The 117,333-nt window shown below is 43.0% G+C and overlaps 2 protein-coding genes across 6 annotated transcripts; both read left to right on the forward strand.

The window, feature by feature from the left end:
* The first annotated feature begins 11,453 nt into the window (after positions 1 to 11,453).
* TMEM87B (transmembrane protein 87B) lies at positions 11,454 to 63,404 on the forward strand. 4 transcript variants are annotated; one of them, XM_054575559.1, is made up of 19 exons: positions 11,454 to 11,671; positions 15,007 to 15,067; positions 21,826 to 21,917; positions 25,140 to 25,271; positions 26,118 to 26,171; positions 27,364 to 27,454; positions 28,837 to 28,898; positions 29,124 to 29,307; positions 32,277 to 32,376; positions 34,932 to 35,025; positions 38,293 to 38,363; positions 44,313 to 44,422; positions 44,508 to 44,566; positions 46,110 to 46,213; positions 47,586 to 47,659; positions 48,611 to 48,684; positions 49,096 to 49,148; positions 57,812 to 57,842; positions 60,059 to 63,404. In XM_054575559.1, the coding sequence occupies exons 1-19, from the start codon at positions 11,540 to 11,542 to the stop codon at positions 60,116 to 60,118; spliced, it is 1,638 nt and encodes a 545-aa protein (XP_054431534.1). In that variant the 5' UTR covers positions 11,454 to 11,539; the 3' UTR covers positions 60,119 to 63,404. The 4 variants fall into 4 exon arrangements, with proteins under 4 accessions (XP_054431534.1, XP_054431533.1, XP_054431535.1 ...); XM_054575558.1 differs by lacking the exon at positions 38,293 to 38,363 and adding an exon at positions 42,408 to 42,479 and having other exon boundaries at positions 44,314 to 44,422; XM_054575560.1 differs by lacking the exons at positions 34,932 to 35,025; positions 38,293 to 38,363 and having other exon boundaries at positions 44,325 to 44,422.
* Positions 63,405 to 83,581: 20,177 nt separating this feature from the next.
* Positions 83,582 to 114,834, forward strand: FBLN7 (fibulin 7). Of its 2 annotated transcripts, XM_054575528.1 has the most exons (9): positions 83,582 to 83,878; positions 99,277 to 99,327; positions 100,101 to 100,260; positions 103,927 to 104,097; positions 108,323 to 108,448; positions 110,406 to 110,543; positions 111,472 to 111,609; positions 113,034 to 113,172; positions 114,462 to 114,834. In XM_054575528.1, exons 1-9 carry the CDS (start codon positions 83,582 to 83,584, stop codon positions 114,832 to 114,834), a joined length of 1,593 nt encoding a protein of 530 aa, XP_054431503.1. The 2 variants fall into 2 exon arrangements, with proteins under 2 accessions (XP_054431503.1, XP_054431504.1); XM_054575529.1 differs by lacking the exon at positions 99,277 to 99,327 and having other exon boundaries at positions 83,801 to 83,890.
* Positions 114,835 to 117,333: the final 2,499 nt, after the last annotated feature.

Genomic DNA, 117,333 nt, shown 5'->3' on the forward strand with positions numbered 1-117,333 from the left:
CACAAATGGGCCAATAGCAATCAAGATTTAATTACAACATGAGGGCCCACATAACCCATGCAGGAGATATTCCTGGAGCACCTAGCTCAGGTGATCAAGGAGACTGCACCATTAGATCCCACAGGACACCTACCACATAAGACCACCCCACTAAGACTGGGAGCCATAGAAGATCGATCTAATACATAGAAATAAGCACAAAGAGGCAGCCAAAATGCGGAGACAAAGAAACGTGCCACAAATGAAAGAACAGGATAAATCTCCAGAAAAAAACTAAAAAGGCAAGCGATTTATAAGATACAGAGTTCAAAACAATGCTAATAAGGATGCTAACAGTGGAGTGAGTGCTAGCCTGCAGACCAAAAGGTCTCTGGTTCAGTTCCTAGTCAGGGCACATGCCTGGGTCCCTGGTTGGCAACTGATCCCCAGTTGCAACTCATCAGCGTTCCTCTCCTTCTCTTTCTCCCTCCTTTCTCCTCTATATAAAAAATAAATAAAGAAAATCTTTTAACAAAAAGAAATGAAGGATACAATATTGAAAATGAGGAGTACACTGGAAGGAATAAACAGTGGGTTGGATAAAGCAGATCAAATCAGCAATTTGTAAGACAAGGTACAAAAAAACACAATAAGAGCAGCAAAAATAAACAAGAATTTTTAAAAATCTGGGTAGTTTAAGGGACTTTGGGTCAACATGAAGTGTAACAACATCTACATCATTGAGACAGAGCAAGGAGAAGAGACAGAGCAAGGGATCGAGAGCCTATTTGAAAAGATAATGACTGAAAAGTTCCCTAGGTTAGTGCAAGAAAAAGACACACAAGTCCAGAAAGCACAGAGAGTGCCATACAAGATGAACCCAAAGAGGCTAGTACCATCACACATCATAATTAAACTGCCAAAGGTTAAAGACAAAGAGAGAATCTTAGAAGCGGCAAGAGAAAGACAGTTACCTACAAAGGAGCTCCCATAATATTCAAAGTGATGAAAAGCCTACAACAAAGACTACTTTAACCTAGCAAGGCTATTACTTAAAATTGAAAGAGAGATAAAGAGCTTCCTGGGCAACCCAGAGCTAAAGGAGTTCATTACCACCAAACTAGTATTATAAGAAATGTGACAGGGCCTTCAGGGAAGAGAAGAAAGGAACATAGTTAACAGAATAAAATGGCAATAAATACATACCCATCAGTAATCATATAAATGGCTTAAATGCTTCAATCAAAAGACATAGGGTAGCTGAATGGATAAGTAAACAAGATCCATATATATATGCTGCCTCCAAGGGACCCACCTTGGAATGAAGGGTACACACAAACTAAAAGTAAAGGGATAGAAAAAGGTATTTCATGCAGATAGAAAGGGGAAAAATAACTGGGGTACTAGTACTATATCTGACAAAATATACTTTAAAACAAAGATTATATAGTAAGAGATAAAGAAGGTCACTACATAATGATAAAGGGAGCAATCCAACAAGACGATATAACTCTTGAAAACATTGGTGTACCTGTAATCAGGGAGACCTGAGTTAGGGGCCTCGGTTCTTGCTTTACTCATAAGAAAAGAATTCAGGTGAGAGACAACACATAGGGTGGACATGAAATAGCAAGTTTATTGAGCACACAGCTGCAAGCGAGCAGCCAGCTAGTCTGAGTGCCCCACGAATAGTGGAAATGAGTTAGTTAAATTTGTTAGTAAGCTTTTTCTATACACTTTAGCACAAAGCTGCAAACAGGCACCCAGCTAGTCTGAGTGCCCCAGCTGTTAGAGTTTAGGGGTTTTATGCTTGTAGCCAGCTTCTAGGTTCCCCCTTCTCCTCCCTCCTTCACACCTTGGGATTAATACAGTATCAAAGGCTTTCTGTCCCAGCTAGTGGAAACAATATGTACAGAATCTCAAGGGCTCCCCTCCTCCTGGGAAATCATGGTTTTTCTTGTCATTTTCAGAACATCTGGCAATCTTATCAAACCAGGCTCAGGACTGCTGAGTTAATGAGTGAGACATGTCTCCCTCCTCCTCCCTGCCTTGGTTTACTACCCATCCTACCTAACATACCCTACACAGGAGCACCTAAATATGTAACACAAATCTTGATGGACATAGAGGGAGAGATGACAGTAGTGCAGTCATAGTAGGGGATTTTAACACCCCACTGACATCAATGGATAGATCTTCCAGATGGAAAATCAACATGGAAACAATGGTTTTAAATGACACATTAGATCAGATGGATTTAATTGACGTCTCCAGAGTCAATTAAAATAGCAGAGTCTCACAAAAATAGCAGAATACAGATTCCTTTCAAGTAGACATGGAACATTTCCTAGCATAGACCACATCCACGACACAAAACAAGTCTTAATAAATTTAAAAAGATTGAAATCAGATCAAGCATCTTCTCTGACCATAATGGTATCAAACTTGAAGTCAGTCACAAGAAAAAAACTGAAAACACACAAAGACATGGAAGCTAAATAATATGTTACTACACAATGAATGGGTTAAGAAGGAGACCAAGGAAGAAACCAAATGATACCATGAACCAAAGGAAAATGAGAACACAACCACCCAGATTCTATGGGACACAGCAAGAACAGGACAAAGGGGGAAATTTATACCATGAAGGCCTACCTCAGAAATAAGAAAAATCTCAAATAAAATATCTAACTTTACACTTAAAGGTACTAGAAAAAGAACAATAAACAAAGCCCAAAAGTAAGTAGATTAAAGGAAATAATAAACATCATAGAAGAAGTAAATAAAATAGAATCTAAAAATATACAAAAGATCAATAAATCCAAGAGCTGGTTATTTGAAAAGATAAACTAGATTGATGAACTTTTAACCAGACGCATCAAGAAAAAAGAGAAAGGACCCAATTAAATAAAATCAGAAATGAGAGGAGAAGTAACAACTGGCACCAAAGAAATACAAAGGATTGTAAGAAAATATTATAAACAAGCATATGCCAATAAATTGGACAATCTAGATGAAATGTATACATTCCTAGAAACAATCTTCCAAAACTGAATTGGGAAGAATCAGAGAATCTGAACAGACTGATTACAACCAGTGAAATTGAAGCAGTAGCCAAAAAGACTCCCAACAGGTACAAAAATCCTGGACCAGATGGCTTCACAAGTGAATTTACCAAACATCTGCGAACTAACACCTATCCTTCTCAAACTTTTTAAAAAATGCTAGAGGAGGGAAGACTCCCAAGCTCATTTTACCAGGCCAGCATTATCCTAATTCCAAAACCAGATAAAGATGCTTCAAAGAAAGAAAATTATAGACCAATGTCCCTGGTGAACACAGATGCTAAAATCCTCAATAAAATATTAGCAGACTGGATCCAGCAACATATTTAAAAGATCATACACCATACAAATGGGATTTATCTGGAGATGCAAGGTTGGTACAATACTTGCAAATTAATAAATGTGATACAACACATAAACTAAATGAAGGATAAAAATGATATAATCATGTTAATAGATGCAGAAAAAGTATTTGATAAAATCCAGCACCTATTTATAATGGAAACTCTCAACAAAGTGGAAACAGAGGGAACATATCTCAATGTGGTAAAGGCAAACCCACTGCCAGCATCATACTCAACAAGCAAAAACTACAAGCATTCCCCTTAAAGTTGGGAACAAGACAGGGATGTCTGCTTTCACTTCTTTCATTCAACATAGTACTGGAAGTCCTAGCCACAGCAATCAGACAAGAAGAATAAATAAAAGGCATCCAAATTGGAAAAGAAATAAAACTGTCATTATTAGCAGATGACATGATAATGTATACAAAGAACCCTAAAGACTCCACCAAAAATTACTGCAATAAATGAATTCAGTAAAGTAGCAGGATACAAAATAAATATCCAGAAATCACTTGCATATTTTACACCAGTTATGAACGATCAAGAACAATCAAGCTTCCATTCACAATTGCATCAAAAAAACGTAAAATACCTAGGAATAAATTTAACCAAGGATGTAAAAACTTGTACTTGTAAAATTAAGACACTGAAGAGAGAAACTGAAGAAGATATAAATAAATGGAAGCATATATCATGTTCATAGAAAGGAATAATTAACATCATTAAAATGTCCATACTACTCAAAGCAATCTATAGATTCAATGAGATTTCTATCAAGATACTTAACTAATGGGATATTTCACAGAACTATAAAATATATTCTAAAAACTTATATGGAACCACAAAAGACCCCAAATAGCCATAGCAATCTTGAGAAAAAAGAACAAAGTTGGAGGAATCATGGTACCTGATATCAAACTGTTTCACAAGGCCATAATAATCAAAACAGCATGTTACTGGCATAAAAACAGACATGTAGATCAATGGAATGGAATAGAGAGCTCAGAAATAAACCTATGTCTTTATGACTGATTTTTTTACTAAGGAGGAAAAGAACATACAATGGGGTAATGACAGTCTATTCAGTAAATGGTGTTGGGAAAATTGGACAGATACTTGCAAAAAAAATGAAATTAGACCACCTTCTTACACCACATATAAGAATAAAGTCAAAATGGATTTAAGACTTAAATGTTAGAGTTAAAACCATAAAAATCCTACAAGAAAACATAGGCAGTAAAATCTCAGCCATTTCTCTTAGCAATATTTTTTTGGTGTATCACCTGAGGCAAGGGGGGAAAAAAAGAAAAAATAAATAAATAAGACTACATTAAACTAAAAATTTTTGCACAGCAAAGGGAACCATCAGCAAAATGAAAAGACAACCTATTAAATGGGAGAACATATTTGCTAATGATACATCTGATAAGAGGTTAATATCTAAAATTTATTAAGACCTTTTCAAACTCAACACCAAAACAAAACAAAACAAAACAAAAAACCCCAATCCAGTTAAAAAATTGGCAAAGAACCTGAACAGACACTTCTCCAAAAAGGACATACAGATCACCAATAGACATGTGAAAAGATGCTCAATGTCACTAATCATCAGAGAAATGCTAATTAAAACTCCAATGAGGTATCACCCCACACTGGTCAGAATGGTGATCATCAATAAATTAACAAACAACAAGTGTTGGTGAGGATGTGGAGAAGAGGGAGCCCTTGTGCACTGTTGGTGGGAATGCAGATTGGTGCAGCCACTGTGGGAACAGTATGAAGTAACCTTAAAAAATTAAAAATGGAATTGCCTTATGATCCAGCAATTTCACTTATGAGAACATAGCCAAAGAAACCCCAAAAAATAATTCAAAAGAATATGTGCACCCCTATGTTCACTGTAGCATCATTTACAATAGCCAAGATTTAGAAGCAGCCCAAGTGTCCCTCAGTAGATGAGTGGATAAAACAACTAGGAGATATTTACACAATAAAATACTACTCAGCCATAAAGAAAAGGATACCTTACCCTTTGAACAGCATGGATGAACCCTGAGAGCGTTATGCTAAATGAAATAAACCAGTCAGAGAAAGACAAGTACCATATGATTCACTCATGTGGAACTAATGAGCAAAATAAACTAACAAAATAGAAGCAGATTCATAGAGACCGGACTGACAGCTGTCAAAGGGGAGCAGGGTTTGAGGGTGGGTGAAAAAGGTGAACGGATCAAGGAAGAACAAACCCAGCTCAGACACAGAAAACACATTGGTGATTACTAGAGGGAAAGGGGTACCTGGGGGCAGGTAGAAGAGGGTAAAGGCGGGGATAAATGATGATATAAGGAGACTTGCTTGGGGTGGTGCACACACAATACAATAGAATTGTATACTTTGAAACCTATGTAATTTTATTAACCCATGTCACCTCAATGAATTTAATAAAAAAATAAAAAAAAAATTCTTGAGATAGTTTTCTCCCTTCATTGTAGTATGTTATTCATTTGAAAGTTATGTATGTTTATCTATGTCTAATTTTATTCCATTTAGCTCCTCTATGGATTTTATTCTAATTCTTTGAGTATGTAAAACATTAACAAGATTCAAAAGTCAAAACTAACAAAAAAGTATATTAGAAGTGACTCCCTTATTACCCTTCCACCCTACCTATAGCTAACCCATTCGGTTTTATTTCTCCTTTATTTTTGCAAAAATAGGCATACGCTTTTATTTTCTCTTCTCTTCTCTTTAACATTTTCATTCTTTGTTATAGCTGGATAGTACTCCATTGTGCAAAAGTGCTATAGTTTATTCAGTCCATCTTGTATTATGGGCATTTGCATTCTTTCTAACAATATGATTACCATATTGTTCAGAGTATATTTTGAAGGCAATTCATAGAAGTGGGATTGCTGGGATAAACAATAAATGTCTATGAGATGCCGGTCACACGTTGGGTTTCTCAGGAAGTCACCTGTAAGACAGAGATTAGCGAGCAGTTTACTATGGAGTGCTCTCGGGATCCACACTTGTGGTAGGGAATGGACAGAAGTAGGATTATGCACGGAGAGAAATTAAATAGCTATGCTCTCCGTGGCAGCCTCTGGGGAGTTCTACAGGTGGGCTGACCCTTCAGGGTAATTTAGAGTTCGGCCTGGGCTAGACCTTTATATTCTCACATTGATCAGTCACTGGATGCAGGCTGTCCCTGGAAGGGAGTTGACCTGAGGTGAGAAGGTTCTCTCCAGCTGAGGTTGTCCTGGCAGAAGCAGAGGGCTGATAGCTTCTCTGCCAGCAGCACTCCAGGTGAGGTGGGGGGAGGGAAGGGAGAGGAAGAGAATGAGTCCTTCATTCCACGTTCTTGGGTAACTCCAAATTGCCCTTCTGTCCTCAATCAACTGTACTTGAAGACGGCTGATTTGCCCTTACCATCTCCTTATTTTCTGCAGCATCGAACAGCGTGCAAGAGCAGAAAGAACAGTGGAAACAGCAAACCAGTATTAGAATCCCAGCACCAACATCTAGGAGCTGCGTGACTTCGGACAAGGAACTAAAACTTTTTGACTGTTAATTTTATTACCTATAAAATAGGTATAACAACACATACTTCATAGTTTTGTTGTGAATATTAGAAGGCATAGTGGACATGAAAAGATTCCTACCTATAACAAACATGCAGTAAAAAAAGACTCCTACCTGTAACAAATATGCAGTAAATGCTGAGGTAATGAAATAGTAAATATTCAAGATGTGTGTTACCAAGGCCCTACAGGCAAAGCAGTCCCCTCAAGCTATGACCCTATCTTTCTGCCCCCTTCACAGGCAACCTTAACAAGAGCTTTCTTGAGTCACTGCCTGTCCTTTCTTTCCTGTCCATTCCTCAGTCCACTCTGATTTCTGCCTTCACATTCTCTTGTCAAAGTTGACAGAGAATCCCGTTAAATTCAATGAATGTTTATTTACCAGGCCTCTTACTGTGTTTGCCATTGCTGGCCCTCCCTTCTGTCCCCTCAGTATCCTCATACCACACTCTCCTGATTTCTCTTAGGAGTTCTCAACCCTGGCCGCACATTACAATTTCCGAGGGAGATATAAAAAAAATACCAATACTTAGGCCTTGCCCTCGAGATCAGGATATAATTGGTTTGGGATTGGGCATGGCAATGGATATGTTTACAGTAAATTTTAAATAAAGGTTAACATCCATTTGGAAAAGTGCACAACTAAGTGTACAGATTGGTATACTGAACACTCCTATGTGATCAGCATTCAGGTCAAGACAAAAAACATTGCTGGCCCTGGAGAAACCTTCTTATCCCTCTTCTGTGAGTATTCCCCACCAAGGGGCATTTGACAGATCAGAATTACAGAACCCCAAAGGCCTCAGCAGTACTCATTGGACCATACAGCAGGCCAGTATGAGAACAGTGGCTCAAATTGGGCAAGACCCTGCAGAATCCAACTCACCGTGTGTTATCCTGGCTTCAAACACCATGGATTGGTTTTGCATGTTTCTGAACTTTTTGTAAATGGAAGCCTAACTATACCATATGTATCCTTTTGTGTTTGGCTTCTTCAGGCCAATGTTGCCGTTTTGTGATTCAGTCATGTGATTGTATATAGCTGTTGTTCATTCATTTTCATTGCTGTATTCAGTTGGAAGAATAGTTTATGCATTCTAGTACTGATGGACATTTGGGTTGTTCCCAGCTTGGAGCTAATACAAATAATACTATTAGCAACATTTTTGTACCTGGCATGTGGATGAACTAAAAAAAACAACAAATCCTTAGAGCCCTGGCCAGCGTGGCTCAAAAGATTGGGTGTCATCTCACAAAGCAAAAGATCGCCAGTTCGATTCCTGGTCAGGGCACATGGCTGGGTTGTAGGCCTGATCCCTGGTTGGGGATCAAAGAGGGAAGTGATTGGTGTTTCTCTCTCATTTCGATGTTTCTCTCCCTCTCTTTCTCTCTACCTTCCCTTCTCTCCAGATAAATAAATAAAATCTTTAAAAAATATTTGCTTAAAAAAATGCCTTAGAGCTCATTTTCTTTCATAGTATACCTTAAGGATATTATTTCATTGAGTTCTGGTACAAAGCATTATTATCAAAAATTTTTATGACAATCTGATTTTTTTTCTTACACTCTTTATTTTCTTTACCTGAATGCACAAAGGATCTTTTCTTTTAAAAATTCTTAGTTTTGCCCTGGCTGGGCAGCTCAGTTAGGGGAACGTTGTCCCTACACCAAAAAAGGCTTGCAGGTTTGATTCCCAGTCAGAACACATACCTGGGTTTCAGGTTTGATCAGGAGCATGTACAGGAGGCAACTAATCAATGTTTCTCTCTCTCTTCCTCCCCACCTTCCTCCCTGAGATCAATAAACATATCCTCAGGTGAGAATTAAAATCTTATAGTTTTTATTTGAGTATGTTTTAAATCCTTACATCATTTATTTTAGATTTTAATATTCATCTTCTTACCTTCTCTATATTTTTAATATTTATTGTTTTTATTCACCCTGGTGTTCCTTCTACTTCAGTATTTCTGAAATAGTTATTTCTAATTCTTTCCTGAATTCTATTACCTGTCTCCTATCATTTCACTAATTTCTTTCAACTCATTTTGAAATAGCAGTTCACAGTTTCAGCTGTTTTGTGGGCACCTATTTCTGATGCTTTCATTCCCTGAAGGGATATATTCTGCTCCATATTCTTTTATTTTTTCATATAAACTTCACTATTGCTCATCTTATGTGAAATTAATTTTCTTAAACTTTTAGGAAGTACTGAACTGAGTACAATTTCTAGCTTCATCCTCTACAACTCCCTCATTTTTATGAACTACTTTAAGAAAATGGCCTCGAACTTGCTCCGACCTCTTGGCTGTTTACCTCATCCACTTTTATCTGAACCTTCTCTTTCTCTCTCCCATATTGTCCCTGTCCTGCTGAATCTGAATATCTGAATTATGCTCCCAAGTTTCTCTTCATCATGGAATGGTTTTGTATGAAAGTGTCCACTTACTAGATTCAAGAATGTGTAAGGCCCAGACTCCTGCAGGGCCTTCCTTGTTTGCAAACATTTGCCCATCCTTGCAAATCAGATTTTATGGAAGCTCCCTCTGGCTTTGGCTGTTCTTGGATTTCCAGTGAGTACTGTGGGAGTTTCATCTCAGGTCCATCTGATATCTCATTGTTCCTCCTGCTTCCTTCTGTCCAGGTATTGGTAACAGCTACTTGCACTTGGACTTCTGTGGGGGATACTTTGTCTTGATTGTGTTGTGTACATTGCCCATGGGTTTTGGGTTATACTATCTTAGGGGAGGATTACGGGAAAATCCAGGCAGACTAAAAACTACACCATCTCCACTTCCACCATCTTTCCAGAATTGGCGACTGGGTATTTTATAAAACTCAGTGACTTCCCTGCATGGCCAGGGTTGAGTCCCAATTGCTCTGATTATGCCTTTCATGACCCTTTATTCCTCAGGATTCAGCCTCCACTGCTCCTCTCCTCCCACTGTTCTGGTCTCCCTTGGCAGTTCGCTCTCTTAAAACTCTGTCTACATGAGGATGACCACAAAATCCCAATGGCTTTTCCCAACATCAGACTCATATTCACTATATTGCTCCCAGAGGGAGCTTGGACTTAATGTGTTCACATTTTCTCCTTCTCTGGATATTACATAGCTTACCTGTTCTAGCCAGAAACGCTGGTGCCAGCCTCAACCCCTCTCCTTCCTAAGCCCCAATATCTCATCAATCACCAGGCTTTCATATATAAAATTTCCATCCCCCATGTCTGTGGAATCTTCCAAATCTCCATCTTCATGGCTACCTCTGTGGTTGAGACCACCAACTCTGAATTACTGTGACTTATTCTTAACTGGTCGTTAAAAATTTGAAATATTCTTTAACTAGTCATTCTATTGCCCATGTTAACAGTTTTCATATGACAACAAAAATAACACTTCTGGTTACCTCATTATCCTTCCTTAAAAATCATGACTGCCTGTCTGATGTTCTCAGACCAAATCACTATCTTCCTAGCATAGCTTAAGAGGACCTGTTTTGGTTCTGTTTAAATATTCCGTCTTTCCCGTGTCCCTCTCACATCAAAATCTAGTCGTCTGGAAGGTCTTGCAGTTCCCCCAGGCCTTGGCACAGACTGTTCTTAACCAAAACACCTCCAAGCCTACCCCTGGCACCAACAGCTAACTCACCTTTAACTTGTGATGTTCTAATGTTAAAGATTCTAATGTCATTTCATGTCCTGTCTTCCCACCTAACCTACCCTCTAAACCTGTGATGGATGTTCCTCTGACACTGCTACTCCTACCAACATAAATCGCACTGCTTGCTGAGAAATGTGGATGAACGTGCAATCTCTAGTACACACTAGACCCTCATTAATTACTGGCTCAAAGTGGCTGGGGTGAATCATGAGGCAGCCAGGGGCTCTTGACTATAAATCGATACTAGTGTACGTTAATGACAATGTTAATCCAGAGTTGTAGTCTCTCTCGACATTATTTACATTCGAAAATAATAGTAGTAAAAAGATAGTTCTCTTTGACAGCAGGACATTTATTCAGCTTTCATGGACGAAAATGCTGGACAAAGTACCCAAGCCCTGCCCCTCTGAACTTTAAAGTGATAAGGCAACTTTATGTACTCTGAAAATTATTAACTATTCTGCACAAAGCACAATGCCTTGGGTTCTGCTGACCCTGACCTCAAAATACTTTTCATGAATTTACAGAGCCATCTGTTTCCTCTGAGAGGAGAGGGTCTGGGTAGGGGCACGTGCAGAGGATTCAAGAAACAGATCCACGTAGCAGAACTTTAACTCGGACCTCCAAGCCATAGGCCTTGCTAAGAACTCGACCGCCCCAAGGCCGAGCCTGGGACTTGAGAGCCCCACTCCCATCTGACCCCGCCTTCACTCTTAGCCCGGCCCCGAGCCCCGCCTCCCAGCCCCACCCTCACCACGGCCCCGCCCCACAGTGTCCCCGCCCCCTTCCCGCCCCACTTCCCACGCTCCCGCTCCTCCTCCTGAGTCTGGCAGGCGCCGCTTCCCTGACCGAACACCCTCGCCTCGGGGCGGAGCGGCACAGGTGCGGCTGAGTCGGGCGGCCTCCTCGTCAAGATGGCCGATGTGCGCCGCCGCCCGCTGGCTAGAGCTCCATTGCTGCGCGCCGCGCTCTGTCTGTTGTGCTGGGCCCCGGCGGTCGTGCGCGCCGTCCCCGAGCCTGGGCGCTGGGCAGCGACTGTCAGCGACGTAAGTGGCACCACACGGCCCGGCGTCCCCGGGCAGACTCTGTCCCGCGGACGCCCCTCCTCTGCCAGCCAGGGAGTAGGGGTGACGGGTCCGCCCGTGCGGGTGTCGGCTACTCTGTAGCTCTGTCAGGCCTCGTTTGCGGACCGAGGCTGGCCTCTGCGCTCAGCGACATTCCGGACCACTCTTCGGGGCGTTCCCAGGCCACACCGCGCAGCTACGCGGCGGACTCCGGTTCAGTTCCGGCCGAAAGGAGAAAGCGCGCATGCGGCTTCCGCTTTCTCTGTAAATGGGAGGGATACCCGCCGGGTCCACCACCCCCTCTCCCCCTGCTTGGGCCGCTGAGTTTTGCAGTGCTAGTAGCGTAGGTGGGCAGATAGAGCGCCTGGGGGCGAGTGTGCAGGCCCAAGGCTGTGGGAACCTCCCTCCAGGACAGGTCCTCTGAACACTGCGTCCAGGGGTTGCAGGATGGGATGAGGGGAGGCGGGGTGGATGCGGGCAAGCGCAGGGAGGAGCGTTTTGGAGAGACGTGTTAAAAGAGGGACAGGAAATTGAGAAGAGGCGTCACCTCTACATGAGATGACTCGACCAACTCTGTTTGACACGAGTATTTTCTACATCCATGGAAATGACGTCCAAGGGAACGTTATAAAGGGAAAAGTTATATTTTGGTGTTCTCAACCAGAAAAAGTATCGTAAAAGCTATGCTTCCTACAATATAAAAGCAGCACGTAAGAAGGAAAGTAGTTATCTTCTGAATCTTTACGACCCAGGGTAACCATTTCTTCCATAATCCTTGTTGGTTGGTGCCCCTTTTGTGCCGCAGTGGTAGAGCCTGCACATCTCTGTTACTGCGTTTCTCTGATCAGTAAGAAGCAAAGCTTGGAGAGCCATACTGAGGGCTTCTGGAGTGAATGGACAGTGTCATAAACTAAGTGAACAAAGCTGGAGGTGAATCAGCTGCGTACAGATTGTTAAATGACCTGACCATATCTATAAAGATCTGTGCCAACGATGCCTTCGATAGCGAGACTCCAAAAACCATGGAGAAAGAATGACTTTGATTCCTGCCTGAAGGGGAGACACTGTTCCTTGGCTCCCCCATAATTTATAGTCCTGTGTGACTCAGGTCAGAAGCAGTCCATAAAGCCCTTCTTTGCAAAAAACAGGCTGATTCTTTTTCCTATTTCAAGCTGTCAGAACTTGTTCTTGAGATCAGGAGAGTGAAGCTTTCTTTCCTTTGTACTACAAATCTGTCGGGAGATAGTTGTTTCGATGTAAAGGTCAACAAATAGTTTGAGCACCTACAGTGTGCCATGCACAGCACTGGCCATTGCTGTTGCAAAGGTGAATTTCAGACAGTAGCCCCTTCTCTCAAGAAGCCCACGTGGTAGGGACAGTAGTCGGAATTACATACAGTATGGTAGCATTCTTGGGATATTACAGGAGCACTGAGGAATCCCCCAATCACACTTTCTGGAGTCAGTGGCTGGCTGGGTCTTAAAAGATGAATTGGTGATAACCTTGGTGAAAAAGGAGGGAGTAGAGCAGCAGCAGTGAAAGAAATTGAGTGATGTTCTGCTGAATGATGCTCTGTCAGGAGTGTTAAAGGAGGCTCAAGCCACCGTAAGATAAACCTTCTGTGTCTGAGTTTGGCCTTGAACCTTATGCCAGGGGTCTAAATTCAAGGACCTGGGAGGGCTGAGATAAGTCATATCAGTGAGTGAAATGAGCTGGGTTCAGGACTGGAGGGAGCAGTGGGGGGTACAGTGGACTAAGGTCACATGCCCCTTATGAAGAGGGTAGTGGCCACTCAGCTCCATTGGTGGATACTATATGGCAGACTAGGCACGGAATTGTCAGGTCTCCTTTTTTAGAAGTCAGAATCCATATTATGTCAATTAAAAGGGCCCCTTTTAATTGGCCCCTTTTTTTAAAAAAGGGCCCCTTGTAGGCTAAAAAGAAAACCCCATTTATAAGTTGGATTATGCCCCAGGCCACTAGTAGCAACTTTGGGTTGTGGAATGAGGGAGGGCCATTGGAGGATCTAGTAAATGCTAATCACTGTGGCTGATATCTAAGGATCAGACCTGGAGGCAGGGGTACCAGTTAATTTATTGCAGAAGTGGAGGCAGAAAATGTTGAGGACCGGAGTTAGGGCAGTGGGAGCAGAAATAGAGAGCAAAAGCTAAGCTTGGGGAGGGTTTATGAGATCAATAAGCATGTCTTGGGAGTTAGGTGATGGAGGTGAGGTAACTGGAAGGAGCTATGGCTTAGGTGACTGGATGACATCATCTACCACCGAAATAGTGCCCGAAGAGTTGGTGAGGAGTGTGTATGGTTTAGGGAAGGTTGGTATGGATTGTGTGCTGAAAGTCCCTGTGAACATGACCTTTAGGCAGTTGGATATGTGAATTTGGCACTTAAAGAAGGGACCTGGGCTTTGGGTTTTATTGTTGATCAGGGCTTGGGATTCCGTTATTTATAGTTATTGTTGAAACTATGTTGGGGAGGGTGGAGGGCTTTTCAGGAAAGAGCAGCCTGTTCTATCTGTTTTTCTTTCATCCCTAACCACTTGTTCGTTTAACACAATCCCCTCTCACAGCATTTTTATTCTTGGTGAGGGCAGACATCTAATAACTAACTAATATGTTATCTAGTTTTGATTGTGGAAAGGGTTGTAAAGAAGAATGGGTCCCGGAGACCATATAAGGGAGGGCCTGGCATGGTGTGGGGAATGGTGGAAGACTTCCCGAAGAAGGGACTTTTGAACTAGGCTTCAAAGGGTAAGAGGGAATTAATGAGGTGAAGAAAGAGTGACAGGAAAGGGTTTTTAAGTAAGTTTTCGTGCAGAAGGAATATCATGCTTTGGAGGAGCTGAAAGAGAGGTTTTTAGAGAGGTGGGTGGCCCTGATAATGAAGGGCTCTGTGAGCTGAGTGAGAACTGTCTGCAGTAAGTGCAGAGCGGTGAACCCATCACAATGTGGGGAAAGGGCTGGCGGTTTCATCAGAAGTATCTTCACATAGATTCCAATTGCAGGTGCATAATGGTACAGTGGCAGCAGCCCTCAACTCGTAGGTGTTGCCGGCCCCTGACTGGGATGCTGGTGGCCGGGGCATTCCAGGGCCTCATATCAACTGTGGGGAGGAGATACACGGGCAAGGATTTAAGCAAATGAGTAATGTGATCAGGTTTATATTTTTTTTAAAGGTGATCACTCTGGTCATAGGGAGGACAGCAAGGATTGGAGCTATATGTTTTCCAGGATAAAGCTATACTCTTAAACAGTAGAGAAGAAAATTTTAACGTGATTTTTCTATATTGTTTTTCATTTTAGAAATCAGGGCCTTTGATATTTAGGAAAATTATGTTTAACTCAACTGATATCAAGTTTTCTGGTAAGTCTTATAAACTAAGATAATACTAATATAACAATATATTATAAGCAAGTAACATGTAAATATGTTATAAACTAATACATTAATGTGAGTTTAACAGTATTATATTTTGTAAACTAGGCAAATGTTTTGTTTTTAAGTGGTTCTAACATTTTAAGGGTTTCTTTTGTTTCTGTCAAGTCTTGCTTATTTTCAAGAATAAGCTTTTGTCTCAGACAGTGTAATATGATCATTCTTTAAAAATCATAATTAAAATCTAATAAAGTAGACTTTAGCAAAAAAGAATTTGACTTCTGAGGAATTTGACTCTAGATCTCAGCTTTTAAAACTAGATAAATTCTTTTTATGAATATTTTAAATGTTATAATTGTGATAAAACCTTTATGTCCCTCAAAATTTTTCAACTGTATGTATGATCATAGTATAAATAAAAAGTACAAGAAGCTAACATTTTAATTAGGCTTTTAGGGCTTATGAAAGTGAAAATATTTGTTAGGGACTGTGTTGTCCGTGTAAACACTGCTGTGCGAGGATTACCAAGTCAAAGATCTTGAGATTTTCAGTATGTTTAATGGGTCTAAATTGGATCATATTTAATGCGGTCCAACTTCCTCCTGGTGTTTCCAGTAACTTGACTGGGTAATTTGTTTACCAGCGTTAAAGTTTTGGGATAAGGAGTAATTTTGCGGGGGGTAACACAGATTGGCTTCCTTGGAATCCAAAGCCATGACCCTTTGTCACTCCATGCTCTGACCGTTGGTTGGTTGAGTCTGCCATTAGTAGGTCTTTGTTGAGGGAAGTGTGCCAGCCCTCAGCTAGAAAGCAGAGGTGGTTCAAAGCAGCCCGGTGATAGCAGACCATCAGTGTTTTAGGAGCTGGTTAAGAGGAAATTGAAGTCCCAAGGAGGTGAAGAAAAAATTTTGGCATCTAATTGCTTTTATAAATTTATGTCTCAGTGTCTACATGAATAAGATTTAAAAACCTGGTGCAGACAAAGAAGTTATGTGGGGAAAAAGTTAAATGGGCCAGAGAAACGCAGCATTTGATTTAAAAAAAAAAAAAAAAAGTCAATACATAATGTCAGAGATCAACCTAAGAGTAAACCACAGTCAAGACATCCAGAGAAAGAATGAGCAACAGAAGGAGGAGCAAAAACATTAAGACATCTGGTTTGCAGGTATGGAAATAGCATCTACCTGAGCCTCCTTGTTTTGGTGCCATGCTCACCAAGCAGCCTTCTCATCAACAGTATGGGACAGAGTTAGTTCATTATTACTCATCTATTTATTTATTTTTTTTAGGTTTCTGCATTCAGAATCTAGGTTTTTTTTTTAAATTATATTTTATTGATATTGTATTACAGTTGTACCATTTTTTCCACCTTAACTTCCCTCTACACACAGCTTCCACTCCCTAGGCAATCCCCACACCATTGTTCATGTTCAAGAGTCATGCGTACAAGTTCTATGGCTACTCCATCTCCTATACTGTACTTTACATTCCCATGGCTATTCTGTAACTACCTGTTTATACTTCTTAATCTCCTCACCTCTTCACCCATTGCCCCACACCCACCTGGCAACCATCAAAACTTCCTACCTGGCAACCATCAAAACACCCTCCTTATCCATGATCCTGTCTCATTCTTCTTGTTTGCTTAGTTTGTTTTTTAGATTCAGTTGTTGATAGGTATGTGTTTATTGCCATTTTATTGTTCATAGATAAATTCCTTTAAAAGTAGAAATTGATCATCTTCTTTTACTTAAATAAGTCCCTTTAACATTTCATATAATAATGGTTTGGTGATGATGAACTCCTTTAGTTTTTTTCTTCTTGGGGAAGCTCTTTATCTGCCCTTAGATTCTAAACGATAGCTCTGCTGGATAGAGCCGTCTTGACTGTAGGTATCTCTTTTTCATGACTTTGTCTGTTTCCTGCCAATCCCTTCTAGCCTATAAAGCTTCTTTTGAGAAATCAGCTGACAGTCTTATGGTAATCAACTGTAGATAACAAACTGCTTTTCTCTTGCTGCTTTTAAGATTCACTGTTTATCTTTAAGTTTTGGCATTTTAGTTATGATGTGTCTTGGAATGGGCCTCTTTGCATCGATCTTATTTGGGACTCTGTGATTCCTGAACTTGCATGGCTATTTCCTTCACCAAGTTAGGGAAGTTTTCTTTCACTATTTTTTCAGACAGATTTCCAATATTTTGCTCTTTTTCTTCCTTCTGGCACTCCTATGAGGTGAATGTTGGACTTTTTGAAGTTATCCCTGGTGCTGTTTATACTGTCCTCATTTTTTTGAATTCTTTTTTCTTCTTCTTCTTCTACGTGGTTGTTTTTTGGTTCCTTATGTTCCAAATCATTGATTTGATTCTTGGCTTCATCCATTCTACTGTTGTTTCCCTGTAAATCTTTCTGTATTTCAATTAGTGTATCCTTCATTTCTGACTAGGTCTTTTTTACGCTGCTGAGGTCCTCACTAAGTTCCTTGAGCATCCTTATGACCAGTGTTTTGAACCCTGCATCTGATAGATTGCTTATCTTTCTTTTGTTTAATTTTTTATCTGGAGTTTTGATCTGTTCTTTCATTTGGGCCATGTTTGTTTGTCTCCTTGTTTTGGCAGCCTCCCTGTATTTGTTTCTATGTAGTAGGTAGAGGTGCTTTGACTCCCTGTCTTGATAGTATGGCCTGATGTAGTAGGTGTCCTATAGGGTCCAGTGGCACAGCCTCCCTTTTCACGCAAGTTGGGTACTCGAAGTGTACCCCTCATGTGGGCTGAGTACACCCTGTTGTACTTGAGCCTTGATTTCTGTTGGTAGGTCAATGGGAGGGATTTACCCAGGCCAGTCAGCTGCAAGGACTGGCTGTGACCACTGACCACCAACCTCCGCCCTCTGTGGAGGGTCAGCTGTGCAGGAGCAGGGTGGTGGTGCTTGACAGTGGTCTGTAGCTGTCTGCTGGGTGTGCCAGCTCTGCGTTTTCCTGGGCATGCAAGCCAAGACGGAGCCCCTACTTGTGTTCTGCCCAGGGACACCCTTCCCGAGCTATAAAGCAATCTAAGATGGCTGCTACTTGTGCTGAGCTTGGAGTTACCCAGGCAGAGCGAAGCTGTGAATATAGGCTGACTGCTGCTAGTGCCAGGCCTGGGGTCATTTAGTTATTGCTTGTTTGATAGGATTTAAGAAGTTGTGAAACTTGAGCCACAACCAGCCATTCATATAAAAATCATGGTTAACAGTCTTGGTGGGTCGGTAAGTTGGGTGGGACAAAGTCCCAGGGGATCTCTAGGGCAGAGCAAACAGTGTTAGCCACTTTGACAGAGGCTCAGATATGGCACCTACTGCTGGCTTTGTGGCTCTGTTGGGGGAGGGCTTAAAAAAGTGCCAGTGGCCTCTGCCGGCCTTTCTGTCTGGGAGAAAGCTGCCCCCCAGCTCCCACCTTGATGTTAGACACTTTAGTTCCTTCCTTTATGCCACTGTTGCCTCTCAAGCTGCTACCCCACTGGTGCTGGAGCTCAGAGAGAGTGAGTCTGTGTGAATCCATGTGTGGGTTCTTTAAGAACTGTTTGGGGCTTCTGAAGTTTCTGCTACCGATTCAATCTTCCCCTGGTTTTGCAGCCAGAAGTATGGGGACATATCTTCCTGGCACTGGAACCCTGGGCTGGGGCCCGGTGTGGCACTGGGACTCCTCGCTATTGAGATATCCCTCCTAAATTTTTATCCACCACATGTGGATATGGGACCAGCCCATCCTGTGTCTCTACCCCTCCTACCAGTCTGGATGCATGTGGCTTCTTTCATTCTGTCATGGGCAGACTTCCACCCAGCTTAATTTCTGATGGTGGTTTTATATTTTAATTGTAATTTTAATGTGGTTGTATGAGGAGGTGAGCTGTGTTTACCTATGCTGCCATCGTGACCAGAAGTCAACCCATCCGTTTTCAGTTACTGTTCATTTTAAGTGAGAAATTGGACGTTCTAGTTCATACATCTGCATTGGTGGTGTGGTGGAGGTCTGAGACTGAGTCTCAGTGTTCTCGCAGAGCCAGATTTTAGTGCCTGCAAGCTAAGAATTGGGTCCTTTGGTATGCGGCCTTGCTGTTGGGTGGATCAGACTTCTGGCTTTCCCTTAGGTGACCACTCTTTTGCTCCCTCATTCAAGATGCCATCGTATGGAGCCACTGTTGAACATTTCTCAATGTAATTATATTAACAATAAAAGAAATATGCCATATAATCATCTCAATATATACAGAAAAGCATTAGAAAAAACTCGCTCATGATAAAAACTCACTCAATACTCACTCATGATAAAAACTTTCAAAAAACTGGAAAATATTCCTCACTCTGATAAAGGGCATCGAACATGCTATCATTTCTCCCTGGGTTGATCTATAAACTCAGTTAATTCCAATCAAAGTCAACTTTTATATAGAAATTGACTGGCTTTTCTAATATTTATATGTAAATACAAAGGGCCTAGAATAACCAAAACAATTTTGAAAAAGAGCAAAGTTAAAAAGATTTTACTATCTGGTTTCAAAACTTACATAAAGCTACAGTGATAGTAACAGTGTGGTACTGGCATAAGAATGGACATATAAAACAAGAAATCAGACTAGAGTGGCAGAAATAAACCCACATACATAAGGTCAGTTGATTTTCAACAAAAGTGCAAAGGTAGCTCATGGAGAAAGGACAGTCTTTTCAACAAATGATGCTGGAACAACTGGATATCCACCCTGAAAAACACCTCAGTTCTGCATGGATCATGGACTTGGCCACTCTACCCCCATCTCTGCCCTCCCCTCCTGGGGCCCTGTTCACGTGCATGTGAAACTGCTGATGCTGTCTCTCAGGTTGCTGAGGCCCTGTGAAATTTTTTTCAGTCTCTTTTCATGCTTCATGTTGGATATTTTTGTTTCATTTTCTTCAAGTTCAGTGATATTTTTCTTCTGTAGTATCTAATCTGATGTTAATCTCATGCAATGAACTTTTTATTTCAGATATTTTTCTTTTTTTTGGAAAAACATTTGCCACTTGATTTATTTATTTTTTTAAAAAAATTTTATTTTAATTTATTTTTTCAAATACATTTGTCTCTGCCTCCCCCCCTTATTTCAGATATTTTTCAATCTCTAGAAGTTTGGTTCTTTTTTTAAAATACTTTATTTCTCTTATCAGTACTTTCATATTTTTCTTTACACATTTGAACATATGGAACATATTTATAATAGCTGTTTTTACATGTTTTTCTGCTAATTCTTGTCATTTTTGTCATTTCTGACGTCTTTGTCATATTGATTGATTCACATCATGATTATGAGTCAAATTGTCCTGCTTTTTATATCTAGTGTTTTTGTTTGGATATTGGATTTTGTGAATTTTGCATGATGTTGTATTCCTTTAACAACTTTGTTCTGGTACACAGTTAAGTTTCTTTTGGGTCAGGTCGATCCTTTCCAATTATATTTTAAATTCTTTTAGGACGGATCTGGAGTAGCCTTTACTCCAGGGCTGACTTAGCACCACCCTTACTTAGGTGTGACCCTTCCATGTCTCTCCCCAGGGCTTGGTGTGTTAATGAGGCCTCTGAGCTACTCTGAATTGTTGGGCTTCTCCCTGTGCACGGGCAGGCTGCCCTGTTCAATGCACTGTCTGTGCAGAGTTCTTTTGCTTTTTCTCTGAGTAGTTCTCACCTCTTGGGTACTCTGCCCCAGAAGTTCTACCAATCACAGCCTCTGGAAGTCAGTTTCTGGTTTCAGTTTGAGTTCCCTTTGGTTACCTTCATGATGGCTCAAAATGGCTCCTACCTCCATTCATGACCTTGTGTAGTCCCCTGCATTATTATATCAAGGTTGGTCTGACCAGTAGAATATGACAGAAGTAATGGCATGTCACTTATGATGCTAGGTCATAAAAGATGTTGTGGCTTCTTTGCCCCCTCTCTCTGATGACTCACTGCTGTGTTGCGACAACACTTTCAAAAGAGTTTTGTCTTATCCTAAACTTAATTCTTTCCAGTCTGTCTAATATTGTTACTCTCCTGCCTGAAACATTTGGTGGTCCTTTGTAATACTCAAAATAAAGGAAACTCCCTGGCAGAGCAAAAGAGCCCTTATGAACTTTTCTCCCGCTTCCCCTCTCTGGGTTCTAAGCATAGCACACTATTTTCAGACGGGCGTGCTAGTGCTGCGCTCTCACTCACCCTGGGCGTTTGCTTCCACCCTCCTCCTCGCCTGGCTAAGTCCTGCTCCTTCTTTGGTTACAGGCCGCCTCCTCCAGCAAGCCTGCCAGCATCCCATTCTTCATGCTCTTCTGGGGACTGTGAATTGTTACCCCTCCATTCCCTGATACCTCTTATATAAAGGACAGGGACTGTTAAATTCCCATTATGTCCCTTCTTGGCATATAAGGGGTGCTTGCTCAGTACGTTTTGAATGAGTAAGTCAGTGAAGAGAACATTTTAGAGTGAAGTAAGTAATGTTAACATGTCTGGCCACTCAGTTGATTTTAACACTGGACTTAACATATAGATGAAATAGATAGTGGTATAGCAACTTTTGGTTAACTGTGATAATTTAATTTAATGAATTTACCTGTCTCATTTTTCAGTGACTTTTGGAGACATTAAGTAATGTTTTACTCATTGTTTCATTGAAGTAGCCTATTTTAAATGACATTCTTGAAACTTGAAGTTTATATTGGAGTATGTATATTATTATTGAAAATTGAGACTTTCTTTTCCTAAACAGTTAAGTCATTCCATTGTTCCGGGCCTGTGAAGTTTACCATAGAGTGGCATTTGAAGCATTATACCTGTCAAAATGAATATTCTATGCTGGATGTAAGTAAAACACAATTCTTTAAAAAGTTGTATTTATTGGCCCTGGCTGGGTGCCTAGGTTGGTTAGAGCATCATCCTGATTTTGCAAGGTTGAATGTTTGATCCCTGGTCAGGGCACACACAAAAATCAATCAATGAATGCATAATAAACAGAACAACAAATGGATGTTTCTTTCCCTTCCTTCCCCCTCCCCCCTTCCCCTTCCCTTCTTTCTTCTCTTTCTCTAAAAATCAATAAAACACTGAAAGTAAATAAATAAAAAATAAATAATTATATTTATTGAGGTAATATTCGTTAATAACATTATATAAATTTCAGGTATACAACATTATAACTTGATATCTGTGTACTTGATAGCATGTTCACTACCTAAAGTCTAGTCTCCTTCTGTCACCATATATTTGACCCCCTTTACCCAATTTGCCCTTCTCTCATCCTCCTTCTCCTCTGGTAATCACCATACTGTTATCTGTCTATGAGTGTGTTTTTGTTTTTTTGCTTGTTTGTTTGTTGCTTTTGTTATTTATTCCAAGTATGAGTGAAATCATGCAGTTTTTGGTCTGACTTACTTAGCATAATGCTGTCAGGATCCATCCATGTTATCACAAATGGCAATATTTCATTCTTTTATATGGCTGAGTAATATTCCATTGTATATATGTACCACATCTTTATCAAATCTTTCATTGAAGGACACTAGGTTGTTTCCATATCACGTCTAATGTGAATAACGGTGCAGTGAACATAGGGGTGCATATCTTTATGAATTAGTGTTCTCATTTTTTTTTGGATAAATTACCCCGAACAGGAATTGGTAGGTCATATTGTAGCTCTATTCTTAATTTTTTAGGAACCTCCATACTGTTTCCCACAGTGGCTGCACCAGTTTAATCCCATCGACAGTGTGTGAGTGTTCCCTTTTCTCCACATCGTTGTCAACACTTACTGTTTGTTGATTTATTGATGATAGCCATTCTGACAGGTATAAGATGATATCTCAGATATACATAAATTTTTAATGTATGTATATAAAGCTGTGAAGGAAAATTATGAGTATAAAAATTTATTGTTCATCAGGTGAGGAGGCCAGAAATATAGATTGTAGTCTTACAAGTGCCACAGATTTATTGGGCCTTACATAATATATGCTTTAATCCTATCAAAGTATATGCTTTCTGAGAAGAATACCAATCTTTTTTTAAGACGTGTTTTTAAAAATTTTTTTTACTGATTTTAGAGAAAGAGGAGTGGGGAGAGAGGGAGAGAAACATTGATTTGTTATTCCACTTATTTATGTATTCATTGGTTGATTCTTGTGTTTGTCTTGACCAAGGATCAAAAGTACAGCCTTGACATACTGGGAAAACACTCTAACCAACTGAGCTACCCCATCAGGGCCAGAATACAAATCTTTTAGTTTCCTTGTATTTTATGAAAAATGTTAGTAAATGTTTATTAAATCAGACATGTAGGAACCATTGATAAAAGGACTCTGGGTCACATACAAACCAAAATAGACTTAAGAAAGAAATGTAAGTTTCACTTTATTAAAAAAATTAGTAATATGACACCTAGAACTTATGTGCATACTGGTAGATTTAGTATGAGCGGATCTCAGAAAGAGGTTAGGAGGGGAAGGCGCCATCAGGGAAAGGGGGGGGCGGGGGGGGAGCTGTGTGAGAGGAAGCCAGGCGGCCAGGGTGTGTCCTGCTCCCGGCCCTGCAGCCTGGGCCCCTGGGCCCTCATCCTGGCATTTCTTTCAGTAATGCTCCCTGTCGTTCCTTCTCAGCTGACCTTGAATAATGTGTGGATTTCCATACTTTTATTTATATTATCTTTTCATTTGGGGTGAAAGATGTCATTTTCCTTGAATACTGCCTTTTAACTTTATCCCTAAATATTTTACCTCTTCACACTAAATAATGTGTGTTTCCTAAGAACAACAATATTCACTTAGATTACACAGTATAGTTAATCAAATTCAGGACATTGAGCATTAAGAACAATACTATTGACTAATAAATAGACCTTATTAAAATTTTGCCTGTGTCCCAATAACATCCTTTTTAGCAGGTTTTTTTGTTTTTCTTTATTCCTGGTACAGGAACCAGTCTAGGACCACATTGCATTTCTGTAGCTTTTTTTTGTTGTTGTTGTCTTTCATGACATGACATTGAAATATTTGAAGTGTACAAGCCATTTATTTTTACAAAATATTCCTCAATTTGAGTATTTCTAATGTTTCCTTGTGATTAGATTTGGGTTATATTTTGAGCAGACATACCAGAAAACCCTGGTTTGTCCCATTTTTGGTCAGTTGGTTAGGGAAGTTTCTGGCAGTTTTCCCCACTGTAAAGTTACTGCTTTTCTCTTTGTTATTAACAGTAATTTGTGAAAAAAAAACCTTTGTATATAAATATGTACCCTGTTCCTTATCAGTCCTTGTTTTCACATCCTCTGATTTTTTCCCCAACGAATTAGTTACTACACTGATGGTTGCTACATTGCGGTTTTCTGATGTTTGTTTTCTCCTACATTTGTTAGCATTTTTCTATGAGAATGAGCTCTCTCTTTTCTTCTGTCTTACCTATCTTTCAGTCGGTCAGTCATCAGTATGGACTCATGGGTTTTTGCTTCATTGTGAATTATAATATATTGCTGTTTTTACTTACTTTGCCCAAGTTGTCCCGTATTTGGCCAGCAGAAGCCCACCTACCCTTTTCTTGTTGACTGGAAGTTGCCATTAGGTTTTATTCCTGCATCTATCCAGGAAGAACCCCAGGTCCTGGTGTGTGAACAGATGTGCCCCGACCTCAGTTGTGTTTGCACATTTGCTCTGTGTTGCTAAGTGTGTGGTTTGTCTTTCCTCCTGGTTAAATGCTTTCTTTCTCTCTAAGGTTGTTTATACTTGGTATCAGATGGAAGTAGCCCCAGGACAAAGTATTGTATATTTCAAAACACCTTAATCACTTTCTTATTGTATGATTATGGTTGTATTATGTTTTACTACCTCTGAGCACATTGGAATGACTAAAATGTTGTGATTTCTCAATTTTACTTAACATTATATTCAAACCTTTTTTTTTTTTCCTGTATTTTGCTCTGCATATTTTCAAGTGTTCCAAACTGAGTAAATTTTTGGCATTATTTAGATACTAGATTTTATTGATCTTTTCGAGTAAGTGTGGAAATAAATTATAACAAAATTTTACCTTGGGTAGGAGCTGTCAGAGAAGCATGAAAGTGTTGGTGAAGACTTCTGTGGTAATTATTTCAAGGACACTGAATGTTGGACAACAAAAAATGAAAAGTTATATTGCGACAGTAACCTGCAGGTGTTTCCCTCATTATATGTGAGTATCTTGTCTTGTAATGTTAAAACAGAATTTATTTTACTCCCAGTGCATACAAATATCAGCTTAAACTCTGTTTTACTGAACTTTTGATAAAGGTGCTAAATTTGTTAATTTTTAGACTGAGATCTTTGTGAAGGTTGTAGTACATAAGGAATGAGATGTTGGCACCATTGTTCTGTTTCTTTGTACCCGTTTGTGGCAGCGTCCCTTCATGGTCTGCTGTCAGTTCTTTCCTGGTTTTCCCATCTCCTTCGTTCTGCCAATACAGTGTTATCAGGGTTCCCAGTGACCACAATGTTCAATCCAGTGGTCTGCTCCTCTTGTCACAGTCTGTCAGCATTTAACACATGGGAACACTCTCCTTCTATATGCACTTGCTCCCTCTCGGTGTGGAAGATCAGATTCTAAAATGTCACCAGTAATCATCCCTGAGTGCTGAACCTATGGGTCATTTTACCTTATTTTTTGTTCTGTAAATTCTGAAATGAAAATACATCTTTGGTAAAAATTTTAAAGCAATTACTTAAAAATTTGTGATGTGTAATAAACAGATAGTAAAGTGTGCTTATCAGAACTATATGGCGTGATGAATATTTTAGTGCCTGGAGCTCTCTTTTAGTTCCTCCTACCCTCCCTACCAACCACAGCCACTATCCTGATTAAGGAAGTAATTTTCCAAAGCAGGGTTTTGTTACTCGTGTTTGGATTACAGTGAAATTTGTTCTCTGATGTTCAGCTTTCAAATTTTTACTTTTTTCACAACGCATTTTTTTCTTAATTGTTAAAATTATTCTCATAGAAATGCAGCGATATAAAATAGAATTGATTTATTCTTTTTTCCAGAATAAAGAACTAGTTACAAATATGAGAAATGTTTCAAACCAGGAAGAATCAATGGTAAGTCATTTTATTTGTCTTTATATCAATATATGCAAGCTATAGGAAGACTGAAAAGAATCTGCTAATGGATTGGTCACTTAGAGAGTGATATAAAGTAGGGTTATTAGAACTGGGAAAGGGAAAAAAGTATCTTTTCTTACATATAGCTATATGAATTTTGTGTAGACTTATTTCTATCTTTGTTTAGAAATCTCTTTAAAGTTATAATTTAAGGTTAACTTATATGCAGCCTTTCTTTTCTTTCAAAAAATGAAATTTGCTTTCAAATGCTCAAGATAGCATAGCAGTGGGCTGGTATAGATCATCATTAAGGATGTAAAGAAATAGGTAGAAACTGAATGTAGCATGGAGGGGAGAGAAAATTTGGTATTTTGGGGAATTACTAAAAGTCAGAAAACCTAGAGGCCAAGAGAGTTAGAAGGAGTTGTGTGTAAGGACTGAGAACAGATTTAGGAGCGCTTAATGTTTGCTTTTATACTGTGACTTCCTGTTTCTTGTTTTCTTTCACCATCTTAAAGAGTAGCCTGATAGTAGAAAGGCATTCCTCTGCATTGGGGCTGGAGGGGACACAGACTCTTTGCACAAACTGTCACAGGTGAAGGAGGATGAAGTAAAAGGGAAAGACAGGAAATACTCAGCAAGGAGGAATGTGAAAAGTTTGGTCCAGTTGTGTGAGTCATTGAAGGGGTCATAGACATTATAGCACCAATTGGAATCCCCAGTGGGACTGCTAGTAACTTAGTACATTGAAGGATTTAAATAATTTAGCCTATATATGGCATATGAGTCATTTCTCACAAAGTTAGTCTGACTTCTTCCTCCCACAGTTCAATTAAAAAACACATTGAAAAATGAATGCTTGATGATTTGGATAAAATATGGGAAGAGAAACTATTTGAATAGTGGTATTAAATAAAACAGAATGATAACATTAACAGAACATCTGTAGAAATGTAAAAAGTAGAAAACATTAAAGAGTGGAAAAGGCTTTTTTCCTCCTCCATCCCCTTGGGCCTGGAAAGATGATGGTAAAAACTGAGAGGATCTTCCCACTACCCACCGTTCCTTTTCTTTGTGTTATCTTTGTTTTTTAAAAGTAACCCAGTTTTAAATGTGGTAAACAATTATTTATCTCCATCTTATATAGCAATTTAAAAAAAAAACAAAGGATATTACTTTCATGTTTCAGGATGTTGTTGCAAGAACACAGAGAGATGGGTTTCACATCCTTATCGTTTCATTTAAAACAGAAAAAACCGATGCAAACTGGAATTTGAATGGTATGGTTAAACTGTATGCATGTTTATTGTCTGCTTTTACTGTATTTTGTATTTTTGTCATTGACCCAAATCTGCATTCTCTGTTAAAAACACATCATTCAGAAATGCATTTCTGTTAATCACAAAAATGAATAATCTATTTGGGGGACTTAAAACTTTATAATTAGGTATCTTAAGTTAAATTTAAAAGTTTTAAACTTCATAGTTGGGTAGCAAACCCTTCATCCTTCCAGATTTTAGAAAAAAGCAAACAGGCAGGCAGCCTCTTAATTGTATATGAAGTAGCTTATGTTCTATTTCTTGAAATTGGCCATCATCAGTGTTTGAAAATTGTTCTTTAAAAGTTTTTTAAAAAAACATCAGTCTGTAACTTAGGAGTAGAAGTAGCATGTCTGGCACCTGTGGCTTCTGGGGTCTGTGAGCTCCCCAGCCCCTGACAAGGTTGCCCCTCTGTGGCTCAGTGAGCGGTAGTTCTCAGTGCCCAGGGCAAGAGCGTCCTCACTATAAGCAGTTTCAAGGGAATGGAGGTTTTCACATGTCCTGGAATTGCTTTGACTGTCACTTTGCAGAGCAGGCGTCTGCTGGGCTGACAGTAGCCAACAGCATGTAAGGGTTCTGAGGATTTGCATTCTGCTCTGGTTCATGCACTGGGGACACAGGAAGAGATGCCCAATTCAGCAGGGGTGGGGGTCAGAAAGCAGTGGCGTGAATGGGCCTCACTGCAGAGGCAAAGAGCTGGTGTTCTGTGTGGGAAGCTGGTGGAGGTGGCTGGTCTGAAGGATTGTGAAGTAGGGCTTCCTTCTGGAGGTGATATGTGGGCCAGGCCACGCCACATAGAGGGAGCAGGGACCTTGATGTCATTCTGCTACCTCTCTGCTGCCCCCTTCCACGCACATGCCTTCCTCCAACACTAGGAGGCAGCGTTGAGCCCCTGCTAGTTAGAAGCTGGAACAGTTGCTAAGTGAGTTCTGCACTGTTTTGGACACTCTTTATTATCACTTTCTTAACCAACAACCCAGACTAGATGCTTGAGGTCAGTCATTTATCCCAATTATGTGAAGGGAGACAGAGTCCTCAGAGGAGGCTGGTGGCTCAGCAGGGGCCAGGCCACAGCCACTGCAACTCTGCTTTCTGCGTGAGGTGAGATTTGGCACAGGTTTTACAGTTAAGTGTGTACCATTGAAGGTGTCTTGATAAGATCACATAATCAAACAACTGGCAACTATCCAATATCTGTGTGTGCTGGGTAAAAATTCAGCCATTTGTTAGCTGCTTTGTATTGTTGGAGCCTTTTGGGAAATGAGCTTATATGTAAAATTTAAGAGGAAGCTGATTGTTAAATTAACTCTTTACTTTCTTTATCCTACCTTCACTTTCATCAGTTTCTCTTTCTATGATGGGACCGAAAGGGTATCTGTCTGCGTCAGATTGGCCTCTCATGATTGTGAGTATGTTTCATCATTTTTTTAAAGGTGAATTTTGTATCCTAATTGGAAAAGTAAAAAAACCTAAGAGCTCAGTGGTGGTAATCCCTTAGTAACTAGTGCCCTGATATACCCTCTATTTTCAGAGTCACTGGAAAATAAAGGATTGATAGTTGAATGTAGAAATGTTGATTTTTCACATGATAGGTAGGCTTAACTGATTAAAATTGCTTCTCTCCCTGCAGTTTTACATGGTGATGTGCATTGTCTATATTTTTTATGGTGTGCTGTGGCTGATGTGGTCTGCCTGTTATTGGAAAGATATATTAAGAATCCAGTTCTGGATCGCAGCTGTCATTTTCCTGGGAATGCTTGAAAAAGCAGTTTTTTATGCTGAATACCAAAACATCAACAACACTGGGCTATCAAGTAAGTTGTGACTTTTTCCGTAAACACGGTATGATCCATGGGTCCTCAGGGTCTGAGCAGAGCTGTGGGTGAAGAGGAAGGAGACCATGAAGGGACTGTCAGAGTGGAACTCTGACCAGGGCCAGCATGTGTGTCTTCATTTCTCATTTTTCTTCTTGCTGACCTTCCCTCACTTTGCTCTTGCAGAGAAGAAAATCCCGTTCCCTAAGGTTCAGGTACTGTGACTGGATTGAAACAACATAAAGGCTAGACAGGGAGCTTTAGGTGCATCTGGTCTTGGAGGAGATTTCCCTGTTTTTCCCTTCCCCCTTTACCTCCCCCCCCCCAAAAAAAGAGAGGAAAATTTGCCCACAGTGGGTAAAATTGGTGGTGCCTACAGCCTGCTTTCATTGTTCCACCTCTTCCGTTGTACACAGGCTTTCGTGTGAAGTTTATGTGCGAAGCACAGAGGGTGTGTGGTTGGGTATCTATACTGTGTGCCAGGCTTCTAGAAGGTAGATATCAAAAAGCTAGAAAAGTCAGTTAATTCAGTTACTGAACCTCAGAAGGGAGAGAGCCTAGAAGGGCTGAGCGCTCTGAAGGATGTGCTTCTGAGGGGCCAGTTACAATGAGCTCAAAGGGCGAGCTATGTCTGCTACTTTTTTTAAAATACTCTAGGGGATAAAAGTGAATTGAAATACAGATGAAACAAATTTAACATAAGGCTGATAATACAGATGAAACAGATTTGGTATAAGGCAGAAAGCTGCGTGATGGTACATGGGATTTCATTTACCACCTTCTCTGTGCTTGGGAATGTTTGTCATTTCCCCAAACAAAAAGTTTAAAGGGACTTGTACAAAAGAATAAAGAAAGGACAAGAATCCAGGGAGTCACATGAGAGGCGTTACTATTCTATAAGGAGTTTCAGTGACATTTTTGTGTTTATGCTGTAACCAAATAAGGAAGGAAGGACGGGGCTGCTGCTGGTGGCTGGGGTTGACGTGTCCTTGAATGCTGGAGGAGGCTGCTCGGCCCCTCAGCTGCTGGAGGCGGTCTTTCACATGAGAAGGTCAAGGGTGGTGTTGACTCCGGCAAGAGCAGAGAAAGCCTATGGCCCATCTGCGGTCCTCAGGGGTTTTTAAGCCCTCAGTTTGGGATGACACCAGCAGGGCTTGGGAGACAGACCCCAGACTACTGTCCGTGTCTGAGGAGTCCTGTGGAAGAGAAGAGGTGCCAGGAGACTGGGCAGGGGCCAATGTGTGACTTTCCCAGGTGGGAATTTGTCACCGAGGCGCTCCTGGAAGGAGAGACTTTAAAGGGATGGGAGCAGTGATTGTTAGGGCCCAAGGTGGGCAAACTAAGAGTAGATTATATTCTTACAGCCTCTAGATTGGGAACAGGAAAGTGTAGTAAACTGCATCTATCCATACGTCTTCAAGGTAGAGACAAGGTGGAGAAAGTGAGCTGAAGCAAGAATAATGAGGTGGATTCACATCTGGTTTCTGAATACTTTCTAATTCTCTCCATCTTCACTGCTGGCACCCTCGAGTTCCTGGATTTCTGGAGTAGTCCCTGAACATTTCCTCACCTGCAGTCCAGTTCTTGTCTAAGCCATTAAGTATAGCAATCCTGTACTTATAAAGTAAGATAAAGCTATCCATTTTATTTCAAGGGTCAGCAAACTATTTCTGCCATATAGTAAATATTTTAGACTTTGCAGGCCACACAGCCTCTGTTGCAGCTGCTCAACTCTGTCCTTGCAACACGAAAGCAGCTGCAAACAAGTTGAAGTGGCTGTGTTTCAGTACAACTTTATTTACAAAAATAGGCATGGGGCAGATTGGGACCATGGCCTGTGGTTTACCGGTTCCTTTTTACTCTGTTTACTGTCTCTGACTACCCAGAGCCCTTAGCTTCAAGTCCAGACTCAGAACGTAGCTTACAAACCCACGTGATCGCTCCTTCTCTGTTCCAGCCCCTTAGCACCCTTCTTGTACTCGGCTGCAGACATGCTGAATCTCCCTCCACTTCTTGGAGCAAGGGACTTCATGGTTTTCTTCTTGTCTTCTCCATGCTCTCACATGTGCCATTTATTTTGCTTTCCCGTGTCTTCCCCCAAGATAGTTCACTCTTGCTCTGCCTTCAGGTCCAGACTTAGATGTCATTACCTTTGAGAAACTTATCTGGACCCTCATGCTCCTCCCATGTGTGGATTAGGTTGGCTTTCTTTGCAGTCTGGGGAGAGATTGTGTAACCTCTGTCACTTACCAGGCTGGGTTTCATCTGTTGACTTGTCCTAACCAGAGTACAGTCTCCACGAGGCAGGGACCATGATGTCTCTATTACTAGTACAGCCACACTGTAGGAGCACAAATGAATAAATGATGCAAACATCCTGAGAAAAGACTCTAGGGGACATTACGGGTACATATTTACAGAACAAGAAGAGGGATATTGTTCTTTGTCATCTTCAAGGGGAAAGATCGAATATGGAGGAAGTTCAAGTAGACGGATTTCATGCTGGCACAAGAAAGCTGTGCCTAACAGAGCTGGTGAGATGTGGAGTGGCCCGGCCAGGTGGCTCAGTTGGTTGGAGCACTGTCCTGATACACCAACAGGTTGCGATTCGATTCCTGGTCAGGGAACATACCTAGGTTGTAGATTGGATCCCCAGTCCAGGCCGCTACAGGAAGCAACCGATTGATGTTTTTCTCTCTCTTTCCCTCCCTCCCATCCTCCTTTCCTTTCCTCTCTAAAATCAGTAAACATCCTTGGATGAGGATTAAGAGAAAATAAATATGGAGTGAATTCTTCAGCAGGTTATCCCTTTCACTGAGGTTTCCAACATCAGTTGGGTTAGATGACTTTGAAATCAAATACGGCTAATCTTCCTGAGGTCAGATGTTATTGTACATGGTACATGTTTAGAATTGGTGACGGGCCTCCGCATGCACACACAGTGAACTGATTTCTTTCTTTCTCCTCAGCCCAAGGTTTGTTGATATTTGCGGAGTTGATATCTGCGGTTAAGAGGACGCTGGCCCGCCTCCTGGTGATCATCATGAGCCTGGGATACGGCATTGTGAAGTGAGTCCTGCTCTGCTGGAAAGACCAGTGTCTTCAGTCCTGTGGCCCATCCATCTCCGCTGTAACCTATGAGGCGGGACACTTCTAAGTAGCATTATCCAAACTCCATAGGGAAGTATCCGTGGGAACATGTTCCTAAAGGGTGTCCATGCAGTGACTATTTGCTATGGTCCTCAGCTTTTTACAGTTCAGTGAATAAGCACTGGCATCTTCCCAGCCCCCTCGAGCACGTCTTTCCTCATCCCTGTGAGTCATGGGGCCTGAATATGAAAGTTTATCCTCTTTAGCCCATTTTTCTCCATTCTTCCCTAAAACCCTCTGACTCCCAGAGCTCAGGCCTTCTGGCTGGACCACCTGCTCTATCTTTTCACTGTGGTCCCATCACAATCCAGGTTTCTCCCCTCCTTCCTTAACTCCCTGAGCACGTGCTTCCCCATCTCCTCAGCTTGTCCTCATCCATCAGAATTACCGGTGCCGTCAGGATCCTTGTTGCTTATCCATTTAGTAACCTGATCTCGCCCCAGCACCTCTGCCCTCATCACCTTTATCTCACCTCAGATAAGAGTCAAGGCCATTTTCTAGACTTTGTTACTCTGGACAGCTGCACCCTCTTTATCACAGCTTTAAGTAATTCATTTTTTAGCTGTCACCACCTCTTTCCTGTTCACTTTCTCCAATCTGTTAGCTCCAGTCACCCTCTGACCCTGGTGTGGCCTCTGGCCTTTTGATCCTCACCTTCCACTGGCCCTTGCCTCTCGCCTCTCACGTGCTCACCTCTTTCTTCAGCTTACATTTCTGATCCGGCAGGGATTCTTTTGAACACCTGGGGCCCTTTGCCTGGTTTTCCTGCCTCTGCCTGGGGCCCTGTCATTGTGTTCAGGCAGCAGCAGCTAAGGTGATCCTTTTAAAATGTAACTCAGGTCTCGTGACTTTTCTGCCCATTCTACTCAATAAAACCAGAATTCCTTCTTTGGCTTTTCAGATGGCCAGCCTCCTCTCCTAACCTCTTCCTTTTGAATACTGCTCCTTCCTCTGGCTATCTTGCTATTGCTGTTCTGTAAACACAACACACTTCCTTGCAGTGGAGGCCTCTCCGCAGACCTGAGCATGGTGTGCTCTCGTCACCTCTGTCAGTCTCTGCTCTTCTGTCATCTCCCCAGGAAGAGAGCCCTGCCAGGGTGCGAACGTGGTACACGGCACACACCGTCTGTTAGAGTCCTGTCCTCTAGAAGACTACTCCATGCACACATCAGTATTTGCTGTGCTCCCCTCCCCACCCACGAGCAGAGTTGGAGTTTTGCCTGTTTTGTCCTGGGTACCATGATGCCTCAGTGCTGTCCCTGGCGTAGAGCAGGCATTCAGTAAATAGCACTGATTGCACATATATATGCGTGTGAGCTCATGGTTGGTATATTTAGGAAGATTTCATCCAGGAGACCTTCCTTTCATTGGACTTTTATTGAGATTCCTTCTCAGATGCTTTGCTTTGAGGTCGTGGGTTTGATACAGTATATAGAACACAAAACCCTCTTGTAGCATCTCGTGTACCTCATGGTTCTAGTTACGAACATCAGGGCCTTAGGTGCGGGTGCATTGCTGTGAGGGCCCAGCACTTCGAGCGCACTCCCCTGCGCTGTCAGCCTGCTGTTTCAGCCCTCACGGACTGAGGGCAGGGACGCTTCTGGCTCTTGGAGGGCTCCCGGTGGATGGCTGTGAGTCAGAATTCAGATTAACTAAATTAGATGACTGGTCTTAATGAATACTAGTTTAATTTTTACTATATTTTTGTTTTAAAATGGCAATCTTAAGTATTTTTTCAAAGTCACTTTTCTAATTCTGAGAAGAGGAATTTTGAGCTAAAGTGTGTGTGCAATAAATTCTTTGAAAGCGTCATGAAATCTCAGTTCAGTTTTCACATTGCTAATTGCAGAAGTCACCATCTTTGCATTTTCCCCACTCATTTATATTTTTAAAGACTCAAACTATTATTTTAATTCCTTTGAATTTAAACAGTAGAAACTAAATCCTAGCCTTCTGGTTTTGAGTAGTGAGAGAATACTCAATTGAAAGGTAATAGAACTTGATCTCATAATATCCTGCTCTTTCTCTGCCCAAGTCATAAGTCAGATTATTTCTAACAAAACATATCCCAGAATGGTTTTTTATTTAATGTTAGTAAATGAGTTAAATTATTATTTCTGCCAGCGTCACTCAGGAACTGGCCCTTAGCTTCCCCGGTTTCTTTAGCCTACCCTTAGGTCCTATGAACTCGTAACTGGATGGTGTAATAATGTGGATCATATCCTGGCATTTCAGCAGCAAAATCCCCTGTTGCTTCCAGTGCCAGTCAAGGAGGCCCATTTTCTGGGCCTGTTGCTGCCTGGTTCCCAGGAAATACGGTGTTTCCTAAAATAAAGCACCTTAGGGCCTCAGGGTCGGAGCAGACTGACTCGATTAGGTCGTGACTTCTCTGGTATTGGAAATGGAGCCAGTGACTATTCAGATGCATCTGATTTACTGTGCTTTTTTTTTCTGCTTTCTTTTCCCACTTCCAGGCCTCGTTTAGGGACAGTCATGCACCGGGTGATTGGACTGGGGCTTCTCTACTTTATCTTCGCAGCAGTCGAAGGCGTGATGAGAGTCGTTGGGGTAAAAACTACATAATTCCACTACCATCCCTTTTGTTGTTGCTATGAAATATGACTTTATATCTCCTAAGGTGAATTTTTAAAGGTAGGAAGTTTACGAAAGAGGCCAAATTTGAGCTTTATTTCCTATGGAATATTTTTCTTCTTAATACTTTCTGAAAGTAAAAGACAAGGCAGAGCACTTCTTAAAATGATGTGGTTGACTATGAAGGAGCCGCTTGATGTCCGCCCAGGACCTGGCTGCATCTCAAAGATGGTTGTCCTTGTCGGTTGTTTAGTCTGTACGCGTTCATTCCTTCCTTACCTTTAACTTAAACATGTATCAAGTTAGGTATGCCTTTAAGCATGGAAACATTATATCTCACTCTCAAGTCTCATTTGGTTGTAAGTTTTCTCTGACTCTGTAGATGCAGCGTTCTGGGGATCAGCAGAGCCCCTGGCGTGACGAACCAGGAGCAAGTGCCAAGGAGAGTGACTGGTGCTGTGGCAGCAGTGCTTTCCTCCCTAGAGAAGAGTCGGAATGTTTATCAAGGTTCCGTGAAGAACCTTAGAGTTTTAGCTCGCAGTTTTTTTTAATGATGGAATTGACAACTGAGTGATTCAGAATTTATTTTTACTTGATTTAAAGATCATTGTAATTTTTACCTACAGTGTCTTGGCTTAGATGTATAAATTAGGTTATTACACAGAGCCATTCATATGTATATTGCCTGAGAGTTCACATCACATGTTTGCTCTGACCCTCGAAGGAGGACACTTGTCCCACAATGTTAAAAAGCCTCATTCTTCTCCCTGTTGTCTTGGTACATCTACATTCTGTGTTAGATACACAGGCTGTTTTCATATTTGATTCTTGAAAAGGGTACCGTACTTTGCTGTGTTTAATGTGCACTTTGGCCCAAATTTTTGAGGGAAAAATAAGGATGTGCCTTATACATGGGTAGTTCTAATTGCATATCTATATAAATGTTTTTAATTCTTTTATTTATACTTATGCACTAAAAGTGTAACTCTAGAAAGCAATAACGATATCCATATGCAAAATAATGCCCTGGAATATGATAATTGATTTTGTTGAACTTACAATGAACTTGCAACAAAACCTGTTTCAACTACAATTCAACACATACTGTTATCCACAGAGAAAGATAGATGATGCTGATTGCTATCCACTTGATAAGCTAGGTGATGCCGACTTTATTACCATAGGGTGGACAGTGCAGCATTTCTCTTCATGCACTTTAGGCAGGAGAAATTATCGGAAAATCCCCTGGGAAATGTTGGAAAGGTTTTCGTACACTGCATGCTTTAAGCTGAAAGTTACTAAGTATGCTAAAAAGCATAGCAGCAGAGCTGCTGAGAGACAGTCTGGACTCCTCCCACTGGAAGTGTCATCAGGTTGGGGAGGCAACAGGAAGGAAAGCTCCTTCAGATGCCCAGACAGAAGGCAATGCAAGGGAAAACCTCTAGAGCACCCGGAGGTGGAGCAGGAGGTGAAGACCTGGATTCTGGAGCAGTTTCAAACTGGGATCTCTGTTTCAACCAAGATGATACAAGAAGGTCAAAGGACTGCACGAGAGAAAAACGCTGATGATTTCTCAGGGGCACCTAAATGGTGCTTTAGCTGTATGAAGAGAGAAGGTTTGAACGTGAGGATGTGAATGAAGCTTGCCCCCAAACTTCCAGCAGCCGATGACGATGAAGTTTTGGAATTTCATTTTTATGTTATCAATCTTCGGAAGACTTAACAATTTTGAGCTGTTGCACATCACCAATATGGATGAGGTCCCACTCACATTTGATGTGCCATCCAGCAGAACTGTGGGCGTCAAAGGAGCAAAGACCGTGGCTGTTAAAATGAGTGGTCATGAGAAAACACATTCCATTGTTGTTCTAGCCTGTTGTGCAGATGGGACAAAGTTGCCCCTATGATCATCTTTAAAAGAAAAACGTTTCCAAAAGAAAAGATTCCAAGTGGAGTTATTGTCCACATGCATGAAAAAGGATGTATGAATGAAGAAGGCATGAAAATTTGGTTTAACAAAGTCTGGTCACGAAGGCCTGGAGGATTACATAAACAATCAGCTTTGCTGCTTTTTTTAAGGAGGCGTGGATGTGGTGGATGCATTCAGCTGGTAATGATTTAACACCTACAGGCAGGATCAGGAAAAGATTTATCGCCCGGGCTTGTGACTGGATCTTAAGATTGAGGGATGGTGTCAAGAAAGAAGTGGTTGTGAAATCATTTTAAAAATGTGGCATTAGCAATGCTATGGATGGAACTGAGGAGGATAAAAATTACCGGGATGAGGGAAATGACTCTTCAGAAGAGACCGGTAATGTAGAGGTTGAAGAAGACGATACTTCTGATACTGACAGTGACAAGAGTTCTTGGCCTTCTATGATGCGTAAATATCATAAATTTGTTAACTGGTACATAAAATTTCTTGTATCTTGTATCTGTTCTTGTGTTTTGTAATTATTTGTTACATAGAATTTCTTGTACCATAATATATTCAAAAATAAATGCTAACATTCCTTTATAATACAGAAAACATGTATCTAAATATAAGTAAATTAAAAAATTAAAAGATTTTTTCCCCCTGAAAATTTGGGCTAAAAATGTGTATGTGCATTATACACAGCAAAATAATGGTACTTAATTTTACCTTTACATAATAGTGAGGAACTCTACATTTACATAGCACTCACAGGAAACTAATGTCTACAGAAAAAAACAAAAGATAAATATTGTACATATAGATATAGTATATACATTATATTTCCTTAAAATTTTACATAGTCCACATTGTAGATACATGTTTTACATACACTTCTCTGTCACCTCTTAAGTAAGTGGCTAATAATCTGTGGTTTGTTTTTCCCTTCCACTCGGTTCCTTTTCCTTATTTTACTTTTTCCACACCCTTTGCAGGCAGTAGGAAAGAGGAGGGTCCGAGTCACCAGCAGCTCTGGCTGTGGGCCTCGTGTGGAGAGGGGAGAGTAACACGGTTGCCTTGGTGGGGCTGGGACATGTTGCTTGTTCCTCGCCATTCCATAGTTCAGTTTGACCTTGTCCCCAAACAAGTTGTTGACAAAACAGATTATTTTTATGTGCTAAAGATAGTTTTGTTAGGAAATAAAAATACTTTATATGGCCTTCGTAAAGTGATGCTGTGAGCTGAATTGTTTTTCTTCATCAGATAATTCCTGTAATATGATGAAACTTCCAAACTTTCAGTATTTTTTTCCCATTTTTATCTTTCAGGGTTCTAGCCATTTAGCTGTTGTTTTTGGTGACATTATTTTAGCAATTATCGACTCCATTTTTGTATGGTTCATATCCTTTACAGTGTCCTTTTAAAATACTTTATTATAGCATTAAAATCATATTACTTTTAATTTGTAATAATAATAGGAAAAAGTAAAGTTTTGCATTATTATTACCTTAACAGGAATTTAGTTGAAGGTGAAAAAGTGAAAACTTCCCAAAGAATATGTTTGGTTTTTTTCTATTTAGTCAACAAACTTAAGTGCTTACTATGTGCCCTGTGCTGAGGAGGCATGGAAGAAAAAGGTATCGTCTCTGCATTTAAGGAGTTCACAGTCTGGTACAGGAGACAAACACGTAACTAGAAGGAATATAGAAAGAGTTGTCTACATTTTAGAGAGAGTTTCGCAAACAGAGGAAAGAGAAGGTAATTATAGTGTGAAATCAGGAAAGACTTCATAGAGATGGTGATGTTTAAATTGAGACTGGGAGTGCAAATAGGGGTTTAGAAGGAAGAGAACTGAGAATCAGGGAAGAGGCATCCTGGGAAGGCATGAAACATGGGGACACTGGTAGAATTTCCCAGACTAGCAGCCTATAAGGGAACGTGTGTGGGAGAGTCAGGGAAGGTGGGGCCAGAGGGAAGGATAGTATAACTTGCTCAAGGGTTTAAGAGTTTCCTCTGAAGGTAGAAAGTAGAGGGAGTTGAAGCTGCACAGGTGAAGAACATGAAATCCGTGTGAGAAAGAACTCAGTGATGACATAAAAAGGTGACTTGGAAGAGGAGAGACTAGATACGGAAGTCCAGGAAGAAGTCATCTCCAGTGGTCCAAGGACGAGGTGGTGAGGGTTAGAAATATGGCAGAGGAATTAAAGAAAAAATTCCACATGATAGACTTGCTAGAAACGGTGGCAGAAGGTGGCAAGAAGTTTCATGGGTTTTATGTGGGTGGCTGGGGGCAGTGTTGCCATTATCAAAGCGATGACCTTGGAGAAGGGACCATAATGGATGAAGTTTGAGCTGCTGGGGAATAAGTATGAGGAAGAGAGTCAGAGCTGATGGTGGAGGTTGGAGATCATCCTCGTGTGGGGAAAGGTTGCAGTCATGGTAGTGGCCCAAGGAAAACACGTAGAGCAGTGGGAGGAGAGGAGCCAGGGTGGCCTGGTGGGCAGATTGTGCGTGGAAGGAGCACCAGGGTGAAGGGAGGTGGGAGGACCAGGAATTGCCATGGAGTGGAGACCGGGAGAGCTTGGGGAAGGAGGAGTGGTCAGCAGTGGCCGGTGCCGCAGAGGAATTCGCAAGCACACCGGCTTCCGTCGTTGAAGAGGTCGCAGTGGGGCAGCGGGAGGGTAGGGTGGGTGAAGGTGGGAGGCGGCAGCTGTAGTACAGCAGAAGTTTTTAGGGCGGTGTGGGCTGATCCTTGAGGACCCCTCACTGACTTAGGACTCATTTCCTGGGGATGCTCAATGTGTTTCTCTGCCTGGTGTGGCCTCTCATGGAAATGGGAGGAATTCTAGAGAAACTATGACCTGGTCAGTGCAGAAGGTAGGGTTCTGCAGATCCCAGAATAGTATTTTCATTTGTTTCTTTTACATTTATACTCTTTCTGAAACTCTTCCCTATAGATAGGATTTATTTTTATTTTTAAAAGATTTTATTTATTTAATTTTTTAGAGAGACAGAAAGGGAGGGAAAGAAACATCAATGTGCAAGAGAAACCTTGATCGGTTGGCTCTTGCACGGCCCCCCGGCTCACAACCCAGGCATGTACCCCAACTGGGAACCGAACTGGAAACTGTTCCGTTCACAGGCCTGCACTCAGTCCGCTGAATCTCACCAGCCAGGGCAGGTTTTATTGTTACCAGGATTTTTTGTTTCCATTGTCTTTGATAACTTGTACTTTAACTTTTAACATTAAATGTTCTTTTGCTTTCCTTGAACTTTTTGTTCATTTTTTCATCTTTGTCCCTCAGGGGAAGGGCCAGAGGGCTTGACTGTATCTGCCTCTGTCCCTTCCCACAAGGAAGCAGCTGCACTAGCAGTCGTGGCACTAAGGCTTTTCTGAGTCTGTTGTGGGGAGTTTTTCCTAAGCCAGGTCTACCTCTTCTTCAGCATCTCTTTGTGGTTTCTCAGTTTGCTTCCAAGTTAGAACAAAACAAAACCTTTACATTTGTTATCCTTATTCTCTAAAGCAGTGGTTCTCAACCTTGCTTGGGTCCTGGGATCAGACACACCTTTGAAAATGTAAGGAAGCCCAGACCTCTCTGCACAGATCGTAGACGTGCTCCCCATCCACACAGGCCTTTCCCTGCGGTGGGGCATTTAAAAACCTTCCAGATAATATTTGTGGATCTCCTAGTGTCCAGGGGTGTCCAGTTAAGATATAATACTTGATTTAAAGAGTTGTTTCTGACTGAACTTGATTGAAAATCATATTCTACTTCTGTCCAGAGCTACTAGTTTAGAATCACATTTATCTCATAGAATTATAGTTAGGTAAATCTGATCTTTTCAGAGAGTGATGTAAACATCTTTTTCTAGTAATTTTCGTATTTTCTGCACTGAAACACATCTGAAGATGTTTGGTTGTTAAAAAGGTGAAGTCCATTCCTCAGTTCTCCACACGAACCACGTTCTGGCCGAGGGCTGTGGGTCCTGTTCTGACAGGCGGTTCACTGCAGGGGATGCTCACCTGCCCCAGGAGCGGGGCGGGCAGTGTGGGCACCCCGGGAGTGCGGCTGGGGCGAGGCAGGACCGAGGGCGCTAAAGCTCTGAGTCCATCTGCATTTGAATTAGGGTGATTTCTTTACGGACTGCATTGGCTCTGGTCTGTTCCAACACAGAAGGAGCCAAATTGGAGGGGGGCGGTAGATAAGGTGAAAGAATATTAAGGAGCAGTATTATTTATTAATATATTTTTAAAGATTGTATTTATTTATTTTTAGAGAGAGGGGAAGAGAGGGAGAAAGAGAGGGAGAAACATCCATCAGTTGCCTACCACACACGCCTTGACTGGGATTGAACCTGCAACCCAGTCATGTGCCCTGACTGGGAATGGAACCTGCGACCTTGCGCCTTGCAAGATGACACACAACCAACTGAGCCACACCAGTCAGGGCTGACTATAAATATATTTTTTTATTGTTCAATTACAGTTGTCCGCATTTTCCCCCCTTTATGCTCCCCTGCCCTACCCACCCCTACATCCCACCTTCCACCTTTAATCCTCCCCCATGTTTTTGTCCATGGGTCCTTTATATGTGTTCATGATGACCCTTCCCCTGTTATCCCCCTCCCCCCTCTATCTGGTTACTGTCAGTTTGTTCTTTATTTCCATGTTTCTGGTTCTATTTTGCTTGCTTGTTTTGTTGATTAGGTTCCACTTATAGGTGAGATCGTATGGTGTTTTCTTTCACTGCCTGGCTTATTTCACTTAGCATAGTGCTCTCCAGTTCCATCCATGCTGTCCTGAAGGGTAGGAGTTCCTTCTTTCTGTTGTGTAGTATTCCATTGTGAAAATGTACCAGTTTTTTGATTGACTCATTTTCTGATGGGCACTTAGGCTGTTTCCAGCCCTTAGCTATTGTCAATAACGCTATGAACATTGGGGTGCATAGGTTCTTATGAATTGGTGTTTCAGGATTCTTAGGATATAATCCCAGCAGTGGAATCAATTATTAATATTTTTAGTAAAGATGTTTGGGATAAAAGTCATGAAGAAATCCAGAAATTAAAATTATTTTCGTTAGTGTTTCATGGTGAGAGAAGGAAATTTAGTATCCATTTCCACTTAAAATTGAATTCCTGGTGCTTGCTTCTGGATTGCTGTTTGGTAATTTTCATTATGGAAGTAAAAATCACTTTCTCTGTACAAAAAGAGTGGGTTTCCTAAATGATACAAATGATGAGCAAAGGAGTGCTCTCGTAAGGACCCTTGCTTCCTTTGCTTTTGGTGAACTTAACTGCGGCAGATCCTGTACAAATCTGCTTCTAAAGTAATAACAGAAATAGCCTAAAACATTCAAAGCCACAGCCTTTCTCATGAACCCCTTTCCCTTTTTTCTGCTTGCTTTTTTTTTTTTTTTTTTTTTTTTTTGCTGTTTTGCTGCAGGCAAATGACTCTGATCTTGTGCTTCTGGCCAGCCTCCCTCTGTCTCTTCTTGACTCGGGCTTGTGCTGGTGGATATCCTTCCCTACGGCAACTGGGGCCTGTGGACGCTCACCCAGGAAGATGGGCTGTCTGCTTTCCTAACCACTTCCCTCTAATGTGAGAGGTGATTTAAGCTTTCTCTGCATTAGGAGTATCTTGGTAAGTGCAGGCTTAGGCAGTTCTGAATTTGCTTTTGATCTTTTTATTCTTTGGCTCTTAAAAACACTTTTGAATTTTTATTTATTTAAACAAATTTTTTTTTTTTTTTAGATTTTTCTTATTTTTAGAGAGAGGGGAAGGGAGGGAGAAAGAGAGGGGGAGAAACATTGATATGAGAGAGAAACATAGCTGGCCTCAACCCAGACGTGTGCCTGACCGGGAATCAAACAGGCAGCCTTCCGGTTCTCAGGCCAGCAGCACTCAACCTCCTGAGCTACACCAGCCAGGGCACTTGGGAATTTTTAAATGACACGAGATTTTTAACCTAGAAAATTGGTTTTCCTCAAGAATTTCTAAAAAGTATTTGTCTTGGTAATGTTTAAGGAATACAGCACAGTTGCATTTTTGTAAATTCTGACAGTAGCCTTAATTGGTTTGATTTTGTTATTTTAGACATTGATCTTTTGCAAGTTTTTGCTCGTTTAGAAAAATTGAAAAGCAGTTTTGGTAGTTTTAGGTGCAAAGAAGTTTTTAATTAGTATTTGGAATTTCAAATAGGGGGCATAAATGGAAACTTTTCCACTTGCATTCTTTTGCTCTGCTCTGTGATTTCCGTGTGTGGTTCATGAACAAAGCTTGGTGCTGTGCTCCAGAAGGAGCAAGTCCCACTGACAGACGGAGCTCTGGCTCCATTCCAGCCTTGCTGCTGAGGAGCCTTTGGAGAGGTCCCTTCTTCCTGCTTCATACCTGACAGTGTTGAACTTCGCTGGAGCCTGTGCTCCTGGTGAACCTCTGTGGTGAAGAAAGCCCCACCCTTTTGCCTTCTAGGAAAAAGCTTACTACAGAGAACCCCCTTCTTCTGCAGGACTTAGATGAGGCTCCCCATACCCCCTGGTTTACCTGTGACAAGGCCAGATTCAGACCTAGTACCTACTGACCGATCTGGGCCAAACTAAGCTGTCTCCTTCCCTCAGGTTCCTGAGCTCTCATGTACCCAAGCCCTCTGGAAAGGCCCTGCCGAGAATCTGCAGGTCTCAGGATAGTCACTCCCTGACTGACTGTCCCATCATGCCACCCACTTCCCCACAGCTAAGCTTTCTATTCCTGTTTCTCCCTCCCTGGAAAAGCAAAGCCCTTTCCTGTGTGCCCACTGAGACTTCTAAAGGTCTTACAGTAGAACATTCTCCCTTTTGCAGTCACCTTTTGAATGAAGTCTCTGCTTAAGTCCAGATTTGTTTTATTTGACATATTTCACTTTTTAATTGATAAAAGGGAATTGATGGGTGATTTAATTTCTTAATTATGGTCATTGAAAGGATAAACTAGGAATAGATTAGAAGAAAAAGAAAGAGACAGAAAAGCACAAGCCCCCTGGGAAATCACAGTGCGACCCTGAGGGCCAGGCAGGTTGCGCTGCTCTGACTGTGGTTTGGGAGCTCAGGGTGGAAGGGTGCACCATGGGGCTTCTTGCTTGTGTGTTTTCCTCCAAGTTTATTTAGTTCAGACAGTGGTAGATTGTAAAGCAAAATCTGCAGTAAATCTGTATTATGATGACACAGTATTGGCTCAAATGACATTTTCTGTGTTTGTATTACTGTTAAGTTAATGGAACTATATTTAGCAGTACCAGTTTTGGAAATGTAGATTATTATTATTTTGATTTTAACTGTTTATTAATATTTAAAATGTTTTTCCTTAACTTTTTCACATTTTTATAAGTTTGGCACAAACTATGAAGACTCTGAGGCTAAGAAAGAACATGGTGAAATTTTCTTTATATAGGCACTTTACAAATACTCTGATCTTTGCTGTTCTGGGTAAGTATGAAACTTTTCTTATCATAATAAATTATTTTGGGGTCAAATTATTTCCTTCAAATATGACTTTTTTGGTGTGTTTCAGCTTCTGTAGTGTTTATGGTGTGGACAACTAAGACATTTAGATTTGCAGAATGTCAATCGGTAAGTATAATCTGTTTAAATGATTTTTGTTTTTAATTATACTATTTTGTGTAATTTTTAAGAATTTAGTTTGTCTTTGTAAATCGAGATCCTTCTAGAGGAGATTTGCTGTTTACTTTGAATTATTTTATATAGAATTATAAAAATGTTTATCTCCTTCTATGAATCTGAAAAAGTTTCTCCTAAATCTGCTTCTCCAGTTACGCCCTTTTCTCATCTTCCAAAATAGATTTTGAGAGATAATTCTCTACTGTATATTTTAAGATAACAGGAAATCCTTTTCTTCTTGCAAACCATGGACTTGAACTGTTATGTATGTAATGGGACTGTAAACCTTAAGTCTGTTTCTAGGGCAGTATTTCATTAGGAACACTCAGGAGATGCTCGTCATGAGTTCTCGAGTTAGAAGAAGATCTGTTTCTTAGCCTGAAACTCTAAAGGCCCCTTTTTGGGGGCGTCTTGATTAGGAGCTTGTCTCTACTTCTATATGAACAGCTATGAACAGCCCTCTGACAGTCTTGGACCTCTGCTGTCTTAGGGAGGAGTTAATGAGATAAGAGACTGACTTTCTGGAATTTCTTTTTTCTCCGTCCCTCACTTTAGTTACTTTTCCCTTGGAATTCTAAGAGTATCTTTTGGATTTTTATTTTTGTTTTCTCAGTCTTTCTGTTAACCCTAAACTTTTATGGACGAGAATGTTGATAATGTTAAACAGCCCTTTAGAAACATTTCAAGCATATATGATAAAATTTCCTGTCTCACTAAAAGCATAACAAGCTGCTGGGGAAAATACTGTATTGATATTTTTGCATCAGAGATGCAAATGTCAAAAATACAGCAGCCCCCCTTTATCCATGGGGGATATATCCCTAGAGCCCCCAGTGGATACCTGAAAGCAGATAGTACCAAACCCTATATATACTATGTTTTCTTCTATACATATATATCTGTGATAAAGTTTAATTTATAAAGTAGGCACAGTAAGAGATTAACAACAATAACATAATAAAATAGGATAATTATAAAACGTGTAATAATGTGAACTTGATCTTCTCAAAATTTCTTTTGAATTGTTTATTTCTGGACTTTAGTATTAACTTCAAACTGCAGCTGACCACAGATAATGAAAACCGTAGAAAGCAAAAGTGCAGATAAGAGAGCACTACCGAACCCATTGTCAACTTGATTCTGATTGTGCTGTTAACCTGCCTCATGTCTGTTCCCGTAGAAAAAATGCATTAGATGATCTCTGGAGTGCCTTTAAATTCTTACTCTTTTTATGATACTGTACTATATAATTTATGTTAGGATTTTATTTATCCTGTTGGCTGTAAGGCTGAAGTAAGCATTGATGTGATTTTAGAAAGATAACATTTCTTAGTTTTTATGTGTCTTTTAGAAACGTGCACTTAGTATTTGGAAGATGTAACTGATTGGAAAAATTTCATTAGTACTTGTCATTGTACAGTATTTGAGTTAGAAATCTATATATTTATATTTATCAGAAAATTAACTTTTCATGCTTGAATTGTCCTTCTTATAGGATTGGATGGAAAGATGGGTTGATGAGGCGTTTTGGAGCTTCCTTTTTTCACTTATCCTTATTGTAATAATGTTTTTGTGGAGACCATCAGCAAATAATCAAAGGTACCTAACACAGGAAAATTCAAGTTTGGCAAGCATTTGTTGATCACCTGCTATGCTTAACAATGTGTTTATAGAGACTGTGGAGAAGTAGTCCATGCTTGTCAGAAGTATATGTATAATCAAGCAGGGAGACACACAGAACAGATCCAAGACAGTGAAATCAGAGATGTGTAAAGTGCATCCAACGGATGTATGGAGGGAGATAAGGAAGATTCTAAAAGGCAGCAGTTATGTTTCATCTTAAGGAAAGGAGCAGGGCAGTGAAAGACTGAGCTGGGGAAGAGTGTAAGTACATTTCTGGAATAGTGGGGAAGTGAGGTATGCTTTCGAGGTCATCAAGGCATGCAGTTTGGTTAACGCTACTTACACTGGAAGAAGGTAAAGCTGCAAAGGAAGATGGGACCAAAATCCCGAAGAGCTTGAATGCTAAATTCAGAAGGTTGTGCTTTAGACCATATGTGATAGGGAGCCCCACCTTCCCTCACCCCATTCCTCTTCCCTAAGAAAAGTACTGTTACGGAAAAATGTACAAGTATGTACCAGTGTGTGTGTGTTTCTTTTTAAAATTATGCAATAGTAACAATAATGCAGAATAATACACTATTCTGCATCTTCTTGTTAAAATGTATCCACATCATCCCATGTAGATCTTCTACATTACTTTTTTCTCTTTTCTTTTTATTTTAAATCTCACCTGAGGATTTGTTTATTGACTTCAGAGGGAGAGGAGAGGTTGGGGAGGGGGAGAGAAAGAAGCATAGATATGAGAGATAAGTATCAATTGGTTGTCTCCTGCATACACCTAGTCTGGGAATCAAACCTACTACCTTTTTGGTGTATGGGACGACGCCCCGTCAACTGACCCACCGTGCCAGGGCTTAATGACTATATGGCGTTCCATTTATGAATGTAGCATAATTTATGTAAGCAGTTCCTGAATATTAGACACTTTGTTTCTAGGCTTTTGTTTGTTTTTTTTTTGTTTCTTTGTTTTTTTTGCTTTATTTTCACCTATCAGATTAGCAGTTTCTCTTTTATTAGGGCATGGATTGAAAGGTGTGGGGAGGGAGGCAGATCTGACGTGGAGAAGAGGGCAGCAGGCAGGCTGGCCCCTCCCTGAGCACATGTTGCAGAACTTTTCTCTGGACACATATCACGCATTTCTGCTCTTACCAACAAGGCTTGGGGGGCTCAAGTTCACCATTCTTCACAATAACTTTTCTAATTTGCAAGTAAAATAGTTAAATTTTTATTTAATTTATGAGAAACTTAAAATTTTAGATTTTTTTGTGTGCAATGACTCTTTTAGCCATAAACTGAAAACCAAACAACCTTAAAACACTAGTAAAGCAGCTTCTTGTTTTTGACATAGGTATGCCTTCATGCCCTTAATAGATGATTCTGATGATGAAGTTGAAGAATTTACAGTAACATCTGAAAATTTAAGTGAGTGATATGTTTTCTTATTGAATAACCATTGTATATTGTAACAATTATTGTACCTTTACCTGTGGTGCAAAGTCAGATACTTTTTTTCCCCTATAAAATATTTTTCAACTCTGTCTGTAGAAACCTCTGTTATGCTAGATACTCATAAGAAGAGAAGGCAGTAATGAAATTTTCAAGATTATTAATGTAGTTTGAGCTTTTTGTTACTGCTTTGCTTTGAGTATTGAGATAGGTACACTGCTTTTCACAAGCATGGTTTGGTATGTATTCTTCATCTTGGTGATTACTCAATTTCTTTCAGTCACCTCTTCTTGCTCTTTAAAATTAGGCACATCTGTAATTTCCTGGTCATGCCCAAAGCATTTCTGATTATGTTTTTAATGCTAATTTCATCTTTCTCTTAGTTTCTGCGTAGCATTTTATCATTTTATGATTTTATTTTATCATTTTAATTTCACCATCATGCTCTAATCAATCATTTGAATGCCTGCTAGCATACAACGCCACATTTCTCAGAGGAAGATGAGAGAACCCAGAGTCTGTATGATACCATCATCAGTGTCCAGTATGCGATAATAAATTAATAGACGGAGGGTGAAACTGGAAACTGTGACCCATAGTTAGTGGAACATTCAGTCAGCAGAGATCTGGAGGTGGCATAGATAGTACACTTAGTAAGAAAGGACTTTAAAAATAATTATCACAAATATATTAAAGAATCTACAGGGATAGATTGGTGAAGAGAAGGCAAATTTCAGGAGACATGGAAACTTAAAAGAAAGAGGAGAAGGAGCAGTAGGAGGAGAAGGAAGGAGAACAAATAGAAATACTATTAACTCTTCTTTTAAAAACATATATTACTCCTTGTTGAATTATTAAATATGAGGCTATGAAGGAAAATATTTTATAATTTTAATATATTTATCTCTATAATGTTTCTCATTGTAGCTGAAGGAATAAAATTAAGAACCTCAAAAACCATTTCCAATGGAACAGCTAAACCTGCTACTTCTGATAACTTTGTGAGTAATGTATATAAATGCTTGAGAAATGTATAGGACTGCCACACTGAATGTGGGGAGCAAAAAATCAAGGCAAATCAATATTCTTGCTTTTTTCTATTGTATAGGTCAACTCTTTGTATTTTTATGTGTTCTTTTATTTTTCAGGACAAAAAAAACTGTGCATCTAACTAAAATCAAGAATACAAAAATTAAAAATCCAAATTTTTGTTTGTTTGCCTGTTTAAGAAAATACTGGCATAGTTTCTTTGTGGCATTAGTGCAATTTCTTAGGATATGTAGAAATTAAAAGAATGCCATGCATTTGAATTTAAATACTTAAATTTTATATACCTTCTATTTAAAAATTCTTTCAAGTAATATTAAACAATATGTAAATATTTATTAATATGTAAATATTTATTCCTATAGGATGAAGATTTGAAGTGGGTGGAAGAAAATATTCCCTCTTCATTTACAGACGTGTAAATATCCTGTTGGAGTTTGAATTTAAATTTAGGCTCAAATGTGAAGGATAAGTTCATATTTTGTCATGCACTTTTCAGACCTCATACCTCCATACGTTTTTACAGCCCCCTTCATTAGTAAATGACTCATTTACTTCATGTCGAATTGCAAAGAAAACACAGCCTTGCCTTGATCTGTCTTTCTTGCCCCTTTTTCTTTTCTTTAATTAATCGTTTATTTATTTATTCTATTTTTTCCATTACCATTTATCCCCGGTACCCTTTTCCACCTCCACCCTCTTCCCTCCCACTCGCGGTCACCACACTGTTGTCTGTGTCCATGAGTCCTTTTTCTTTTTTTCTCAATCCTTCCAACCTCTAACCTCCCGGCCCTCAGCTTTCAGCCTACTGAATCTGTCTGTTTTTTGCTTGTTTGTTCAGTTTGTTCATTTGATACCACATATGAGTGAAATCATATGGTATTTGTCTTTCTCTGACTGGCTTATTTCACGTAGCATAATATTTTCCAGGTCCATCTATGCTGTCGCAAAGGGTAAAATTCTCCTCTTTTTCACAGCCAAATAGTATTCCATTGTGTAAATGTACCATAGTTGTTTTATCCACTCATCTACTGATGGACATTTGGGTTGCTTCCAAATCTTGGCTATTATAAATAACGCTTAATGAACATAGGAATGCACATACTCTTTTGAATTAGTGTTTCAGGTTTCTTTGGATAAATTCCCAGAAGTGGAATCACTGGGTCATAATCAGTTCCATCTTTAATTTTCTGAGGTAACTTCATACTGCTTTCCACAGTGGCTACACCAACAGTGCACAAGGGTTCCCTTTTCTCCACATCCTCATCAACACTTGCTATTTATTAGTTTATTGATGATAGCCATTCTGATTGCTGTGAGGTGATCTCATTATGGTTTTAATTTGCATTTCTCTGATGATTAACGACATTGAGCATCTTTCCATATGTTTATTGGCCATCTGTATGTCCTCTTTGGTGAAGTATCTGTTCAGTCCTTTGCCCATTTTTTAATTGTATTGTCTGTCTTCTCCCTTTTTCACTGTACAAGTGTTTTAACACTTGTGCCCTATTACCGACTCTAGCCTTTTGTGATCTATTTTAAAGGATTGAAACATTTTATTTCGTTATAACTTTTTATTTTGGAGAAGTTCAAATACACGTAGAACACTTTTTTTTAACATGTATAACCACATTATCACATATGATGGAGAAGCTTTTGGAAGACAAATGTGAGCTTAGGAAAAATAGAATGCAGAAGAAGACCCTCTGGGAACTTTGAACTGTTCAGGGTCTTCTTTATCAGTGTTCTGTTTAACACTAGAATTCCAGAGATAGCCAGATATGATAATGTTTTTATGTACTGTTCCTTCCTTTCACTGCTCCCATTTGCTTCCTATTTATACAGTTGCTGTTAGTATGATACTCTGATTGCCTGAGGAGTTCCTTTTATGGTAGTGCAGGTATGCTGGCAGTGATTTCCCAGTTCTTCCTAGTCTGAAAAAACATCTCTGTTTTAGTTTTTTTGAAAGGTCTTTCTGCTGGGTATAGAATTCTTAGTTTTTTCTGTTAACACTTCAAAAATTGTTACTTGATGTCTCCAGCTTTCATAGCTTCAGAAAGAAGTCTGGTTTAGTTTTTTTTTCTTCCTCCATATATTACCTGGATTTTATTTGTGGGGTTTTTGTTTTGTTGTCTTAGGTTTTTTGGCTGCCTTTAGGATTTTCTCCCTTTTCTTTGGTTTTCATCACTGTAAATATGGTGATTCTCAACGTCGTGTGGACATATATTTTCATTTCTTTTGGGTATATACCTAGAAATGGAATTGCTAGATCATGTGGTAAGTGTATGTTTAACATTTTGGGGAAGTGCCAGGCTTTTTTCTAAGCAGCTGAACCATTTTTACTCCTATAGTAACATAACGAGGCTTTTAGTTCCTCCGCATCCCTGCCAACACTTGTTATTGCTCACCTTTTTGGTTTTAGCTCTTAATGGTTATGATGTGGTATCTTGTGCTTTTTAAACTGAAATTTGCATTGTCCTGTTGAGGGACTAGTGTCACTTAACTAAACTGTAGTAACCGAAATTCACACACATCAGATTTATACAAAGTGGGGACTGCATATATATTATGAAACTAACAATACACTATTGTATTTTTTTTATAGAAAAGGAGAATAGATGTGTATATATTCTTTTATATTTAGCCATGCATTTACCAGTATTTCTTTGCTTCTTATCTGAGTTTATCACCATCTCCTGTAGGTCTTTAGTATTTCTTACAGTATTGCTCTGCTATCAACAAATTTTCTTAGTTTTATTTATATGAAAATATATTTGTTTGCCCTCTTTACTTGAAGGATAGTTTTGCTGGATATAAAAATCTTGGTTGACTTTTTTTGAGCACTTGCAGCTTGTCCTTCCAGTACCTTCTCTTTCTGCAGTCTTGTAAAGAAGTCAGTCTTGTTGTATTCTTGTTCTCTGGAATGTAATGTGTTGTTTATTTTACTGCGCTTCAGATTCTTTTTTTTTTTTAGTATCTGGTTTTGCACAGTGTCTGTATGGTATGCTTCGATGCGGTTTTCTTTTTGCATATTCTCCATGGAATCTGTTCAGCTACTTTGATCAGTATCCCCACTCCCCTTGGTCATTTTTCAATGCTTTCGACTACTTATTTTTAATAATTTTGTCCATTTTATATACATTTTTGTGGGAGGAATCATCCCATCTTTTCTCTGCACCTTTACCTGCTATCTTCCATTGTCACCAGTTTCTCTGTGATCATTTTTACTTCTTTTTTTACATCATTTTCATTCTCTTAGTTGTTTCCTTACCACATGTTAAATTTTTATTTATATTTATTCTCTCTTAGGAACCTTGCTATTTTTCCTTCATTATAGAGATGATTTTGTCTATTTCTTTAATTATTTTTAAGAGTTTGAGTGATTCTTCGATTTTCTTCCTCTTTTGTTTTTATCCATTTTTGTTCTTGGTTTTTAAACTTCTTATTGTAGAAGTTTAAATTGAATTATTGTGTTTTAAAAATTAAATTTATTATTGTTTTTAATATCACCAAATGTTCTTTTTACCTTGTTTAATTTGGAGAGTTGTATTATAGCTATAGCTATGTCCTGCTGTAAAGTGTTTTGATTTTTCTTTTTGTTTTTTTCTTTTTGCACCATGATATAGAATTGGCTTTATTTGTTTTTCCAATTTCTAGGCATTTTGTGGTGAGAGTACCTAATTTGAGTGCTTTCTTCCATCAATTTACATGGATTATAATTTCATTTATGGATAATGTGGGTGGGATGGGAGGTTTGGAGAGGAGGTTGGTGTTGTCTTATTTTTCTTTTATTTCTATAGGGTCTTTAATTTTGCTTTCTTCCTTCCTTCTTTTTATTTGTTGTGCTGTCATGTCTCTGAGGAACACCACTCCTCTATGTGTTTGACTCTCCCCTGAAACCAGAACCATGACTGTTCAATCTACCACATTTGTTTTTTTTTGTTTTTTTAAATTATATTTTATTGACTGTGCTGTTACAGGTGTCCCGATTTTCCCCCTTTGCCCCCGACCCAGCACGCCACACTCCCTCAGCCACTCCCCACACCATTGTTCATATCCTTTGGTCATTCATTTAAGTTCTTTGGCTACTGTTTCCTATAATGTACTTTATATCCCTGTGGCTATTCTGTGACTACCAATTTGCACTTCTTATCCCCTCACCTATTCACCCATTCTCCCAAACACCCCTCCCATCTGGCAACCATCAAAATGCACTCCGTATCCATGTTTCTGTCTGTCTTGTTTGCTCAGTTTGTTTTTTACATTCAGTTGTTGATATGTATGTGTTTATTGCCAGTATATTGTTCATTGTTTTGGTCATCTTCTTTTTCCTAAATAAGTCCCTGTAACATTTCATGTAACAATGGTTTGGTGATGATGAATTCCTTTAATTTTTTATTGTCTGGGAAGCCCCTTATCTGCCCTTTGATTCTAAATGATAGCTTTGCTGGGTAAAGCAATCTTGGCTGAAGGTCCCTTCCTTTCATGACTTTGAATATTTCTTGCCAGTCCTAGCCTGCAAAGACTTTTGAGAAATCAGCTGACAGTCTTATGGGAACTCCCCTGTAGGTAACTAACTTCTTTTCTCTTGCTGCTTTAAGATTCTCTATCTTTAACTTTTGGCATTTTAATTATGATGTGTCTTGGTTTGAGCCTGTTTGCATCTATCTTGTTTGGGACTTTCTGCACTTCCTGGACTTACATGTCTGTTTCCTTCACCAAATTAGGGAAGTTTTCTTTCATTATTATTTCAAATATATTTCCAATTTCTTGCTCTTCTCGTCTCCTTCTGGCACACCTATGATATGAATGTTAGACCTCTTGAAGTTGTCCCAGAGGCTGCTTACACTATCCTCATTTCTTTGGATTCTTTTTTCTTCTTGTTCTGATTGGTTGTTTTTTGCTTCCGTATGTTCCAAGTCATTGATTTGATTCTTGGCTTCATCCACTCCTCTGTTGTTTCTCTGTAAATTGTTCTTTATTTCAGTTAGTATATCCTTTGTTTCTGACTGGATCTTTTTATGCTGTTGAGATCCTCACTAAGTTCCTTGAGTAGCCTTATAACCAGTGTTTTGAACTCCGCATCTAATAGATTGCATATCTCCCTTTTGTTTGGTCGTTTTTCTGGTATTTTGATCTGTTCTTTCATTTGGGCCATGTTTCTTTGTCTGCTCATTTTGGCAGCCTCCCTGTGCTTGTTTCTGTATATTAGGTAGTGTTGCTATGACTCCCTGTCTCGATAGCATGGCCCATGTACTAGGTGTCCCATAGGGTCCAGTGGCACAGGTTCTCCTATCATCCAAGCAAGGAACTTGACATGCACACTTTATGCGGGCTTAGTGCACCCTTCTCTTGTAGTTGACCTTGATTGCTGTTGGCAGATCAATGGGAGGGATTTACCCAGGCCAGTCAGCTGCAAGGACTGGCTATGACCACTGACCACCAGCCTCCACCCTCTGTGGAGGATCAGCTGTGCAGGGGCAGGGCGGTGGTGCTCCAGTGTGGCTTGTAGCTGTCCACTGGGCACGCAGGCTCTGGGGTTTCTTGGGTGGTACAGGCCACGGTCAGCCACTGCCTGTGTGCCGCCCAGGGCCACCCATCACAAGCTACAAAGCAGTCTGCAGATGGCTGCTACTGGTCCTGGCTTTGGAGGTTCCTGGGCGATGCCAAACTGTGATCCAGAGCTCGCTGCTGCTAGTGCCAGGTTTGAGGCTGCCTAGTCAGAGGTATGGCTGCTGGGGGCTCACTGAGGCTGGTTGTTGCTTGTTTGAGTAAATTTAGGAAGTTGTGAAGCCTGAGTGGAGACCAGCCATTCATATGGAAAAGGCACTGTTAAGAGCTTGTGTGGTTCATAAGTTGGGTGAGATGGAGCCTCAGGGATTCTCAAGGGCAGAACAAACCATGTGAGCCAGCTTAATGGATTTTCAGATACGGCCCCTGTATACCAGCTCTTAGCCTCCAAAGGGGTACATGGAAGGCTCAGAAAAGGAGCGGTGGCCTCTGCCTGCCTTTCTTTCTGGGAGAAAGCTGTCTGCCTGCTCTCTCCTTGATGCCAGAAACGTCATTTCCTCCCTGTATGCCACTGGTGCGTTTCAAGCTGCTACCCCCATGTGGAGCTATAGGGAGTAGTCTAAGTAGGTCCATAGGCGGGTGCTTAAAATGGCTCTGTTTGGGACTCCAGTAGTTCCTTTCACTGACTCAAACCCTGCTGGGGGCTTATCTTCCCAGTACTGGAACCCTGGGCAGGGGTCCTGGTATAGAACTGGGACCCTCACTCTGGAGATACCCCTCCCAAATTTTTATCCACCACATGTGAGTGCGAGACCAGGCCGTTCAGCATCTCTGCTTCTTTGTGTCTCCTACCAGTCTGGATGGATGTGGTTTCTTTAGTTCTGTAGTTGTTGGACCTCATTCAGCTCTATTTCTGATGGTTCTGAGTGATGGTTGTTGTGTAGTTTAGTTGTAATTTTGATGTGATTGTGCAAGGAGGTGAGCCATGTTTACCTGTGCCACCTTCTTGACTTGAGGTCTGGATGCCTGTCCAAGCCACTACATTTGATTCTGCTCGCTTTAAGTCCCTTCCCTGTAGCAAGTCACCAACCTTTACTCAGGGTGTTGATGCTTTGATTTTTTTGCAGAGGATAGTTTTGTCTTTGTTTTGGCTATGTCCTCCCTCCCCTCTACTAACAATCCCTCAAACTTCTCTTTTCCCACTGTGGGCTCATGAGCTTGCAGTGACAGCAAGGAATCTATTGGAAGTGGCATTTATTTCTCTGCTTACATATAATTTCAGGTTTGTGGTGTTCTTTTGGAAATGCCGAAGACCACAGGTTGTGTGTAGTTTTCTTGAGCAAGGGTGTGCAGAGAGATTCAGATTAGGTGACAACCATTATCTTCCAGGTTTGGCAACTCATTACTAAGTACTTTTGAAGGAAGTTATTTCAGCAGAACCCCCACTTCTTGGTGGAAAGCAGTGGGGCTCCTGGCAATTTTCCTTATGTTTTAGGAAGTCATCACTCTGTTCTTCTGCCTGTAAATAGAAATATGTGTTTGATTATAAAAATTCCTTTGGAGTAGAAAAGACTGAAAGATCTCATATATTCTCATGAACGATTTATGTGAAATGAGTAGAGCTGTATAATCCAAATTAGTTTCCAGCATTTTAGATTCTTGGAAATCTGTATTGTTCACTTCTGAAAACTAACACAAGAAATTTAGCACAATGCTCCCCAAAATTAGTGTACATTTCACATAGCATGTGTGGAAGTTATACTTCATACACAGAGAAACCCTTTTTTATACATTTGTAAAAATGAAACAAGCCCTGACTGGTATGGCTCAGTGGACTGAGCGCCAGCCTGCAAACCAAAGGGTCGCCAGTTTAATTCCCAGTTGGGGCACATGCCTGGATTGTGGGCCAGGTCCCAAGTAGGGGGCGTGTAAGAGGCAATGACACATTGATGTTTCTCTCCCTCTCTTTTTCCCTACCTCCCCTGTACTCTCTAAAAATACATAAAATCTTAAAAATTACATTTGTAAATCATGGAACAGTTGAAACATGATGAATAGCCATATAAACTGGTGCATCATGAGATATTTCATACATAGTCATATTCGTTAAGGCTTTTCCTTATCTCTAATTAGTCTCAAAGGTCAGCTTAGCATCATTCACCTTCCTTTCACTGTGCTGGATACAGCTTAATAAGTTTTGAAGTAGTTACCTACCTAGCAGACCCATTTTTGAGGTAGCTAGCATTTATTTGTGAACAAGGTGCTATGGGCCCAATGACTGTCCTCAGCCCCTTGGGTTCTGGTTCATGTTCCTCCTGAAGCTGTCTTCTCCCCTGGATTTTCCTTAGTATGTTGTTCCATACAAGCTCCTTTCTCACGTCAGTTTGTTTCCCAGTTTCTTTCTTCCGCCGTCACCAGGAACTGCACTGTAGGTAGCATCCATCCTTGGTCTTATGTGTGGATGGGACTTTCAGGTTGTGACCTGGCACAGAAATGCCCTTCAGGTGCTCCCCCAAAGCTCTCTCACATATCGAGGCTGCACTTGTCTTTTTATCATATTATTTTTCCCAAGCAAAACTATTACATAATTTTTTCCCTCTTCACTGCACTCTGTTGGTTTACTCCCAGTCAGTGATGATAAAGACATGAAAATTAAATACCTGATTCCATAAATATTTTACCACCTTTTATGTTTGCTAAAATATGTGTATATTTTAATAAAAATTGTGTACATATAAAAAATGTACATGATAATTTGATATTTATGTACCTAATGAAATGATGACTATAGACTAGCTTATTCATTCCTAAGTTCTCACAAAAGCACGTGGATTTTCAAATTAGATAGCACATCACCACTCAGATACTTGTCCATTTAGTCAAAGTAAAAACTAGCAGGGCTTAGAAAATATGTGGTTGGAGTCAGTTGTATTTGGAATCATTTGTTTGTATGGCTTAATCATTGATATTCCTCCAACACATTATCCTCTAGCATTGCTGGTCTTGCTTTGTTTCTGTGTTTGTTGTTTCCATTTTGAAGTTATGATTATTTTCATATTTCAGTTTTTTACTAAAGTTTTGGGGGGTATAACATACATCCTTGAAAATGTACATATTCTAATTAAGTGTATATAGTTCAGTATATTTTTATTATGAGTACACTCATGTAACCAGCACCCAGATCAAAAAGTAGAATATCGTGCCCTCTAAGAACCACCTTGTTTTCCTCCCAATTTGTGACCTCACTTTCTCAAAGGTGCTACTCTCCTTACATCTGTCCCTATAGACTACTTGTCTCAGTTTTTAAATTTTTGCTACTCAATAGGTCATACCTTTTGGGGGGCTGTATAGTATATTTCATTGTAGGAATATACTAGTTTACCCATTTGGGGGTTATTAGAAACAACACTGCTACAAAAATTCCCCGTGGCTGTTGGTGAGCCCAGGTGTCCATCTCTGCGGCTGTGCCTGTCTGGGAGACGAATGGTGGGGCATAGGATGTGTATATTCAGCTTTAGTAGATTCACCAGCCTTTTAATAACTTTGTCAAATTTTTTCATTTTATTTCAGAGCTCTTCCAGTGCTAGTAGATTCAGATGAGGTAAAATATATTTTCATTAACTTTCTTGGGGCTATTATTTTCATAAAGTAGAAGTGCATTTCAAAAATTCTTAAAGTTCCTTTTTAAAACAATTGCAGATTGAGCAGGCTGAAAGGCACTGTGCTTATTTATGGGTAAATTTTAAAGGAACTGGATCTTCATGTAAAACAGGAGCAAGATAAACGCTTGTTGGTATATTGGATTGGCCAAAAATTCCATGTGGTTCTTTTTCCGTTAAATAAAAGACATGTTTTTTCATTTTTATCAGTAACTTTATTGATTTGGTATTTTAAGCATGTTGGCTATCTCCCACATACTCAGTGTGGTGTAATGTTGATTGTCCTCAATTCTTGATTTGATCGTTATCAACTTCTCTGGTCTACCTAACTGTAAAGCATTATCCAGTGAGAAATCTGCAGCATGAAACTTCGCAAACCGCTTTTGACATGTTTGATCAGTCACAGCACCTTCTCCATACACTGCTCAAATCTTCTTTTAGCATTTCAGTTGCATTTTTATTTTTCTTGAAATAATAAAGCATAACATGCCTAAAATGTTGCATATTTTCTTCCATTTTCAGTAAAAATGGCTACACAAAAATTTATCAATTTTGATCAAAAAATTTTTTAAATGCCGATATGACAGCTGTGACAATACAATCTAACAAAATTGTTTTGAATGACATTAAGGACAACTAAACACTACTAGAGCCATCTTATGGAAAAAAACAAACTTTTTGGCCAACCTGATAAGAGAGAAGAACAATTTTATGAGATTTTGAGTCTTTGATTTTATAACATCTTATATATAGGCAGAGTTTAGAAGATGGCTCTTTTTCTAAATTAATCTTATACTTGGAGATATTTTGCTGGGTTGTTAGAGTTTCTAACTGATTTTCATTTACTAAGGACATTTGAGTATAGGATGCAGATTTAGGAAGGTTTTGAGGTGGGATTAGTTATGGATCATCTGGACATTGGAAAGTGGCCCAAGACAGGCGGGAGTCGAAGCACATGAATTAATTAAAGGAGGGGTGCAGGGATATTAGCTTATGTGAGGAAGAGCTGAGGGCAGTCAGTGGTGCTGAGGAGCAGCGTGTGAGGAGGGAAGCTGCAGTCCGTTCCCTGGGAGGCAAGGGCAGTGACTTCGGCATCAGCCTGGTGAATGACTGTCATTGGGTGGAGAGTTTTGAGAGGCTGCAGCGTACATCTACCTCGATGCAGAACAGTCAGACTGCAGGGTTTATAACCATGAAATCACCCTTAAAAATGCATTTATAGCATTCATTAGATAAATCATTGATTTATAATTTACAAGTTCATTAATTGGTAAAGGGAGGCCAATCCCTAAATGAGCTCCTGTTCCTACCTCTCCCTGGTAACTCTGAGCTCAAGATGTGTTCTAGCTAATGGGATGTTAATGTTTCCTGAACTTCTCCGCAGGTAATTGACTATATGGAGGGGTGGAACCCAAACAACCTGGAGTTTATTTATTAAAAATTGTGTATTTATTCTTACATATTTAAAATTTCAGTTTCCTTCAAAGTACTCTCCATTTGATGCAATACACCTATTGAAATGTTTTCTACTGTTCAAAACAGTTTTTGAACTCATTGATTTTGATGCTGTTTAGTGCTTCTGCCTTTTTGTTTCACCTCTTCCACACTGGCAAAACATTTCCTTTTGAGGACTTTCTTCATCTGGGGAAACAAAAAAAAGTCACTCTTGGGAAGATCAGGTGACTAAAGAGGACGGGGCCTGGGGATCATGCCATTATTGGTCAAAAACTGCTGAATGCCCAGCGCGGTGTGGGCAGGTGCGCTCATAAATCCCCCATCATGAAATGGGCAAATGCATTGAAGAGTCCTCAGAAAACATTCACTGAAGCCAAATGCAGCCTCTCCCAACAATGCCAGCTGGTACACTGATATACAGATGGGTTCCTAAAACACTCAACTAGTGGGGGAAGTCGTTACGACAAGGGGCCCACCCTCCAGAAGATAATTCCGGTTTTTTGGGGTCCCCCTTCATACACATTCAGAAGTATGTGTCATATGGTTTTATCTTCTGTATCTAATACTTCTTTGTATGTTGTGACCTATTCTTGGGTCCCCCCAATAATCATGACTTTTGAAAGATTAGAGAATTTTGTTAGGTTCTGGGAGAAGCATCCACATTTCGATGATATTTTTATTTTATTTTATTTTATTTTTTTAGGAAATCATGACCAGATCTGAAATGGCAGAAAAAATGTTCTCTTCGGAAAAGATAATGTGATTGGAACCATATACATGAAACATAGTTAAGAGTGAAGGACTCCCCGGACTCACAGAGGTCATGCAACAAGTTTTTATTGCATTATCTTGAAATCAGTGTATTAAGAATTCAGGTGGTGTATGGGCTCTATACCCTTTTTAAGCAGCTCTTGAATGTCAGTTTAATGTCCTTTAAATTGCCTGGATTTAGAAATAATCTGAGAAAAGTATTATGATCAAATATATGCCCAGATGCCCTGAGCTGATGCGTGGCAGCTGTGTGGATTGGATAACGTAAACACTGCTACTGTTCTTTCACTGACCTCGGAGGTAGATAAAGCGTGGTCAGACACTGTCTCCATCTCTTGGGTTTATAGTCACTGGCTGCAATGATAATTTCCTTTGACTTTTATACTGAAGTGATTTGGTAATGAGTAACACTGGTTTACATTGGAACATAGGATATTTACACGGCTGCATGTGTGAGAGTGCACACGTTTGCACCAAGACCTGTTTGTCATTACCATGGTGTGTATCACATCATGGACATCTTCACTCTTTGAGCTCAGTGGACACAAGTACATGGAGAGAGAGGTCTTGAGGGTCACTTCTGAAGATTTGCTCTGCCACTGTCCCCTCACTCAGGCTGTTTGTGCATGTGCTGCTGCAGAACGTGCCCGGGACAGGTGGTGGACACCTGGCTACGAGGCTCCCCAGAGCACTTCCTCCCGGGTTGCCATGCAGGAAACTAGGGCCTTATCTCTTACGCAGTCTTGGAATATTTGATTTCATAATAGAACGTATGTTTAACTGTACATCACGGTTAATTTTGTAATTAATCTCTTAACCTTTAACTGTGTTATATACATTATTTTGTTACAATGTGTAATTCTAAATTTTTTGTTTTAATTATTTATGATGCAGAACATTCTAAACTTGAAAGGCAATTGAAAGTAGTGTGATGGAAATGTGACTGTTTGCTGCTTTCATGACCAAAGATTCGGAGCTAGTAGACATTTAGAGTAGGAATTAAAGTTAGAATCGTGTGTGTCTTTCTTTGAAGGAGTTCTAACCTTGTAAATTAAGAATGACTCCAGGGAATTATGATTGAGAAGCATTAAAGTCTTCACCAGTATAAAAACCTAACTATAACTTTGTTTTTCATCGTGAAGCCACAAAAGATTTTTTTCAAAATTTTTTCTTTGGAATTTATTTCTCATTTACCTATTTCACAAGGGATAGTAAAAAAAAATTATTTCCAATAGTAATGTTACTTGAAAGATAACTTTCTAATTTATTTTCAATAGTGATTATTAAACAGTGTTCTACTGAACAGGACGTGCTGGTCAGGATGCCTCCACTTTGGGTGTCCTTCCTAGAAGAAGAGTGTCCTGTTTCACGGTGTGGGTTCCAGTCCTTTCTCACTGTCCCGCTCTCCAGGGCTCCCACCCTGTACATTTCCCAGCATTCATGTCCTTTCTGGTTTTGGTGTATTTCACCCTCAGCCCAAGTTGTTTCAGACCAGGAGGTGACCACTGCCCTCTCATTCCTAAAATTTTTATCTAATATCACTGTCTGGATTTCGAGGCAGATTCACTCCAACTCCTGTGGCTGTTGCTGAATTTCGAATGTAGAATCCTGGGTGTCCAGCCAGTAGGAGCTGCTGGCTAGTGAGGTAAGAGGGGACTGATGGTCAGGGTGAGACAGGAAACTGCCTTTGACGTAATAACCTCAGTAGTGTTTATAAAAACACTGCTTTCTGCAGCTGGAAAAATTAATGCTGGAACCTGGAAGGCTTAGCTGCAGGCTAAAATGCTGTCTTCCCTCATCATCCAGAGAAAGTCGGGTTCCCTCCTGATGGCCTGTCAAAAATGCTTTTTTCAAAGGGCCTGCACTGTGTCTGTCATTGTCAGTGATCACTGTATCTTCTGCTAACTCTGTGACCTGAATCAAGGATTCTTGTGCAGGGTCTTCTGAGCAGCCTCATATGAACAGGAGCGGGGCGCCCTAGGGCTGATTGTTCATAGAAAGGGCACAGGAGAAGTAACACCCGAGGCCACCGGGAGCTCTCATCCTGCTTCTGCATGAAGGCTCCAGAAACTGCCCCTCAAGGTCAGATTAGTTTATTCTTAAGATGCCATCAAGATGGGTCTTCCAATATATTAAGGAAGGGATCTGAGAATAACAGTCCAGTTTTATGTTTTTCTAGGCAAAAGGCTTAGAAAAGCAGCTTGTAATTCATGTTAGATTTATATGATGTGTGAAATTTGCTTAAAAGGGAATTTTCATTATTTGAGTTAGATTAGTATTAGTATCTGCTTTAAAGGATAGCTAAGTTTATTTATTTCAATAGTAAGAAAAAATAGATGAATGTGTGAATTTTTGAGGTTGAGAGATGCGGTTTCCATACTTTTTCTGTAAGGAAAATAATTTTTTTAATCTTTCCTATCCTGTAGACAATACCAGCTTTACCCCTGTAATATGGTACATTATGTTTGCACTACTAGAACATCAAGGCTGAAAGTATAAAAATGTATATAAAAGGTTGAGTTTTATATCCTTTTTTAAAAAGGGGCTTGAGTCTATTGCACCAAACTACCCAAAACTGGTTTTATGTTGAGGTGTTATGCTAGATTTATAAGTCACTGGTTTTGGTACTTGTATCTTTGTATGATCTACAGCATGCAATAAGCAGTACAAAACACCTGGTCTTATACTGGTAATTAAAGTTCTAAACATATCAAATGTATAAGTGACAAACAAGACTTTTAAGGAAGTGTAGTACATTATATAATACGGGAGCCCACTATGCACTCCAAAACTACTTTAGAAATAGGAAAACATGTATTTGGGGAGAAAGTTTAGGGACTTAAGTTATATTTTTCTATTTAAAAAGTTAAATTATTGTATGAGGAAGAAGTTGCTTTTGATGTAGGATAAAACTATTGCAAAGATTTTTGTTTGGAAAATTGATGTATTTTGTGCCTTAATAATTGTTCTGACTTTTAATAAATTACTTTCTGAAGTTTTGGATTGTTGATTCTTGATAATATCTGTTAGTGCTAGATTGTGTACATCTACAGAAAATGTAGACTCCAATTGATGGCAGGACATAAAATTTTTAAGAGGAGATACAACTAATTAGCAAACATGTAGAAGTGTTAACTTCAATGGTGATCAAAGAAATAAAAAATAAAATGTAGGGGAAATTTTAAAAAATCAAATTGACTTAAATGTTTACTATTATATATTTGTAAAATCCCTTTGCTTTCAAAGTCTGATGAAATGAGCATGCATGCTAATGATGGTAATGTATTTGAGTCAGTCTTTGTGAAAGTTCAACAATGTGTTTATTTATAACCTGTGAATAATGCCGATTCTGATGATGTTCTTTAAAATGATTCAAAATACAGAATAAGTCTTCTGCACAAAAATGTTCATTATAGCATTATTTAGAGACAAAATTAGAAACAAACCAAATGGCAACAATAGAGTAGAAAATAACCTATAGTTTAACCAGCTACTTTATGAAATACTGCAACTGTTAAATTATTATGAAGAATGTATAATACACAGAAAAATACTTATTGTAAGAAATACAATACAAAGTCACATATGTGAACTGTTATCCTTGTAAATAGGAAAGATTCAGTGGAAATGCCTCATAGTGGCACCTGTGGTTAGTGTTTCAGTTCAGCTCGGTTGTGGTCACCTCATGGTAGTTAAGAGAGCAAAAGGCATTTCTTAATTATGTAGCATTTCTAGTGTGGGTGCAGGGGTGGGCAGGGCAATCCTTCCCGCTCCCAGGCTCTCAGGGGACCCATGGTTTATTTCTGTCCTGGGCCACCATCTCCAGGGCCTGTCATCTGCATCCGTCCAGCAGAAGGGGACAGTTCCTCCATCACTGGGCTATGTGACATCAGAAACTCTAGAAACAGGTGTCTCAGATCACAGCTTAATCCATTAATAAATAAAATCCATCCTGTCCCAAGTGCATGGACATGCTGCCGGCCTTGGGGGTGGCCAAGGCAGGAATTCCCAGAGGCAAAGCAGGGTCTGTTGGAATAATAACGGTAATTTGGGAGTGTGGGAGTGCTTAGGGCCAAGCTCTCTTAAGTGATGTTGTCTCATAGTCCTGCCAGGGTAGGTCACCCAGTGATTTTATAGATACGATAACACAGGTTCAATAACTTGCCCAAAATCACCCTCCTGGCAAGTGACAGGCTGGTGTCATACTGCTGTGCAGCATCCTTGAGTTGTCAAAACCCTGGGAGGGGTAAAGTTTCATTTAACAAATGTGTGTTTGCTTGTTAGAGAATTAGGTAAGATAATGTATCTCAAGTGCCGGGTACACGGGCCTCCAAGAGACAGTCAAGGTCATTATGAAAAATGCAGCCGACATGGTCAGACTCGGCTGCGGCAGATGCCTCCACGTAAAATGCACACGCACTCTAAGGTTTGTTTACACGTGTTCTGTGCCCCTTAAGTGATGCTGAATTTACACTCTAATTTCTACTAACATAAGATGATAAGGTTCTCAATTCAGGTGTAAAGATCAATAGTGTTTCCTTAAAACCATTTTGGGAAGGTAATAAGAAAGTTTACATACAGGAAAGATTTCAGAAGCTCCCCAGCAGATGGTGCCAAAGTGACGTTTCTGAAGAGATCTAACTCAAAACTTTGGTCTCTAATTCTTGCAATAATAAAAAAAAAACCCAAAAAACAACGAACTTATAAATTTACATTTACTTACTAAAATGTCATTAAACAAATTTAGAGTTAAAATAAAAAATCCAAAATGTACACACGAAATACCACCAACCTGGTAAAACATTTATTGTTTTGGTATATTTCCAGTCTCCCTCAGAATTCGAACTTGAAAGCCAGAAGGGGCCTGTGAGATCTTCTCGTAGAGGAGATGATAAAGCACAAAGCTCCTTTGGCCCTGGGTCCCTCAAGCCAGAGGTGAAGCCTGCCTCCTAGACTGCTCTTCTCCCCTCCGGGTTCTTATGGGCTGGCTGAACTACACATCACAGCTTGAAATATACTTTATATGCTTTAATTATTCCTTACTACATCATTTTATGTGACTTTGTTGTCTTTCAGTCTAGCCTCCAAATTATTGTTTCTCCATAAATAATCCTAATTCTGTTTCTCTACTGCTTAATTTGATAAGTGGAAATTTCTTTGCGGCAGAGTCGAGTCCAGAAAGTTAGGGATGGTGTCTGTTTTTAACACTATGAACATAATGAAAATAAGACAATCTATTCCATATCTTTTATCTTCCCTTAAAAAACCAAACCAAAACAAAACTTCAGGCATTAATGTATCTGTTCCCAAAGAATTATTTTAGACATCTAAGAAGAGAATGAGCAAGCTGGCCTTTTCGGTAACTATGGAATTGCTTTTTAAATAATGAAATTATTATTATATTTCATGTTTATTCTATTACAGTTGTCTCAGTTTTTCCCCCTTTGACCCTTTCCACCCACCCCACCCCCCTCTCCCACAGTCAATTCCCACTCTGTTGTCCATGGCCATGGGTCATTCATACATGTCCTTTTTTAGTCCTTTCTCCTTTCCACCATTGTCCTCCTTCCCCATCCTCTCTGGTCACTTTCAGTCTGCTCCATGTTTCCATGCCTGTGGTTTATTTTGTTCATTAGTTTATTTTGTTGAATAGATTCCACGTATAGGTGAGATCATACAGTATTTGTCTTTCACCGACTGGCTTATTTCACTTAGCATAACATTCTCCAGTTCCATCCATGTTTTCACAAGAGATAGAGTTCCTTCATTTTCTTTTTCTTTTTTTTTAAATGCAGATTTTATTTATTTATTTATTTATTTAAATATCAGGATCCATTGTAAAGTATTAAAAAACTTAAATCCATTATAAAGTCTCAGCAATTAAACAACATGACACCAGCACAAAAATAAGTAGGTCAATGAAATAAAATGTGCATTCTAGGAACAAATGTATATATCTAACAATGTAATATATGATGAAGTTGATATTTCAAATCAATGGGGAAAATAAGGCTTATTCAACCAATAAGGTCCATGGACCACTGTTACTTGAAATAAAACAAATATAGAGCCATGTTTCACACATTACACAAAAAAAATTCAAGTGAGTTAAAAATCAATATGTAAAATCCCAAGAGTTTTAGGAGAAAATACCAAATATATTTCTTACCCTGAAGTAACATATTCAAACCCGGAAGTTATAAGGTAAAATATTGACAATATGACTATATTAAACATTTAAGATTATACAGCAATATACATATAAAAAAAGTTAAAAGACAGGTAATAGAATACGAAAGTATTTGCAACACATCTAAAAAGGAGTTAATAGTTTTGGGGGTTTTTTTTTACAGCAAAAATTCTACAAACATTTAATCAAAAAATGGATAAAGAATATCAAAAAGTCATGTAAAGCTTTTAAAAATAATAGAAATAGGCAAGAAATACACAAAAACAGGTTTAGTTTCAACAAAGAACACATCATTGTCACAATCAGATTAATAAGAATTACAAATATTGGTAATATCAAAAGTATAGGTGACTGTGAAAGGACCTGGGTATTCATAGACTCTTTCTCTTCATCGTCTTAATGTTATGGAAAGCCAGACTCAAGACACGATTCAGGGAACGGAGTAAGCCTTTATTCACACGCGTGGGCTCAGAGGAGGCAGTCTCCAAATTCTGAGCCCCGAATCGGGGTTAGATAGGGGTTTATAAGCCCTAGCATTCTGGCGGGAAACGGATGGGCTTCCCAGGTGGGGGAAGGGATTAGCATTCAGGTGGGAGATTGATGAGATTGATGTGCTACCCTGGCGGGGGAAGGGATGTGAAAACGGGCTACAGGAACAGATAAGCAATGATTAACAGTTAACCTGGGAGGGGTCTCTGGCTAGGCTGTTCCTCTTAAATCATCTTGCCCTTATCATTAAAGCAGTCCCTTCAGCATATCTTGCAATGCTGGTTTGGTGGAGATGTGTTCTTTTGGCCTTCTTTTGTCAGGGAAACCCCTTATTTCACCTTCCATTTTAATTGAGAGTCTTGCTGGGTAGAGCAGTCTTGGTTGCAGGCCCTTGCTTTTCATTACTTGGAATATTTGTTGCCATTCCCTTCTGGCTTATAGTGTTTCTGTTGAGAAGTCAGCTGTTAGCCATATCAGGGTCCCTTGTATGTTACTACCTCTTTCTCCCTTGCTTCCTTGAGGATTCCCTATTTCTCTTTGATATATCCATTTTAATTATGATGTGTCTTGGAGTGGGCCTCATTGGGTTCCTCTTGAATGGGACCCTCTGTGCTTTCTGGACTTGTGTGAGCTTTTCTCTCCTCAAATTAGGGAAGTTTTCCATCATTACTTTTTAAAACAGGTTCTCTATCCCTTCCGTCTCCTTCTGGTATCCCTGTTATACAGATTATTACGTTTCAGGTTGTCCTGCACTCCCCTCAATGCCTCTTTATTCTTTTTGAGTCTTTTTTTCATTTTCTTGCTCTTTCTGGGAGATTTTTTCTACCTTATCCTCCAGCTCACTGATTTGTTCCTCTGCTTCGTCTGGCCTGCTCTTGATTCCTCCTACTGTGTTCTTCAATTCAGAAATTGTATTCTTCATTTCCTCTTGTCTCTTATTGATAGTTTCTATGTCTTTTTTCATGCTGATATAGTTTGTGTTAAGATCCTCATAGTTTCCCTATAGTTTTCTGTAACCACTGAGCTCATTGAGCTTCCTTAGAACCGTTGTTTGGAACTCAGTATCTGATAGTTTACTTACCTCTATTTCATTTAATTCTCTTTCTGGGGATTCCTCCTTTCCCTTAGAGTGGAGGGTGTTTCTTTGTCTTCCTATCATTTGTGAGGCTCTTCTCTTTTGCTCTTGCTTCTTAAATTGATGTATCTTGATTTCCTGACTTTGTGGGTGTGAACTTCTATGGTAGGAGATCGCTGTTTTTTTCTTTCTGGATCTGTGACTGATGACGTCAAATGTTGACCCTGCCTGACGTTAGGCAGTCTGATTGAGACTTCCAGGAATCTACTGTCTGTGGCTGTCTCCTTCAGCTGTTAATCTAGTCACTCTGCACTCAGCAGGCTGGCTTAGATGCCACAGGGTGGGACAGAGTCCCTCCTGGGGCTGGAGTTACTGGGTCCTTTCACGCTGCTGCCACTCAAGGGAGTGGTCTGCCTGAACCAGATGGCTGCTGCCATATAGGGAAGGAAGCAGCACCAGGATGCCACTAGCTACTCTGCTCTCTCCCCAAAGCCTCCATCTCCAGTCTCTCGTCAAGTGTCTGTAGACCACTCTGCACCCCCTTTAGCCAGGGATCTACTATCTGTGGCTGCCACTCTGCACTCGGCAGGCCAGCTTCAGGGCAGGGCCGAGGCCCTCCTGGCGGTAGGACTATTGGGTCTTCTCACGCTGTTGTCACTTAGGGGAGTGATCTGCCCGAGCAAGATGGCTGCTGTTGTCCAAGGGATGCGTCAGCACCAGGATCCCACTGGCTACTCTCTCAGTTTTCTCCCAAAAGCCTCCTTCCCCAGTCTCTCCACAGGTGTCTTTAGCCCACTCTGCCCCTGCCTTTGCCGTAGCCCAGGGTAAGTGGCTGCAAATAAAAATTTATGTGTTGGCTCTTTAAACGGCTCTTTGTGTCTCCAGCCGCCTGTCTCTGGCAGAGGCAGAGAGCACAGCCGTGCCACTTTTTGCAGCTGGCTGTTATCTGTGTACTTTTTGGGCTCTGGTGCTGTAGGCTGGAATCCCTGCTTATGGTTTAGACACTGCTCTTCTCAGGGGTATCCAGCTGGCCATTTCAATATTCATCTGGTGCTGCTGCCTGTGGGTGCCCTGTCTGCCTTCTCAAGTCTCTACTGCACTCCTTACCAGTTAGGTTGTGCTAAAGCTAATTATTCTGTCTGTCTGAAGTTATAAGGCTCCTCTCTCGCTACTGTTCAGTTGTTTGTTCCAGGGGATTTCTCCACAATTTAGTTGTAATTCCAGGTTGGTCCTGGGAGGAGGTCAGTGTGACTTCCACTCACTCCTCTGCCTTGATTCTCCTCTGAACTTATAAAATGCATTTGTGGATTTCAAGTTCTGGTAATGAAGAAGTACCTTCAATTGGATCAACCTTCCCCACAGACAACTCTGTACAAAATTAAAATAACAACTACTTAAAGATATTGAAGAAAAACAAAAAGCAGGTAGACACTGGAAGTTACACAACACTTGGTTGACGGGAACTGCATTCAGTGAATTTCCCATTTTTATGACTTTTTAACTGATAGCAGGCCATAGTTTGTGTCAAGTGGGGAAATTAAACCCAGATATACAATATGCTATCTTATTAAACTTGAAGACAGCAGTTAGAAGAACCACAGTGGCTGGAAAGTGAAAGAATTACTGAATGAGAGAACCAAGGGAAAAAAGCACCACGTTCTGTATATAAACTTCCCAATTCACTGAACCATGCATCTGTGGTGCAGCCTTCACACATCCATCTTGCTAAAAAGGGGAGCTAAGATTTCTGGTAACAGGAGAAAAAGTTTAGCTTGAATCCAACCATGTGGACTTCCTGCTTAAAAATTATTTGGTGGTTACATTAGAGAAAATGAGGGGACTAAGAACCTCTGAAAGTTTGTCCCTCCATAAAAATAATAAAAAACTCATAAAAACTTTCAGAATTAACCTTTATAGGCCTCTGGAAATGAACCAGCCTTGCAATAACCAATGGAACATTTACTCAAGAAAAATTCCTACATTTCAATGAGAACACCAAACTTGGTGGTGGTTTAATTTGTCCTACTCCCTTTTCCGGAACCCCAGCTCAGCAGTAGCTTACAGACTTAAGAAACCACATTCCCAGTAGTGAAGGGAGCAAAATGGAGCCAGAGATCTTTCAAAGTCTCATTTCCAAGGAAACTGCCAAGTGCTTCCTTGGAAACCCCACTAAAAATACTTGCCTTTATTTGATTTCAGGTGAGAGCTTGCGCAGTACTATAAAACCTATTCCTTGGTGAAGTTTGCTAAAAAAATTTGTAGCCGAGTGTTTCAGTGCTGCAGCAGCCAGAGGCAATAAATAAAATTTGAGACAAACAATAGACTAACCAAAATATCCTTAAAAGGAAAAAACTAAAGAAAGTGATGACATAAAGACATTGAAAAGCACTAGAATATTTCTAGGAATCTAAAAAGCCATGAGCATGCATACAGCTGCATGGTCAGCAAAGATAACAAAAAACAGGAGGTGAAGGCTAAGGCAGAATAGCAAACCAGCTGGATGAGTGTTGTAGGTGTGCTTCACCTCCCCGCCCCCACACACAAACATTGACAAACACCAGGAGATTTATTAGTTCCAGGAGTTTAAGGAAATCAGTAATTAGCTGATCACTAGATGAGTAAATGAGTAAAGACTATAGTAGCGATGTAGTACAAATAATACAAAATTAATTCAGTTACACCAACAATTATCACAAAGAGTAGCAACAACTGAAAGCCCTGGGAAGGAGAGGGGATCTGGTTTCAATAGCTGCCATGTGACATGTCTTAAAATGTCCAGTTTTCACAAAAGAAAAAAAAAAGTATGGTTCAAACATGGGAGAAAATCACTATAAAATGTTGCTGAGAAAGTCCAGATGTTGGACTTGTTAAACAAGAACTTTTAAATCACTTAATTTAAATATATTCAATGAGTTAAAATAAACCATGTCTAAAGAACTAGAGTGAAGTATGAGAACAAAGTCTTAACCAAATAGTATTAGTAATGAAAGAGCGATTACAAAAATGAACCAAATGAAAAGTATATGGAAATACTTTTCTGTTGAAAAGTACAATAACAAATGAAAAAAAAATTACTAGAGAGTCTCAACAACAGTTTTAAACAGGCAGAATAAAGAACAAGTGCACTTGAATAAAGGTCAATTTAGATTATTCAGTCTGGAGAATAAAAAATAAATGAGGTGAGGAAAAATGAACAGAGCCTCAGAGAGTCTTTGGAACACCCTTAAAAATATAACACATGCATAGTAGGGAAAAATAGGAAAGAAAGGCAGAAAGAATAGTTGAAGATGTAATCACTGAAAACTCCCCAAATTTTATTTTTTTAAAAAAACCTTTACACATCCACAAAGGTTAACAAACTCCAAGTTGGTTAAACTCATAGAGATCCATTGAAACACATCATAATCAAACTGTCAAACGTCAAAGACGAATAATTTTTTTAAAGAACAAGGGAGAATTTTTTTTAAAGAAAAGGGATACACAATAAGATTAAAAGCTGATCTCTCATCAGAAAGCTTGGTGGAAAAGGCAATGGGATGATATATCTAAAGTACTGAAAGGGGAGGGGGAGATGGTGAACCTGTCAACCAAGATTTTTTTTTAATCTAGGCAAACGATCCATTAAAGATGAATAAAAATAAAGACACTCCCAAACAAAAATAACCCAGAGAATCTTGTTGCTAGAAACAGTGCCCCTAAGAAACATTAAAGGGAATCCTTCAGGCTGAAGCAAAAGAGTTCTAAACAGTAAGTTGAATTCACATGAAGAAATAAATATGTAGGTAAATATAAAAGGCAATATAAATGTTTTTATTTTGCTCATAACTCCTTTTTTCTTTCAGATTTAAAAGAACTCTATTAATGAAATAATTATAAATCTAGGTTGAACACAAAATGTACAAAAATGTTATATGTTGTAATAACAGCATAAAAATAGGGAAAAGGAGTTATATATAGAAGAAATGTTTTGCATGTTACTAAAATTAAATTGGTATTAATCAGAACTAAATTGTTATAAATTAAGACGTTAATGGTAAACCCCAATGCAAACACTAAGAAAATACCTCACAAATATGTAGTACAGAGTTGGAAAAGAAATTAAAATCCAACCACAGTTTACCCAAGGGAAGCAAGGATGTTTTAACACCTGACAATTAATTTATAATACATCAATAGGACAAACTAACAAATGTACCATGATGATTTTAATAGATGCAAAAAAAATATTAGCCAGAACAGAACACCTGGAATGTGATAAAAGCACTCAACAAACTAGGAACTTTCTCAGTATGATAAAGGGCATCTACAAAAACCTACAACTAACATCATATTAAGAAACTGGGTGCTTTCCTTTTAAAATAGGTACAAGAAAAGAAGGTCCATTCTTACCACTTCTATTCAACATAGTACTGGAACTTCTAGCCTGGCAACTAGACAAGAAAAAGAAGTAAGTTTTGGAAATAAAATTTGGAAATTGAAAAGGAAAAAGCAAAAATATGTTCACATATTACAGATCTTGTGTATAGAAAGTTCTAAGGAATCTACTAAGATTATTAAAACTAATAATATTGGAACTAATTATGAGTTCAGAAAGGTTGCAGGATATAAAAGATCAACATACAAAAACCAATCATGTTTCTATAAACTTGCAATGAACAACTTGAATATGAAGTTGTCTTATTTATAATAGCATCAAAAATAATAAAATACTTAGAAATGAATCTGGGCCTGATTGGCATAGCTCAGTTGGTTGAATGTCCTCCTGCAAAGCAAAAAGTCACTGGTTCAATTCCTGGTCAGGGCACACGCCTGGGTTGCAGGCCCATCCCCAGCTGGGGGTGTGCAAGAGGCAACCACACATTGATGTTTCTCTCCCTCTCTTTCCTCCTCCCTTCCTCTCTCTCTAAAATAAATAAATAAAATCTTAAAAACACTTTCTAATAAAAATAATCTGACAAAAGAAGTACAAAGCTTGAACACTGAAGACAACAAAACATCATTGAAAGAAATTGAATAAAATAATAAATTGACAAAAATCCCATGTCCATGGACCGGAAGACTTAAAATGGCAGTATTTCCAAAATTGAATTACAGATTCAATGCAATCCCATTCATTATTCCAGACAACTTCTTTGTATAAATTGATGGTAAAATTCATATGGAATTTCAGAGGATCCAGGATAGCCAAAATAATCTTGAAAAAGAAGTAGGAGGATTCTAATTTCTTGATTTCAGAACAGTATAAAGTGCCCTGGCTGTTGTGACTCACTTGGAGCATCGACCTGTGAATCAAGAGGTCAGGCTTGATTCCTAGTGAGGGCACGAGTCTAGGTTGTAGGTTTGGTCCCTAGTCAGGCCTACCAATGTTTCTTGCACTGTTTCTCTTCTCCCCTTCCCCTTTCTCTAAGATCAATAAGCATATTCTTGGGTGAGGATAAAAATAACAAAACAAAACAGTATAAAGCAACTGTGATCAAGACAGTGTGGTACTGGCACAAGGAGAGATGACATATAGGTTAATGGAATAAAATTGACAGCCTACGTATAAACCCATAAATCTAAGGTTAATTCATTTTCAACAGAGCATTCAATACAGAAACAATAGTCTCCTCAACAAGTAGTGCTGGGGCAACTGGATAGCCATATACAAAAGAATGAAGTGGGACTCCTCACAACATATGTAAAAGTTAAAATGGATTAGAGACCTAAATTTAAGTGCTAAAGCTGTAAAATTCTCTGAAGAAAACATCTTCATGAATTTGGATTTGACAAAGGATTCTTAGATGTGATACAAAAAGCATAAGCAATAAAAGAGAAAACAGAAAAACTGGGCTTCAAAATTAAAAATTTTTGTGCTTCAAAGGGCACTATCAAGAAGGTGTAACACCAACCCACAGATGTCTGCTTTGACCACTCTCATTCAGCATAGTACTGGAAGTTCTAGCCACAGTAGTCAGACAAAAAGAAGAAACAAAAGACATCCAAATTGGAAAGGAAGAAGATGATATCATATTGTATATAAAGAACCCTAAAGATTCCACCACTAAACTACTAGAAGTGATAAATTAATTCACTAACATTGCAAGAAACAATATAAATATCCAGAAATTAGTTGCATTTTTATACACCAATAATGAACTATCCGAAAGGAAAACTAAGAAAACAATCCCATTCACAGTTATTTAAAAAAAAAAAACCCAAAACCTAGGAATCAATTTAACCAAGGATGTAAAACACCTGTACTTGGAAAATTATAAGACACTGAAGAAAGAAATAGAAGAAGCTGCAAATAAGTGGAAGCATATACCATGCTCATGGACAGGAAGAATTAACATCATTAAAATATCCATACTACTCATAGCAATCTATAGATTCAACACAATTCCCATCAAGATACCAATGGCATATTTCACAGAATTAGAATAAATATTCCAAAAATTTATATGGAACCACAAAAGACCCTTAATAACCACAGAGATCTTGAGAAAGAAGAACAAAGTTGGAGAAATCACATTGTGACAGAATAAGAAGAAGCTAGGAAAATTCCTAGGCAAGTGGAATGGGGAAACTGAGACAAGAAAATTAAACAAGGCCAAACAGTTTGAGCAACTTACAGCCAGCTGGTAAATCGCAAAACCTTATTTCCCCTAACCAAGGACACTTGAGAGCAAATGGTTTATATCTCCTCCCTAACTGAAGAATACATAGCTTAAATTTCCCTGGTCTGGGAAATAAACAGAGATCCAATTAATTTCATTTGTGCCAGCTAAACCCAAGGACAGATGATGTCAGGGAACAAATAATAAAAACCCCATTAAAAGCCAGACAGACCCAAAATAAAACAGTATAGCAGACCAAAGAATATTCCCAAATTCCCCTATGTGCTCATTTTGACACATCAGCATATTAAAAATGCACCTGGAAAGCTGATGAATATTCTGCGAAAAGCCTTCCGCCAAGATTCTCACCAGCAGAAAAACGATAAAAAATCTTCAGGACAAAGACTCAGTGCTGGCTCGCTCTAGGGCACAACCAATGGCCATGCCCCTTCCCGGGCATGAACTTTTTAATTTCTCCTAAACTCTAAGGGTCCCCAGGGGACTTGCAGCCAGGAGAGCAGTGGGTAGTGGTAGTTCAAACTGGACTTATCTCCAATCCTCTCACTAGGACCCCTTTTCTCTGACTTCCTGGTGAGCTAAAAGCAGCCCCACCTTGGCTCACTCCTTTGCCATACCTTTTCTAGGGAGCCAAAACAGAGCACCGCCTAGTTACTCTGGTTACTTCTTCTACCTTAAGTCCTTCCTTTGTTTCACTGCCCCCAGCCTTAATAAAATTATTCGCAAAATCACCTGGGCTTGTGTTGTGAAATCTTCCCTACACGAAGCCAGGAACCTACATACTACAGGCTGGCTTCAGGCAGATATGCTCCAGGCCAGTTCCTATTAGGTAACAACACTACCTGATATCAAACTATACTATAAGGGCACAATAATAAAACCAGTCTGGTACTGACATAAAAGTAGTCATATAGGTGAATGGAACAGAAGAGAGAAACCAGAAATAAACCATTCCTTGATGGTCAATTAATGTTTGACAAAATAGGCAAAAACAGACAATGAGGTAAAGATAATTTATTCAATAAATGGTGTTGGGAAAATTGGACATACATTCAAAAAAATTAGACTACCTTTTTACATGACACAAAAGAATAAACTCAAAATGGATTAAAGACTTAATGGTTAGACCATTAAAGTCCTAGAAGAAGAACTAGGCAGTAAAATCTTGGAAATTCCTCATAGCAATATTTTTCCTGATACATTGCCTTGGGCAAGGGGAACAAAATAAACAAATGGGACAACATCAAACTTAAAAGTTTTTGCCCATCAAAGGAAACCATCAACAAAATGAAAAGACAACCCACTGAATGGGAGAATATATTCACCAATGATACATCTGGTAAGGGGTTAATACCCAAAATTTATAAAGGCTTTATAAAACTCAACACCAAAACAAACAAACAAACAAACAATCCAATTAAAAAATGAGCAGAAGACTTAAGTAAGCACTTCTCCAAAGAGGACATACTGATGGCCAATGAACATATGAAAAGATGCTCAATGTCACTAATCATCAGATAAATGCAAATTAAAACCACAACGAGACACCGCAAATGTCAGAATGGCTACCATCAATAAAACAACAAACAGTAAGTGTTAAAGAGGATGTGGAGAAAGGGGAGCCCTTGTGCATTGTTCATGGGCATGCAGGCTGGTGCAGCCACTGTGGAAAACAATATGGAGTTTCCTCAAAAAAATAAAGATGGAACTGCCTTATGACCCAGGGATTCCATTTCTGGGAATATATCCGAAGAAACCCAAAACACTAATTTGAAAGGATATAAACAGCCTTAAATTCATTGCAGCATTATTTACAATAGCCAAGATTTGGAAGCAGCCCAAGTGTCCATCAGTAGATATGTGGATTAAAAAGCCATGGTACATTTACACGATGGAATATTACTTAGCCACAAAAGAAAAGAGGACATCTTACCCCTTACAACAGCGTGGAGTGACCTGGAGAGCATTATGCTAAGTGAATCAAGCCAGTCAGGGAAAGACAAATATCATATGATCTCACTCATATGCGGATTCTAATTAACAAAATAAATTAACAAATAAAATAGAAACAGACTCCTAGATAGAGAGCAGATGGACAACTGTCAGAAGGGAGAGAGGCTGAGGGAGTTGGGGAAAAAGGTAACAGGATTAAAAGACCCCAAAGACACAGACAACCAGAAGGAAAAGAGTGTTGGGGGAGGTAGAATAGGGTACGATGGGGTGAATAGTGATGGAAGGAGACTTGACTTGGCGTGGTGAACATATGCACAGTATACAGATGATGTATTATAGAACTGTACATCTGAAACATAAATAATTTTATTAATGTCATCCCAGTAAATTCAATAAAAAAAGAAAAGTCAACCCACAGATGGGAGAAAATATTTTCAAATCATATATCTAGACTATAGAAAGAACTTTGCTAAACCATCGTTGGAGAAACTAAGTTAAATAAATATCAAGTAGACTTTCTGTAAAAAAATAATACTAGTACAAGTTTATAAATAAAGAACTCCTTTAATTCAACAATAAAAAAAAATAGCAAAGGAAAACGACAAAAGACCAAAGTAGACCTTTTCCTAAGGAAGATCTGCATCTAGTAAATAAGCAAATGGAAATATGCTCTACATCAGCGATTTTCAACCAGTGTGCCACAAGAATTTTTAAAAAATGCAATACCTGATTATTTAATCAGGGATACTGACTTCTTTTACTTTAGACTGTCAAATGAAAAAACAACGAGAGCCAGCACAACGATAGCCGTCTGCTGTGAATGCTCTGTCTTGAACCATAAATATATGCCATATCTTACAGGTCATGTAACATAATAAGGTTGTATTTGGTTAATTTTTGATACCAGAAACCCTTATATAAGTATTAGCATTTGATTTTTTAAAAAGGCACTTTGGAGCAAAAAAGGTAGGTAATTACTATTATTTATTTTTTGTAAATCAATAAAAAATTATACCTATTTTTTGTCAGATTGGCAAAAAATACATTTTTTTGTGTGCCACTGAATTTTAGTACTTAGTTTATGTGTGCCATGAGATGAAAAAGGTTGAAAATTGTTGATCTACATTATTAGTCATCAGGGAAATACAAATCACAACCACAATATAACTTCATAGCCACTAAAATGGCTATAACAATAACACTCCTTTTTATTTTTATGAAAAAGGAAAATAACATTGGTAAGGATGTGGGACCCTTATAAATTGCTGGCAGGAATGTAAAATGGCACTGCTAGCCTGTCAGTTCATCAAATGATTAAAGAATTACCATGTGACCCAGGAATTGCACTCCTAGGTATATACCTGAGAGAAATGAAAATGTGTTTACACACATGTTCCTAGCAGCATTGTTCATAATAGCCACAAACTGGAAACAGCCCAACTGTCCATCAACTGACAAATATATGAAACATGGTATATCTATACAATGGAATGTTATTCAACCATCAAAAGTAATGAAGCACTGATACATGCTACAATATGAAATGAGCCTTGAAAATATTAACCTCAGTGAAAGAAGGCGGTCACCAAAAGCCACATATTATATGATTCTATTTTTACAAAGTGTCCAGAATAGACAAATCTATAAAGACAGAAAGTAAATTAGTTGTTGCCATGTATTGAGGGAGTGAAGGGATGGGGGTACTGCTAATGGGCACAGGGTTTCTTTTTGTGGTGATAAAACATTCAGGAGTCAGACAGTGGTGATGGTTGCATGATTTCAGGAATATCCTTAAAACCACCATTGTGCTGTACCATTTAATATGGTGAATTTTATAGTATGTGAATTATATCTCAATTAAAAATTATATTTAGAGTATATAACAGAATAAGGAGTGTCTATAAGATATTCACAATCCTTAGATACAATCCAAAGTCATTAGGTGTACCAGTAAACCAAAAAAAAAAATGATCCATACTCAGAAGACAATCAATGGAATGGAATATCCTCAGGGGAGAGGATAACATGATGAATTATCAGTCAAGAATGTTAAAACAGCAATTATAGTTATGCTCAAGGACCTAACAGAAAAAAATGTCTATAATGAATAAATAGGAAATCTCAAAGAAGCCCCACCCAGTCAATTTCATTTACTCCTCGTTAGCCAGAACAAGGTCACATAGCTAATAGGGTCTGAATTAAGGGAGTCTAAATTGCAAGGAAGCCTGAAGAGGTGGCGTGGGTGTGTGTTTAACTGGACATATTACAGCCCTGAACAAAAATTGGACTGTGTTACTAAGGGAGGAGAGAGGGTACTGGTTAGTCAATATCGTCTCAGTGCCTTCCCCAGAGAAGGTGTGTGTACAGACTTGATCGAATGTGTATTTTACCCCGTTTCCTATTAGTGCCACAATTCTAGAGGCAAAACGTATTTTCAGCTTACTGTTGGTGGTCACTCTGTTAGTCAAAAGCTGAGGGTCAGCTTGTTCAAGTGAGGATAATTTGAAAGGAACTTTTTTACACAGATATGGGCAGGACTGTATCTTTTGGTAGAAGTACCAACCAGGGGACGCCCTATCCCGGGGCTATCAATGCAGACACTGTTACTACGCCTGAGGAGGGTGAGAGGGAGAGTGGCTGCTGGAGTCCGCAAGGAGAGGGGTTGTGGAGAACAGGTCACCTAGAAAAGAGTAGCGCTCCATCAAGGGACACAGCTTGAGTCAACCTCATGATATCACCCTTGTCCAGCTGCTCTCCCACTGGGCACTCCACTGGCCACATACAACTGGAGGACAGAGGGCACGATCGCCTGTTGCTGTGGTCCCTACAGGCTGTCCTCCGGGGCGGACAGCAGGCAGGAAAAGGTGTAGAGTGCAGCTGAAGGCAAAGAGAGTCACCTGGAGAAGCTGTCCTGTTTTGAACAATATAAAACGCTAGACCCAACAATTCATTTTGACAGTACCTTGGAGGTTACTGTAATTAGGCCTAACCCATATAGTTGTAATCAGTTTACAGTAAAAACGTACCCTCGAAATTTTCTCCTGAAACTAATTTTGATATTTGTGCCTTAGAAACTATCAAACATGGGCCATGGAGCATGTGAGCAAGTCCTTATGTTTGGATCTCCTGCAGCGTGGTGCAGCGGACAGCATGCTCCCCAGCCTCACACATCCGAGTGCCTCTCGCAATTACCACCCTGATGTGTGGAGCTCAGGCAGCTTACTGAAGCAGCCTAAGCCTCGGTTTCCCAATCTGCAAAATGGGGATAATAATGGGACTTACTTTGCTGGGTTGTTGTGATGTGCTTAACAGAGGACCTAGCCTCCTGTGGGTGCTTGAGATATTGGTTCCTTTATGTTGTCCCCATATGAAGGAAACTCAGAGTCAATTTAGACCAACGCCCCCTTAACTAAGCACCTACTATATGCCAGGCACTGTGTTAGACACTGCATCTTCATTATTTTGAAACTTCATAATAACTCTTCAGATAAATACTGTTCCCATGATATGGATGAAGAAACAAGCCTGAAAACATCAGGAGAGCTGCAAGGCCGCACCGGCTGCATGTAGGGGTGAGATCCAGCCCAGGTGTGTCTGATGTCACGGGCTGTGTGTCCTTGACTGCACCCATCACTCTGCCACTTCCAGAGGCATTGGGAATGGCATTCATGAATTTGCAACATTTCCTCCTTTTGGCAGATGGTAGCAGGGTTTGGTGTTTAATCATGGCACAAGTAAATCTGTTTTTCTACAGATTTTCATTTTATAAAATGGGAAACAATTTTCCAGGGGGAAATGTCTCTCCTAGTTGTCATGACATCATACGTGGGCACACAGTCTCTTCAAAGTTCAACACAGGACTGCATTTTTTTTTAAATACTCATCTGAGGATACTTTTATTAATTTTAGAGAAACAGGAAAGGAGAGAGAAAGAAACATCAGTGTGAGAGAGAAACATTGACTGGTTGCTTCCCGTATGTGCCCTGACTGGGGATTGAACACACGACCTTTCTGTGTATTAGATGACAATCCCACCAACTGAATGCCGCCGCCAGGGCAGGACTGCACAGTTTTGTTGGCTGGGCTCTAGATGTGACAGCATAAAGTGGCACCTGGCCCAGGGCTGTGCCCAACTTACACTTCATAAGTGTTTGTGTAATGAGGGACTACACTGCTGCTCGCCCGCCCTCCCCCATGCTACCCTGTTATCCTGGGTCCGGCTAACACACGGGGCTCTGTTCTATGACCTTGTAGGTGGTCAGTGGGGGGTGATGACATTTAGAAGCACGGATGGATGTGGTGTGAAAAAGCTAAAGACAGAGAAGCAGCTCCAAATGAGCTGTCAGGCAGGCTTCAGCCACAGGTAAGTTGATAAGAAGCCCGTGAATCCCAAAACGTGAGTCATGTGGTGTGGGGCCCCATGCAGGACCATAGGGCCCTGCCAGATAGGCTGTGTCCACCGGGATGCCGCTTCCAGTCAGGTCTTAGATTTTCGCAGCAAGTCCTCCTGTCTTGCTTTGCATTCCCACATTATACAGGGAACACAAACATCAAAGAGAGCACCAAGTTCAGGAGATAGCAACTGATTTTGCCAACACCTTTATAAATATTTTCTTTAGATGTGTATACCCCCACCACTAATCCAACACTCAAGAATATTCCTTGAAAACTAAATACAGAGGAGACAGAAGGATGGACAAAAAAAGAGGCCACAAACTAAACCTGACAAGCTCAGGGGAGACCTGCGTGGTGGGCCTTACACACTCAGAGACCAAAGCAACCACATAGGATGGTCTGAACATAAAAATCCCTAACTAGAAACAAATCATAGGAAGTAGTCAAGTCCTAGGCCTGTAGCTTGCTTGATGGTCAACTTTATCTTAAGCAAGCCTATCTATTGTCTCTTTGCGTCTAAAATAACATACCTCTGAGATGTCAGAGCTGAGCACAGACTGCAAAACCCTTCAGTGTTATCTTCCCCGAATACCATCTCTTTGTGTTGTAATGTTGACTATCCTGTACTCACCTATATAAAAGAAGTATATATCTCTCCATTTTATTTTTTATCCAATACCAGAGATTTCCCCACTTTGCTTTCTCCCGCCCCCTTAATCTACCACTTAAATGATTTCATGTAACCCTCCTTATATCTCTGCCTTTGATTCATATGTATAAAATAAGCTGTAAAATTGTCATTTACTGGAGCATTTTCTCAATCTGTTGAGATTTTGCTTCCTGGCAATTGTCATTAGTTTGGCTCAAATAAATTCATACAAGACTTTTCTTAGGCTGGACATTCTTTTGTAGACAGAAGCAACGACATAGCCGACAGGCCCAGTATGTTAAGCCAAAGGTTAATTTGAGGAGCCCCGAATAATGGGTGCTTCGTTTATTGTCAAGGTCTGTCTGCTTGTAGACCAACTTGACAGGGTCTGGCTTTGCAGGGCCTGACTCCACCATTGTCAATCAAGGGCAGTGAGGACAGAGAAGGGGGAGCACAGCCTTAGAAGGCAGAGTCAGACCAGATGCCAGAGTACTAAACAGAAGACGGCCATAGGACAAGGGTAGCAAATGGAAATGAGTAAGGAGGAGCAAAAATACAAACAGAAAACACCCCCCTAAAATTCCCCCAAACCTCAGTTCTTGTAAATAAAACTCCTGAAGTCCTGTGACCATCTATTTAAGTGACAGGTGGAATGAGTTTGAAGACAGCCTGTCCTGCCCACATGGTTCTGGAAGGAGCCTTGAGCCCTGAGTTTGCATGTCCTGGGCAAGTCACTCAGCCACACCCAATATGCTTTCTTCATCTGGGAAATCGGGAAATCAAGGTCTGTTGCAGCTTTATGAGCCCATAGAGGGGGCAAGAGAAGATGAAAGAAGGCCAGCGTCAGGGTCCCAGCAGCTTGGCCTTCTAGGGGAGGCTCCCGCATAAATGCAGGTGGGACAAAATGCAAAATAAATGCAACCACGCTGTCCAGAATGAACCCTTTCAGTAGTGCGGTGAGCGGGGTGCAGAGAGAAAGAGGGACAGTGGCTTGGGCATAGACAGTAAACACGTGAAAGACTGAAGCAGTTAACCATAGTCTCCACAGGCTGCCCGGCCCCCTCCACCTGGACAAGGGAGCAGGGATGTCTGATCAGGACCCTCTTCAGGATGTTGCACCAGGAATGCAAAGTGCACTTACATGGGCCCCTCCACTTCCTCAGACAGGAAGGTGGCCAGAGAGGCACCACCGGGTTTTCTGGGTAGTGAAAGCTCAGGTGGCCACCTGCACACTGCCCCATGCTTCCCAGGGGATTCCAAAAACCCCTTCTGCCTTCCAAGAAAAACAGCTCCTGCTCTGAGGCTGCAGCCTGCTCAGCTCCAAGTGGGCTCTGCTAAGTGACATGCGGAAAAGGACTAGATTTGAGGCTTGGCACACATGGTGTGCACCATGCCGTCTGCAGCGTTGCCTCTGAAAACATTTTCCAGTAAGAACTTAGATAATGTTTTCCAGGAGCTCGAGGAGACCATCTGGTTCCTCCCACAGCCCCTGGGTACCGGGGACTTCAGACTGCTCCTGTCTGCCCTGCCCAGCCCTATTTCCCTCAGGCTGCAGCGAAGTGTCCAGCGTCCCCAGAACTCGCCTCCATTTTCAACTCTTTCCCCTTCTAGAGGGCGGGAGGCTGTAGATTCCTAGTCCCCCTGCATGGAGTTCCTAGACCCCAACAGTATTATTTAGGACACTCGGATGGAGAACTTGGTCGGCTTCCCGTAGAGGTTCTGAAACCCATCTCCTAGTCACACTACGGTGGGGGACAGTGTCCGAGCGTGGCTGCGGAGAGGACAGACCGGGGTGGGAGTCGCACTCTGCCACATGCTTCTGGGGGGTGTTGGCTTCAGTTTCTCCGGCTGAAAAGGGGCCTGTCAGGATTTGTGTGGGTGAGCGTCCGGGCCTAGTGCTGGTGTGCGGACCCTGCCGCCTTCCCCGGGGGACCATGGGGACGCCCGCCGTGCACGTCCTGGCGTCGCGCCGCCTCCGGGGCCAGGGCTGGGCGCGCTCCAGGCGCATTCCTGGCCGGGTGGCCCCTCCTCCTTCCCGGCCTGGGGGCCGGCGCCTCCCTCCCCTCCTCACCCCTCACTGCTGGACCATGGACGCTGGTGGCCGCAGGCGCCCCAGGCCACGCGCACCGGCCGGACTGCGCTCCCCTCCCCTCCCCTCCCGTACAGCCAGTTGCGCTTCCACCTCCCTGACCCTGTGGGCTGGACCCACTCAGCATCGGCTGGACACACTCGGCATCGGCTGGACACGTTCGGCATCAGTCGGACAGCGTTGTTCCCTCCCAAGCAGAGAGGTCCGGACCGGCGAGATGCGGCCCCTCGGTCCCCGCGCGCTCCTTCTGTTGCTGCTGCTGCTCGTCGCCGGCCCGGCACAGCTCAGTGCCCAGGTCAGTGCCCAGGTCAGTGCCCAGCTCAGTCACCGCCGCCTTCTGGCCGGCGCGCAAGACCTGGGCCATGCTCCATTGGAAGCGCGGACTGGGGGCTTGGAGCGATCTGGCGCTGGGTCCGGTTTTTGAAGAGAGGGGCCAGACCCCACCCGTCCCTCAGACACACCGCGGGCGGCCCTGGGGCCCCTAGTCACCGCGCAGCCCGTGCGCCCCGGCCGGCGGGAGTTCTGCGGGGGTCGGGAGTTGGGGGAAGGTCTCCCGGGATGTTGAGACGGTGGTCTCTCCTGAGTCCCCAGGAGAGGTGTTGGTTACCAGCTGGGTCAGAGTGTCCCCGCCCTTCCACTTCCCATCTCCAGTTTTAACTCCATCTATCCCACTGCCGCCCTTCTCTGTACTTCCCCTCGTGGGCTGAATTCGGGCCGCGTCTTTTCCCACCAGCGCAGGCTCGCTCTTCACTTTCCCTACTTGGCGTTTGAATGCGTTGGAGTCTCACAGGGTTTATTTGTTTGACCAGATTCACTTATATATTAACCAGTGAGAACCAGTGATTAAAATTAAGAAGGCACACGATGCAACATACAGAAGATATATTGTAGAATTGTACACCAGAAACTTATATAATGTTATTAACCAATGTCACCTCAATACATTTAATTTTTAAAAAAGGATGCAGATAAAAGTGCGTCTTCCGAAGGTGGAACTAGAAGTACAGAATGCAGAGCCAGCACCGCCAGGTGAGCTCTGGTGGCCAGAGCCCCTCCCGCTGCTCCGTGTGCTGCGGGTGTGCAACCAGCGGGGGGAAAATACCGCCCCAACAGTGCCGCTAACCGAGGCACCCACGGCACCCCTCCGACTGAGGAGTCTCTGCGAAACACCTACCAGAGCAGCCCTGTGAGGTCAGGTGACTACTGTCACCGCATTTTGCAGATGAAGGAGCTGAGGCCCACGGAGATTGTGACTTACTTAAGGTCACACAGTCAGAAGGAGTAGAGTAAATGTAGTCTCTCTCCTTGGGCTCCGTGGGCCTTTCCCCTTCCTCACAGACACTCTTGCCTGCACTTAATTTCTGAGCTGGGTGGGCACTCACATGGCTACCCAGAAGCCCCAGGGGTGCAGGGGCCAGAGGGAGAATTCAATTCAGACCAGTCCTGGGTGGTGTGACTGCAGAAGCCGTGAGCAGAAACGCAGGAAGCTATCAGCCACCAGGTAGCAGGGGCCTAGCGTGGGGCCATAGTGGATCTGCCCAGGGGCCCCTCACCCACTCTGCAGATTGCAAAACAAAGCACAACATCAAGACTTGAGCCCAAGGCCAGAGACACAGGGAGGTGTATCTCCAGGTCAGTGGAGGGGTAGGCGGACAGGATGTTCAAGGAGATGCAGGAGTCCTCTCTGCCATCATCTGATTTTATGGGGATGTCACTATCTCTCCAGGTTTCCTGGAAAACAGGTGAGACCTTAGCAGTTCTCAGAAAGTAGGGACTGTCCCTGGGAGATCTAGCCTGATCCCCAGTGAGCCCCTTCCAGGCTTTCTCAAAGTCCTTATCCTCTAAATCTTTGTTTCTTTACCTACAAGAACTTCTGTCCCACTCACTGGGCTTTGTGAGGAGGAAAGAGGGCAAAGAGATTGTCCACGGAAGTTGATTTAAAAATTCTAATGAGACTGTCCTTCACCCAAAGTCCTAGTGGTCGGAGGTCTCTCCCAGCCACCATCTGGGGAAGCCTGAGGGTAAACCACAAAGGCCTCAGGAACACTCCGCCTGGCTCCTTCTCATCTTCAGGGTCTCTGTTAGAATCAGTGCTTCTTCACAGAGGCTTCCCCAAGCCCACTCTAGACAGGCCTCGCCCTACCCTGTGTTTTCCTTATCGGCCTCTGCAGGGCTCCAGCGCATGACTGGTGATTTTTATAATGATTCATGGTGATAGGTTTCAAGTTACTGTCTGTCTTCCCCACTCTAGGGGCGGGGACCAGCACCCATTAGGAGCCCAGTGGAATGAATGGAGCTTGGTCATGCTGGTGCTGGTCTGAGCAGGACCAGGCTGGGTAGCCTCTGGGCAGATCTTGGCTGCATATCAAGTTGCCTGGGATCTTCTAGAAATCCGGATACCTGCCTCACCCAGAGATTCTGACTCATTTGGTCTGGGCTGGGGCTTAGGCATCAGTATTTTAAAAAATTGTCCCTAGTGACTTTAATCAAGCAGGTGCCTGAAACTCAAGGGAACTCCATCTGTCAGAGTTAAAAGCTGTGGACCTAGGAAGGGGCCAAATGCAGAAGAATTTGAGTGGATAAAAGATTGATTCATGAGAACCTGAGGTGACTTGTGTACCTGTAGTTCGTGACCCAAACACAGGATGAGCCATGGGCCAGAGCTTTTGACTGATGGGGACTCAGCAAGTGTTTGGAGAATGACTTGTACCCATAGGACCGTCTTGTGCCACAGAGGAAATTGGCGGGGCACACACAACACAAGGGCCCCTAGGGACAGGCATCAGAGCTCCTGTCTGCAGCCCCCAGCCCTGTCTGAGGTGCCTCTGTTTCCAAGTGTGTGCTCACTTTATTATATTAGGTGACAGCGCAAGGGAGACATGGTGTGTATATGTGTCTCTAGGTGTCTGTGACTGTGTGCACATGTCTTTGTGTCTGTGTGACTGCCTGGCTGTGTGTATACACATCTGTGTTATGTCTTTGTGTGTGTGCACACATGCGTGCTACGGCGGGGCAGGGGAGGTTGCTTCTGCAAGGGTCTGCAGCAGTGGTCTCGTGGGGATGGGCCGTCTCATTTGCTCCCCTGCGGTCCTCCATGGCTTCCCACTTGTGTCCCTCTTATTAGTACATCTGTCCTGAGTCGCTTTGCAGGTGACCTGCTGATGGAGAGCATGTAGTCGCGGAGGAGGAGGGGAGGTCGACTGGTGTGGGGATCCCTTGAGTGGGGGCCCTTTCTTAAAACTGCTGCCCACTCTGAAGAAGAAAACATTTAACAACCCCCTGCCCTGGGTGAGCAGGGCGCTCAGGGTCTCAGCATGCTCCTTGCCTGGGTTGGGGCGGGGGTCGTGTCTGTGGTGTTTCGGAAGGCTTCCCTCTCCCCAAAACCTCTCTTTGTGATTAGATGTCACAGGGCTCCAAACTCCACCATTAGACAAAGATTCATTCTTCTGGTTGCTCCTCCCACTTGAAATGTTGCCTGTTATAGTTTAATGGGGGAAAATGTTTTTGGTGTGCAGTGTATATTCCCATGATTTTAACCACAGAACTTCATGTGTTAACCACCACCACCGTCATGCTACAGGACAGTTCCACCAATCCCAAAGCAGTCTGTTTTTCATATGTTCAGTTTGTCTTCTTCACAGTGTCATATGAATTGAATCAAAGAGTGCACAGCTTTTGGTCTGGCTTTTCAAATTTAGCCCAATGCATGTAAAATTCTTCCATGTTGTTCCAAGTACACGTGTTTTTCTTCTTCTTCCTCTTCTTCTCCCTCTTCCTCTCCTCCTCCTCCTCCTCTTCCTTCTCCATCTCCATGTCCTTCTTTTACTATTGCCGAATAGTGTTCCGCTGTGGGGATGCACCGCAGTTTGTTGATCGATGACCCACTGAATTCAATGACACCTATGGTGTCAGTTCCAGTTTTGAGTGATTATGAATCCAGCTGCTATGAACATTTCCATGCAGCTCTTTATGTGAATGTAAATATTCATTTCTCTTGAGTAAACATCTAGGAGTGGGGTTGTTGAGTCATGTGGTAAATGTATGTTTAAATTTGGAAGAAACTCTCAAACTGTCTTTCCTATTAGTTGTATCATTTTATGTTCGCACCAGCTGTGTGTAAAGACTGGGTTACTCTGCATCTTCACCAGCACTAACCACTGTCTGGTTTGTTTGTTCCCAGGTCACTCGAATAGGTGTGTAGGGGGATCTCATTGTGGCTTTGATTTCCATTTCTATAAGGACTAATTACTTTGGGAAACTTTTCTTGTGCTTATCACATGAGTAGTCTGTTGGGTGAAGTGTCTTCTCACGCCTTCTGCCAAGTTTAAGAATGGAATGTTTTCTTATCAAGTTTTGAGTGTTCTTTGTATATTCTAAATGCAAGTCCTTTTTTCAGATATGCGAATTGTAAGTATTTTCTCTCATTTGGTAGTTTGTCTAAGTTTCTTTCCCAGAACAAAGCTTTTATGTTTTGGTAAAGTCCAGTTGATCCATTTTTTTATTTTTATGGATTGTGCTTTTGATGGCAAGTCTTTACCTAACCATAGGTCATGAAAATTTTTCTCTAAATTTGTTATAGTTTTGCATTTTTACACTTATATCTATGATCTATTTTGAGTTAATTTTTGTGTAAAGTATGAGGTGTATAATGAGGATCAATCTTTGTGTATAAATTTCCAATTGTCCCAAAACTATGTTTTAAAAAGATTGCTGAATTGCCATTGAATTGTCTCAGCAACTTGTCAAAAATTAACTCATACATGTATGGATCTATTTCTGCCAATAACATTCTACCTTGATTATTGTAACTCTATAGGAAGACTTAAAATTGGGTAGACTTTATTCTTTTTCAAAATTGTTTTGGCTCTTCTAGTTTCTTTGTCTTTCCATTAAAATTTTAGAATCAGCTTGTCTATATCTACAAAAAAAAGTCTTACTGAATTTTAATTGGGATCGCATTAAATTTCTCAAACAATTAGGGGCAAATTGACATCCAAACAATATTGAGTCTTTCAATCTGTGAACACAATATGTCTTTCCATTTATTTAGAACTTTGATTTCTTTCATTAGCATTTTTTAGTTTCAACATAAACATGCTCTGTTAGAGTTATACCAAAGTAATTTATTTTTGGATCTTTAAAAAGTGGTATTTTATTTAATATTTCCACTGGTATATTTGTAGTACATGAAACTCTAATGGGGTTTTCTTCATCTCATTTGTTCTCAGTTTAAGGAATGGGTATCAATCGCCCCGCAGCACCCCACCCCCAGTCAGGAGGGGAAATGGGCGGAGCAGCTTTCCTCCTCTACCTCCTTCCTCTGCCTGGCTCCCAAAATGGGGTTTCAGCTGCCACTTTCTTGGGAACATCTGTCTCCCCATCTCCAGTGTGGGGATAATGGTGCCTCTGCAGACCGCTTTAAAGGTTTAGGGTTGGAAAAGTGTAATATTTACAGCAGGAAAGTGATTTGGGAAGGCCTAATGGAGAGCAAATTAAAACATCATTTTCCTGAGAATATGTTCAGAACTACAAGAATATAAGCCAAGAAGGAGGAAGGCATGTGGTCTAGAAAACACAGACTCCAGCTCAGGAAAGCTGGACAAATGAAAACCTGAGCGTGTCCCTTCCGGTCAAGGTGTGGTCAGTTTACTAGGTCGGTTTAGCTGCTGATTTGGGTGGACAGCCTGGCGACTACATGGAAGTGGGTGTTGACTTTAGGGCTCAGAGAGAGGCCCCCAGGAATGAGTAGGGGTGCCTGCCTTGGGCACAACACCGGGAGGATGTGTCAACCTCTGCAGTGGGCACTCGCGGCAGTGAGCTGAAGCAACCAGGGCATGTGGACCCTCCAGATCAAAAATGGAAATAATTCATAGAACAAATACAGTGTTTGGTGCCTGCAATGGCCCAGGTGCTAGAAACAAAACAGACAAGGAGCCTGTCTTTGGTTTTGAAATTGCTGCTCTGGGTCTGGAGTTGGCATACTGGGCTAGTTTGAGCTGGGCTCAGGCAGGCAGTTCTGCCGATCTGCTCTAGACTCCGCTGGTCTGGACTGGGCCCCTCATGGTCTGTGCACAGCCACCAGGTTGGCTGGGGTTGGTGGGTTGAGGGTGGCTCACGCGGGCTCTTCCCTAACCGACCTCTTGCCCGGTGGCAGGGCAGCCCAGGCTTTCACGGGAAAATGGTGCAGGGGCCAAGACTGAGCAGGATGCAGAAGACCTCCTGAGACTCTGTCCTGAAACGGACCTGGGATTTAAGTTGTATCCAGGTGAGGGGAGGCCAGCAGGTCAGGAGAAGCCTGCTGTTGAAAATGTTGCTCACAGTTCCTAGGAGGAGGGGGCGCTCCAGGCTGCCGTGGGGCCACAGGCTCCAACAGCAGGCAGAGAGAGGGAGGAAACTTGAAAAAATTTTTACTGGGTTTTGAGGGCAGGAATGGGTGAGAAGGGTAAGGGAGCTAATGAGGTTATGATTGGCTAGTCTGAGTAATTTTAGCAGGATCACAGTGTGGGGCTACCCTAGTTTTCTGGTTCCTGACCTGGAGCTGTTGGACTAAATGGACTGTGGTGGGTGGGCACGGGGTGTTGGTGTCTCACAAGTGTAAGAGCAGAAAAGGCAGTGAGAATGGGCTCTGGATGAGCTGCTCTGCATATAAAGGTGAACTGGTGGGCAGGGAGGGTGTTCAGTTGTCCAATGGCTCTAGCAGTTGGCTGGTGTGAGACAACAAGGCCCCAGATACCAAAACATCAGACACAGAAACCAGACAATGTGGTTAATACAGACCCAGGCCTGGGACTGGTACATCACTTCCACTGCATCCTGTTGGCCAAAGCAGGTCACAAGGCCAACCCAGCTCCAAGAGGTGGGAAAACAGATTTCCCTCTCTACAGGAAAAGCGACGGTTTCTTTGCAAGTAGTGTGGGTGTGGGGCGGGAGACCTGTGGCTATTTCTGCAAAGCTTCCATCGCAGGGACCCAGAGGTTCACTCCCCACAGGTCCCTGTGTTTGGGCGAAAGGCCGCAGTCACGGATGAGGACTGGCCAAGGGAGGCCTGGCTGGTGTGGTGGGCCTTCTCCAGCCGTCTCCGCCTTCCCCTGGCACCTTTAGGAAGAGGATTCGAGTCCTGCTGCAGAGGCTATTACACATATTTTCATGAAAGAAAAATAAGCACCTATAATTTGACACTGCCTAAACCTCCCCATTTCAGTAAGTAAAATGTGCACCTCCAGGAAGTGATGATTTATACCTACTCTATGTAGGAACATCTGGTCGCCTGAATCCTTCCAGAGGAAACAAGGCCCGAGGAACGTGTCCTGGGCCTGGGTGTCCCAGTAAGACTAAGAGGACACAGTTGTTCACATCGAGGACTGGAGGGGTGGGCGGAGGTCGGTGGAACTCCAGGGACTCTGAAATCCCCAAGCTGCCTGTTGGTCCCCCATGGCCGTCTGGTTGGCCACTGACCCTGGTGTTTCCCTTTTCACTGGAGATGACGTTACCTCTGGGTTCTCACCGAAGGGGAGGGTGCACAGCAGCCCAGGAGGACCCCTCCCGTCTGCTCAGCCATCTCTGCCGGAGGGGCTGGGGTCCGAGAGCATGACACTACCCGGGAGCACTGCCCAGGGAGCTGAGAGAATCAGATGGTTCCTGGCTGATAGGAAGAGAAGGAAGGAGCCCCAGGGCTCCAAGGCAGAGTGTCTGTAGTATCAGAGGCAGAAAAGAACAACTGCTTGCAGAGAAGCACCAGACACCCGGTAGTTATTTTTACTGTGGTAAGAATACATGTTAACATGCTAGTATCACCTGAACACCTGCGATTTCGGCCTTGTCTGTGATTGCATAATTAGAGATTTTACCCTCCCAGAAGGAGTCAGCTAGTAAGATGATGTGAACATTCAACACCTGTGTCCTGAAACTGTCCCGCTGCTGGCCAGATGCTGTTCTGGGCCTGGGAGGCAGTGCAGCAAGTGGAGGTGCCCAGTACCTGGCCCTGTCCTGGTTCCTCTCTCCCTGGCGGAATGACCTGGGGCAAGTTCCTGTCTCTTGTGACACAGTCTCCTGCTCTGACCAGTAGAGATAATAGACATTCCCTTCTCATGGGGTCCTACGAAGGAGGAAATGGATGTCATTCAGGGAACCGACTCTACAGTGAGCGGCGGTGCAGGTCAGGGGAGAGAGGATGAGGCAGACTCAGGTCCTGCTGTCACATAACTGCCAAGCAGAGAGAGAAAGGCATAAACCGGAGAAGTATCAAAAGCAGACAACTGCAATGGAGTGCTGTGTTGAAGGGAGGCTGGGAGGTTACTGAGTACTCAACAGGCAGGTCCGGACTGTCTGAGCACAGGACTTCCAGTGGAAGTGGATTGATGGGAGCCCAACTTTCAAGGGCCAGGCACAGATTTTCTGGGCAGAGGAAATAGCCAGATTTTCTGGGCAGTGGAAATGAGCTTGCTGAAGTGCGTGGAAAAACAGAGGGGGTCCAAATACCAAGCTCAGAGCACAGAGCAAGACGCTGGACCCGGGCACGGGTGCGGGCGGCAGGGCTCAACCACATATGGCTCTGCAGGCAGAATAATGTCCCCGGCAAAGGTACCTGTGTTCTCAGGCCATGAAACTTGGGAATCTGATTTTAGCAGTGAGACCCGTGTCAGACTTCTGACCTACAGAGCTGCGAGGTAATAATTTTGAGTTGTTGTAAGCTGCCAAATTCATGCTGCTTTGTAGCAGCAGTGAGTACACGGTCAGCTCCATGGTGAGGAGCATGCTTACATTTTCCTGGGTGGGGGGCCATTAGCAGGCTTTTAACATGGAACGGATGCTGCCTGGCCTCTGAACTCATAGGTTATAGGAGGAAAAGTGAGGACATGGGGAGCAGGTGGGACACAAATGCCGTGGTCCAGGACAGGACAGTTTCAGCTACACCCGGAAGCACTGGGGATTTTTTTCTAGAGTATGTAGGACAATCTGAAAGTACCACGTATTTTAGTTAGCCTTCACAGCTCCAAGTGAGTTCATCTAAGAATAAGGAAACCAGGCCCGGGACACAGGCCACGGCCAAGCGCACAGCACGCACTGTCCCTCCTGTGGGTTTGCCCATACTTCCTGCCAGGACCAGGCCCTCCCCCTGCCCGCCTCCGCCCCCACTCCCCAGAGCTGACCGCAGGAGATCCGGCCTTCCAGCAAAATCCAGATGTCAGTTTTCAGTGGACACATAAGTCTTGGATCATATGTGGACATAGACACACATGTGCCACATCCTAAAACAACCAGCACCAGTGCGAACATTCCCGGGAGGGTCTGTGTGTATGGGGGTGGGGGAGCAGTGTGGGGCTCGGAGGGCCGTGAACAAACTGGGGGCTTTCTCTGAGCCCCTCGTCCTGGTTCCCACAGGCGAACATGCTCTCTGAGTGGATGGGCATTGGGGGAGACATTGACTGCAGATAATGATGTTATTAAAGGCACAGGTCTGCGATGAATGTGGCAACTGGACAGAACTTTCCTGAGAGGCAAGCAGGTGAAAGAATCGGGTGGGTCTGGGTACCGGGCAAATGAGATTGTCCTGGGCTCGCACTGCTTCATCCCTGCACTCCCCAGCCACGGTCTGTTTGTCGGTCCATTTGCCTGGGCTTCTAATATGTACATGGAGCCTGTCCATGTACAGGGGGATGAGGGTTCAAAGTTGTCAGTAGCTTGTTTTCTGCCCTCATGGATGCCAAGGGGCCAGGGGAGAGGCCACCAGAGGTGGGCATCAAGAGCAGCAAGGGGTGCTATGAAATGAGAGAGTCAGGAGGGTGGCAGAGGTGGGCTCATGGGGTCCCCTGAGCACACCTCTGAAGTGGGCCCTGCCGTCCTGTCACGTCGGGGTCTGGAGGAGGTGCACTGGGTTTAAACCTTTGCTGTGTCACCATGACTACTTGACTTCCTTGTCTGTGAAGTGGGCACAATAATGGTGCCATATCCCGCAGTTCGTGTGAGCATCTCATGAGCGACTAGTGTGAGGAGTGGTGGCAGTGTCAACTCTGTCAACTCTTGGCACCCACTTCTGTCACAACTCCCACGGCTTTTTTAAAAAATAGACAAGGATGGAGCTCAGGGCGTAAATATACAATTTTGAGCATCCAGGATGGTAAAAAACCAAAATGCCTGAGCACCCCGGGCCCAGACCCTAGAGGGAGGCTCTGGCAGAAGGAGACGGTTAATTTTACCTGCCCACTTGGCTGGTCCATGCACCCAGACAATTGGTCAAACACCAGCCTAGGAGTTGCTGTGAAGGTATTTTTTAGATGTGATTAGCATTAAATCATAAAGCAGGTGACCCTCCATAATGTGACTGGGTCCAAAAGACCAACATCCCGAGAAGGCAGGAACTCTCTTCCACGTGCCTTGGACTCAAGCTTCAGCCTCCACTCTTCCCAGGTCTCCAGCCTGCCGCCTGCCCTGCAGATTGGGACTTGCAGCCCCCACAGTCGTGCATGCCAGTTCCTCAAAACAAATCTCTCTGCTTCTCATTCTGTCTCTCTCTCAGATGTAAGCGTGTGCTACATACATCCTGTTGGTTCTTTTTCTCCAGAGAACCCTGACTACCACAGGGCCTTCCCTCAGGAGCACCCACTTTCTCTCCTTCTTCATGTGAGTGCTGGGTAGAGGTCACTGGGATGGGAGAAGTTGAGGGAGTTGTAACCCACCTCCGACTCGGTCTAAAATGAAAATAACTTCTGGAGGAAACCACGCGCAGATTCGACATGACTCAGACGCCGGGGCCGCGAGCCTTGGCTTGCAGGCACACACTTGGCAAGTGCGCTTGGTCCTCTCACAGACCCCATGGTAGCAAAACATCTGTGTTCCCGTTAGCGAAATGCTGACATGACGCATAGCTGTGGCTCAGGAAACCAGCCTGGGAGATGGCCCCTTGAGGTCTGAGGGGTTGCCTGTGGCCACTTCAGGGGTCATGGAACTCTACTGTTACCAGGGTGGTTCTTGGAAAGAGTCACTGTTCCAAGACACTGTGAGGAGACCGTAGAGCCAGGTCACGTGAGAACAAAAGCCTCAGGAACGCCCACCCATGCAACCCGCACATCCCTGGAGCTTTACCCACTCCCTTCGGTGCCTTGAGAGCAGACCCTTTCTGTGTCTTAAACTTATTTATAAATTGAGCCCCAAAGCCCAGGAGGCCTGGATGGGGTGGGAGGGGTCAGGCCTACCGAGTTCCAGCGTGGTGACGGGGTGAGTTGTTGTGGGGTGACACACATTGTCGCATCTACCCCTTGGCAAGCAGGTAGGGTCTTGGGTATGAAATGGCTCTGGAGATCCACCTATGCGGAGTGCTGGCCAGGCCCAGAGAAAGAGGAGTGTTGTGAGCTCGGTGGCATCTCCATTAGATCCACCACAGTAGGTGCTGTGAGAGAAAGCACTGGGGGAAGATGAACACAATTTTCCCTGGGGGTGGCGTGAGGTAGATGTAGAGTAGTTCTGTGGCCTCATTGCTCCCAAGAGCCTTAGGACCAGCCCCCACCCTCCCAGTTGTCAGCACTGGCCTGTGTTCCAGAACCATCTCTGCCACCCCGACCCCAGTGTGGGAAGGGCTAGATGGTGTGACTTCATTGCTATTTTTCTCACTGGTTCCAGTCTTTTCTGCAAACGCTGCCATTGGTGTCCAGTTAGAGCAAGTGCCATCCCTTTAAAGTGTCTGATGACAGAAATGGTAAATCTAGATTGTTCCCCCCCCCCCCAAAGATGGAAAGGTTTCACTGAATGTCTTCTCTTGGTTCCATTTCAAATAAGTTTTTAATTCAAAGATCATTACTTATCATCAACGGCATAAGCCAGGTGTGGAGCCAGATTTTGAAGAGATGGAAACTTATACCATCTGAGGGGATCCCTTTTTTAAAATGTGAACCCTGGCTGGTGTGGCTCAGTGGATTGAGTGCCGGCCTGCGAACCAGAGAGTCGCCGGTTCAGTTCCCAGTCAGGGCACATGCCTGGGTTGCAGGCCAGGTCCCCATTAGGGGGCATGGTAGAGGCAACCACACATCGATGTTTCTCTTCCTCTCTTTCTCCCTTCTTTCCCCTCTCTCTAAAAATAAATAAATAAAATCTTTTAAAGAAATGTGAAAAATGAGGGCCCCTCAAGGGCTCTGCAAGAAGTGAGGGGAGGTGGGGGCCCTGACACCACCCTCCTCAGCCTCTGGGACAGACCTTTTCTCTTGAGTGTGGATTTGACCTTTGGTCAGGAGCCTTTGCTGGAGGCAGAGGTCATCTCTGGAAGCCGTGCCAGAGTGGAGCCAGTGGTTGATTTATACAGTTAGGGTCTGAGCCCCTGGGATGGGAAGGGACTGCCCAGAGCTGGCACTTCGCTGTGGCAGGGCCAGGCTGAAATGCAGGTGGTGATACCTGAAGGTCTATGCTGCTTCTTGTCCCCAAGCTGCGGAGGGCCCTGCAGTCCCTCGGCTGACCTCATCAAGGCTCCATTTGCAAAGAAAGTGATGATTTGTTCCCCAGCCAGGCCTCCTCCATAATGCAGACCTCTTGAGCACCTGACTTTGTCTTAAGGGTTCCAGCCTTGTCACCTGGCTCTGTAGATGAGTTCAGTTACGCCTACACACAAGTCTGAGGACATGTGACAGACTCTGAGCATGACTCCCAAGGGCTCCATTTAGCACTTTGCAGCTGCAGCCAATTCTTCAAACGTGACGTCCCCACACACTAAATCTCTCCATTTCGCTGGCACCCAGGCTGGCTTGCCAAGACCACAAGGGCTTTCCTTTATTTTTTTCCCCCTCTTGGGGACTTTTTTTTTTGGTTCTTCTAGTTTTATTGAGCTATGCTTGCCATACAACATTACATTAGTTTCAAGTGTACAACAGGGCCTCAATATATGTGTATATACTGGGAAATTTTCATCAGAGTAAGTCTAATTCACATCCATCACCTCACATAGTCACAAATTGTGTTTTTCTCGTGATGAGAACTTTTATGATCTACTCTCTTAGCAACTTGAAAATACACAAGCCAGTATTGTTGGCAATAGTCACCCTGTTGTACTTTAGGTCCCCCGGACTTATCTTTGTGACTGGAACTTTTTATCTTTTGATCACCTTCAAGTACTTTGACCACCCCTCAGCCCCAGCTTCTGCAACCACCAATCAGTTCTCTGTGTCCATGAGTTGCGTTTTTTACGTTCCACATTTAAGTGAGATAGTAGAGCACTCATCTCTCTGTCTGACTTCACTTAGCATAGTGCCCTCAAGTTCTATCCATGTTGTTGCAAAGGGCAGGATTTTCTTCCTTTTTTATGGCTGAATTGTATATATCACATCTTTTCCCATTCATCAGATTGTTTCCATGTCCTCTCTATTGAAAATAATGCTGTAACGAACATAGGAGTGCAAATACCTTTTTGAATTAGGGTTTTCATTTTCTTCAGATAAATACCCAGACATGGAATTGCTTTTCCACGGCTGCTGCGTCGGTCTGCATTCCCAGCAGCAGTGCACGTCCTCGCCAGCACTTATTTGTTGACTTACTGATAATAGACATTGTGACAGGTGAGGTGATATCGCACTGTGACTTGATTTGCATTTCTCTGATGATTAGTGACATTGCACACCTTTTCATGTACCTGTTGGTTATCTGTATGTCTGCTTTGGGAAAATGTCTATTTATGCCCTCTGACCATTTTTTAATAGGGTTGTTTGCTGTTGACTTGTATGAGTTATTTATATATTTTGAATATTAATCCCTTATCTGATGTATTCTTTTTTTCCATTCAGTAGGTTGCCTTTTCATTTGGTTGATGGTTTCCTTTGTTGTGCAAAAACCTTTCAGTTTGACATAGTCCCACTTGTTTATTTTGCTTTTGATGTCAAGTCCAAAAAATCATCACCAAGACTGGTGTTAAGGAGCTTACTACCTATGTTTTCTTCTAGGAGTTTTATGGTTTCACGTCTTACACTCAAAGTTTTAATCCAACGTGAGTTGATATTTGTGTATGGTAGTAGATAGGGGTCCCATTTCATTCTTTTGCATGTGGCTGTTCTGTTTTCCTAACACCGTGGGTTGAAGAGACTCTCCTTCCCCGGTTGTATAATAGATTCTTGGCTCCTTTGTCATAAATAATCGACCGTTGGTGCGTAGATTTACTTCTAGGCTCACAAGGATCTTCTCTGATCACACCATGTTCGGTTAGCATCATCCCTGCGAGGACCAGGGCTTACCAACCTGCCCTTGGCAAGTCTTCCCACGGCTCTCCCCTTTCCCTCCCCGCCTGGGATGTGGTCTTCGTGTTCTTGGTCTGAAGCGTTTTCCATTATGACTGAATAAGCCAATCTTACCCTTAATGAGCACTTAGGGAGAAAACAGCTGGTGCCCAGTTTCCACAGTGCGGGTGTTAAGAAGGGTTCCGTGAAGTGTGTCTGGAGGAGAGCGGTGCCCAGACCTACAAGCACCGGGGTTAGACACATTTGGCTACTGGGCCTATTTTCCTTCACACATGCTTCCCTTCTTTCTTTACGTCCTGGGGCTGCATGTCACCCCCACATTCTTGCAGAGGTCTTGACAGCAACCTTTTCTCCCCAATTTCAAAACAGCCCTTTCGTGTCCCGTGGGGCAGCCCCGTCCAGCGAGCCCTCCCCCAGCTAGGGAGACAGCTGCTTGCTTAGCTCAACCTGGTGTTTCCTTCGCATCGTTCTCTCTCCTCTTCTAGCCCCACCAGCCACATTACCCAACCTGAAATTTGCATGAGAGTTAGAAATTCACTCCTGTGGGATATTTTGCTTGGGTCATCAAGTTACCAATTCCTAATGCAAATGAACCAAGAAGACCACTCACCACACAGGAGGCTGGGGAACAAATAAGACAGAGCACAAGATGGTACAGAGGGTCTCTGATGCCTTAGGGTGGTCAGGGATGTGAGCCAGTGGGGTTCCCAGCCTGGCTCCACAGCTCCTAAGCCCCATGATCTGGGGAAGACTGTTTGACGTCCAGCCTCTGTATCTTCATCCAGTCCCAAGCCTTCCTCATGGGGTTACTCCAGGTAGTAGTATTCTTTGAAGTAGCCAGTAGCTTTGTAAGTTGTGAACTTCACAAATGTAAATCACACAGAAGCCATGAAGCCATCTATAAAAGCAGCTCTTTTTTAAGGGAGGGGACGTGGGTGTGGGAAACGAGGCCTGGGTGGAATGGCTGTGCAGTGCTGGGCAGGTAGGGGCCGCAGGAGGCCGCTGGCCGCCGAGTGCCCCAGGCCAGAGTGGGAAGGACACGTGGGGGAAGAAGAAGGAAACAAACAAAGCTTCTCTTCCCAGCAGCTGCGTTAGGGGCCAGGCTCCGTCAGGCCCTGGTCAGGGTGGATGGAGCCAAGGATTCCCTGTGGGTTAACAAGTTCCAGGGGCAACTGGGGATTCAGCTTTGTCAAAAGCGCCCATTGAATCAGGCCGGTGAGTCATCTGTTTGGCGAAATCTCTGAGGTGCAGCGGCCTGGCAGCCTCCCTGGGAGAGCGATGGTGACTGTTTCCACTCTGGTGGCCAGGCTGGAAGCCCCGTGACTCCCAGCTGCCCTGATGCCCTTTCAGAAAAAGCTCAAATTATAAAACTAATACTCATTGTAGAAAAAAGTTAAGTATAAAAAATTAAATGAAAAATAATCCATAAGCCTATCCCTGCAGAAAACTGTCATTATCTTCTTAACGTTTTCATTTTTCTGTGCAGGTAATGAGTCAGGTCAGACCGGGCCATGCTGAGGTAACGCACAGCCCCCAGGTGAGCCCCCAAAGCCGAGACCCTGTCACCCTCCACTGCACCCACGGCCGGCACCTCCCCCGCCCCCTTGGGTCCCGGCTCTTGCAGACAATTGCGATTGGGAACCTTAAAGTTTCTATCACTAAGAATGATGCTGGGTAATGCTTTAAGTTAGTCTTTATCATGAAGAGCACAAGCCTCCTTTTCCTGGTTTTATTTTGGTTTTGTTTTTTTTTTTAACTTTTAAAGTATTATCAGTGCTGGGTGTTGACTTTTGTTGAATGCTTCTTTAACTCTGTTGAGTTTCTTTCTTATTTGCCCTGTTACATATTTAAAAGTACATGACCCATGGAGTATTCCTGTTTTCCCTGTTTTATAGGTCATATCACCCACCTGGTTTTAAGAAGTCCAAGGGAGAAAGAAATAAAGAGTTCACAAAGGCCCAAGTTCAGGGCATTAATGTAGAGGGAAGAGTTGGGGAAGTCTTGGAGTAAAGACCACTGATTATAAAGCACTTTGAGTACAAATCATTGTTCACCCACCCAACCTTGTAGAATCATCAGTTTTGCCCTTTGCTCTGAAGATGGGAGTTTTGCTTTTGTTGAAGGGTGAATGGGGGCTGCAGTACGTGTGGTTGGGACATCATTTGGTCCAGTGGAAACTCAGGGCAGGGAAGGACGCCCATGAGGCTACCTTCACATCAGCCTTTGGCCCAGGGGTCTGGGTGGCTTCTGGAGTCCCAGAGCAAGTGAACCAGCCATAGTGGGTGGTCGTGGTGATCTTTCTGTCCCCAGAACTGCCTCAACAAGCAGCAGGTCCTCACGGCCATCCGCCAGTTGCAGCAGCTGCTGAAGGTTCAGGAGACCCGCTTCAGCGAGGGCCTCCGCAACGTGAGGAGCCGGCTGGCTGCGCTGCAGAGCTCTGCGAACAGAGTGGGTCTGGACGGCCCCCCAGGTGCGTCCCCTGTTTGGCACCACTGGGCACAGGATATTCAGGCCCTTCACCTGTGGGTTCTCTCCCATCCCCACCTGTCACTCTTCACCCTGTCTCACAGTGGAGTCCCAGGCCCTTCCCTGCCTCCCTGCTGGCTGCCCTCCAAGCTCCTCCTCTCTCTGAATGTCACCTGTTCCCTCTTAGATCTTTTCATTCTTGGCTTCACCGTACTCACATCTACATATTATGTTCACAGAATCCTCGAAAGGCACCTAAAGCAAGAGCTGTTTCTCTCTTCCCCGCCCCTGCCCAGGTAGATTCCAGTTGCCTTCAGTTTGGTTTTAAAAATTTAACACTAATTTTTAGAGCGCTGTTAAGTGCACAGCAAACTGAATAGAAGGCACAGAGAGTTCCCACATACATCTTCCCTGAACACACATAACGTCCCTATCATCAATGTCTATGCCAGGGTAGCACATCTGGGACTGTCCATGAACCAACACTGGCTGCAGTTTCTTGGGTATGAAAACTAGTCCTCCAACAGGAGTCTCCTGTTAGTGCTGGCGGGGTGGGACTGAGTGCGTGTCTTTGTGTCCAGTGAGGTTACAGTGGGTGGCTCTGACCGACACTGGGGTGTTCCCCTGCTTGTCCCAATATGGCTTTCACATTGCCAGGGGCCAGAAGTGGGTGGCGGGATTTCCCGTGGTCTCTTCTCAGGTTGATGGGGCCTCAGGTTGCGGGGGCGGGCGTGAGTCTGTGCCATATCTGACATCATTCACATGCTTAACACGAATTAGCGAGGGCCTTCTGAGTTGTGTGAGATGGAGTTTCCCGGGAAGGCATTGGATTTCGTACCTTTTCAGAGATGGTGGTGTCCAATCCCGAGTCTGAACAGTGCTGAGTCAATTCCTGATTCCCTCAACTTCCCCGGTGCAGAGCCAGACCAGTCAGCCAGACCCCTAGTACTTTCCCAGGCACCACGGGCTCTTTGGGGGGCTCATCACAGCCAGACTCTGAGAGGCAAGCTAGGGCATCCATCCTTTTTCCTACAGATGGGGAAACCAAGGCCAAGGGAAGTGAGTCAGCAGGTCCCAGATCTAGGGATCTTTTCTCCTGCTGGAGGCCTAACTCCACAGATCCTTTCTGTTTTCATGGGACCAGAGCTGTCTGGAGCCGCTGGGAGTTTCAAAGAAGAACCTGCAGCAGATAATTTATAAAACCACTGGCCGGGCCCTGACTGATGTGTCATCCCACAAAACGAAAGGTTGCCAGTTCGATTCCCAGTCAGGGCACATGCCTGGGTTTCGGGCCAGGTCTCTGGTAGAGGCGCACGCAGGAAGCAACTGATCAACGTTTCTTTCGCACATTGATGTTTCCCTCCCTCTCTTTCTCCTTCCCTTCCCCACTCCCTAAAAATAAACAAACAAAGAAACAAACAAATAAACAAATAAACAAATAAAATGTTAAAAAAACAAACTAACAAAAAAAAAACCCCAAAAACAAAAACACTGGCTTGTGTTAGGGGCCCCTGCTCAGCAGTACAGTCAGAAATGTATATTGTTAAATTACTAATCTTCTTGTCTTCAGATTCAGAGCCTTCTGTCCTTGAACCATGCAAGATATTTTAAGTGGTCAATTCTCTTTTTTAAAAAAATCGCCCCCATTCATTCTGTCTCTCCTGTCTGTCGGACATGGGGCCAGCAGCTGTCAGGGCCTCTGCTGCAGGCGGGGGTGACCGCACCTGTGCCGTGGGAGCCAGGAGCTCACTCCATGTCAATGCAGGTAGCGGGAAATGAGCTTTTGTTTTTGTTTTTGCTTTTTTACAAAAAGCATTTTCTGAGAGTCAGGAAGAATAATTTCTACTTCTGCAGAATCCTAGGCCTTCCTCTTTTGGCTTCTGTCTCAAGTATCTCCCTGCTGTTTTCCCAGCTTTTCTTTCCTGGGAACATTTCATTCACTCTTTTCATTTCATTCACTTCCCACTGGCACAGTTGCTCCCTGCTGATCTCCTTCCTCGTATATTCATCTTATTACGGAAGGTGCAGGGGGCTTCTCTGTGGCCTGCAGACTCACCAGGATATGCTTGTGGTGAAATGTACCAGCCATTGGGCACATTGTCCACAGAGAGCACCATTCACTGGAAAGAGGGCTTTGGCTCCCAGTTGGGAAGAGATCGCAAATTGATTTTTACATTTTTAGTTAATCAATTAATTTTTATCTTCACTCGAGGATGTGCTTATTGATTTTAGAAAGAGATGAAAGGAGGGAGAGAGAGAAGGAGAGAAACATCGACATGAAAGAGAAACATCCATGGGTTGCCTTTCATATGCGCCCCAACTGGGGACTGAACCCTCAACCTAGCCATGTGCCCTGACTGGGAATCGAACCCACGACCTTTCGGTTTACGTCTTGTTGCTCCAACCACCTGAGACACACTGGCCATGGCTGCAAATTGATTTTTAAGTGACCTATGTTCATTTTTTACTTGCACTAACATTTATTGAGCACCTACTATGTGTCAGGTACTGTTCAGTCTATGCAGGTATGGTTTACCTGTGAGTTGCTCCAGCAGGTGGTTTCCTTTTTTTGAGCATTTTAAAGATTTCCCACCCCAAAGAGACTCCCCTCCTTTCCCCCTTGACATTGGTTCCCCTTACATTCCTCGGACCTGCCAGGCACCGGCTTGTCCCCTCTGTCCTCCTGGATTCTGCGTGGTGATGCCTCCATCACCTTCACCTCTTAGCTCCAGTGAGGCCTCCCCTGACCGCCCTCACTGTGCAACCCAGCACTACTCCCTGCTCTCTTTTCTACATGACACTTATTACTTCTTACCTCACTCTGCCGTTTGCTTGTGGATCTCGGTTATCCACGGCCTCTCCCCTGCTAGAAAGGGCTTCTAAGAGCAGGATTTTGTCTGTTCCGTTCACTGACTAGCCCAAGTGCCTAGTATAGTGCCTGGCACATAGTAAGAACACTATAGATACTTTTTCACTTACTCATGTGTTCAGGGATTGTTTACTGGGTGCTCACTGTGAGGTAAGCACTGGACTGGGCTGGGCGTGCAGCACGGACATGGGCCAGGAGTCCTCTCTTGAGCTGCCTCCTGGGGAGAAGACTGACAACAGATGTGGAAACAAACACTGTGATAAGATGCTTCCAGTGGTCACACATCTAGGAAGGAAGGAAAGGGAGCTCACGGCACAGCAGGTGCCCTGGGAGGTTTCAGCAAAGCGCGGTGGTCAGAGAACACTCTGGGAGGGGGTTGCATTCAGGCGGAGACCATGTGAATGAGAAGGAGCCAGGGGTGGTACTTTCTGGGGAAATGACTTTCCAGGCAGAGAGAGGAGTAGAAGTCAAGGCCTGGGCACGGGGCTGAACCCAGCCTGAAGCTCCGAGAGTGTCGGGGGTCAGCACAGCTGTGGGGAGTCCCACCCTGACCCTCCCGCGTGGCGGGGCTCACAAACAGCACCCCGTGTCTCTGAGCCACGGTCTCCTATCTTTCACTGAGTGGGCAGTGACTGCCCATGGCAAGCATGCTCTGAGGATTTAATGAGACATGACATTTAAAACATCCAGCCTGGTGCGTAGCCTGGAGTGGGCACTCCGCAGAGAGGCACCTGAAGACAAGAAGCCTGGTCATTGAGAATGATGTGTAAATTGCTATGGTCCTTCTTTTTCTCCTTATAGTTTCCTGCCCTGCTCTGAGCGCCCCTCCAGATGGCAGAAAGTTTGGAAGCAAGTACTTAGTGGATCACGAAGTCCATTTTACCTGCGACCCTGGGTTCCAGCTGGTCGGGCCTAGCAGCGTGGCGTGTCTTCCCAATGGAACCTGGACAGGGGAGCAGCCCCACTGCAGAGGTCGGTCCCTCCTCGCCCTCCACCAGGGCGGGACCCATCGCAGCCCTGCGAGGCTTTGCCGGGGCGAACGGGTCATTCTTTGGAACAGTTTCAGCCTGATTCTCCCACCACTCCGCAACCTCAGGACAGCGGCCACCGTGTCTGATGACTCAGCTCCCTCTGTGTGAGCTCCCTAAATCCTCCCAACAATTTAGTCTTGTTTTGTGTATGGGGAAATTGAGGCACAGGGGAAGGCGCTCAAGGCCACAGAGCTAGGGGGCAGGCTGAGCTGATGCACGCCCGGCAGTCTGACCCCAGAGTCCGCTCCTCAGCATCTCACTCTGCTCTTACTGACATTGGGGCAAGATGCCATCTGTGGGGTATGGGGAAGGACATGAGGAGACACTGCACAAAGACGTTCCTCGTGGCTAATTCATTCTGGGGCTGCAGTTTGTTTGCGAGGCTGTTGGTGACCCGTGGGGTTGAAGAAATTCCTCAGGTGTCCCTTGTGTCTGTTTTGGGACTTGGTGTCGACTGGCTCCAGGGAAGACCACTGGGTGAGAGGGAGGCATGAAAGGCTTCTCTTCTCTTTGTTGGGCTTGAAAACAGTACTTCCTTGATGTCAAGGAAAATTAGACTTGGCATGCATTACATTTTGGCTTTTCAAAAATTTATGGTCAAAACTTCATGCATACCAGTCATTCTCAGGGTGGGCTTCATAGGACATCTGCTAGGTCAGAATGTCTATGATTTTAGCCCAAGAATTGAAAGGGAAGTGCTAATATTACATAAACAAGTAGGTTTTGAAGAGCATTTGAACGCATAAGTAACTTGCGAGTATACAGGAGTGTCAGAAAGCACGCCGTTGCTCCAGAGGAGTGCGGGCTGACAGGGGAAGCACAGGTCAAGCAACAGCACATTCTTGGGTCTAGACTTTGTTTCCCATCTCCTGGGGAGAGCGAAGTTTGAAGGGTGGTTACAGGTACCAGCTCGCAGACCAGCCGGGAACTGCTGGGAAATACAAGCTGTGCGACATGCAGACACGCCAGGGGATGTGCCAGTATCCGGATTTCCCCTTGACCCTGAAAGATTTCCATCACCTCATACAGATACAAAGAAAATTAAAAAAGGTTTTTTCCTTCTGATGAGAGCTCTTAGGAGTTACTCTCTTAACCGCTTTCCTATATATCCCACAGCCTTGTTAACTGCAGTCCTCCCTCGTACTTGCTTATAACTGGAAGTTTATACCTTTGTCTCTGTATTCCTTATAATCCGGCAGCGAACTCCAGAGGCTTGACCAGACTCAGGTGAGAGTTTTGTTTTGTTTGGGTGAGACAGCACTATAGACTTCTTACTAGGGAGTCCCCACGGTCGTCCTCTCTCTCCCTGTGATGCTGCATCTTGGTGACATCCACCGTCCTCACGCAGACATCCCTTCAGTCAGCTGCTCAAGAGGAACCTAGGGGCAGTCCTCCAATTTTCAAAAAAGGTGTAGCTTTACCATTGGGTGTCATTTTGATTGGGTATAAAATACCTGTTTCACATTTCTTTCCTTGAGTATCTTCAATACATTCCTCCATGTCTTCTGTTTTAATTGATACTGTTGTTGCCATTATGACTAAGAAGTCTTTTTGCCTGGATGACCAAAAGATATTTTCTTTTTTATTTATTGATTTGAGAGAAAGAGAGAGAGAGAGATAGGCACAGAGAGAGAGAGAGAGAGAAACATCCATTCGATTCATTGTTCCACTTATTTATGCACTCATTGGTTGATTCTCGTACGTACCCTGGCTGGGGATCGAACCTACAACTGATGTTTCAGGACAATGCTCCAAACCAACTGAGCTACCAGACTAAAGCCTATATTTTCTTTTTCTTTTTTTCTTAAGAAAACAAATCCCACAGTTATATTGGGCTCCCTCTCAGTCCTGGTCTTCCTGGGCCAGTTTCCCCAGGTGTGGGCTCATCTTTTCAACATGAAGTTTCTGTTTCTCAAGCAGCCTGGCCCCTAGGAACTCTCAGGGCATTCTAGGACAAGCCCTAATATTGTGGAGGCTGTATAAAAGGAGAATCCAAATTGAGCCCAACAAGGAAAATTGGTGCAAATGAAAGGTGGTCCAGAGAAGAGTGGGGGAGAATTGAAAAGGGCAGAGCAGATCAAGTGTGACCCACACTGAAAACAACCTAACTCTGACATCAGGAGTTAGGGAGTTAGAAAATCTCCACAGGGAAACCTATTTCTCCTAAATATGAGTAATAGGAAAGGACATGTCAAATCCTGTACAAACTGTAATAAGAAAACAGAGAATAAAGTGTACAGACGATGAAGAAATGCCAGGAAGCTGTAACTAATATTTCCAAACAAGCAGGAAGAAAATTTAAAAAGATAAAACACTATTGAAGTCTTTATGGCATAAATAAAAATTAGAAACCTCAGAAGTGAGGTGATGGAGAACTGGAAAGTTTGAAACTAGATGACAGAAACATAGGAAAGAATTAGAAATAAAGGGACAAGAAATCAGATCATGCATGCAAACCACTGAGCTCGGTTCCGGGGAAATATTAAGTGCTAAGTGAACAGGAAGTAGGTCAACAGAGTCGTCACCTGGCTTTTGCCTTCCAGCCTCTCCACTACTGCTCCGGTGCCCCTTCATAGCTCTGAAGTCGCCAGGCACTTAACAAAGTGCCTCTGCCTGAGACAGACTCAATGTGATGATAAATGCCCTTCAGTCAGAACACAGATGGGCGCCAGGACTGGGCATCGGGCCATGGCATGCCTCCAAGTGTGGATCAAGATAAGAAAGAGTCTGTGTGGGTCCTATCTAGAAATTGAACCCCTGGGCCCAAGATCCAGAGGAGGAGAGAGTGCATGGGGGCCTGGGACACCTGGGCACAACCCCCACCCCACCTGCACCCCATTGTCCAGGTGCGATCAGGCTCCGTGCCTTCTGCTGGAGGCCGGGCCAGAGAAAGACGATGGCGCTGGCCCTGCTGGGGCCAGACTGAAAGATACTAGTGTTCAAACCCTGGCTCTGTGCCCACAACTTCATGGCCTTGTGGTCTGCTGCTTGCAGCTTTTGCTGGTGAGAAACGATGGGCTGGACAACAGGGTAGAAACAGAACTCCAAGCCTTGTGGCTTTGTGTGCAGTGTGGTTCCAGTCACATTCCTGGAAACGGGACGGAACATAGCTTGTGGGGGCAGCACAGCCAGGTTGAGGTTACTGAGAAATTAAAATGGCTCCTCCCAGGACAAGCAGGATCTGGATGGTCTGGGTCCTTCTATGATGGGTACAAACCGTGGGCTAGTGTACGTGACACCCCAGTCATGAAGAGGCCAACCTGTCCACACGAGGCTGCTGTTCTCATCAGGAGCAAACACGTTTTCTTCTCTTGATGGACACGGCAGGAAAGAATGCTCTGGTGCCACTCGGGACAAGTTTCTGGTCCGTCCCCAGGGTGCGGTGGTCAGCTCAGTGAACTCACAGACCTGCCCTCTGGAGCCTGAATGCTGCCACTGAAACTGGACTTGTGGAATTCATTACATGCCAGTGGGGCCCGAGGGTTTCAAAAGATCATTTTTTTTTTCTTAATTAGAAAATTTATAGATGTTCATTGTGGAAAAATGCAAGAGGACAAAAAAGCATTAATAAGAAAAACTATCACACAGAGAAAAACCTATTTAACTTTTAAATATGTATCTCTATATAGCTTTTCCACAGGACTGTTGTGTACGTGAGCAAGGAATAGTTTCCTTTTCCAACATTAAGGAGAGGTCAAGGGTCAGGAGAATTCTCTGGTCACGCAGGAGGAAATGGGAGCACAGGAGGGCTTCTCAAAGGGACTGGGAGCGCATTTCCCCATCTCTGTACATTCAAGGGGCCATCCCTACCCCTGCTCTTACCCTCTTATAACTCCTGAACTGAGTTCCTGTCTAAAAGGTGTTCTATCTGGATGCTGGCTGATAGGGGCAGAGTTGGGGGGCAGTTCTATCCGGGCGCTGGCTGACAGGGGCAGGTGACGGGCCACTCCCGGCGGCGGACCTTCAGACTGGCCAGGGTACATGGCTTGCTGGGTGGATGGTGGGCTGCATCTCAGCGTCTGCACTGGGGGCAGTGCTAAGGACAGAGGGGCCGGGGAGTGCTGGAAACACACTGCGATGTAAAGAGAGCTTACCCATGTTAACATTCTGTTTTCTAAGGTCACACAGAACTCACGCACTTTTGTTTGAAAATTATTTGTCTTTAGATATCAGCGAATGTTCCAGCCAGCCTTGTCAAAATGGCGGGACGTGTTTAGAAGGAGTCAACCAGTACACGTGCCTTTGTCCTCCGGGAAGGACTGGGAGCCGCTGTCAGCACCCGGCCCAGACTGGTGCGTAGCGATATGGGGCTGGGCGAGGAAGCCCACTGCGTGGGGCCGTGGCCAGGGGTCACCAGGTGCAGGCAGGTCAGCGAGCGGACTCTTCCTCTCTGTGTCACATCCACTGATCTCTCTGGTTCCCTAAGGCGGTTATTGGGGATGGAGTTTAGCTCTTTTGTGTAACCCAGAATTTTAATTCTTTTTATGGAAGAAAATTCAAGTGGAAGGACTGGCTCACAACCTGAAAACTGCCCAGACTGGGGTTGGGCCGAAGATGTTTCCTTGCTGCCACCTTCACTGGTCAGTTTTTCCTCTGTGGAACAGCAGAGCGGCTTTTCCTTTCCAACGCCCCCATCACATTCGCAAAGCCCGTAGTTACTGTTAGAGGCCAAGTGTCTTTAGAGCTGGGTGACTATTCATCTGACAGATGGTGAGGTTGTCCACACGGAGTCCCAACATACCTCCAGCCAGAAGGTCTGGAAGATATACAGTGGCTGTTGTGCAGAGAGCAAGAAAATCCAATACAGAATCTACAGGGGTAGATGGGTGCTCCCACACCGTGGTGCAACTAATATGTCTTGTATAAAAAGATCAGCTCCTAAAGAAGTCCCAGTCCCTTGCCCAACAATCCTGGCATGTCCTCTGCGATCTGTGGCACCTCGGTGTGGGAAGGAGGAACAGGTGCTTACAGTAGTGTCTGGAGAGTAGGAGCTTTGTCAATACTTGATGCCCTTGCACTGGACCCAGCCTAAGATCACCTTTAAGAGTCGCCCCTAGCGATTTGCTGCTTTATGTGTCTTGATTCTGTTTAGCCTGCTGGGAGTTTTCTCAGGATGAGGCTGCCCTCCTGGGAGTCCAGAGGCCCCCCCAGCTCTTCTGTCTGGCGGGGGGCGGGGGGCGCTGCTCTCTGTGTAAATGGAGGTGGGAGGCAGGCCCTTACTGAGAGCCCCACTGCCTGTACAACTTACAGGCAGGACAGAAAGAGAAATGGGCCCCCTTTCAACCCGAATGAGCTGGTCTGGACACTGACGGACCTTTAGGCCATTGTTCTTCTGGTTCAGGGGCATTTGATATATGAAGCATCTCTTGACACAGGGCTCCTCACCAGGAAGGGAAGGAGGGAGTGATAGATGCACCGATGCCAACTCCTGTCCTCACACAATCCACGGACCGCCCAACAGACGCCAGGGTGTTTGCTCACCTGTGTCTTTCTAGCTTCTTGGGGGAAGCCTGTCTTCCAGTGCTTTATCTTCAATCCATTCACCTTTTTTCCTATTCTGGTAAAATATAAAAAAACATAAAATTGACCATTTTAGCCATTTTAGGTGTATGGTTCAGTGGCATTAAGTACATTTGCATTGTTGCTCAACCATCATCTGGAGAACTTTTGTCACATTGCAAAACTGAAACTCTTGCCCCTCTCCTCCTCCCCTCATAACGCTTCTACTTCTGTCTTTGAATCTGACTCCTCTAAGGACCATTTGAGTGGAATCCCACAGCGCATGTCTTCCTGTGTACCTCCTTACTTTTACCCCATTCCTCTACAATCTCCCCTAACTGTGTGAGATCTCAAAATCCTTTAAAAACTCCCAAAAATCCTTTAAAAACTCCCTAAAACTTTTTTTCCTGGTTAGAAAATTGATTTCTGTTCTTGGTTAAAAAACAAACAATAAGCTTAGACACTTTAGAAAAGTAAAAAGAATACAACACAGAAGAACCTTCAAAAGTGTTTTGAACTGCAGTGATGGCTGTTAGCATTGGGTGTGTGTTAAGCTTTTCCGAACAAAGACTCCGGTTTCACCGCCCTGTGGCCCTCGAGCAGCGCCCTGTGGCCCTCGGAGCAGCGTGTGCTCCTGGGTGGGCCGGTCCTTTAGAGGAAGCTCCGAGGGGCTGCCTGTCTGGCTCCCCAGCCGTTCTCCAGGTCCGGCTGGTAAGGAGGTGTTGGCCCTGATGCGATTTCTCCCCGCAGCCGCCCCCGAGCGCCTGGCAGCCGACCCTGCCTTCAGCCGCGCGCCCCGCTGCGCGCAGGTGGAGAGGACCAGGCACTGCAGCTGCGAAGCCGGTTTTCAGCTGAGCCGCGCAGCGGGCGGTGACAGCGTCTGCCAGGGTAGGTAGGCAGGCCGAAGGGGAGGGGACACGGAGCGGGGGCACAGAGGGGTTTCCACCTGCCAGGGGCGGGCTCAAGGGAGAGTCACCAGAGGGAAGGGGCTCCCACCACCACCCTCCCACCTATGGACGCACTCCACCCTCACCCAGGGCACGAAGGAGAAGCGTGGTCTCAGAGAGCTTGCCCACTGTGGTTTTAGGTCATTGCTCATCTAGTGGCTGCTAAGACCGTCACTAAGACGGAGCTAACACCTAGATATTGTGGGAGAAGGGGAGTCATGAGAAAGTAGCCAGAGAGTCCCAGGCTCTCCCCCTGTCAGAACCTGGCTGGGCCTCCATCCAAGCCCTGCACACTAGTCTGAGAAAGCCCTGAGCCCCTTGTCCCTGCATCCTGGCTGGAGTCAGCAGGGCTGGGGGCTGCCCTGGTAGACATGCTGGGCTGGGCAGGTGCTTGGGGCTCATCCCTGCCCGCTCCGCGCTTAACTTTACTGACAGAGCTACTTCTAGTAACCATCCTGATCACCAAAGCTGCTTCTGAAAACAACTCAAGCCAGCGGTCCAGACCTGACTGAGACTTGGTCAGTTGATGCCAATGGCCTCATTTTACAGCAGCACAAACAAGACCCTCTTGCTCCATTCCCAAAGATGGGGCCATGAACCAGGCTGGTAGTTTGGGGCAGCAGCGGTGGGCTCTCTGAGCTGCCTGGGGGTGCCTGCTAGGCCAGCCCTTGTGGGGTCTCCCTGTCATCTTTAGTCTTAGACAGAGGAGCCTTGGAAGCAGCCTGGTCAGCTCCCTCACTCCTCCCTTATGCCTTCTGGGCCCTTGGCTCAAGGGAATGGGAATGTGCCTGCCCCTCTTTCCATGCTCTGCTGGAAAAAAGGGCTCACTGCATGGCTCCTGGAGTCATACCAGGCACTTCTGTCCCTAGATGTGAATGAGTGTGAGCTCTACGGGCAGGAGGGGCGCCCCCGGCTCTGCATGCACGCCTGCGTGAACACACCCGGCTCCTACCGCTGTGCCTGCCCCAGCGGGTACCGGACCCTGCCTGACAGGAAGAGCTGTGAGGGTGAGTGACCTGCACCAGGGGCAGGTGCTGCAGGGCCAAAGAAGGCTCTCTGCACCTGGTCACTTGCTGCTCCTGTGGCCTGCCAGGACTTCACAATGGGGATGCAGTGGGTGTTAACAAGAGTCAAAGTCTTAGATATATTCAACCTTTTAAAAACCACTGACAAAAAGACCTCTCAAATCAGGCTACATTGTCATTGGCATAAATAGGAGAGCAAGTTACTTAACCATTCTGGCAAATAGTCTCTTTCGACCTTATGTGAGTAACTGTATTCAAAGTCGGGTCATGGGTTCCCACTCAGCAATGCCTTTAGTCAGGGTTGGACCCAAAGGAAGAGTATCCAGCTGGTCCCTGTGTCCTTCAATTTGGAGGAGACATGAGATTCCTGGTGTAATGCGTCTTCTCCACAGCCCGTGCAGGCCTGCATCCATGTCCTAGTGTGATCACCCCAAATCTCAGCCCCGGAACCCCAATGCTATAGCAGGCCTCTGGGTTTCAGAAAACTGAGTCTGCTAACCCAGGACTGCCTCACATTAGGGGAAGGACAGACCCATGTCCCCGATCTGTCACCCATGGAGACAGGCACAGAAGAGAGCTTTACTGGTCCTAGACAATGGCTTTGAGCTGCTGGAGAAGGAGGAGGAGAGAGGTCAGAGGGCTCCTCCACAGGCTGTGGGAATGGGAGGAGGTGGCTCCCTAGTGACATCCTATTGAGGCTCCCCTGCAGGACTCAGAGGAATGGGTAACTTGGGATTGGAGTAGGAGAAGGTACCTAGATAGCCATTATCCATCCATACACCCATTATTCTATCTTTCTCATTCATTTGTTCATCCATCCATACATCTACCCACCCATCTTTCCCATTCATCCATCCACCCATCCATCATCCATCCATCCATCCATCCACCAATTCACCCGTCATCATCCGTCATCATCCATCTCTCTCATCCATCCATCCATTTTTATCATCCACCTCTTTCATCCATCTAACCATTCATCTCTCATTTGTCTGTTCATCCATCCATCCATCCATCCATCTCTTATTCATCTGTCCACACAGCAGCAGGGGAGCTCACCTGCGAAGGGAGGAGAGCGCTTGTACAAGAGAGTGACATCATCTGCATTGGGCATGGGGTGAGGTTGAGTAGGAGGCTTTCAATAATTTGATCATTAAGGGTGTGATAACAGCCATGGAAGGGAGACCCCTTGGCTGAAAAGGAGGCAGGTCTGGTGGGAACACTTCTTTGTGCTGCCCAGCCCCGCTGTAAGCTCTCATACCCAGCAGGGAGGGGAGGATCCCGGGGAGGGGAGTTCTTCACTCTAAGAAATAGCATGAATGTTTGGAAAGCTCACCACATGTGGGACTGCCAGTGACGCAGGGGACATCAGGGCTCTCCACCCTCACTGGGTGCCCATATTTCAGATGTTGATGAGTGTGTGAGCCCACAGCACCTGTGTCCCCGGGGAACGATGTGCATCAACACTGGCGGAGGCTTCCAGTGTGTCAGTCCCGAGTGCCCTGAGAGCAGCGGCAATGTGAGCTACGTGAAGACATCTCCCTTGTGAGTATCCCAGGGTTTCTGGGCTGCGTTTTCCAAAGGTTCTTGGGAGAAGGTGCATTTACATCTGAGGAAAGATGAAAGGCAAGGAGCTGGGAGTCTGGGTTCTCTGAGCTCTTATTTCCTTTTAGTGGTTACATTACCTGCATTGCTCCTTTGCGCAATCCAAACCCAGTTTGTTCTGACAGGAGTAACTTCCCAGCACTGCCTGCTGACATGGGGAATGTTGGCATTTCGCCACCCAATGCAGCACTTCAGGGAGCAAGGCCTCTGGGTGATGTGGCCAGGAGGCAGGTGTACATCACACTGAGCTGGGGGAGGACCGCCTTCTCACATTCGCAGAGCACACCATGCACACTTTGCTAACATTCTATCACCCGGCTTTTCCACTGGTGCTAGAACGTTTGGCTTCTAGGGACCTTAGGCACTTAATAGAGCTCTTCCTTTTCAAAAGATAGGAGACAGGCCTTTAAGGGAGAAAAACTACAACTATGACAAAGTACACGCAGTTTCTTCTGAAAAAGATCACAAGAGCTCTAGCATTGTCTTTAGATTGAATTGGCTTTTCAAGCTTAGACACTTGAATTTCAGGGGGAGAACAGAGCAGAGTAGAAGGAGTGAGAAAGGCAGTGCCCTGAGAGCGGCGACCATTAGTGGGAGTGAAGACCTCAGGAGCCACTCAGTGAAGGAACAGAGGAGCCTACATGTCATTGCCTTGAGGACATCCTCGATTAACAGCCAAATGTGATATTCAGCCTGCATTAACTACCCAGGACATGACTCACTAAATTAGCTTACGTGCATCAATGTTTATGTGGGAAATATCAGAAGCCCTTCCTCGTGTCCCTGACTCCTAATGGTTAAGGCAGACAGGGGAGTTGAGCACCCGTGGAGCACCACATTCCGGGATGTTGCCTGCTGGAGGCCTCGGTGTGTGCAGAGGGGTGCCTGGTTGAATACCGGTGTTGTCATTGTTATTTAATCTTCCCTGGCTTTATTCTTCTGTAAAAGCTATAGTAATAGCATACATGCACATTCACACACATACATGCACACACACACAGGAACATGCAAATACATACACATGTGAGTTAGGGGAATGCCTCTTCCTTGGCCACCTTGACACCAGCCTCACTCACTTGCCTGTAGCTGAGGGCACCTGTGGGGACCAGTGGCTGGGAAAGGTCACTCCGGTGGCCTTCTCAAGAGGGCAGGCACAGACAAGTCAGGTCAGGGTAGCCCCTGTCTGTCTCCCCAAGGCTGACTGCTTATATCTTGCCTCCCTGATCCAGTCAGTGTGAGCGAAACCCCTGCCCCATGGACAGCAGACCCTGCCGCCACCTGCCCAAGACCATCTCCTTCCACTACCTGTCTCTGCCCTCCAACCTGACAACGCCCATCACACTCTTCCGCATGGCCATGGCCTCAGTGCCCGGCCGACCTGGACCCAACAGCCTTCGATTCGGCATCGTGGGTGGGAACAGCCGCGGCCATTTTGTGATGCAGCGTGCAGATCGCCAGACAGGGGAGCTGATCCTCGTCCAGACCCTGGAGGGACCTCAGACACTGGAGGTGGACGTTGACATGTCAGAATACCTGGACCGCTCCTTCCAGGCCAACCACGTGTCCAAAGTCACCATCTTTGTGTCCCCATATGACTTCTAAGGGTGCAAGAGTACAGAGTGTGGAGATCTGGGGTCATGTCTCTTCTCCAAAGGCTCAGCTGTGGGCATGGACTGTGAGACACCTCCCTCCCTGCCCAGCTGCTCCCCTGCTCACTCACCCAGGTGTCTAGGGTAGCGCTGCACTCTGGCCCACAGAGTCGCACAGACAGGCAGCCACAAAAACCAAACTGCTGCCATCACTTTTGTTCTCTGCTTTAAAGTTGTTTCCTTCAATTATGTGCTAATTTTTTGAAATCTCTTCTCCAGGGGAATGGGCAGCTTTGGAAAATGTTGTGTGAATGCCGCTGTGAGTCTGAACTAGCTGGACAGGGAAAGCTTATGGTGTGTCTGAGGTGCTTGTCAGTCCGGTATTATTACAGTCATGCCAAGGGGCAAACTGTGCCCTGTGTGCATGGCACAGGGGTGGGTCTTGGCCACCACCCAGTATTCTGCTATTGTCTGTGTACCTTCTGTGACACCTCTGCCAGCCAGAGAGGGATGCAGGGTCTGGCACTCCCACACAGATTCTTCTAGACCAAGACACCAATATTAAAGAATAGATTCTGCCTGACTTAATTCCTTTTTAAGAAATCGTATCTCAGAACATAACCTGGTATTCTAGTTGAATTAATAAAGCTTATTGCTTCTCCCTGCCCACCTGGCCTGTCCCTGAACATGAGCTGGGCCCGTTCCATGTGGGAGGGGGTGCCTAGTTCTCTTCCTGTCTAGGCTGCACCCACTAAGATAAATGACTAAGAAACAGCACAGAGGTGAACATGGGATTGCTCCCCCAGTGGAAATCTGGCCTGACCAGATAGGAGATTGATAAGGCATCACCTGGCCGTGGGGCATTTAAGAAGATACTTGAAATGCCTTAGATGCCGGGCCCTCTACTTCTGATTGGAGAGCCAGGGGGAGATGCCCTCCAGGCACTACCTAGGGCGGTTGTGGGGCAGGGTGGGGTGGGTGGGACACACCATTCAGGTTAAAACTTAAAAGTTGGCTGAGGTGTGAGGAAGTTTCAGTATCCAAATACATGTTAATCTAGGTGGGATTTCATTTCTGATGTGTTTTTAAAACTCTTTGTATTTGCCTTGGTATGAGATATAGCCAGAGGACGTGTGTTGCCACGTTAGTGGTCAAGCCCCATCAGAATATTTCTGGGACACTATCCTTGTCTTATTTTGTCAGATGAAGAGTGAGATGCAATCAAAAGGTGTCTTTGATGTTTTTCTCCTTCTCCCATGGGTTTAGTTGCCATTTCTCCAACAGAACCAGGACCTGCAAATCTGCTTTTCCAGGTTGTTATAAGACTATTAAAACTGCCTAAACACAGCCTTGTGTTTCCAAATGGTGCCGTGATGGATCAAGAAGCGTCACCCAGTCCCCTATGCAGAACACCAGGTAGGAGAGTCCAAGGGCCTGGCCAGATTCTGGAAAGGGAGATGTCATAGTGATGTGCTCTTTCTCCTTGCTGGGGGCCGGGGTGGCTCCCGGACACAAGTCTCTCCCCTCCCAGGTGAGGCATGAAGAGGCTCTCCAGAATGGGCGTCACACCTACACTAGTGTGTGATGACTTGGATGCCCCACAGGCCAAGCCTAAACCAGTGGTTTGCGCCACCGAGATCTGTCATCGCAGTACCACGTAGAATGCGGGCTGCCTGGCCCCGCCTGTGGATCATGCTTGGGCCTTCTCCTTAGGTAATACTTTATGTTCTCTCTTCTCTCTTATCTAATTTCCCTGTGGAAAATAACTCTCCTTTGTCCTTTTAAAGCTCCAATCTGTGCCAGGTCAGAGCATCTAACAGTTACAGGTATTAATTTGTACCCATGTCCAGGAGACATAGTTTCATGATATTCGGCCGCGAGGTTTAAAACTTTTTATCATGCACAGTTGCAAACACATACAAAAGTAGAGACACTAGTGTTAACGAGCTCATGTTCGAATCATTAGCCTCAGTGATTAACACACAGCCAGTCTTGTTCAATCTCTGTTCTCAACCCATCCATGACAATTTTGAAGCAGATCCTGGACAGCAATCATATCATCTTGTCTGTACATATTTTAGCTTGTTTCTCTAAACCACAACTACTTTTGAAAAGCACAACCTCAATACCAATCATACCTAAAAAATTAGCAATACTTTAATACCTCCAAATATTTCTGAGTGGCCCATGATTTTCTGTCTGTTTGTTTGAATTGGGTCCATAGTTTGTAATTTGTTGATATGCCTCTTAAGTCTCCTGTAATCTTTACAGTGGTTCTCACATCTCAGTCTATGTTTGGAGAACCTGGAGGCTTGTTAGAAGACAGAGTACTGGGTCATTTGTCCTGTAGAATTTCCCACAGTCTGGGTTTTCCCGAGTGCATCTCTGTTCATCTTTTGACATGTTCCTCCATCCTCTCTGTTTCTCATATATCGATATTTGTATCAAGACATTTAATCAGAGGTCAGTGAGGTTTGGTTTTGCAAGACTACGTTCTTGGTGGTAATAGGTA

Source organism: Pteronotus mesoamericanus, unplaced genomic scaffold (assembly GCF_021234165.1).
Source record: "Pteronotus mesoamericanus isolate MK-2021 breed Mesoamerican mustached bat unplaced genomic scaffold, CSHL_Meso_final contig_311, whole genome shotgun sequence".
NCBI classification, from domain to species: Eukaryota; Metazoa; Chordata; class Mammalia; order Chiroptera; family Mormoopidae; genus Pteronotus; species Pteronotus mesoamericanus.

What these genes read in the sequence shown, in the direction of transcription:
- TMEM87B (XM_054575559.1), top strand. Translation starts at nt 11,540, where the DNA reads ATGGCCGATGTGCGCCGCCGCCCGCTGGCTAGAGCTCCATTGCTGCGC. An exon ending in CAGATTGGCCTCTCATGATT is followed by an intron (nt 28,899 to 29,123) that starts GTGAGTATGTTT and finishes CTCTCCCTGCAG; the next exon opens with TTTTACATGGTGATGTGCAT. An exon ending in CTGCTACTTCTGATAACTTT is followed by an intron (nt 48,685 to 49,095) that starts GTGAGTAATGTA and finishes TTATTCCTATAG; the next exon opens with GATGAAGATTTGAAGTGGGT.
- FBLN7 (XM_054575528.1), top strand. Translation starts at nt 83,582, where the DNA reads ATGGACGCTGGTGGCCGCAGGCGCCCCAGGCCACGCGCACCGGCCGGA. An exon ending in CGGCACAGCTCAGTGCCCAG is followed by an intron (nt 83,879 to 99,276) that starts GTCAGTGCCCAG and finishes TTTTCTGTGCAG; the next exon opens with GTAATGAGTCAGGTCAGACC. An exon ending in CGGTGACAGCGTCTGCCAGG is followed by an intron (nt 110,544 to 111,471) that starts GTAGGTAGGCAG and finishes TTCTGTCCCTAG; the next exon opens with ATGTGAATGAGTGTGAGCTC.